The 144,179-nt window shown below is 48.9% G+C and overlaps 4 protein-coding genes across 10 annotated transcripts; 2 read left to right on the top strand and 2 right to left on the bottom strand.

Annotated features, from left to right (window-relative positions):
• Positions 1-29,732: 29,732 nt before the first annotated feature.
• On the bottom strand, positions 29,733-65,242 carry LOC133356001 (endonuclease/exonuclease/phosphatase family domain-containing protein 1-like). 2 transcript variants are annotated; one of them, XM_061573476.1, is made up of 10 exons: positions 65,005-65,242; positions 43,807-43,940; positions 41,835-42,027; positions 38,187-38,671; positions 37,517-37,568; positions 36,714-36,827; positions 36,331-36,480; positions 35,038-35,176; positions 34,542-34,721; positions 29,733-33,494 (listed from the first exon to the last, which is right to left on the bottom strand). In XM_061573476.1, exons 3-10 carry the CDS (start codon positions 42,018-42,020, stop codon positions 33,364-33,366), a joined length of 1,437 nt encoding a protein of 478 aa, XP_061429460.1. In that variant the 5' UTR covers positions 42,021-42,027; positions 43,807-43,940; positions 65,005-65,242; the 3' UTR covers positions 29,733-33,363. The 2 variants fall into 2 exon arrangements, with proteins under 2 accessions (XP_061429460.1, XP_061429461.1); XM_061573477.1 differs by lacking the exon at positions 65,005-65,242 and adding an exon at positions 47,106-47,190.
• LOC133356003 (UPF0711 protein C18orf21 homolog) lies at positions 65,159-79,330 on the top strand. 3 transcript variants are annotated; one of them, XM_061573480.1, is made up of 6 exons: positions 65,159-65,266; positions 72,605-72,715; positions 74,799-74,851; positions 75,275-75,492; positions 76,532-76,866; positions 78,476-79,330. In XM_061573480.1, the coding sequence occupies exons 2-6, from the start codon at positions 72,606-72,608 to the stop codon at positions 78,615-78,617; spliced, it is 858 nt and encodes a 285-aa protein (XP_061429464.1). In that variant the 5' UTR covers positions 65,159-65,266; position 72,605; the 3' UTR covers positions 78,618-79,330. The 3 variants fall into 3 exon arrangements, with proteins under 3 accessions (XP_061429464.1, XP_061429465.1, XP_061429463.1); XM_061573481.1 differs by lacking the exon at positions 65,159-65,266 and adding an exon at positions 70,059-70,146 and having other exon boundaries at positions 78,479-79,330; XM_061573479.1 differs by lacking the exon at positions 65,159-65,266 and adding an exon at positions 70,059-70,146.
• A 3,469-nt stretch (positions 79,331-82,799) lies between these two features.
• On the bottom strand, positions 82,800-116,312 carry PCIF1 (phosphorylated CTD interacting factor 1). 2 transcript variants are annotated; one of them, XM_061573409.1, is made up of 16 exons: positions 116,187-116,312; positions 109,238-109,437; positions 107,005-107,129; positions 105,351-105,521; positions 103,653-103,765; positions 101,638-101,792; positions 100,696-100,843; positions 100,093-100,176; positions 99,512-99,611; positions 98,172-98,340; positions 95,675-95,862; positions 94,503-94,589; positions 92,508-92,695; positions 92,093-92,186; positions 90,977-91,152; positions 82,800-90,369 (listed from the first exon to the last, which is right to left on the bottom strand). In XM_061573409.1, the coding sequence occupies exons 1-16, from the start codon at positions 116,192-116,194 to the stop codon at positions 89,922-89,924; spliced, it is 2,454 nt and encodes an 817-aa protein (XP_061429393.1). In that variant the 5' UTR covers positions 116,195-116,312; the 3' UTR covers positions 82,800-89,921. The 2 variants fall into 2 exon arrangements, with proteins under 2 accessions (XP_061429393.1, XP_061429394.1); XM_061573410.1 differs by having other exon boundaries at positions 92,508-92,692.
• LOC133355951 (uncharacterized) lies at positions 115,161-129,593 on the top strand. 3 transcript variants are annotated; one of them, XM_061573407.1, is made up of 2 exons: positions 115,161-115,391; positions 120,623-129,593. In XM_061573407.1, the coding sequence occupies exon 2, from the start codon at positions 120,695-120,697 to the stop codon at positions 123,326-123,328; it is 2,634 nt and encodes an 877-aa protein (XP_061429391.1). In that variant the 5' UTR covers positions 115,161-115,391; positions 120,623-120,694; the 3' UTR covers positions 123,329-129,593. The 3 variants fall into 3 exon arrangements, with proteins under 3 accessions (XP_061429391.1, XP_061429390.1, XP_061429392.1); XM_061573406.1 differs by having other exon boundaries at positions 115,161-115,777; XM_061573408.1 differs by lacking the exon at positions 115,161-115,391 and adding an exon at positions 115,773-115,819.
• Positions 129,594-144,179: the final 14,586 nt, after the last annotated feature.

The raw sequence follows: 144,179 nt of genomic DNA, 5'->3' as shown, positions 1-144,179 counted from the left end.
ACGCCTCGTTACGTTAATTGCCCCCCTTTTTGGGGGAGGAGGAGAGGACGAAATGGGAAATGGGGGGGGGGGGCAGAATGGAGAGAGCAAAGCACCTGGCCGCCTCTGTGCCTCCACATCCACAGGTGGTTCGCTTGGCAGCCCCCGGTCACAGCTGCCGTTGCGTTTACCCCCCACCCAGGGGTGATTGTGGTGGCGAGATGTGAACTACCTCGCCTGGTATGCAGCAGGTCGTGGGTGATATCCAGACCCTGGCGATGCCTGTATTGAGTTTGTGTGTTCTCTTTCTCCCTTTCTCTTTTTCTCTCCCTGTGGTCGCGTGGATTTTTCTCGGGCTCGTCCGGTTTCCCCCATCCACATTTAGAATTCACACCACGCGTTTGGAGTATTTGCCTCCTGCTATAAATATCCAACACGACAAGCCGCTTCGTTGGACTGTCATCTGTGGCCAGGTCGCTTCTGAAAAAGAGCTGCGTAGCTCAGTGGGGCCTGACCTGGTAAAATAAAATAAACAAATATTTTCTGATGATGATGGCAATATGCAATGTTAAGGTACATGAAGACGCAAGGCGAATTTTGAGAAAATGGGGAAAACATCGAATTTGTCCGATGTCAAGTGTCAGGCCATCGCGAGAGAGCACGCGATCTGAGATGCTGCCCGGCTCTGGGTGTGAAATGGAAAAATCTGCCTTGGTAAGGAGGCAACTGACCAGCAGCACTGTTCCTATTGTCACCATGCTTGTTTGTTGTAGTACAGAGTTAGACTGATGGCCTTAATCTAAGTTGTCTTGTGGTTGTTGTTGTTGTTGTTTGACTTGCATCCCACTGGGATTTTTGCACACAGCGTTGGTGTACGGTGCTTTTTCGGCAATATTTTGCTCTTTTTTCCTGGATTTTTCTGTTTGCACTTAGTCACATAGTCACTTTAAGATGTTTTCTTGTTCATGTTTTTGTTTTTCGTTTGTTGCGGTTGCACCCGATTCAAGAGCCGAATGGCTCACAGGGCTCTACCACCAAATAAATTAAACTGAAACTGAATGATTGCACTCAAAGGTCACCGCGCATCTCTCCCCACGCCGTCTGTCGCCGCGTGGTCTCTCGGTCCGTTGTCTGACAACGCCCACCGCTGATCTCAAGACAAACGACGTTGCTGCTGCTGCTGCGGTTGGCAGTGGTGCACAAACACAATCGACAACAAAAACAACAACAACAACTGTTTATAACACACGTGCTGTGAAGAAGGGACATTGCCCGAAACGTTGCCGGTTATATATGTTGTTTTTCCTTTTCATGCCACGGTGTTATTGACGAGTGTGTTGGGTTGTTTGTTGTGTTAGTCTCACAACAGTCGGGACCAAGCATCCCAATGTAGGACCCCAGAGCTTGGAGAATTGCTCCCGCCAGCTGTGTCCCCCTCCCCGCTCGCCTGTGGCTTTCCACGCTTCTGAATCTTCCTCTCTGTCTCTATCTAGCTGAGCGTGGACCACGGAAACCACAACCACAACGCCGCTCTATGGGACACGGTGAAGGTGCATGATCATATCCCGTTGACGGCCCCCTTCTCGCGTGTGGAAATTCCACATTCCCGCAGCGACGCTGGACGGCAGCCACTGGTGATGAACTTTCGTTTTAGTGAGTGGACACCCCTGCCGGGATTTGGTGAAGTGTGGTCTCGTCACTGCTGCTATAACCAACCACGAATGGACCACAATGCATCGCTGATCTCGTCAAGGAACTCAAACCTTCATCACACGAACACCGCTCATCCTCGCAGCAGCAGCAGCGGCGACCCTTTGGCTCGACATCTAACAAAGGGGCAGTCCATAAATGACGTCACGCACCTAGGGGGGGAGGGGGTCAGACATTTGTGACGATGTGTGACGAGAGGGGGGGTTGATAAATGTGACGTCACATCAAAATGCGCAACTTTAAATAATTATAAACAACACCTTCTTGGTTCTTTCGGTAAAGTCACGTAGCAGCCGTCTTCAGGTGAAGACGGCTGCTTGCATTGTAGCCGAAACGTCGTGAGAATTATTTTATTTTATTATGTTTTATTTTTATTATTTTATTACTTCCCTTCTACGTGACTTTACCGAAAGAACCAAGAAGACGAATCCCTGCAGTCACGAAAGCTTTAAATCGAAATTTATAGACAACACGTTCTACTTAATTAAATAGACTTTTTAATACATGTTTTCTCCTACAATATCAGAGTGCAGCGGCACATTAAATACGCACTATAATGACAATAGTTTAAATCGATTTGAAGCATGTTTTATTTGGGGGGGGCAGAGCTTTGTAACATCACATTTGAGGGGGGGGTCTGACTTTTTGTGACGAAGGGGGGGGGGGTCAAAAATCGTCCAAAATCGCGTGACGTCATTTATGGACGGCCCCTAAGGCGTTGGTGGCCACCGCATCGCGCCTTTTCGGATGCGCTTTAAGCGGCCGTCTGGAACGTTCTTCCTTCCGATATTAGGAAGCCACCGGGAGCTGTGCACTTTTTAAAATTCATCATCGAGATTAACAAACTCATCTCTTTAGAGCCGCTTTTATGTGTTTAGTTTGTTGTCCTTCCCCTGCACAGTTGGCTACATACGGTGCGAAAGAAGTTCTACACACGTACTGACGGCAAGGAGCCGAGAGGTCCCGGTTGAATACAAATTAATTCATTGAAACAAAATTCCGTATGGAGCAGCTCTGCTTTGTTCTTAGATAACTTTTTAGAATCGGCGCCTCTCCTCACTTCATTGACAGCAGATGTTCATTTTTTTTCGTCTGAATCAGCAAGCAAAGTGGTTTAAAAACGGAACCAACGACGTCGTTGTTGCTGTTGGTGTTGTGACTGAGTCGAGTATGGCGCCGTGCAATCACTCTGAGTTCGGCTAATGAGAAATTAATTTAAGTTTATAATCTAAGCGCAGCTTGCCGAGACATTTGGCTCGAGCATACGAAATGTGGCTTAATTGGGTTATCAGCCTGAGTGCGTATTCTTTAACGTAATGATTCTAAACGGCTCATTACTTATTTACTGATTTGAATAAATGTTCATGTGGCGCGGTGATCGACTCACAGACGGTTAGAATGTTCGAGATGATTAAACCCATCGCGGTCTGTCAACTAAAGCTCCACTCCATGAGAAGTCAGCAGTGGTTAAGCTGTGCGTAGGGTTGGCACCCATCATAGGAACGTGGAATTGCCATCGCTGGCTGTGGACAAGTGGGTACACTTTTCGATACCGCTCTCGGAGTTCGACAATGTGCAGGCCTTGGTCAATCCACCGCTGGATGAAGGTATACCCCACACCGGCGCCACGGTGGCTATGAGATGTTAACTACCTCGCCTGGTATGCAGGAGGTCGTGGATTCCATCTCGACGCTGCGCCTGTTGCTGCTGTGTATTTGGAGTTTGCGTGTCTCTTTCTCTCATAATCATCACGGTGGCTATGAGATGTTAACTACCTCGCCTGGTATCCAGGAGGTCGTGGATTCCATCTCGACGCTGCGCCTGTTGCTGCTGTGTATTTGGAGTTTGCGTGTCTCTCTCTCTCATAATCATCACAGTGGCTAGGAGATGTTAACTACCTTGCCTGGTATACAGGAGGTCGTGGGTTCCATCTCGACGCTGCGCCTGCTGCTGCTGCTGTGTATTTGGAGTGTGCGTGTCTCTCTCTCTAGCATTGGTCGCGTGGATCTTTCTCGGGGTCCGTCGGGGTTACCCTCCGCATTGAGAATCAGCATCACGCGTTTAGAGTATTTGGCTGATACAAATTTCCACGCGATGAAAAGCCACTTCGTTCCTTTGTGGCCAGGTAGCTTCTGAAGAAGAGCTGTATAGCTCAGTGGGCCTTACCTGGTAAAATTTATTTTAAAAAGTTTAGTGTTCAAATGTTGGTTATAGTAGTAGTTACTCGACCATACTTCACCAAGCTGGTCATTGCTGCAGCCTGGTTCAGATACCACTCGTTCACTGATGTTCGCCAGATCACGGAATCGAACTCAGACTGCAACATTCACCGCACTGCGCCACCACTCAGGAGAAACTTCGCGCCTAAATACAGACTCCCCATCGGGCACCGATTCCCTTTTTCATCCCTTAATTTAGTTAATTAAACAGTAAAATATCACGTGGTCACGTCTCCGTGCTCTCCGTTGGCGACCCTTGAGCCAACGGTGGAAATTCCACATTCCTATGACAGGGGGCCGTGGCGGGTTGACTCTTCACGGGGTCAACCGCTGTTGACTTTTAACGCAAAGCGGACTTGACCTCAGGGTTTCGCGGTTCAAGTGGTCTGGCGGGTGCAGCCCAACTGGTGATTGATAATCGTACGGGCGCAGAAAGCCTCTGCGTCGATGGGCAGCGTCTCTCAGCCGGTGTGGTTTTATATTAAAGCATCTGTCCGGGAGGCATGGCTCGGGTTTGTTGATGAATAACGTGGAGAGGGAGCCTCGCATTCGTGTCAACACGGGCTTTTCGTGCCACTTGCTAAAACTTTCGGCTGATCTCAAGAACAAACGGGGAAGCTTCGAGTGTCCGGGTAGCGCGCAGGTCACAGGCGCTGAGCTCGGCACCTACTGAGGACCTGGGTTCGACTCCAAGGCAGCTCTTTCTTCTCTTGATTCGTATCCAGATACAAATCGCTGCTATGCTCAGTCCATCTATTTTGTTGTTGTTGTCTTTTCCTATGCCCATTAACATCTTGCTGTTCTTGCCTTTCATCGCCGCTGCTTGCCTCGGTTTTCCACGTCTTATTTGTGCTCTCGATGACTTTTCAAGCCATCAAGCGAAGTGAGAGAGAGAGAGGTTAATGGTCTCTCCGCCTGGCCACCCCATGACAAAACCCACAATTTGGTTTCGGACAGTTAATTTGGAGAAGGTACAGCCTCTGGGGATTTACAAACATTGGTTTAACTGTTTCGTGGGATGAAGATCGCTACGCCAAGATAGGTGGAAGAGCGCTATGGCCCCTCGTGTTTAGAGCTCATCAAGGGGGTCTCCAACTAAAACAACAAAACAAGAATATTCTTGGTTCTTTCGGTAAAGTCACGGAGAAGGGAAATAATAAAATAATAAAAATATAAAACAATTAAATTCTCACGACGTTTCGACTGCAACACAAGCAATCATCATCAGGTGTGAAATCCACAGCAAGAAATTTTGAAAAAAGTGGCGTTTTTTTTCTTAACGTCAGCACCACGGACAGCGATTTGGCAGTTGGTCAGATGGACGAGAAGAAGAAAATAGAATGCGGTCTGAAAGTCACCGTAAGCGTAAACACAATCAATTACGACCCGAAATGGTTTATCAAATCCTTCCACACCTGATGATGATTGCTTGTGTTGCAGTCGAAACGTCGTGAGAATGTTATTGTTTTATATATTTTTTATTTTATTATTTCCTTTCTACGTAACTTTACCGAAAGAACCAAGAATATGAATTCCTGCAGTCACGAAAGCTTTAAATCAAAATAAAACAAGACGTTTAAAAAAATCTTATTCGGTGGGGAAAAAAACGCCCTTCAATATTTTAAGAGCCGCAATGCACTTTGTGCACTTTGTGGTGAATATGAGACGGTGGTGGTCCGGAATAAATAAAATCACGGAACAGCAGCTCTTCAAGAGCAGCATGCCGGTTGCCGACCCCTGCCCATAGTAAACAGGACTTCCATGGTAAACAGGACTTCCATGGTAAACTGGACTCCCATGGTAAACTGGACTTTCATGGTAAACTGGATTTCCATGCTAAACTGGACTTCCATGGTGAACTGGACTCCCATGGTAAACTAGACTTTCATGGTAAACTGGATTTCCATGCTAAACTGGAATTCCATGGTGAACTGGACTCCCATGGTAAACTGGACTTTCATGGTAAACTGGATTTCCATGCTAAACTGGACTTCCATGGTAAACTGGACTCCCATGGTAAACTGGACTTTCATGGTAAACTGGATTTCCATGCTAAACTGGACTCCCATGGTGAACTGGACTCCCATGGTAAACTAGACTTTCATGGTAAACTGGATTTCCATGCTAAACTGGAATTCCATGGTGAACTGGACTCCCATGGTAAACTGGACTTTCATGGTAAACTGGATTTCCATGCTAAACTGGACTTCCATGGTGAACTGGACTCCCATGGTAAACTGGACTTTCATAGTAAACTAGACTTCCATGGTGAACAGGAGTTCCATGGTAAACTGGACTCCATGGTGAACTGGACTCCCATGGTAAACTGCACTCTCATGGTAAACTGGACTTCCATGGTGAACTGGACTTCCATGGTGAACAGGAGTTCCATGGTAAACTGCACTCTCATGGTAAACTGGACTTCCATGGTGAACTGGACTTCCATGGTGAACTGGAATTCCATGGTGAACTGGACTTCCATGGTGAACTGGAATTTCATGGTGAACTAAACTCCCATGATGAACTGGACTTCCATGGTAAACTGGACTTCCATGGTGAACTGGACTACCATGGTAAACTGGATTTCCATGGTGAACAGGAGTTCTATGGTAAACTAGACTCCCATGGTAAACTGGACTCCTATGGTGAACAGGAGTTCCACGGTAAACTGGACTCTCATGGTAAGCTGGACTTCCATGGTCAGGGATCGGCAACCACAACCACAACAAGAAGAAGAAGAGAGCCACTTTGCTTGTCGAGTTTCCACAGCTGCCACTGCGCAGTCCTTAAAGAGCCACCGCTCTGGACCGGACTCACATCGTAGAGAGAGAGACACACAAAGGGTCAAGGGGTCCCTGTCCGTAACATCGGCAGGGTGCCAGCATTGACTCAGGCGAGCCTGACTCTGCTGATGAGATACTGCGTGTCGAGACCCCTCCAGAGTTTTGCTTGTCTTGAAACAACACGGCTGAAATGCGATGCACTCCAAGGAAGGGGATCGTGAGTTGTGTGAGAAATGTTTTTTAAAATAAAAATCTTGATTTGAAGCTTTCATGACTGCAGGAAACCATACTCTTTGGTTCTTTCGGTAAAGTCACGTAGGTAGAAAATAAAATATATATTTTTTATATTTCATGCGAACAGACGAATGAACGACGGAGACATATTGTCTGTTTATTTATCACTTTGTTGTGCAGACCGGAGTTTCACTTGACGACATTTCAAAAGTAGCTCTGTTACATCAACTTCCACGCGAGCCGTACTCTGAAGACGAATTGCCGTGCCGCTCCGCGCAATACCCAACCCCCCCCCCCCAATAGATTCTCCGTCTCCTGGTGTGACGCTGGGAGCACAATCAGTACAACATTGGAGGGGGGGGGGAATATAACATAAATAAAAAAATAAAAACAAAAATACAACGATAAATAACCGAGAGTTCCTACAACGGGGGGGGGGGGGGGGGGGGGGAGTCCTGTGACTTTCCACCGCGCGTCTTGGCTGAGGAGCAGTCTCCCGTATCCATCACCACCACGAGCCGTCGTCTCTCCACTGCTGGATGAAGGCCCTCTCTTCTCCGAGCCGTGGCCACCCGCTAGCGCGCCGCACGGCCCGGCAGTGCCGCATGAGGCGAGTGCGGGGCCTGTAGCATGATGATATGAAGGTGCCCTAAATAAAATAAAAACATTATTATTAAAACATAAATTTTTGACTTGCATAGTAACGTAATTGTTTTTTTTATTTGCTATACAGCTAGAAAATACAACTCGCTAACCTTAAACACCCAGTCGTTCATAAAAGTTGAAGGCGGTATAGTACTATAGTAATAGAACAAATGCAGAATCACTGAACCGGAATTGAAAGCTTGAAAGCATTTAGCTCGGACCCCTTGAAAGTTCGGGGCCCGTAGCTACTGCTTATGTTTCTACTACACGTGTAGCTACTACTTATGTAGCTACTACACGTGTAGCTACTACACATCTTTTACAGACGGAACCAGATCACGGATTTTATGTTATGTGTTGAATCGGACCTGGATCTTGTGTTTATTCAAGATTTTGGAGATCTTTTTTGTGATCCCCGCAATGTAGGGTAAGGTGATGGTTTTGAATGGCTCCTCAAGAGGGTTCTTCTTCATGGTTGGAGTGATGGTTTTGCGGATTGTGTAGTCGGAGTAACCATTAGCCTTAAGAGCTTGGTGTACGTGCTTGAGTTCACTGGCAATGTGTTCATGGTCAGAGATGCATTGGGCTCTATGGTGCAAAGTCTTGATGAGGGAATTCTTCTGGGATGGATGGTGGTGGGAATCCGGTTTCAGGTAAGCATCCGTATGGGTGGCTTTCCTGTAGATAGAGTGGCTCATTGCACCATCAGGTCTCTTTTGTATTAGGACATCCGAAAAAAGGTAGCTTGCCATTTTTTTCGACTTCCATGGTGAATCTGATGGCTGGGTGTATGGAATTGATGTGGTCGAGGAATTGGTCTAGAGCAGGCCGGCCATGTGGCCAGATGACAAAAGTGTCACCCACGTACCTCTTACATAAGGTCGGGTGTAGAGTGGCAGTCTGGATGGCGTCAGTCTCAAATTTCTCCATGAAAACGTTGGCTACAACCGGAGATAGCGGGGAGCCCATTGGGGTGCCCTCAGTTTGTTTGTAGAAAATTCCATTCCAAGTGAAGTATGTATTGGTTAAGCAGTGTCTCACCACTACTTTAGCCCACCGGTATGTTGAAGAGTGAATCCACAACATTTACAATTTTTGAGTAAAAAAATTTGTAGTAGTGAACTAATTATCTTTTGTCAACGTGACACTTTTTTACTCATTGGCCGTGTCGGGTGGTGGAGGGTTACGACACATTCATAAATAATAACGCGATCTAACCCAAAAACGTTTATTATGAAGCTACTACATATGTAGCTACTTTTTCTCGGAGGATAATCCGCAGTGGACATTTTTTGCAGCAATTAAAAGTCGAATCACGGTGAGAAGTGGGCCGCTTATGTTTTCATTATTACGTTTTTAATTGAAGAAAAAAACATACACGTGGCATGTTATTAGAATCATGTTAAAATAATAGTGTGTGAGAATGTTTGCAGTTAAAAGTGGGCCATTGTGTTTTATTTGTATTAAATTTGTCAAATTACGATAATAAAAGCATAGCATATTATTGTAATAGTGTTATAATAACAGTGCAGTATTATCATAATGTTTTGCAATTAAAACTGGAACCACAGGGAAAAGTGGCCCACTATGTTTTTATTCCAGTATTTTTGTTATATTAATAATATAAAAATGCATTGTATATTATGTTACAACGAGCCTTTTGCCCGTCCAAGGACGGATATATTGCAGTAAATCTGAAACTTGCAAGCGAAGAGCAGACCGCGACGTGATATCCATTGCATCGATTCGTGTGCAATTTGTAAGGCCGCGGTGACACAGACATATTTCATTTTAAGGTGATAATCCCTTGTTCATCACAACGTCCTTTTTACTTCTATGTCTCAACAGCGTGACGGAGATCGCGTGACGTGAGGGTTCTTCTGCCTTTGTAGTGAGGGTTGTGAGTTGACGCCGAGGAGGGGGGAGGAGGCGCCTCGCCCCCCCATGTGGAGTGACGTCACCAGCTAATTATTATTAATGAGGGGGGGGTGCTACATGTGGAGTGACGTCACCTGCTCATGATTATTAATGAGAGGGGGATCCATGTGGAGTGACGTCACCCACTCATGATTATTAATGAGGGGGGGGGTGCTACATGTGGAGTGACGTCACCCACTCAAGATTATTAATGAGGGGGGGATCCTTGTGGAGTGACGTCACCTTTTCATGATTATTAATGAGGGGGGGTCCATGTGGAGTGACGTCACCTATTCATGATTATTAATGAGGGGGGGGGGGGTCCATGTGGAGTGACGTCACCTATTCATGATTATTAATGAGGGGGGGGGGGGTCCATGTGGAGTGACGTCACCTGTTCATGATTATTAATGAGGAGGGGGATCCATGTGGAGTGACGTCACCTGTTCATGATTATTAATGAGGGGGGGGATCCATGTGGAGTGACGTCACCTGTTCATGATTATTAATGAGGGTGGGGGTCCATGTGGAGTGACGTCACCTGTTCATGATTATTAATGAGGGGGTGCTACATGTGGAGTGACGTCACCCACTCATGATTATGAATGAGGGGGGGTCCATGTGGAGTGACGTCACCTGTTCATGATTATTAATGAGCGGGGCTGGCCGACGTGGAGTGACGTCACGCGCGGGACACACAGACATTCTCGGCTCATTATAGTAGTAAATAATAGCATTCTTATAATAGTAGTAAATTATTACTTTATATTATTATAATACATTATTGTAATATTATGAGAACATAATTTTTTTATATTTAACAATATACGACTGCTGCGCTGCTTCTAAGGCGATTTGACATCCACTGGAACGTCACCAGTATCTTTACCTAGTTATATATTTTAAAAACTAGTTTAGTTATATTTGTGGGTTTTTTTAGTGATTTGTTTACCTTTCCTATACTTTGCATTTCTATCGAGTTTTTGCGTTGTTTATTGTTGTAACGTCCTTACCCCGTGCTACTTTACTCGACATCCGTGCAAAAAGAGCTTCACAGCTAATCGGATGCCTCCTGCAGTACAAATACAATGTTCACATTCTAATACTGACAGCCGTGCAAAAAGAGCTTTACAGCTAATCGGATTTCTCCTGCAGTACAAATACAATGTTCACATTCTGATACTGACAGCCGTGCTAAAAGAGCTTTACAGCTAATCGGATGCCTCCTGCAGTACAAATACAATATTCACATTCTAATACTGACAGCCGTGCAAAAAGAGCTTTACAGCTAATCGGATTTCTCCTGCAGTACAAATACAATGTTCACATTCTGACACTGACAGCCGTGCTAAAAGAGCTTTACAGCTCATCGGATTCCTCCTGAAGTACAAATACAATGTTCACATTCTGACACTGACAGCCGTGCAAAAAGAGCTTTACAGATCATCGGATTCCTCCTGCAGTACAAATACAATGTTCACATTCTGATCGACAGCAGCCACTTATCCAGCGCTGGCTTCAAGGCCCTCCTCAAATCCGTCACTACCGCCGCCGCCATCGCCACGTCTCCGTGTCGCTCCAGTGTGCGACAACGACGATCAGCCGTGGCGATCACCGCATCTCAAGGCGGGGGGGGGGGGGGTCACGGTGTCCACCCTCCACCCCCCTCCGCGTGAACTTCCAGCAGCAGCAGCAGCATCACACAAAATCGAGTCGATCGATTCGGCGATAAACAATGGAGGATGCGCACGATGAAGTTGATGAGGATGCGCACGGTGAAGTCCACGTGCCTTGGTAGCAGGAAGGTCTAAGATTGACCGATGCGTGTCGCCCGGTGATTCGCGGCGGGCGTGCGGTCAATAGCGGCGACCTCGGGGTTGATTCTCGATCCACGTTTTGGGGCCACCTCGGAGGAGATTGATGGAGAGCTCCGTTTGGCAAAGTCGTTTGGGGTAGAAAAAAACGATGTTTACGCGTAACGCGGCAGAATATGAATTGCCCTTGCGGGCAAACTTCGTGCGACGTTGGGCGAATGTTTTCCCCAACCACTGTAGTGACGAGAGGCAGCTGGCGTTGCGGTAACAGAGTCATTGTTATTACTAAGAGAGTCATTCTTATTCTTGGTTCTTTCGGTAAAGTCACACAGAAGGGAAATAATAAAACAATTAAATTCTCACGACGTTTCGACTGCAACAGAAGAAAATTTTCTTGCTGTGATTTCACACCTGATGATGATGATTGCTTGTGTTGCAGTCGAAACGTCGTGAGAATTTTTATTGTTTTATATTTTTATTATTTTATTATTTCCCTTCTACGTGACTTTACCGAAAGAACCAAGAATATGAATCCCTGCAGTCACGAAAGCTTTAAATCGAATTTTAGAGTCATTATTATTATTAAGAACAGAGTCATAATTATTGAATCACTATTATTATTAAAAGAGGCATCACTATTATGATTAAAATAGTCATCACTATTATTATTAAAAGAGCCATCACTATTATTATTAATAACAGAGTCGTTATAAACAGTCATTCGTGTTTGTGTCGCTGTTTTCGGTCCGGGGGCTGCACCTACAGCAAGTTAAAAACCCAGCGTCTGGTGGCTCGCGGATGTCAACTCCCTCGCCCGGTACGCAGGAGGACGTGGGTTCGATCCCGACCCTGATGCCTGCTGCTGTAGATTTGGAGTTTGCATGTCTCGCTCGCACCGTGGTCACGTGGGCTTCTCTCCGAGTCCTCCGGTTTTTTTCCTCCGTATTTTGAATCAACATCACGCGTTCAGACTATTTGGCTGTTATCAATGTCCACGTGATAAGCCACTTCGTTGAGCTATCGATTGTGGGCAGGTCGCTGCTGAAAAAAGAGCTGTATAACCTGGTAAAATAAAAAATAGTTTAGTTCGACGTGCCGGTGCAGGAGGATTCTAGGGATTTCAGGGACCGGATGGTGTAAGCAACATGGAAGCTCAGAATATAATGGCAGGATACGGCTGTGGATGTAATGTTTGTATGGAAGAATGTTGAACTTCTTTTCGCAGCGTACGTAGCCAACCGCGCTAATCGGAGGTCAGGGGGAAGGACCACAAACTAAACACAACAATCAGTTTTAAGTAAATGAGTTTTCAATCTATATGATTTAAAAGTGCATAGTTCCAGTGGATTCTTAATATCAGAAGGGAGAACGTTCCAGACGGCCGCAGAAGCGCATCTGAAAGCGTCGCGCGATGCGGTGACCGCCGCCTTTGTTCGACGGCTGTCAGCCAAACGCCGCTGCGAGGATGGCCAGAGTTTGCGCGATGATGGTTCATGTTCCTCCGCATGCCCCCACCCAAGGATACTTCGCCGATCGGATATCCGAGCTCTCCTCTCGATATTCCCCTTCGCAGCAACAGAAGCGACCCAGCAGCAGCACTCACTCGGTGGGGGAGGGGGGGGTTGAGGGGGGGTAAGGCGGGGGCTGACGCAGGGAAAAGCGTTTGGCGAGGTAATGCGATTGATTTGTCCTTTCCCGTAAATTTGCCGGGTGACCTGGATGCACCTCCAAATCACGCGCCCCGCCCGTCGCTCCTTCCTCCTCCTCCTCCCCATTTCATTCAAACTGCCGCTGACAGATTGAGGGCGGCTTCTTCCAGAGCCAGGGACGGATTCAGATGTTGTAGGCCCCTGGGCTAACCCCACCCCCCCCCCCCCCCCCCCCAGTAATATTTTTAAAAGGAAAAAAAAGTTAAAGACATATCAAATGTATTTTTACGAGGCTATCAACAAATAAAATTCAGCATTCGCAAGTGAAATAACTTTTCGCTTAATCCGGCCCTGTCCAAAGCGTTGGGTCCCGGCGTCAGGGTTAGCTCGGCCGAGCACAGCGCCAAGGGGTCGGTGCCGTGAGTGAGGGTCACAGTTGGTGCACGTTTGCTTTCAGACAACAACAAAAACCCCATGCCATTATCATCGTCGTCGTCATCATCGTCGTCATAATTTAGCACCACGAGATCCCATCGACAGCGTGTGGCCCTCGCACAAAGACGACGGTCACCGCATTCTCATCTGCGCGCTTTCGGATGCGCTTCTGCGCCTGTCTGGAACGCTCCTTCCTTTCCGATCTTAGTGTAATGAGAGCCTATGTCCGGCTCACGTGGTGATTGGCTCTGCCGGTCCTGCTCTACAGCCAATGGGGGAGAGCCTGGGAGCATGGCCCTGGCGTGATCGAGGGATGTCAGCTAGGATGATTGGTTCTGCTGCTCTTGGCCTCAGCCAATGGGAAGACAAGTCAGGGGCGTGGTCCCGGGAGTTGATGGGGAATCTGGAACATTCAGCGCAGGCTATTAAGGATTGGCTGGAGCGTACCACGTGACCCAGGCGTTAAATAAGGGAAGAGCCGAGGGACACGTGGTCAGACGAGGAACGAAGAGAGAGAGGGGGGCCGCGCGCGAGCGGGGCTCCGAGTGCCACGTGGCGGTGCGTCTCTTGCGATCTGTCTGCCCACTTCCCGTTGCCTGCCAGCAACGGGGAGTGCTTGTGAACTCAGAAAAGTAAATAAAAGGACCGATTCCACAAGCCGTCTCCAGAGTGTTATTACAGAAGCCACCGGAGCTGTGTGCACGTTGACATCATCGAGATTGACAAACTCATTTATTTGGAACGGATTTCTGTCTTTAGTGTGTTGTCCTTCCCACGCACCTCCGATTAGTATGGTGCGAAAGAAGTTCAGCATGTACGTTGAAGTTCAACATGTATGTTGACAATTGTTTTTTTACCCTTTTATCTGGCAACAAAACTGACACCTTTTTTACAAGGAGTCATGTTTGCATAGACCGCAATACCTGCATTATGACTGGCAACAAAACTGACACCTTTTTTACAAGGAGTCATGTTTGCATAGACCACAATACCTGCATTATGACTGCAGGTATTGTGGTCTATGCAAACATGACTCCTTGTAAAAAAGGTGTCAGTTTTGTTGCCAGTTAAAATGGTAAAAAAACAATTATCATATGTTTTACTGGCAAATGAGGTTCCAATGGTGTAAATGCTTACCCCGAGCTCTCATACTCTGATGGTGCATTGTCTTTGAGTTGTTTTGGCGTCATCTGGTCCAACACCATGTGAGACTAGGCTCTAAGGAAAGCTGTCTCGGGTGTGGACCAATCAACTTCAAGGACAGTGCATACATTATCAGAGTTATGTTTTTTGTTTGCATTATGACTGCAGGTAATGTTGTCTATGCAAACATGACTCCTTGTAAAAAAAGGTGTCAGTTATGTTGCCAGATATAAGGGTAAAAAAACAATTATATTTTTTACTGGCAAATGAGGTTACAATAATGTATGTTGACATTCTTTCGTACCGTACGTAGCCAACCGCGCTAATCGGAGGGGGTTAATGTTACATCACCGCACTGAGCTGGCAATAGGGTACTGAGATTCTGGGTTTGAACCTGGGTTTGAACCACCACCACCATTATAATTATTAAGCTGGGTTCTCGCGTGCAGTGAGTTGATGATAGCCGTCCTATTCATGTGGTTTTCACCCCATAAAAAACTAAACCTTGGGCCAATTCAGCCACACCGTAAAACAACACCAACACGGCCACACGAAACCCGTGCTATTATTATATCATCATCAACAACACAGAGCTTGAAATCAAGCTGTGCAAACATTTTACACGGATAGATACCTCCTGTGGGACGGGGATTACGACGAAGTAATCCGGCTCGGTCGTACGAATTATTTTTTTATTTTACCAGCTAAGAAGGCCCACTGAGCGTTTTGCTCTTTTGTCAGAAGCGACCTGGCCAACGCTGAATGATGGCTGCACGAAGCGGCCGGACGTCGTGCGGAAATTGTTGATTCTGAATGTGGAGGGGAGGAAATCCGGAGGACCCGGAGGTAAAACCCGCGCGACAAGCGCCGGGGTCGGGATCGAATCCACGACCTCCTGCCTACCAGGCGAGGGTGTTAACATCTGGCCACCGTGGAGCCCTGAACTGCACTGGCGCCGCTGTGCCCGCTGTTTGTATCCCTGCAGTATAAATAAACAAATGGACCGGCTCGTGGGTTGGGGCCCCGGAGCGGTGCACCGCTGTAAGGGATCGTGGCCAATAGCCGAAGACTGGCGACGGAATCGCAGCCCAAGGATGGAACGCGCTCGAGCGGACGAACCGCCGTGCGCAGGAGCCCGATGGATGATTGTGGCACGGGGGCTGCTGTGTGTGGTGCGGTGACCGTGTGGGGTGGGAGGGTGGGGGTCCTTCATCCAGCAGTGGATAGATCGTGGCTGATGATGACACAGTAAAATCTGACCACGTGCCAGGCAATGTGTAAACCATGGCAGCAGTAAGATGCGGATACCTTGATGCACAGACCAGACCGCGACTGCTTTATTGTGTTCAGTTTGTTGTCCTTGCCACGAACCTCCCATTAGCACGGTTAGCTCGGTACGGTGCGAAAGAGGTTCAACATACATAGACTCACACAGAGACCCATGTCTGTGTGTGTGTCTTTGTGTGTGTTTGTGTAAATGTGTCTGTGTGTCTTCGTCTATGTTCGTCTGTGCGTGTGTGTGTGTCTGTGTGTCTGTTTGTGTGTGTCTGTGTGTGTTGTGTGTGTCTGTGTGTGTCTATGTGTGTCCGTGCAATGGGGAGCGGTAATAGTAGAGGTTAGCGCGCTGCGCTATGAACCCGGCCACCCGAGTTCGATTTCCGCTCACGGCCAACACCAGTGACGATTATCTGAAACGGTCCTAGGCCTCCTCTAGATCTACTCAGCCTCAAATGAGTACCCGGTGCAGTGTGTAGACATCGCCACTCGGGAGACAAAGGCGGCCGCGGGTGGTGTTGGCCACCCACTCGTGCGCCGTGCCAGCCTTCATAGGTGCTCGCTAGCAGCACTTGCCCCAACAGTCTGGTCAGGCTACACGGGGGGTCTTTGTCTTTGTCTTGTGCAGTGGCTCCCTCTGGTGAGCGCAGGGCTATGGGGCGGCACGGGCCTCCTCCTCCTCACTTGCCCCAGTGGATGGGAGAACTTGAAGCACATTTATTGGATACATTTTTTTGTTTGGCCAGTATCAGAAAAACTAAGAATAGGTTTTGGCCTTTCTGGCGAAAGAAAAAAAATAACAACAGGTGTTAAGATGTTCAAACGCCAAATAGAGCATGTTTTTAACATTTTTTGCATGTTTTTTGCATGTTTTTTGCATGTTTTTTGCATTTTTGCTTGCATGTTTTTTTGCATGTTTTGCCGACAGGATGTGTGATTAATGCAGACTTGATGCCTTGCAAAAAAGGTATCTTACCTGTGTGGAGACAGTGCGTGCGTGGACTAGCGGTCACGAGGGGAAATTAACAGGTGATTGATAAATAATGAGAGGGCGAGTTGTCACAAGGGGGAAACCATCAAGGAAGTTCCGGGACGGGACAGAGAGTTCGAGAAAGGGGGCGTGGCCGAGGGCGGGGTGAGGGCCACGCCGGGGATAAAAGGAGGCGAGGAACAAGGTTCGGGGCTGCCGTGGGATCGGGGTCGTCGCTGTCTTCGCGTCGTCCCTACTTGCGTGTGATCCCTAGCCCAAGTTATCTGCGTGTTATCCCTGGCCCAAGTTATCTTGCGTGTTATCCCTGGCCCAAGTTATCTTGCGTGTTATCCCTGGCCAAGTTATCTTGCGTGTTATCCCTGGCCCAAGTTATCTGCGTGAAGCGCCCTGATCAAAATAAAGCAACCCTCTACAGTTCGTGTCTTCCGAGAGTCATTACACCTGTATTTAGTGCGTGGACATCTTAACACAACTCTTGTTTTAGTGCCAGAAAGGGGAAAGCATGCAAACAAACATGCTCTAATAACATTGACTTGACGCCTTGCAAAAATGTACAGGTTTTGCCGGAAAGGGCAAAACCTGTACATTGCCTGGCACGTGGTCAGATTTTACGGTTTCATCATCAGCCACGATCTATCCACTGCTAGATGAAGCCCCCACCCCACACGGTCACCGCACCTCACACAGCAGCCCCCGTGCAACAATCATCCATCTGGCTCCCGCACACGGCGGGTCGTCCTCTCAGGCGCGTTCCATCCTTGGGCTGCGATTCCATCACCCGTCTATCGGCCACGATCCCTTCTAGTGGTGCACCGCCGGGGCCCCAACCCTCTGCTCGCTCAGAGTCAGTCATTGTGACGTCTCCCGTCGACGTCACTTCTCGGGTGCGAGTCTTCCTCCTTCAAAGGTCGAGGATCCACCCCCACCTTGCTTCTGTGCGCACTTTTCATACCAATACAGAGACTCATCTCCTTACGAACGCTCGACTTACGAACATCCAGAGATACGAACAACCCTGTCCGTATGTCCAGTTGTCTGTTCAGGCCGAGAGTAGTACGTTCAACCGCCACGCAATCTCCATCTGCAGAACTTGCAGAACCAGTGGCAACTAAACCCACAGGAGATTATACAACTTTTTAAACCATTACCCCGTGTTTAGTGTACACGCCGTATATGTCTGGAATCGACAGGAGTAAAGTTGTCATTACAAACAAATCAACTTACGGACAGAGACCTCTGGAACCTAACTCGTTCGTAAGTAGAGGAGTCCCTGGACTCTATGAGATCCCGTCTGCCGTGTCGATGCCCGCCATGTTTCAGATGCAGATTATGTAGCCGCCGGTAATGGTAAAAAAATATTCATCGTGGGCGGCGCGGAGCCACTGGCTGTCCCTGGTGGCCTTTAATGCGGTTCCTGACGCATCCCATCGCGCTGCTGTCAACCCCCAAATGGTTTCTAATGGTGTGGGCGGCCCTCGCACGCCGACTGATGTCTCCGTTGCTTTTCACGATCAAGTTCCGTTTCCCAAATGCCGCTCCAAATCCGCACGACCCCTTAAGTGTCACCACTTTGATTCCGTTCCGCCTTGAAGAAATTCCCCGGGTTATTACAAACAACTGTTCCCCGTACTCTGGGTGAATCGCAGGCTTTGTCTGAACATACATCACCAAGCTGGGCAATGAAGGGTCCACTGAAACGGGGCAACAGAGAGAAAGTGATATTGGGATCTTTCTTGCCAGTGTAGTGGGTCAATAACTAGAGGAGAGTCGCTCCGAGGCAACACGTATTTTACTTATCAAACCTTAACATAAAGGGGTAACGGCCCCTTACACCCGATATGCCTCTCACTGGCTATTCTAGCCCTTCTTGAGTGAAGCTTGTTGGTCTTCACTGGTCTATAACCTGGAGTCGACCCTTGCCAGGGGTACGGTTCTGCCCATCGGACTCTTCTCTTCAGCAGGCTCTTGGTCTTCGGGTGGACGACGACTGCCTGGGACCGTTCAGAGGTCTGGCTTTTATACAGCTTGCTCCGCCCTGGCCACGCCTTCCTTCCAGAACCTTCCACCGGGTCGCGGGAGGGTGACATCATCCCCCAGCCCTGGGTCCGTTATCCCAGGGTTGCCGTTGGCCCCTCGGGCCATAGTCCTTTAACATTGGGCTTAGTCACTCTTCCGCTCCCTATTGACATGTGAGGGATACTACCAGCTGACAGCATGGGGAGTGCATAATAATACCTCGACACCAGTATCAAAATATAACAATAGGTTTGACCCTTTCTGGCAATCAAATAGTTGTGTTAAGATGTTAAAGCACGAAACAGAATACGTTTTCAAGATCTTCCGTTTCACAATCGTAAAGCTCGTCAGTGACGTTATTTATTGACCCGCTTTTTTGTACCAGGACGGGTGTAGATTGCAGTAAATCTGAAATATTCAATAGAAAAGTTGTTCAGCTTATGATTATTAATGAGGGGGCAGGGGGGGTTGCCCCATGTGGAGTGACGTCACCCCCTCATGGTTATTGTGGAGGGGTGCAGCATGTGGAGTGACGTCACCTGCTCATGGTTATTAATGAGGGGAGGGGTGTGTTAGTGTAAATTTCCACGTGGGTATAATATTAATGAAGGGGGGGCTCTTTGCGGTGACGTCACACACGGATGTAGCACTGTGCTGCTTAGATTTATGTTTTACCGTCACTTCCTGTAAAGAAACGTCATATTTGAAGCGACTTTGCGTAATTAATTATTTAATTCCGCTCGACCTTCCTCTGCGTTAGTGTAAAGATCCATACACTCATGAATATTAATGAGGGGGGGGGGGTCTCATGTGGAGTGACGTAACGTGGGGGTGGGCCTCATGTGGAGTGACGTCACGCGGGGGGGTGGGCCTCATGTGGAGTGACGTCAGCAGGGGTGGGTCTCATGTGGAGTGACGTCAGCAGGGGTGGGCCTCATGTGGAGTGACGTCACGCGCGGGACACACATTCTCGGCTCTAATTTATTGATCACTTAAGACTTCACATATGATTCATGTTATCGAACCTGTTAGCAACAATGCGAAAAACCAATGGCAATCAACAGCACAATTTATAATTGTTACATTTGAGTGAAATTAAAGATAATTTAGAATTTGTAATGCACCCAGTTTTCATTCGTATTTCTTAGAGGCACCGTTAAAACCGCACGTAAGTAGGAAGGATTCCAGAATCGGCGCCGGCTATCGTCCAAGCTCCCGTGGTCCGACATTGGAACGTTTGGCCAACTCCATTATGAATTATGAGTTAAACGGGAGAGCAACGTGAGAGTACCAACTACAAAGTACGTAATTCTAATTCTAGATTTGAAGTTTTCGTGACTGTAAGGATCCATAATCCCTTGTCAGAGCCATCTCTTCTGCATACCTCAGCAACTGTTTTCGCTGTGGTTGTCCCCACCCGATGACAGGCGCTTGTGTTGCGCCCGAAACGTCATGATTTAATTTAGTTATTTTCATTTTTTTTTCACCTACGTGACTTTACCGAAAGAACCAAAGAGTATACGTAATTCTACTTGCTGTACTGCCATAGTCTGGCAAACCAAGAGATTGTTACTTTGGCACCCACAAGAACCTCGTGTGCTCCATCCGGGGGTAGATTCACGACTTCGTGTGATCCACCAGGGGAGATTCACCACCTCGTGTGATCCACCCAGGGGGAGAACCACGACTTCATGTGATCCACCAGGGGGAGATCCACGACTTCGTGTGATCCACCAGGGGAGATTCACCACCTCGTGTGATCCACCCAGGGGGAGAACCACGACTTCATGTGATCCACCAGGGGGAGATCCACGACTTCGTGTGATCCACCAGGGGAGATTCACCACCTCGTGTGATCCACCCAGGGGGAGAACCACGACTTCATGTGATCCACCAGGGGGAGATCCACGACTTCGTGTGATCCACCAGGGGAGATTCACCACCTCGTGTGATCCACCCAGGGGGAGAACCACGACTTCATGTGATCCACCAGGGGTAGATTCACGACTTCGTGTGATCCACCAGGGGGAGATCCACGACTTCGTGTGATGCAAGATGCAACTGTGAGCCCCCCTCCTTTCTACCGACTGACTTTCACCAAAATAGCTCCGGATCGTTTTTTATAGTTGCACTGTGTATTGGGTTTAGAGGATGAAAGTCTTCACCAGTGTTAATAAAAACTATTTAAAGGTCACAATACTCACAATTAAGTTATCGTGCGTCAATAGCTATTGATATTACATTGCATAGGGCACCTTCCCACCTGGAGGTGAAGGAGTGTAACGATGTGAGAATGCTGTTTATCGATTACAGCTCAGCATTCAATACCATAGTGCCCTCCACCCTAATCTCCAAACTGGAGGCCGAGGGTGTGAACGCCACCCTCTGCAGACCTCAGGTGAAGGTGAGAAAATAACATCTCATCTTACCCGGCCGTTCACAAGGATGTGTGCTTAGCCCCCTCCTGTACTCCATCTACACTATCGACTGTGCTGCCAGGTACAGTTCCAACTCCGTCGTCAAAATCGCCGACGACCCGACAGCCGTGGGCCTGATCACCAACAACGACACCACGGCACACGTGGATGAGGTGAGGGCACTCTCGACGTGGTGTCTAGGAAACAACCTTGAGCTCAACGTCGGCAAAACCAAGGAGCTGATTCTGGACTTCAGGAAGAGTGGTAAGCACGTGCCACTAACCATCAACGGGGCCTCAGTGGAGCGGGTCAACAGCTTCAGGTTCCTGCGAGTTCACATTTCAGAGGACTCAGAACGGTCCCGTAACGTGGATACACCAAGTCCCAGCAGCGCCTTTAGAACCTCAGAAGGCTGAGGGAATTTGGCATGCCCGCACCTGTCCAGGTGCACCATTGAGAGCATCTTGACTGGCTGCATCACCGCCTGCAACGGTAACTGCACCGAACGGGACCCTCAGGGCCTTCGGAGGGTGATGCGGTCCGCCGATTCCAGCCAGCCGGGCCACGGCTTTTTTAATCAGGAAACAATCCAGAGGAAGCCCGGCCACATCAGCATTGCGGCTACCACCGACCGCCTCAGGGGGGGGGGGGCCGGTTTCTATCCCCCCAGGCCATCCGGATGCTGAGCTGAGCAGTGCCCCACGCAATATTTGCCCAAGCCCCACCAACCCAGATTTTGCCCCCCCCCCCCCCTCGACATTAACCAAACAAGAACATTTTGCATAACAAGATAATTTATAAAGCTCACCCGCAGGGGGCCCTATTTCTGCGATGCACGTCACTTTTATCATCAGCACAGCGATTGTACTTAGTTTTGAATACATTTTTATATATTTAAAAATATTGTTGTTGCTGTTTACATTGCTGTTGTTGATTTGTACAAGCTGAGAGAGCGACACAGGAACAAATCATCTCACTGCCACGTACCTCATGTATGCATGGCTATGTGATTAATAGAGGGGACTTGACTTGCTTTCACACGCATGTCACTTAGCAAACAAGCCTGGCAGTGTCCAGGAATAAACACCAGCAGTAGCATGACCACATTTTACGCTGCGTGTATTTTTTGGAAATGTAATTTTTTTTTCACTTGTAACATTGTTTTTTGGCATTTATGCTTCATTGTTGGAATATTTTTTGAACTTTTTTTTACACGTGTGCCCCCCTATGCGTCGCACGACGCTGCCACATAGCCACCCTCACCCCCCATAGTTGCACCCCTGGCCCCACCGACCATCGCTCTCCAGCGCTGTGGTTACCGGGCGTTGCGTAGCCACCGGTGCCCAATGCGGTTCCAGGGGGATTCAAATGCGGCATGTCGCCTGATGGGCTCGGAAAGGCTCGGAGCGCGAGATGTTGCTTTACGGAAGGCTCGTAGTCGGCTCATACCGGGCAGCTATCGGATCCGATGCGATGGTGACGCAGGTCGGGAGCGGAGGCGCAGTGGTTAGCGCTACGCTGCGCTACGAAACCAGCAGAAACCCGAAGTTTGATTCCCGCTCACGGCCAAGAACCGGTGCCGATCATCATCTTAACCGGTCCTGGGCCTCCCCTCGATCGGCTCGGTCTCAAATGAGGAACCTGGTGAGGTGTGTAAACGTCGCCACTGGGGAGACAAAGGCGGCCGGGCGTGATGCTAGCCATCCACCTCGTGTGCCGTGCCGGCCTTTATAGATGGTGCTACTTGCTAACAGCACTTGCCCCAACAGTCTGTCTGTTGTGATACCAGTGTGAGAATCCGCATGAAAACGGGGGCGAATGCCTCAAACCAGATGGCCTCAAACCAGATGGTGAGTGATGATGAGAGCGCAAGCAAGGAACGTGGCAGTGAGGCGAGGCGTCGTTAAAGACGAACACGTCCAACAACACGGAGGCGCTGCTCACTAGAATCAGGAAGGCACTTCGCTCCCACCCTGCTGTGCATGCATGTCCACGGCGACATGGACATTAACTACTTAAACGATGTTTTTATGTTACCAGGAAAGGCCCACTGAAGCTACATGGCTGGAGGTTGTTTCTTTCCAGAAGCGACCATGGCCACAACAAATGACAGCTCGACGAAGGGGCAAACATTCATAGCGGCCAAATACTCGAACGGCGTGTCGATCCTAAATGTGGACCCGGAGAAAAATCCACGCGGCCACAGCGGAGGGGCATGCAGACTCCAAGTATACAGGCGTCACAGTCGGGATCGAACCCAACGACCTCCCGCATGCCAGGCGAGGTAGTCAACATCTCGCCACCGCGGGTCCCCACGCACACACCCGCACGTTGCGGCTACTCGCAAACACCCGGGCCGCATGGCACTGTGGCGGAGAGAGGGCAGAGCTGAACGCTTCGCGTCCCATTGCCGCCGCAATGAGCGTACGCTGGGCACAGTTACAAAAAAAAACCCACGAGACCATTAGCATCACGGTGTTTTGCATATTACACGTTTTTGGTTACATGATTGACGCGCGCGCGTATTTTGGCTGGGACATGCTAAAGGACCCCCCCCCCCCCTACCACCCCGGGTTCAACTTCCACCCCTGCTTTCACCAACGCGACCGCAATGTCCCCGTCGGCGCGACTGGAGGGCCGCAACAGCGCCGCTGAAGGTGCACGACCCTGCAATTCCCTTCTCACTTCACTGCTGGCAGAAACGGCCGCCTCCACTGGCGCGCGCGATCCAGTGGAGACCCCCCCGACTCTTGCACGACGTTGAACTTCTTTCGCGCCGTGCGTAGCCAGCCGTGCGAATCGGAGGTGCCAGACGTCTTGGCAGAGGTGGGTGTACCCACACTTCACCCCACCGCACTCGTGCCCATACTGCTGGGGAGATAGAGGCGGGGGTGGTGGTGGATTTCGGATATTTGCCGATCCTTACAAGTGGCACGCAGGGAAGAATGAACCGCAAGTCCAGTGCGTTAACCATCACACCACGGCGAGATCACATTTCATTGCGTAGATTAAAGTGATGTAGCATGCACCGTAATATATTTAAATAAATAGAAACTCTTTCAATGTTTACAATAACTTTCAGTTTTAAAATCGGGAACATTATGGTGCCAGTGGCTTTGCGCGAATGAGAAGAGGCAATGCACACACAGAGGCCACGACACCTCGCCTCGAGGCGAGGCAATATACTGCAGCGGGCTGCTACGTCTGGGGTTACACCAACGTGATATATTATCTATAGAAAAAAGAAAAAGTTACTCTGAACAAAACTAAAAATTTGATTTCAATCATTCCTTTCATTCAGAAAAAAAATTTTGTTCAAATCAATGTTAAATATCGTACTACTTGTCACAAGTAGCCCGCGCTTTTATAAGTAACTGTGGACACAACGTGGGGTCTCTTCACCTTCGTTCCACAAAAGCGCCGTGCGTACACCGAGCAGCGCCGCGTTACGGTGACGATGGCCAACACACCTCGTCTCGTGCGGGCCCAGGGTGAAATGGGCTGCGCGGTGGAAACGGCTTGTCGGTAGCATTACTGTTGTTACATTCTACTTTATAGCTTCATTTTGGCGATTTCGAAAAATTATGGTTAAGCCACGTTTCTTGCGGAAGTGCGTAGTTGGCCTGATAACTTGAATCTAAATTGTCTTATGGTTGTTGTTGTTGTTTGACTTGCATCACACTGGGATTTTTGCACACAGCTTTTAATACGGTGTTTTTTTTTCTGGAAGATTTGCTGGTTTATCCAGGATGTTGCTGTTGCGCGTCGTCGCTTTAAGACGTTCTCTGTTCATATTTTGTTTGTTGCGGTTGCACCCGACTCAAGAGTCACATGGCTCACAGGGCTACAACTAATAAATTAAACTTGAAAACCGCGCGGGAAGGGGGTGCAGAGGCGAGGACGTGATGCTGCTGCACATTTCCACGCGATGGGCCTCCTCTCGTCGAGCAATCATTTGTTGTGTCAAGGGTTGCTTATGAAAAATAAGCTTATAGCCAAGTGGGCTTTATCTGCTCAAATAAACGTAGATGTACGTATATGGTTCTAGTGATTTGCTCATCTTTCCTATTCCTTTGCACTCCTATCGTGTTTTCGTTCTGTTTGTTGTTGTTGTAACTTTCTTGACCCGCCCCTACTGGACAACAGCGACAGAGAGCTTTAGAGCTCATCGGATTCCTCGAGTATAAACAAAGATTACGATTCTGGCGAGTTGCATAAGATGTCAGACGGGACACAGTGTGCGAGAGGGCGAAAGGTTTGCAGGGAAGGAGAGCCCCGAAGGCGGACAAAAGAGGGCGCACGGCTCAAGATGAACAGCAGCAGGAAGAAAGACGGAGCGCCGTGCAGGGAGGGAGGATGGGAGAGAAGGAATGCCTGGGCGAAGACGTTGGGGATGACGAGAGGGGAGGAAATAGATGGGGAGAGAAGGCACGGGGCAGAAGTGAGCTCCACGGAGGAGCTGAGGAGTTTACTTTCACAGGCGGCGCGGAGGCGGGGAGAGAGGAGGAATTGAGAGTGGGGGTGGCCACACAGAAGCCACGTGATTCACGGGATGCTTGAGCCGATTTAGATAAGACGTAAGCCAGCACCAGAATATTAACCCTTTCCCATTCCGATGACGTACGTGTACGTCATCAGTTTATCTTCTGATTCTGTTCCGTTGGCGTATGTGTACATAGGAAGAAAAAATAAAATAACTTCATCGGTACTGAGGCTCTCACAAGGCAATGCAGGAGGGCGTGTGGCACAGTTTAGTGCCAGCTATCATAGAGTGCGGTCGTGTCGCGACAGTTCTCTGCGGTGAGTACAATCTCTATAAAAACAACAGCACTACGCCTCTCTAAATATAATTCACGCTGAACCGCTTGCGCGTTCCGAGATTCAGAGATGAACGGGACACCCACCCTTCAACTTGCAGACGTCTTGGAACGGGAAAGGGTTAAAGAGTATTCCTTCTCTATGCGATGGGTGGCATAGTTTAATGAGAGATAGGCCAATTGGTCCTACGTATGAATTATTTGAACAAAACGATCAGGCATTTACTAAATACACAGGAATGGAAACAACCTCAATTGTGGAATGATGCTTCAATCATTTCATTCAGAAAAGATAAAACGAATGTTAAATACCATTGTACATTGCTCTGCAGGCTATGAAAAAGCATTTGATTCAGTCGCGATGAAAGCAGTCGATAAAGCTGTCACAACTAAACGCCTAAAGAATACGAAAATAGAAATGATCAATAATTTACAAAGACGGAAGAGCTACACGAGAACTAAAAAAAATCACAAGCGGAGCTATGCAAGCAGCAGCGTAGGCTGTTTGCGACCATTATTTTGCATGCTCATTTTTTGGGGGGGTTAGACGGCGTTAATGTATTCCCGGCATGATGATGCCGGTTGTTGTAATGGTTAGCGAGATGTCGTTAACTCCAATTGTAAATGTCGTGGGTTTGCTCTCCAACACAGAGCCGGTAGTGCTGAAGTAGTAACTAATTGGTACGTTTTGTTCACAACGTGACAAACCTTGCGATTGGCTGTCGGGTGGAGGTGGGTGTACGGCACATTTACACGATCTAATCCACGAAACCTGATCATGAATCGCACAATCAGCTTCACACACTCTCCCCAATGCTATTCACAGTGGCATGAGACGCACTCCAAAAACTAAATTATAGAAATAGAGGCATAAATATGAACGGTCATTATAAAGACCATTGAGGACGGGGGGGGGGGGGGGGGGGACACCATAAAACGATTGGAGAACGTAACCAAGGAGGGAACAAAACTGGGCTTGGGTTATCCCATTGCGATGACGAACATGTACGTCATCGCAATGGGAAAGGGTATGTCATCAGATTTCCTACCGATTCCGTTCCGATGACGTACACATACATTATTGGCAAACTAAAATTAAATAACAAGACCATGCGGGAGGGGGGCATGTGGCAGTTTGGCGCAAGCTGTCGTAGAGCGCGGTCGTGTCGCTACAGTTCTCTGCGGTGACGTCTTTAAAAACAGCGGCGCTACTACGCCTCTCAATAAAACTACCGCCACGCCACATGCGCGTTCCGAGATTGAGCGGTGAACGGGACACCCGCCCTGCAACTTGCAGACGTCTCGAAACGGGAAACGGTTTAAGATTATTGATCAAAACAAGTGCATGGCGTACGATTTAGTTCGTGAGCACGAGAGAAAAAAATCGACGGAGAGACCCAAATGGACAGGAGCACAGGATGTCAATATGCAGGGCGGGGGGGGGGGGGGGAGCAGCTGTGGCATCGGGACCCAAATGGTGGAATAACGAAAGGAGGATAAGCGACAGCAGGGAGGATTAGAGGGATCATTGTACCCCAGTGTCCATATGGGGATGCGTTCCCCGACAGCATTATTCCATTCGTACGACCAATACACGAGAGCTTCGTTGGGGTATCGGTAACAGCGCTAATAACAATACAGATGGTAAACAGTCTTTCACGAGAAGAATGTATTGTAACATCGGTAAGCATTACGCACTGTACTCACGAGTGCATTCTAGTGTACTCGTGCCACAAGGCAGCGGTAGGAGACGAGGTTGGAGGAGCTGCTGCCCTCCCAATCCGGGCCATTCTCAGGAGGCGGCTTCAGGGCCTCCGTGACCTCAGCGCTGCCCGCCCCAGTCGACATTTCTGTGGCGAGGTTTCTTTTAGGTGGAGACTGAGACTGTCCTGGTCTCGTGAGTTCTCGCCTGGCTAACACTGGAAAAACAAAGTTTAAAAAGAAAGGTGTTTTTACTCTTTGGGTCTTTCGGTAAAGTCACGTAGATAGGTTCAAGGAAAATATTTTTTGTTACCGAAAGACCCCAAAAATATGAATTCCTGCAGTCACGAAAGCTTTCAGTTAAAATATGTTTTTGTTTATGTAATCGTGACGACAAATCGTGACAATCGAATTGCGGGAGCTAGAGGACTGTTTGGCTCAGAGCCATACGTCGCTCTCATAGGCTGAGAGAATGAAGGGGGGCAATCTTGATTTGAAGCTTGAATACCCTGTTGTGTACCCTTTGCCTGATGACGACTGCTTGTGTTGCGATCGAAACGTCGTGATTTGTTTTATTTAATTTCTAACTACGTGACTTTACCGACAAAACCAAAGAGTAGAGTAATGAAGGGAGCGGCTACGTTTCCTCGGCCTGCGCTGCTGCTGCTCACAAGCGCCTTATAGACCTTTTGCTTTTCTTCATTTTAAAATTTTTTTTATCAAAATAAATTTTCTCCAGGACAAACGAGCGCAAATAACAAATCTGCGGTCTACGGGGTCACGCTGAGAGGCATGTCACTGGCATCATCAGGGCTATCGCCTGCTGTGGCACAGCGATCAGAACGACGGACACCCCCCCGGCAAAGCAGAATTAAAGACGCGTAAGAAAACACGCACAGCACCGTGACCGTTCCCTGATTACAAGGCTGCGTTACGTCTGGCCTGTTATACGCTACATGCTGTTCCTCCCTCCTTTTGATGTTCCCACTGTACTCTGGGTTCTTGAGAGGAGGGGAGTGTGGTGTTCACTCCACGTAAAAGGGAGATCTGGATAACTGCGGCTCTACTGGGGGTGGAGTTTCTTTAACTTGCTTGCGATTTTTGGTTTGTGAATCGAGTTGAATTTTTGCAGGCTGGTGAATTTGACCACTGGCACCGCCACACAATGGAGGGTTCACTCTCTTACAAAGTGCCGCAGCTTGTTTATATTTCCATTTTCTCTGGCTGCTCCGTTATGCTTTGCCAATGAGACTACGGAAATTTGGGGCATCTGAGGCAGGAGGCAAACAGTGGACTTCGTGCACACTGGCTCATCGTCGAGCATGTTGTATACTCGGCCACCCAGCCACGCAAAGTGGTGGAAATCACACATTGCGATGGATGTTTAACTTCTTTCGCACCGTACGTTGCCAACCGTGCTAATCAGAAGTGCGGGGGGACGGGACAAACTAAACACAAAAAGCAGCTCTAAAGAAATGAGTTTCCAATCCAGATGATTTCAAAGTGCATAGCTTCAGTGGCTTCCTATTATCGGAAGAGCGTTTCAGACGGCCGGAGAAGCGCATCTGAAAGCGCGCGATGCAGCGACCGTCTTTGTGCGATGTCCTTCATGAAGACAACCACCAGATATTGGGAGGAGTTCCGCTCACGTGATGGACATGGACGGGAAAAGTCACGTCACAAGGCTGAGGGATGGCGTCGCCACGAGGTGGGGGGGGTTCTTCACCCAGCGGCTCCCGCGCCTTCACCAACCCACACCGACCACGTCGTGCGGAGGCCCTCGTCCAGCAGTGGATTGACAAGGCCGCTGAACACGACACCTGCTTTGTAGTGTGATTGTGAAGAAAAAGCCACGTGATAAGAAGGGTCTGCTACGATTGGCCACTCGTGATCTTCGACACAAAACTCAGTTTTTCTCGCCGCAGAAAATTAACTCTTCCGAGGCGTAAAACACGCGAGGAACAAAAAAACACAGGCAAGTTTAACGTATAACTTTAACTTATTTCAACATAGAAGTAAAAAAAAAACTAAAACGACCCTCAAAGGTGTAAAAACATCATCAGGTGTACCACCACACTCCTTGCGACAGACACGTAGTGTGCAACAATGGCAATCTGGTTAGGAGCTGTCCATAAATGACGTCACGCGATTTTGGACGATTTTTGAACCCCCCCCCCCCCGTCACACGGCGTCACAAAAAGTCAGACCCCCCCCCCACCTCCCAAAAAAAACCATGCTTCAAATCGCTTTAAACTATTGTCATCATTGTAGTGCGTAATTAATGTGGCGCTGCACTCTGATGTTGTAAGAGAAAACATTTATTAAAAGTCTATTTAATTAAGTAGAATGTGTTGTCTATATTTAATTAAAGTTGCGCATTTTGATGTGACGTCCCATTTCTCAAACCCACCCCCCTCGTCACACATCGTCACAAATGTCTGACCACCCCCCCTCCCAATAGGTGCGTGACGTCATTTATGGACGGTACCCCTTATAACAAAAATGATGAAAGCGTTCCGCGCCGTTGAGGTGTTGCGGCCGCGCCGCTGCGCGTGGCCCGTCGACGTCACTCCCGTGGTGCCGCACGCGGCGCTCCATCACGCTCGGCGGCTCAAGTCTGGCACAGCACGCGCGCAAGTTCATTTTCAGAAGCGACCCGGCTTCAACAAATCATCGCCCAAGTTGATTTTGAATTTGGAGGGGGAAAAACCCGGAGGAGCCCGGAGAATAATCCACGCGACCACGGGGAGAGACACGCAAACTCCAAATATACGGCAGGCAACGTCAGAGTCGGGATCGAACCCACGACCTCCTGTATACCAGGCGAGGTAGTTAACATCTCGCCACCGGTACAGCACAGGTACCCCAGGCTCCGGCAGTCGCGGGTGCGACCCTGCGTGTAATTTTTCAGGGTTGGGTTGCGTGTTGGGACGCATCTGGAATCGATGTGTTCAACTCCTGAAGGTGGGCCTGCAGCGCCGCGTGGCGAAAGCTTCGGATAAGGAATGCTCAACGCTCAGCCCCAACAACCCGAACCAACGCACTCAGAGTGCGCGCGGATTTCTATTGGCACCACGGGGCAAACACTCGCCGATTCAGACTGACAACAACAATCATAATGTATACTCCCAGAGCGATGATTCAGCCCGGGAGAATTGTGGGAGCGACGACAAGGGGACTCCAATGTGGCCAGGACTGCGGTCGAGTTGACGGGCTCGTCAGCCTTCACGATTCAGCCTGTCGGGCCACGTCCCTAAACATGCGCCGACGGTCGCCCTGCTGCCGTTGCCAGACACGGGAGCACAGGGGGGGTGAGCCCCGTTGTTACATGACCCGAGGTTAAGCAGAGCTCCCCTTTCCCACATGGTCAGATCCAAGCCAGTGCAGGGCCCACGACGGTACGGGGTGGATCTCCACTGGCTGTTTGCTGTGCCAAGCCTGAACCAAAACCGTGCGACCCTCTGGTCTCACAAGTTATCTAAATGTGGCTCGGGTGGCCAAGCAGGGCCAGGGGCGGCACACAACTCAAACCAAGCGGCACCGCGTCACATACACGTGTCTCGACTCGTCCATCGCACGAGACGTCGCAGAAATAAACCGTGCGATCTTCTAGTCTCACAAGACATCTGAACGTGGCTCGGGGGGGGGGGGGCAAGCAGGGCCAGGGGCAGCGGACAAGTCAAACCTAAATTTTGATTAGTTGCTGCAGCTCCATACCATTAACATTCCTTCCCTTTATTAATGCTAACCCTACTCCCTCCCTTTGATGCTGCTAATCCTGCATAATGCACGGGCATATTATGACTTTGAAACCCCCCGCCCACCTCCTACACATTCAACAAGTAATGACTAATCCCATATCTGCATTTTCCATAAATATGCTAAATTCCTCTTGATATGCAAATTATTTTGTCAAGGCGCTCTTCCCCCTCCAACCCAGCTTAAATATACGCTCCCAAGCCTGGTGGTGTTCACTCAGACGCTGTCTTTCCGACAGACCTGTTCTTCACCTGAGGACAGCTGCTTGCGTTGTGGCCGAAACGTCGTGAGAATTATTTTATTATGTTTTATTTTTATTATTTTATTATTTCCCTTTTACGTGACTTCATCGAAAGAACCAAGAAGAAGTCAAACCTAGTGTCACATAAACGTGTCTCGACTCGTTCATCGCACGAGACGTCGGCGGCTCGGTTCGGCTCAGCTCGGATTCCGCGGTGGAAAAGGACAAGCTGGCGCCTCCCGAGCCGCCTCCGACCCAGCTCGGCACATGCCCCGGCACGGCTCGGTTAGAGCAGTAGAAAATACACCGTCGAGACACGTCTGAATATGTTGCCGTGAAGGCTTCGGTGAGTAGCGTGCGCCTGTGAACGCTTCCGCGTGTGTGCACCAGGAGGCTTAGCTTAGTTACGCGTCTTTGCTGAGCAGCACTGCGTAGCACGTCAGTTTACTGGTAAACAAGGTAAAAGCTCAACTATTTAGACATTCGAGGGGGGGGGGGGGTGAGGTTAAGTAGTGGCATTTCAAGAACGCTGAATTACAAAATAGCTTTTCAAAACTATAGGTGGGTATAAAATGGCTCACAAACACATGGGTCGTAAAAAATTTCAAATCTCGCCTGGAAATATAAAAGTTTTGCTGACACACACAGGAGGCCGTTGAACAGGACGACCAGACGGGTAAGGGGCGCACAAGCTTTGTTTGGTTTCTGCAAATCGAGGAAGCGGCCGCGTGTTTGACGTGGCGGTGGTGACGGCGAGACTAGCAGTGCCGTGGTCATGATGCTGCCCATTTGATAATGCTCCCCACTTGATAATGCTCCCCACTTGATAATGCTCCCCAGTTGATAATGCTCTCCATTTGAGAATGCTCCCCCATTTGATAACGCACCCACATTTGAACTGTGGATGAAATCTCTAAGAAAACTTTATCACAAAAATGGAACATTGTTGATTTGAAACTGTCCGCACCATGAGGGGAATGTGTATGCTCACGTAACCGCCGATGATTTTGAACTGAAAAGCATTAAAATAAAATAAATATGATTGCTAGTTAAGCTTAGTGTTTCTTAATCTGTATTTTAGGAGGAATGTGAGAAAGCTAAGCCTTCCCCACCCCACCCTATGCAAGTCACACGATTTTCCTGTACAGAAAGGCAATGCCTAAGGCTCAAAGAGCCAAACTAAGGCACCTTAAAGCACGTCCTTGTGAGCCTCGTTACGGCCAAATACAGCTGAAATTGGCCAACAAGAGCCTAGCCCAGCCAAACTAAACGCACAGAGCACGCCGAGACGTAGGCTCAGCGTGCCGAGGACAAACTGAGCCCCAGTCCTTCCGGGTTTAACCCAACGTGCCCCACGGCGGTCAGTGGATTCTTGGCCTGCCCCAAGTCAGACGGACGCAACGTCGCGAAGGGGAGGCAACACAGCTCGGCCTCACGTAGAGCCAAGTACATTCCAGCGCGGCGCATGGGTTACGAGGTTGTCGCGTGCGTTTCTCCGTGGAGGGCAGTGCGGGGCGGGAGATGGCGGGGGTTGGGGGTCGCGTGGGACAGCTAGGGGTAGCGCCGGACGGGCAGGGGTCGTGCCGGACGGGCAGGGGTCGTGCCGGACGGCCAGGGGTCACGCGCTCGTGTCCACATCGGCCATGAACTCGGCCCAGACGGGGCAGTGTCGTGATGCCGCCCCCCCCCACTCCCAGCCGTCGGGGATCCAGCTGCTGCAGAGGCCCTCGCGCACGGCGCACGCACGGCCTGGCACGGGCACGCAGAGACGTGGACGCGGTTAAACACACGGGGACACACGCAGAGACACGCATGTGCGGGTAAACACGCGGCCACGCACGCAGATACACGGATGTGCGGGTAAACCCACGGGCACCCACGCAGAGACACATATTTGCAGGTAAACACATGGGCACGCACGCAAAGACACGCACGCACGGGTATACACGGGCACGCACGCAGAGACACGGACACGGGTACACGTGCGTGCGTGCGCGCATAAAAGGCACATGAGGCTACAGAGACTTACACAAGCCGACGACAGGGCCGGTCACGTGGCCCGGCGGTTAGCAGGTTAAACATTTGTTGCGGGCCACCCTGGTTAATGCTGCACATGTATTAATTATACCATACGCGCCATGTTCTAAGAAGAGTGGGCCACTGCGTGCCCACGTCACGGTCCAATTTTGCTCAATTCGAAAAATCACTCGCAAATTACCAAAATCAAAACACACAGCAATCATCGCCCCTGAGTAAATAAACTTAAAATAACACAAAGCCAGACACATAAACGCACCGCCGAAAATACACACACAGACACACAACAACAACCGCCATTCGCCAATAAGTGGCGGGGACGTCACCATGGCACCTTGTGCCAGGTTATGTGCACTCAGGCCATGTGAAGCGTCCAAGGCTTGCTGGCAAAAGGTCACGGGACAGACCCAGGTGCAATGGGTTGACTCGCTGAGATGACTAGCAGACACAAAGAACAAAAATCCCCTGCATAGCCTTAAGAGACTGTTGAGGAAAGTGCTGTTAGCAAGCACTTATGAAGGACGGCACAGCAACACCATGCTTGGCTGCCTTTGTCTCGCCAGTGGTGATGTTTACACACCACACCAGGTACTCATTTGAGGCCAAATCAACCGAGGGGAGGCCCAGGACCAGTTTAAATTAACCGTCACTGCTATTTGCCGTGAGCGTGAATCGAACGCGGGTGGCCGAGTTCACGCGTACAAATGGCCAGGTCACACCGTGCCGCGGGTGTTTGTGCGTGCGTGCACGTGCGCGTACCGGTGAAGATGCGCTGGATCGCCGGGTTGATCCAGATGTTGTCGACGCAGCCTCCCGCGCCGAGCTCCGTGGCCTCGCCGGGCGGGAGGCAGTGGCGAAAGCCGGCGTCGCGCAGAACGTCGAACGCCGCGTCCTCGGGGGAGCAGGAGAAGCCGCCCATCAGCAGCACCGCGCGCTCCTCTTGACGACGGAACGCGGGCGCAGGAGGACAAAGGCGCACACGCGCAACGTTCGTCGACCGCTTGGACGGCGCACTCGGCAAAAACTCAGAAAGTGTCTCCGCGCCACTGCTCCCACCCGCATTGTGGGCACCGTGAGTGATTAACCCCGACGTTGAATCCAGCCTCTCGTAGGTGCTGGCAACACTACGCTTACAAAGCCAGCGAGTGAGCCACAGACTCCTCACGAAGACACCCGGCCCCTCCGAGCCAGCGAGTGAGCCACAGACTCCTCACGAAGACACCCGGCCCCTCCGAGCCAGCGGGGCGAGCCTCACCTTTGATGTGCTCGTCCAGCGCCCTGAGGCACTGCTCCACGAGGGCGCGCCGCACCGACGGGTCCTCGGCGGGGGCCGCGTCCGCCGTGGCCGCTCGACGCGTGTGCACGTTGAGCAGGATGAACTCAAACCCGCCGGCCTGCGCGCAACGCGTTCATACACCAGCAGCGGCACCGCTCGAACATTCAGTTTTTTATTTTACCAGGTAAGAAGGCCACACTGAGCTATTATATGGCCCTTTTTCAGAAGCGCCCTGGTTATCACCAAAGAGAGCTCAACAAAGTGGTCTATCGTGTGGAAATTTATAACAGCAGCCAAATACTCTCAACGCACATTGATTCTAAACGTGGGTGGGGGGGGGGGGCGGGGAAACGGGAGGACTCGGAGGAAAGATCCACGCGACCACGGGGAGAGAGAGACACGCGAACTCCAAATATACAGCAGGCGTCAGGGTCGGCATCGAACCCACGACCTCCTGTATATGAGGCGAGGTAGTTAACATCTCGCCACCCCGCCTCTCTCCTCTACTGCATAAACCTCAGCAGGGCCCTCCTGTTGAAGGGTTCCGAGACTCGGCGAGGCTATGCTGGGCAAACACCAGTGAATAAACATCACAACCACCGCGAGTCGGCCAGATGGCAGGACAGCAATGGATTCTTCCATCCATCTGTGCAAAGGTTTGAGTTGCACACCGCCTGCATGCCTGCATGAATTTTCTCCAGCTACTTGAGATCTCTCCCACGTGGAAGGCAAACACTCGCGAATGAAATTGGGCCAAATATCCCAATGCAAAACCTGCCTGAAAATTACCACGCCGCTTAGCCCCAATACAAGCATCCTCAATGTTTTGGCCAAGAATAGTAATGAAACACATTGAGAGAAGTGTTTTGTTATCCAGAAAAAAACATTTCAATATGCAGTGTATGTACCAGTAGGGCTTCTATATATATTTTTGTGTTTAATTTGCTGTCGTTCTCCCGCACCTAAATTAGCACGGGTGGCTACGTGCGGTGCGAAAGAAGTTCAACGTACATAAATACAACACGCTTAGCATGTTAAGAGAGCGTGTACCTGGGCGTGAGCGGAAATGCAAACCGCGCGTGCGCGCGTGTGCATTCATATACGCATGCTCACATTGCTCTTCAGTCGAACCACCGGTTTAACCGACGCTCCCTCAACGGACCAGCCCACCGGCCTGTTTGCAGCGGAAGCAGACCCTCGCTCGTCTCCTTGTTACGGCTACAAGGAGCGCACGCCCCTGGCCCGTGGCAGAGCCGCACGACGCACGGTTACCGTGAAGTGGCCCAGGAACGGGGCGATGTGGGTGTCGTGTCCGAGCGCGTCGCGGTGCCGGAGGTGTAGGGAGGAGGCTGCGAGCAGCTCGATGCCCGTGTCCGTGTCCCACAGGAAGCCCAGGCGACCCTGCTCACAACCAGTCCCATCCTGGGGTGCCAAGAGCCACCGCCACCACCACCGCCACCATCACCGCCACAATCAAAAGAAAAAGACAAAGACTCCTCCCGTATAGCCTATTAACAGTATAGACAAAGGCAGCCGAGCGTGGCACTCACTCGTGCACCGTGCTGGCCTTGACAGGGTCTCCGCGGATGTCACTTGCCTCAACAGCCAGTAAAGAGCTACGCGGGGCATCTTTGCCTTTGTGTGTGTACTCATACCTGTCCGGGGAGTTGTTGCGGAGGCTCGGACAGCACACCCCGCCACGAACCGCGGAGGAGGGGCTCCCAGCCGCTCACTTGCGGCGTGATGGGCTCATTCATCTCCATGCAGATCTGTGTGGACAGTCGCGCACACACACGTCAAATACAAATCCTTAACCGACTGTTGGGGTAAGTGCTGTCGGGGAGCACCAATGAAGGCCGGCACAGCACGCGAGGGGGTGGGTGGCCATCAGTGGCGATGTTTACACATCGCACCAGGTATTAGTTTGAGGCCGAGTCGAACTAGGGGAAGCCCAAGACCGATTCAGATAATCGTTGCTGGTGTTGGCCCTGAGCAGGAATCGAACCCGAGTCGCCGGAGTTCATAGGGCAACACACTAACTGTTGCACTACTGCTCCCCACACACACACACATCACGCACATGTGTGTGTGTGTGCATTCGCACACAAGTCCCGTTCTTAGCCTTGTCAAGCTGCGGGGCCTAGCGTAATCACGAACCGTAACTTGGCGTCGCACCCCCCTGCCTTGCATCTCCCTGCTCACACAAACAACGGAACGACGCTCATCTCTGCTGGAGAACAATGGGATGGCCCTGATCCAGTGGTGTTAATTATATTCCTGTAGCAGAGCCAGCGTATCCATAAGCACCGCGGACTTACTCGCAAATGGTCCTCATTATACTGACCCCGAAGGAAAGATGGGTTGGGTGAACTGGGATCTGAACTTACTCTGTGGGATGCCCAATTATCACGCTTTGGCGAGCACTGGGAATAAACGTAATCTGCCGCACCAGCCTTACCTTTTCCAAGGAAACTCTGTCCATGACATCCTGAACAGCCAAGAGTTTGATCCTAAAGATGGGGAAAGGAATATTGATTATTTGTACGGTGAATGACACCATGGATATCGTATGTTCAAGATTCCCTGTTGTCAGGCAGTCAATCCCCACAATTAAATTAATTTTCCAGATTTTTGTTATCACTTTGTAGATAATCATTGTTAGATTCAACGATCACTTCCAAAAGCCATGGAAGTGCCCATCAGGTTCATGTTATGTAACAATTGAAAGTGCCAACCCATTGCGTTGAAAATATAGTTTTTAAAAAACCGTAACATCCCCTTTGTCAGCCCACTGCTGGATGAAGGCCTCGGCCACGCTTGTGTAGCTCATGGGGCTTGCACTAGTCAGGTCGTTCATTGTTTATTCTTTTTATACATCTCATTGTCGACAACGCAATCAAAATCAGATTTTAAAACCTGAATCCGAGCTGTGTTTGGACCATATCTCATGTTGGGCTTTCGCCACGCACGACTGCGGGTGTCTTCCCCAGTTGATAACGGACACAAGAGGCTGCGAACACCCACACGGTGGATTCAAAACCGTCAATCCAAGGCGTTCGGGCGTCGTGGGATGACGGACACATGCGGTGGGGGGGGCAGAGTGTGGGGGACCAGGGGGCGGCACCCACCCGTTCTCCAGCAGCGTCATGCCGATCACCTCCCTGACCCCAGGGTTCTCCGCCTTCTCCGCCGTGCACCTCGTGAGGTCCCACGTGCCCAGCCGCACTGAGGGTCGGCCCTCCGCTCCGTCCGCGCCAGGCAGGCACGGCGACGGAGGCCGCCCCACCCGGCCCGACCCGGTCGCCGCCGCCGCCGCCGCCACCCCCACCGCCGCGCCCGCCGCCCCGTCCGCGACTCCGTTGGGGCCCTGCGGCACGTTGGCGTAGAGAGACGCCGGCCGCGGCCCGTTGCTGCGCGCGCCGTCATGCTTGCCGTTGCTCTCGTTCGGGACGGCGCCGCCGTCGGGCGGGGCCCGCGTTTGGGCCCCCGGGGCGGACGTCGTCGCCGCCGTGTGCTCGGCCGCGTCGGCGCCCAGGGGCCCCACGCAGATCTCGGGCTGGATGTGCTGGAGCTTGGCGGCGCCAATGCCGCTGACCAGCGCGAGGTCTTCCACCTGGGGCACGGGAGACAAACGAAGTGAAGCTGGCGGCCCCATTTGGGGAGGAACGCATTCGGCCCCCGTTGAGTAGGACGTCTGGAGGGAAGGGCAGCGGTACAGGACATGGAGGGGGGGGGGTTATGCAGTTTGTGGGGGCACGACGCAGCTTAGCTTGGCGCAGTTCTCATAGCAACAAAACTTTGGGCCATTTACAAACTGTTGTGGATTCTGGGTTCAAATCTGAGGCCGTACACTTACTACGCTCATTTCAATTATCGGTCATCAAGCGAATCGATCGTCTCAACCTGGCTACCAATGTCATACTATATGAGATAAAAGTTTATTGGCTGGATTTCTGCCTTGCAGGCTGGTGCATGTGTGCGTGGTGATCACGTCACCGTGCACATCTGCGCGGTGACGTCACACGCGCCCCTCCCCCCCCCCCACAGCGTCAAGCTGACGTCACGCCTCCCCTCTCTACCCACCCTCCACCATGGCCGTGTCTCCCGTGCAAATGCAAGCGATACTCATCATACTATTATATCACACTATAATGTCATACTTTATCATACTATAATATCATACTGATGATATCGTACTGATGACATCATAATTTATCATCGTATGATATCATACTATATTCAGAATCAGAATCTTTATTTAAGACTGGATTAATCTGATTGGCTATTAAACAAAGGTTTCGCTGGAGGGAGGGAAGCGTCTTAAAGATCCGCCGGCAGCTCGTCTATACAAAAATAACCCCATAATATTACATTTTATTTCACTAAATGATGCACATTTCCAGCTCTGAGGATGAAAATTAAATATCAGTCTGGCACAGAACCTTATAGTGGGGCGCAAAGGAGAGTGCAGCACCCCTAGCGTGTGTTCTCCATGTTTCACATCGAGGTTGATGAGCACAGGCCACAAAATACAAATCGGAACATTTATTTATTTAAGACACAGATGTCCAGTGGGTGTCCAAAACCACAAATCCCACGGATGTCCAACGCCCCAAATCCGCTGAGCATTCCGCGAAACAAGGGCTCGATTAAACGTTGCGGCATCACAGGTTTCACTCCTTTCTCAAGTTGGGCAAAGTTACAAAAAATGTTGAGGGGGGGGGGGGTTAAAAATAAATAAATAAACGACCGTGACGGTGGTGTGTGTGTGTGTGACCACGAGAGCGAGGCACCAATTCACCCAGCTCTGCCAATGACCTCATCCGGCCGTGTCGGCAGTTTTCCTCTCTGCCGCATCGGTGAGGCAGCGAGCCGCATCACGTCGGTGTGCGCATTAGCGGCCGACTGCTCGGCAGCGAACACACACACACTCACCTCACTCCTGGACGCCAATCAATAACGGGCTTCAGGCTTTAAGTGGATTCAAACAAAGCTGAGGCGAAGGTAAGACGTAACGGTTGAAGAATATCCTTGAAAGAGGTGATGTGTGTGTGTGTGCATCTATCACGTTCAGTTTATTGATTAGCGCACTGCGCTATGAACCCAGCGGCCCGAGTTCGATTCCCGCGCACGGCCAATACCTGAACCGGTCCTGGGCCTCCCCAAGGTCGACTCAGCCTCAAATGAGTACCTGGTGCAGTGTCTAAACATGGCCACAAGGAAGACGACCGGATGTGGTGCTGGCCACCCACCCCTTTATGTGCCGTGTCAGACTTCATCGGTGCTCGCTAACAACACTTCCCCAACAGTCTATTAAGGCTATAACGGGGGATTTTTGTCTTTGTCTATCACGTTCGTATCTTTCTCAAAAACCTCCAGACAAACAATCACCATAATCCATTCTCTATCAAGAGCTGGGCGGCGAACGACCATTTCCACACAACGTAAAAGTGGGCCGCAGCGACGGAGAGGAGAGCAGGCGAGAGGTCACGGCCCAAGTGGAGACAGAGCGACGGCAGTGGGGGGGGACGCGCGACAAACACGAGAGGCTGATCAAGCGACTCGCATTCGGAAGATCGTCGAGTTAGAATCCTGGTTGGGGGTTGGCTCGTCAAGACACGTTCGTCATTAATGCTGCCCCCAAAGGAGAATATACACAAGAGGAGACGTTTTGGGAAATGGCCCTTTACTCAGCATAGCAGAGGAAAAGCCATCACCAACACCCTCGGTGATCACGTCAAAGAATATAAACCACCACGCGAACTGCAGTTATCGTCGCAGCAACGGCTTTTGGCTGGTCATCTAACAAAGAACATCACCGCATCGTGCACTTTCCGATGTGATTCTGTCGCCGTCTGGAACGCTCCTCCCTCCTACATTACGAAGCCACTGGAGCTTTGCACTTTTAAATCATCTACATTGCAAACTCGTTTCTGTATAAAGCTTTCTATGTTTAGTTCGTTGTCCTTCCCCTGCACCTCCGAATAGCACGATTGTCTGCGTACGATGTGAAAGAAGTGCAGCAACATACCTAACTTACAACCTCACCGATTATACACGATTTCCTCTCTCGGGAAGTGCTATTGACGTGCGTGAGTTTTTGGTTGTTGTGTGTGCGCTTGAGCAGAGCTGCCAAAGTAGAACGCACGCACCCAAAACAAAAAACGTTTTGTGCACAGTGGTCCCCTCCCCCAGGTCTCACAGGATCGGGGGACATTCCAGGTGAGTTTGGGCACAACAGTGGCTTGATATTAACTACCTCGCCTGGTATACAGGAGGTCATGGGTATATTGCATGTTCTCCCCATGGTGGCGTGGATTTTTCTTCGGGCCCTCTGGTTTTTCCACGCCACATTTAGAATCAACGTGCGTTTAGAGTATTTGGCTGCTATACATTTCCACATGATGATAAGCCACTTCGTTGAGCTATCATTTGTTGCCAAGTAGCTTCTGAAAAAGAGTTACACTAACTCAGCGCGCCTGACCTGGTTAAATAAAAATAGTTTTTTTACAGAACTAAAACCAGCTGAGTGTTGTGTGGGTGTGTTGGCGTGTGGGTGGATCATCTGTCAGTCATCTCAGTCAGTCAAACCCATAACACCTCTGGGTCCGTCCCTTAACCTGTCATCAGTGATTTCTTCCTCACTCCACGCGATGGCCTAAAACTGCACCTCGCCTGTCGCAAGCGCCGTGGTGACATCACCGGCCACGCAGTGGCGAATGGCAGCTGCTGCTGTTGTTGTTGTAGGGAAAGTCAGGGCGGGGGGGAGGGGGCACCTTGCGGAAGCCAGATATCTGCTGCCGGTACTCGACGATGCTGTGCGCGATGGCGCGCGACACGCCCGGCAGCGTCATCAGCTGCTCCTCCGTGGCCGTGTTGATGTTGATGCGGTCCACGCCGTACGGGAGGCCTCCGTACTCCCTCCCGGGGCCACCACGGTGGCAGCTCAGCGGGCCCCCCATCGCGCCGCTAAACAAAAGACAAAGTCCCCCTTTAACAGGCTGCTGGGGCAAGTGCTGTTACCGAGTAGCACCGATGAAGGCCGGCACAGCGCACGTGGGGGTGGGTGGGAAGCATCACGCCCGGCTGCCTTTGTCGCCTAGTGGTGATGTTTAGACACCACACCAAGTACACTTTTGAGGCTGAGTCGACCTCGGGGATGCCCAGGACTGGTTCAGATATCCGTCACCGATGTTGGCCGTGAGCGGCAATCGAACTCGGGTCGCCGGGTTCGTAGTGCAGCACGCTAACCGCTACACCACCGCTCCCCACACATACACCAAACACACACACGCACGTACGTGCGTAACAGGATGAAGAAAATTATTGCGCGTGCGAACGGATTTAAAACACAATTATTTTTTGCGGCCTTTCCTCCGTTGTGTTCTTATCGTCTTTTCTCCTCTACGACGGCAAGATAGCGTGCGCATGTCATTTGGAAAAATAGTACGCGATTAGTTTCTTGCACGCACGATTTGATGCACGTATCAAATTTATCTATTTATCAGCTTAGGCGACAGTAACACCCGGCAGAAAATACCGAGGGAAGGTGGGGGGGTAGGTGGCTAAAAGTGAACCCCAATGCGTTGGCAAAGCACATAAGGACAATCTGCTATCCAGCCACCTAAATTTAACCACTTGCATAGCAAATGTTCCAAACGTTCTACGCCGTTATTGAACATTCGCAGTTTCGCTTTAGCAAGCTGACGCACGGCACTGGCTAATGTGGAGGGAGCAGGCAGTCCCGGCGCAGCGGTTCCCAACTGGAGGGCTCGCCCTGCCTGGGTTGTGAAGAGGGGTGGAATTGTTTGTAAATGTTCGCAAAATCCGGCGTAGATATTGAAGCGCATCAGCAACTTTGACACCATTTGCATTCTTAAGATGCGGTGATAATACCTGAAGCTTAAGAGTCTAGTCTTTTATGACTGCCTTAAAACCACATAATTCAGAGCTGGAATTAGCCAACAGAAGCGACATGGGGTTTATTGTGCAGCTATTGGTGACCAGGCTGAGACCACCAACTTGTAACAAGTGAGACATCTGTCAAAGAGTTTCATAGCTCATCGGATTCCTCCAATATTCTGATTTGAAAAACGAAGCTTTCATCTGGGTGGATAAAACCCAAATTCCACTGTGGCATCTCAGCGCTCCAATGTAGAACTCTCACCCTCTGAGCCACACGGCCACCTCTGAACTCCTCGCAACAGTCCCAACTACGAGCTAAGCGCTCGAACGACACACGGCGCCAGCCGACACGACGATGCCAAATGACAACGCGCAGACCAGCGTCCTCCAGCGTCCTCCAGCCGACGGCTCAGAAGGGAGCGCTCGGTCCTCGACGCTTCAGACACTCTCTCGAGAGAGAGAGACGGCGGGAAAAGGCTACGGCGGCTGCAGCACGGGGTGGGTGGGGGGTGGGATTGAAGAATGGTGCACTCCAAGTGCTCTGCGGAGCCGCCCATTGCACAACCGCCACCCGTTTGCACGTCTATTTTACAACGTTTTCACGAGTCATCAACATGGCTGGCTTTTGACCGAATACGCCCGATGGCTGGCATTGGTTACTCACGAGTCGTTTCAATTGTGAACATTGTGTGTTGGGCGCAGGTCCGTGAAAGTGATATGAGGGTTGACATTGGGTCCGCGGGTCCAGAGGGGATGGGAACCGCTGGACGAAGGGGGTGGGCGGGGGGCAGGGGGGGGTGGGCGGGGGGTGGGGGGGGTTTGGCAGGAAGGGGGTAGCGGTACCTGCTGCGAGCGAGGTGCGCGCCGCCACCGGCTCCGCTCCCTACTCCAGTCTCCTCTCCGTCAGTGACACCCGGCGCTGGTGCCGCGAGCCCGGCGCCGGTGGCATCCGAGAGCGAGCGCGGCGGGACAGCCCCCTGCCGACGAGCGTGGCCATGAAAGGCAATGGGCAGACACGCGGCGGCCGTGTTAGCGCGACTACCCAAGACAACTCCCACCACTATCACCGCAGTCTCACCACGTGACCACATCCCCGCCCGGTTCCCACTCAGGGCCCCACAAGACGTCCTCCCGTGGGACCATCTCTCACCGACTGTCACCAGAGTTGTGCTCGACCCCGACCGGATTTCCCACCGCTCTCTCCCCATCCTACTCCCAGCAGACAACAGCCCCAGCCCTGTCTCTGGGCTCCGTGCCTGAGGCTTAAGCGAGTCAAACGCCATTAGCAATAGACCGGCATACCGGGATAGCCGAGTTGTTTATTTTGTTTCACCAGGTGAGAACTCAAGCGGCCACGAGGAGAGAAAATGCGAGGCATTAGTCCGCCAGTCGGCGGACTAATGCTTGCTGTGTTGTAGTCTCAATTGAGTCATTTGGGGGGAGGGGGCATTTTCTAATTTGGCATGTGGTTTTGCCAAATTCTAACATTAAGGCCTACGTGTTAAAATGTCTGGCCATCACGCGCTTCTGCGGCCGCCTGGAACGCGCTTCCTTCCGATAAAGGAAGCCACTGGAGATACGCACTTTTAAATCTAGATTGAAAACGCATTTCTTTAGAACTGCGTTTTGTGTTTAGTGTAGTTGTCCTTCACCCGTACCTCCAACTAGCACAGTTGGCTACGTATGGTTTGAAAGAAGTTTAATATACATACATATAAATTGGAGGCACTCTAGAAATCAACAGCTCTGCACTGCGTATGCAAACGGTGTGCAACATTTCATGATAATAACACGTACAAGTACACGTAAACCAACCTTCTAAAAACCCACAAATCATCCACCGATGAGAAAAACAGATGCCAGCGAATGAGACGAGGGCTCGGTAATCGCGTGGGTTTGCTCAAGTCACACCGTGGCCTTGACATCACGTGGGGGCCGTATTCAATGAGGGCCCTCCTCTCGCCGACTCGCGCTCTCGTCGGCTCGGGCACCGAGCACTTTAAATCCGGCTGGGTGGCTCTTTTGAGATTCGGAGCGCTCGGCTCATGATCGCAAATGTCCCCACGTGGAATGTCACAACGCCAGCCCATCATCTTTCAGGGGTTGCCAAGAGGGCTACCGCTTTGTTGAAAGGCAAGAGAAGACTGTTTTGGATCGTAGCCAAAAATGTAATTTGCACCTCTGGTTTGGGGCCACCAGCTGAGACAAAGCCCCCCCCCCAGAGAGAAACACTTTTGATTACCATTTTGAAAACCATTGCAACTCATCCGTTCGTTCCAGCTGTTATTGTACAGGGCACATGAACACATCAACTCAGACCAACAGATTGCTCTGTAGTTGGGCAGGCAGGCAAGCGGCCATTCATTGCTCCGTACAGGTACAATTTGTTGCCTTTATTGGACCGAAAATATCCACGCAATAATAATGATAGTTTAACATTTTTTACAATGAGGCCTATAGCGTGGTAAGCGCTGCTCAATGAAAGCCTTGTGGGCCCGTGGAGGAGTGGGAATGTTATTTTTGTTTAAAAATAAAAAAGACGTTTTTATGCATCCATCATCTTGCGTGCATGCACCGCTTCCAAATATGTCCACGGCAAACGCGCGATGACGAACTGTGTTTGTTTATTTTCCGCAGCTGCTTGCAACTTTTGCAAAAGGACGTCGCCGTTTATTTTACTCGGAGTATATTCACCACCGCGGCCGCCTGGTCCCAGCAAGAGAATTCTTTCGCTGCTCACAGTGACGTGCGGTGATCACAAGGCTGCCCTGTTCCATCTCGTGGAGGGTGGGGAGGGGTTTAAAGTTGCCTATGCACTGTAGATAAAAGGTTTGTTCGGCAACTCTGGGGGCCCCTCCAGCCCCCTTTTGCTAAGGCCGATCACGCTCTCCTCGATACCGCATCATCGGCGAAAAACCCCCAATGCCTGCGATGCCTCCGTTTTGTGGAGCGAGGTCACCATGATTTCCTGCTCGAAGGAGCGCCGAGGAAGCACTCGCATCTCGTTCACAGCCGCGAGACAGCTGCGGATATTCCACGATCGTGTGACGGAGGCGAGTCCATCCACTGGAAGAACACTCTTGGCAATTTTCCCCACGAAGCGGTAGTGTTTGTGTCAACTCCGGAGGGATGATGATGATAGTGGGCTGAGTCAAACACCAAGCACAATTTCAACTCGCTACCATACAATTACAAGCCACTCGCTCTTCCGCTAAACCACCTACAACACTATGTTTAATACGACTTGGTAAACAACAACGGCGTTTAACCATCTGTGACAAGACGCAAACTGAACAAAAACTTGAAAACTGTGCAAAGAAGCATGGAGAGATATATGCTTAAACTTTACATTCAATATCAATATCAAGGTGCCATCAGTGCAAAGGCCGTGTTTGCCACCACCACCGCACCTCCACAACGCTCTGTACCCTCCGCCAGATCCCGCAACTGCTGCATGGTAGATACAAGATCTGCCCTGAGAGTGTCCCAGCACCATGGGCATGATGGTGCCGAGATGTTAACTACCTCGCCTGGTATACAGGAGGTCATGGGTTAGATCCCGACCTTGATGCTGTATATTTTGAGTCTGCATGTCTCTCTCCCTGTGGTCGCGTGAAATATTCTCCAGGCCCTCTGGTTTTTCTCTCCACATTTAGAATCGACACGAGTATTTAGCTGCTATAAATGTCCACGTGATAAGCCCCTTCGTTGAGCTATCATTTGTTGCCAGGTCGCTTCTGAACAAGAGCTACTGTACATAGCTGAGTGGGACATTACGTGCTAAATAAAAAGACAATTTTAGTTTTATCTGCTCTCATGCCTTCGCCTTGGTCGCCAGACTTTACATTGATAAAATTACACAGCGCAGCGGTAGGAACCACTACACCACCGTTCTCCGCCCCCTTGTGGGTTTGACCTTCCACGAAGCTCACGGATCCCCTCCTAAATCTCATCCACTGCACAAACCATGGCGGTAGACGCGGATACCTGATGCACAAATGGAAAAAGAACTCCAGTAGTGCGCGACTGTGAGTCATCCAGAACAGACTGTAGTACAACGTGCAACGCCGCAATCCCCCCCCCCGATCCACAAATACGAAGGCAGACATCGCAGTGATGCACTCCACTGCTCCTTGACCAACCTGAACGCGAGATAGTAGTCGTTGCGCCGCATCTACATCGGCCGTACGTCAAGAAGAAGGAGACCGCTCGGATGTACGCAACGACGCCGCTGGCTTTTAATGGGAAACACGTGCGGAGAGAGCAGCTACAAAAAATGTGCGGCGGCCGCGCCATGTAGGGTCATTGCGGCGGCGCGAGGTTAGTTCTGCGCACGCTGCCACCAGCGCCAGCGCTCGGCCCGGCCAAACCCAGACAGGGTACACGACGGCACCCCCTCGACATACCAAACGTGGGCGCGCGCCGCCGTCATCATCACCGCGACAACCACCGACACCCCACGCACGCGGCCCCCCTCACTCCCGCGTCCGTACAGAGCGCGCGCGCGTGGGTGGGGGGAGTCAACGGTGGCCATCCTCTACGATCAGAATCAGATCAGAGTCGGAATCTTCATTTCTACTGAGAGAGGAATCGATGGGCTATGAAGCTCTCTCTCGACACATGTCCAGGAAGAGGGCGCCGGGGTCAGGAACGTTACAACAACAAACAATACAACAACAACACACGATAAGAGTGCAGAGTATAGGAAAAGTAAACAAATCACTGAAAAAATACAAAACTAAACACATTTTTTCATATTACCAGGTAAGGCCCAATGAGCTATATAGCTATTTTATTATACGCTTTTTTAATTATCCTCAAATCTTGTAACTAAATTTTTACCCACTTCCCAATGTGGTATCGATTGCAAACTTGGTATACTTATGTCATACTGATGACAATACTATATTCGATCATTAAAAATAAATAAATAGATTAAATGTTTCGGCTTGGGTCTAATTGTCCACGCTCAACTGACGTTGGCTGTAAATCACCACAGTCCCTTACGCTATGGCAAGCTTCGGGGTCACTAACCTGGAGTCGTGGAGTTCTGCCATTACTAGTACGGTACATTTCATGAAAGCGTGTTTGAAAAAAAGTTTTTTTTTTTTAATATCACTTATTTCAGAAGCGACCTGGCCACAAATGATAGCTCAACAAAGTGGCTTATTGCTTGAAAATATTCGAGCAGCGAAATAATCTAAATGCATTTTTCTAAATGCGGGGGGGGGCGGGGGAACCGGAGGACAACAGAGGGACGTTTGTATGACCAGGATTTCCCAAACTCCAGCCCATGCTACTTAGTCTTTCTGTGTTTAGCCAATTAACTCCCCGCCCTTCAATAACAACCATGCCGCATGCGCCCACACGTCCCACGTGAAGCGCTAATCAATAAACGCTGTCTGCGATGAGCACGGTTGACTACATATGGTGCAAAAGTTGCTCAACATACATTTATACCGAGCACATGCGCACAGGGATCCCATGCGCACGCACACGGAACAAGAGTAAAAAAAAACAAAGGATCCACTGTATAGCCTTAACAGACTGTGGGGGCAAGTGCTGTTAGCGAGCACCAATGAACACCAGGACGGTAAACGAGGAGGTACGTGGCCAACACCACGTGCGACCGCCTTTGTCTCCCAGTGGCGATGTTTTTACACACCGCACCAGGTACTCATGTGGGGCCGAGTCGACCTATGGGGAGGCCCAGGACCGGTTCAGATAATCGTCACTGGTGTTGGTGGCCGTGAGCGGGAATCGAACTCGGGTCGCCGGGTTCATATTGCAACACGCACACACACTGAGATCTCAACCTTAATTCGAACAGGCCCCATTAATGCAGACCGCATGAATTTCTCAGTGCATCGCTCGGGACGCGTTGAACAATCATCAGGCGTATGATTGGTGGTGGGTCACAAGGACTGGAGACTGGGAAACCCTGCGTATGGCAACACTCATAATTATGACCCAGAAGTGCCCCAAGAGACAACTGGGTGTTATTTTATTTCATCAACCAAACAATCGTCGTCCGCAGAAACGTGGTAAAATTTTATTCGTTTACATCCGGAAAGGTCACAATGAACCTCTTTTTCGGGAGGGCATTTGCTACATTGGGATGTGTGGACAACACCAATTACATTGCATCTATTTATCTACGGGAGGAAATTTGGGCACCACATTGGCAAGATGTTAACTCCCTTGCCTGGTATGCAGGAGGTCGTGGTCTCGATCCCGACCCTAACACCTGCTATATATTTGGAGATTGTGTCTCTTTCCCCCTTGGTTGCATGGATTTTTCTCCAGGTCCTCCGGTTTTTCCCCCCACATTTAGAACTAAACGTTTAGAGTATTTGGCTGCGATACAATTTCCACGTGACAATCCACTTCGTTGAGCTATCATTTGTCACATCTGAAAAAGAGCTACACAGCCCAGTGAGCCTTACCTGGCAAAATAAAATAAAAAATAGTTTCGCTTTTAATTTAGAGAACCCAGAGGAAACACACACAGAAGACGGGAATAACCTACAGCCTCCACACAGAAGAGCGCCAGAGTCAGGAATCGAACCCAGGTGCTTCTGCCTGTGATGCGCATGAGTGTTACCACTCCGCCACCACCCTGCTTCTATAAATAACTGCGGGTGTACGGTTCCCAGCGGGGTTACCAGATACATAAGGGCGTGGAGCTATTGTGCATGTGCACGTACACGTACAGTATAGCACCTCCGATAATCACGGTTGGCTACGTACGGCGTGAAAAAAGTTCACACACTTAGCCGTTTGTCACTCCACTGTTGGATGAGTGCCCCCCTAACGCCTGAGTGGGCCATGGGGATTATTTGAGCATACTTCACCGTGCTGTTCAGCACAGGTTGAAGACGGGCAATAAAACAATGATGTTGTTGCACCGCTGCACAGTGGAAGCCCAGAGGTCGATAGAGTCCTGGCACAGAATTCCATTGTGGGCGGAAGAGCGTCAAATCGAGAGGCTCCGTTGTGAAGCCTCCTTTTCAAACTCCGCTCATCCTCGCAGAAGCGGCTTTCGGCTAACCATCGAACAAAGAGTCGTCACCGCATCGTGCGCTTTCAGGTGCGCTTCTGCGGCCGTCTGGAATGCTCTTCCTTCCAATGTTAAGAAGCCACCGGAGGTATGCACTTTTAAATCTAATTTGAAAATGTATTCTTTAAGAACTGCTTTTTGTGTTTAGTTTGTTGTCCTTCCCCCCACAGCGAAAGAAGTTCAACATACATAGATAGGTACGTGTAAAGCCTGGGGTGAACCCTTAATGCCCTCTTCTGCTCATCACGTAGCTCCATGAACCCGATGACAACCCTGCTTTCCTCACAAGCGGAAGCTTTGACGAGAGCGGGACACCGCAGGATACGCAACCTAGGCGTCTACCGCATCTACAAAACAATGAAACTGTTGCGTTTGCATCGTCGGTCGGCGTCGTTTAACATCCGGCCCGGTAAACTTCCACCGACCTGGGCCGATGCTCAGTCACCGTTCCAAGTCGACGGTGACGACGACTTGGGCCGACTGGTCTACGGGGCAACGCGCCAAAATCCCGGCACGCTCTTCTTGCGCCGGTCCCAAGAACGTAAAGGCCGCCATGACGAGCCGGGTGGGGCACGGCACAATTTACACACCGCGACAATAATCCCCCTCGATGTGCCAGAGTCGGATCCGCGGCATGCCAGAATGTCTCCACGCTCACGCCGTTGAGACGTCACGGCATTCATCTTCGTTGGCAACCCCGAGCCAAACAAGTGGAAATTCCACATTCCCAGTGCGGCCGCTTACTCTTTTACTGACCCAGATCTGGTGGAAATCCTGGCTTGCGCCCCCGCCCGCGTGTGCGCAAACACACGCGCGCACACACGCGCGCGTCCTTTCTCGCCACGTAAATGATTCCATTTGCAGCGTCGCTACGGGCAACCGCCTCTATGTGGAATAAACACCGCTGAAGAGAAACGCTATCGGTTTATTCATTATTATTTTTTATCATCATCATCGCATTTTTTTATTTTACAGTCAAATATTTTCTCAGGACACCCACCCACCCTTGAAACGCCTGCCGACCCCCACAAAAAAATCCACCAGCTGTCCTCAACACACAGCCAGGGCTCTTTAAGGAATCCGTGCAGGATTCACAGGGGCACACATTTCAGAATCAGAATCTTCATTAATCCCGGAGAACTCCGGGATTGTGAAGCTCTTTTTACAATGATGTCCAGTAGGGGCGGGTCACATAGTTACAATAGGAGAGGCCGTTTAAACCCAGGGTCTATCTTCTTGGTTCTTTCGGTAAAGTCAAGTAGAAGAGAAATAATAAAATAATAAAAATAAAACATAATAAAATAATTCTCACGACGTTTCGGCCACAACGCAAGCAGCCGTCCTCAGACGCTGTCTCCCCGACAGACCAAGAAGATGAATCCTTGCAGTCACGAAAGCTTTAAATCGAAACCCAAAGTCCAGTCAAAATTATCAATAAACGTGCCTCCGTCCTTCAACGGTGGAACCCGTGAGTGGAAATTCCATATTTCCATGACAGGGGCCAGTCCATCCAGATACTAACCACAGCTGTCTATTCACAAAGCGCTACTAGTTTTTATCAACCCCCAAGGAACACGATGGGCTGAGTTGACCAATCGACCGAACGTATTACTTTCACATTGTCCTGAGCGCACCGAAGACCTCACTGCCACCCGGATCAGATTCCATACTCAAGCAAACAAATAATAATAAAATAATTTTATTCCCTGTCAATCTACTGCTGTTAATCATGGCCACCACCTCTACTCTAGCGATAAATGAATGCCCTGTAGAAATTACTGAGGGGGGTGCAGGGGGGGCGCCAAAAGTGAATCCGATGCATTGGCAACACACGCAAGCGTGTCTCTCTCTCTGACAGCCTGAACGGAGCCACCGAACCCGACAAGGGCTCAAACGTTTCGCCTGCATTTCACTTCAGCACGCCCATCCATTGCGCATTGGCTTGCGTTGCAGTCTGGGGCAGTGGTCCACAAAGCGACCGCTGGTGGCCCGCAAAGGCGTTGGAAATGCCATGGCGGAGCTCCGGATTCTACTTGAATTCACGCTAATGATTCACCTGCTAAGGATTCCGAGGATTCAATGGTCAGGCCCAATGCTCAGAAAGCCACAAGACACTGGAATGTACATCGAGTTCGGTGTTCATGTCTGACGTTGACGGTCAAACTAAGGCACCATTAGACACGTGCAGGGTTCATTGTGAGTGTCAGACTCGGAGACGTTATGACAAATTTGTCATCTTTAGGGTTTAGTGTTCACTATCAAGGCTTAGTGTGGCTACGACACCTTTAGTATTCTTAGGATTCAGGTATAATGCCTAAGACAACTTAAATAATATTTAGGTTCAGCGTAAATGCCCACGGCTCAGAGAGTCTAAGGTATCTTTCAGATTCTGAGGGTTCCGTGATTAAATGCAATGTTCAGGGGGCCAGACTAAGGCCCCTCTAGGACTGTTAGGGTTAAATGGCAAGGCCCGAGGCTCAAGGAGTCAGACTAAAGAGCACATTTACAGCGTTCAATGTCAATGCCCAAACGCTTTAAAGCCTGCTTCAAAGGTGCAGCACTGGTGCAGGCAACCTTCGAGTAAATAGACAAACGAGTAAACAGGCAAACGAGTACCGCCCGCAAGAGTTCCCACTGCGAATGCGTTAATGAGTAACGCCGGTGAACCGTGCGCGCATGCCAATTAACTCGACTCAACGAGCATAACGCGCGTGCCCTGCACGCGATGTTTGTCAAGGTCGAGGAGGCGTTAAAAAAAACAACGCAAGCCAACTTCATTAAATGTTGAAGCTACCGAGCAGCTGCATGATTTATATCCCCAGGCCAGGCCTCTCGCTTCTGAACTCAATCGGGCATCATGAAGCGGAGGAGCTGCAAGCGCGGCCCGTTCTTGGCACGGGTTGGAATCAATACTCAAAAACACCAAAGCTGTATTACGGTTTCCAAACCAGGGCGAAAGAGCAAACGATGCAGTTGAGTGGCCGCTTAACTGACTGCAAGGAACAGACTGCTGATGAGGGCAATGCCTCCGACGTGGGGTTAGTGCGGCGCTCCTGGTTTCCAGTGCGGCAGTAATAATAACCATAAAAAATACAACGTGCCGTCCGCTTCACGGTTGACGTTAAAGATCCCCTGACATCATTCGATACGAGTAAAGCCATTGACTGTGCCAGCGTCAGGATCCCAATAAAAAAAACACATTCCTGCGGAGGGAGCTGGTAGGAACGTTGCGTTGCTCGGTCAATGGCCAGGGTCAACGGCGGCGTGGTGTATTCTGCAAATATGCCCGACTGTGAGGGCGGGCACAAGCCGGCGTGAGTAGGTCAAACGTTGAGTTTTATAAGGGCACCACGGGGTGACCAGCTCCTCCACACCCAGCCCCACCCTCCCCACGCAGCCCCTCCCCATCCTCCCCACCCAGCCCCGCCCCACCTAGCCCCGCCCCACCAAGCTCCTCCCCACTCAGCCCCTCCCCACCCAGCCCCTCCCCACCCAGCCCCCCACCCCCCCCCCACCCAGCCCCTCCCCTCCCAGCCCCTCCCCACCCAGCCCCTCCCCACCAAGCCCCACCCACCCCACCCAGCCCCTCCCCACCCTCCCCTCCCCACCCAGCCCCTCCCTCCCCACCCAGCCGCTCCCTCTCCACCCAGCCCCTCTCTGCACGACGGACGGACACAATAATCCCCTGTGGGCTGGTGTAACCAGGAGGTTCCTACCAGTATAATACATGTGTTGTGTGGTAAATGACGACGCTGAGGCAGGTCTTCAAGTAAGGGCTTGCGCTGGTTTATTAACAAAGGAAGTAAGTAAACACCAGGGGTAGCTGTCCTACACTCGGTCCTTCCCTTGGACCCTTAGCTCTCTCCACTGCTAGCCTACTGGCTGTCCCTTCGCCTTGCGTAACTACAGCCGGCTCCTACAGACTCCCAGAGCTCTACCCCTGGCAGTCTCTTCAGCCCCCTTCAACCGCTCTCTCTATCCCGGGCCCTCCCAACGACCCTGCTTTCGTCACGGGGCCCCCCTTAAGTGTAGAGAAGTAGCATGGGGACGTAACGTCATACGCGCTGTGCGGTGCGATGACGTCATGTCTCCTCGTGGTACTTAAGGGGGACCCCCGTGATGAAAGCGGGGTCGTTGTGGGAGTCCGGGATGGAGAGCGGTTGACGAGACAGCAGAGGGTAGAGCTCTGGGAGTCTGGAGAGAAGCCGGCGGCAGTCGCTGAAGGTGCTGCTCCCCTCGGTCGGTCGGTGTTGGCTGAACCCCCGATCATACTCGAGAGAGAGAGAACCCCAGAGCTAGCCGAGCTAGGGACAGACAGAGCCGAGGGTCCACGTGAAGGACCCAGTGTAGGGCACCTACCTCTAGTGATAGTTGTCACCAGAGGTGTGGACTCGAGTCATGTGACTTGGACTCGAGTCAGACTCGAGTCATGAATTTGATTACTTCAGACTCGACTTGGACTTGCATAACAATGACTTTGTCCCACCTCTGAGATGTGGACTCGAGTCATGTGACTTGGACTCGAGTCAGACTCGAGTCATGAATTTGATGACTTCAGACTCGACTTGGACTTGCATAACAATGACTTTGTCCCACCTCTGAGGTGTGGACTCGAGTCATGTGACTTGGACTCGAGTCAGACTCGAGTCATGAATTTGATGACTTCAGACTCGACTTGGACTTGCATAACAATGACTTTGTCCCACCTCTGAGGTGTGGACTCGAGTCATGTGATTTGGACTCGAGTCAGACTCGAGTCATGAATTTGATGACTTCAGACTCGACTTGGACTTGCATAACAATGACTTTGTCCCACCTCTGAGATGTGGACTCGAGTCATGTGACTTGGACTCGAGTCAGACTCGAGTCATGAATTTGATGACTTCAGACTCGACTTGGACTTGCATAACAATGACTTTGTCCCACCTCTGAGGTGTGGACTCGAGTCATGTGATTTGGACTCGAGTCAGACTCGAGTCATGAATTTGATGACTTCAGACTCGACTTGGACTTGCATAACAATGACTTTGTCCCACCTCTGAGATGTGGACTCGAGTCATGTGACTTGGACTCGAGTCAGACTCGAGTCATGAATTTGATGACTTCAGACTCGACTTGGACTTGCATAACAATGACTTTGTCCCACCTCTGAGATGTGGACTCGAGTCATGTGACTTGGACTCGAGTCAGACTCGAGTCATGAATTTGATGACTTCAGACTCGACTTGGACTTGCATAACAATGACTTTGTCCCACCTCTGAGATGTGGACTCGAGTCATGTGACTTGGACTCGAGTCAGACTCGAGTCATGAATTTGATGACTTCAGACTCGACTTGGACTTGCATAACAATGACTTTGTCCCACCTCTGAGATGTGGACTCGAGTCATGTGACTTGGACTCGAGTCAGACTCGAGTCATGAATTTGATGACTTCAGACTCGACTTGGACTTGCATAACAATGACTTTGTCCCACCTCTGAGATGTGGACTCGAGTCATGTGACTTGGACTCGAGTCAGACTCGAGTCATGAATTTGATGACTTCAGACTCGACTTGGACTTGCATAACAATGACTTTGTCCCACCTCTGAGATGTGGACTCGAGTCATGTGACTTGGACTCGAGTCAGACTCGAGTCATGAATTTGATGACTTCAGACTCGACTTGGACTTGCAAACAATGACTTTGTCCCACCTCTGAGATGTGGACTCGAGTCATGTGACTTGGACTCGAGTCAGACTCGAGTCATGAATTTGATGACTTCAGACTCGACTTGGACTTGCATAACAATGACTTTGTCCCACCTCTGAGATGTGGACTCGAGTCATGTGACTTGGACTCGAGTCAGACTCGAGTCATGAATTTGATGACTTCAGACTCGACTTGGACTTGCATAACAATGACTTTGTCCCACCTCTGAGATGTGGACTCGAGTCATGTGACTTGGACTCGAGTCAGACTCGAGTCATGAATTTGATGACTTCAGACTCGACTTGGACTTGCATAACAATGACTTTGTCCCACCTCTGAGGTGTGGACTCGAGTCATGTGACTTGGACTCGAGTCAGACTCGAGTCATGAATTTGATGACTTCAGACTCGACTTGGACTTGCATAACAATGACTTTGTCCCACCTCTGAGGTGTGGACTCGAGTCATGTGACTTGGACTCGAGTCAGACTCGAGTCATGAATTTGATGACTTCAGACTCGACTTGGACTTGCATAACAATGACTTTGTCCCACCTCTGGTTGTCACCAACCCTTGTTAATAAACCGGCGCAAGCCCTTACATGAAGACCTGCCTCTGCGTCGTCATTAAGAACACAACAGGTAGACTACAGTTTAGTCGACTGGCAGGTCTCATGCGGTGGAGCACACGGCGGCGCTTCTTCTTTCGTATGGATTAATACGATTAGGATTAAAGGTGTAATTTTAGATTTGTTATCCACTCAATTGTTTGTTCAGGCACTCCCACCTCTCCGGAGCTCCACACTCGTGATGGGCCCTTCCGCCAGCAGCGACACGAACAAGTAATTGCGGGGCTGCGCCTTTACCTCTCACGAGTTCAAAACAAAAGGAAAATAGTACACTTTGGCTCTTTCGGTAAAGTCACGTAGAAAAGAAAATCAAATAGTAACAGAATACAAAGTTTCGATTGCAACACAAGCAACCATCATCAGGTAAGAATGAATGAGAGTAAACTTGGAAACACAATGCAACACAACACAGAGAGCCGGCCAACACAACAGCCAACACCCCACCTGGCTGACCACGCTCAGCTGTTGTTGTTTCTAAGTTTACTCTCATTCATTCTTACCTGATGATGGCTGCTTGTGTTGCAATCGAAACGTCGTTTTCTATTATTATTTGATTTGATTTTCTACGTGACTTTACCGAAAGAACCCAAGAGTAACTCCTGCAGTCACGAAAGCTTCGAATCTAGTTTGATAATAGTACAGCGAGCATAAGATCTTTCCAAGGTCATGCTAGGGCATTCAACATTTTTAGAAGTCCACATTTTTAACTATAAACAGCTCGTTACAAGCCCTCGATGATATTCGCTCGCCTTACATGGAAATAACGACCAAAATAAACAAACCTCGGAGTCTCCGGGGTTTATTGAATTTTATGTTTTACTCCCTCGGTCTTCAGTGGGGGCGGAGGGGGGGGGGGAACGAGTGAGTCAATTTGTTCTGTTTAACAAACCCAGCTGACCTCACAGAACTGTGCTTACCGGATGCCCCCTAACAACTGAAATTAGCCAAACGTGAGCTGCGAGCTCAGGGACATCGACGTGTTTACGGTGGCAAACACTCAACTTACGTCGCCTCACGAGCACCCACGAGCAGCAGAAAGCCTCCATTCATTATGCATTATTCAAGGCCAAGGTCAACACGCGAGGTCACGGGGTCACCGACGCGCTGCTACCACCGCCACTGCGTAGGCCGCTTGCGTGCTTCTGCTCGATTCCCTCAGGCTGCCCGTGGACCCAATCCCCAAGGATCTTCTCCCGCAGCTTCTGACCAATTGTACAGGAGAATCAAGGATACCAACGACACCACGCTTGTACTTCCCCAAAAAAACATGCCAACGTCAGGGCAACGTCGGGGCAACGCTGGACCAACGTTGGCCCAACGTTACTCCAGCGTTCCATGCTGGACTAATGGGCGCCGTGGTGGTGAGGTGTTAACTCCCTCACCTGATATGCAGGAGGTTGTGGATTCAATCCCGAACCGATGCCTGTTTGTTTGGAATATGCATGTCTCTCCCTCCCCGTGGTTGCGTGGATTTTTGTCCGGGTCCTCCGGTTTTTCCCCCCACATTTAGAAACACGCGTTGAGTTCTGGCTGCTATAAATTCCCACGTGATAAGCCACTTCGTGATCATTTGTGGAAAGGTCGCTTCCGAAAAAGAGCTATATAGCTCAGTGGGCCTTACCAAGTAAAATAAAGAAAACTGTTTATAGTAAAAACTTGATTTGAAGCTTTCGTGACTGCAGGAATTAGCTCTTTGGTTCTTTCGGTAAAGTCACGACACAGAGGCATTGGGTCTCTGTGTGTATATTTTGTGTGTCTCTCTCTCTCTCTCTCTGTCTCTGTGTTGTCTCTCTCTGCTTGTGTCTGTCTTGTCTATGTTGTGTGTCTCTATGGTGTGTCTATGTTGTGTGTCTCTCTCTGTGTGTCTGTGTTGTCTCTCTCTGCTTGTGTGTCTGTCTGTGTGTCTCTGTGTCTGTGTTTTGTCTCTCTCTCAAATTTAGTTCTACCTGATGACGCTTGCTTGTGTTGCAATCGAAACGTCGTATTCTATTATTTTATTTATTTATTTCTACGTGACTTTACCGAAAGAACCAAAGAGTGCTGTTTATAGTAGTTTATAGTTTAGTTTTTCATGTGCACTGGGTCTTTCCATGTGCACTGGGTCTTTCCACTTGCACGTGCAGCGACTGTAGCGCACGAATCAAGAACCAGTGATGTTTATGTTCGCTATTAGACACATGTCGTTAATATGATCATTTATAATAATCGACGTGTCGTTGCACCCCTACCAACCACCACACCATTGCTATAGCGTTATCAAGGTTAAGATTTTACACTTTTAAGATTTATCGTGCTTATCATGGTTAAGATTTTACATGTTTAAGATTTATCATGCTTATCATGGTTAAGATTCTACATGCACCGCAGCCCATCGTCAATAAACCTCTGGGTGAAGGCCTCCCCTGGCAAACCAGTCATGAGGTTGTTTGATATTTACTCTTAATGATAACATTGACATTTTAGTGTGTATGTGTAATCTTGCTGCCTTATGAGATTAGATGAGCATTGGTAAATGTCACTTTTAATTATAGATACCACTAACAAATCGGATGCATGCACTACATGCAAACATCTACTGGCCTGTATCCAAGCAATGGGAATGACTAATTCATGCGATTTTAATGAAAGCAAACAGTGTCGTTCATTATCAAGTCAAAGCGTCTCGCTGCTCAAACGAGTGACGCTCATCTCCACTGTCAGCCAAGGACACTGGCGAATATTCCTCATTTCCATGGCAAGTGCCAGTCCATCCATAGGACGACCATCGCTAACTCTACCAAAGTAGTCATGATTGCTATCGGCCTGACCAGGATTTAAAACCACAACCTTCCACATTCAAGTCTCTGATCACAATACCGAACACCCTGATAGGACTGTAACAGATACAATTCTACAAGAAGTAATCTGTTGTTATCCAGAAAAGGTTTCGCTGATGCCAAGCTTCCATGACCACTCCGACATTTTTCTTCATCAAATAATTTTATTTTTATCTTTAACAACAATTAATGTACACTCGGGTTTGGCAAAACATTACTGCTATCATTTTGCGCCAACGTTACGAGCTGCAGGGCTCACGGAGCGTGGAGACCTGGCTCTACTCCGCTGGAACGCCTTCGTGTCATCCCCGTGGCGTTCCCACGTTCCCCATGTGGTTATGGAAACACAGCACGAGTCAACACTTTGCACGGCAGGGTTCTACTGGAGATGTTTGTTTAGCCAAATTCGATTCGAGTATTACCGCTTGCACGTATGAGATAAAAAAACTGAGTTGTGCCTGGACAAAACCGACGCACGGTATTCAGCTCGATAACATGGCACGCCAAAAGTGCAGACAGGTTACAGAAAGGTATTCTACGTACTTACAGGCACCTTGTGGGCATGCACGTGGATGTCTCACGCACGCTCCATCTCTGTGTGATCCACCACCTCCACAGATGTATTACAAGCGTGCACCACTATCACTCCTGGTGAAGACTGCATTAATAAGTAAACAACTCAGCAGGCAGCACACTAAAGGTAAAGGTGCAGCACCGCAACTGCTTGCTCTAGCCACTGCTGACAGAAGGGCCTCTAGAAGGTATTTGGCCTACTCTTCTACGAACTGCGGTATAGCCATTTATACTGCTGGCTGGACAAGAGGCAGAAGGGGTGGTGGGGGGATTAAATAAACTCGTACCATTGTTTCAACTGCCGAGCCGGAAGAGGAAATCAAACTGGTGACCTCTGGACTGCAAGTCCAGCGTCTTAACCGTTATGCCACATGGCAGCTCCTTCTCTTCACACTGTACTTGCTAAAATAATCTATATATATAAAATCGCGAATCTGTCTGTCTGTGTGTGTGTCTGTGTGTCGCCGGACCATATGCAGTTTCATTGGACGGCGGTTGCCCCTGGCAATGGGTAGAGACGCCTTCGCCGCGGGGTGGACGCCATTTTTAATTCCCGTTAAAAATAGGCGCACGCATTAACACGCGACTCTGAGGTAAATTCATCAAAGTTTCACGTCCTCTTCACTCCCCCCCCCACCACAATGTGTGCAATTACTATTATAGGGTCGGTAGATTATAAAATTATAGCGATTAGACAGTATTATTGTAGCGCGGGGGGGGGGGGGGAACGGCACCCGTACCCAGCCTCAGCCGGGTGTCCAATTTAGGTGAGGCCGGAGGCTCTGCACGGTGCTAGGCCTCGACACCCAACACGCGACTCTGATGTAAATTCAACAAAGTTTCACGTCCTCTAGAGAGTGGTGAGGGAGGGAGAGTGGTGAGGGAGGGAGAGTGGTGAGAGAGGGAGAGTGGTGAGGGAGGGAGAGTGGTGAGGGAGGGAGAGTGGTGAGGGAGGGAGAGTGGTGAGGGAGGGAGAGTGGTGAGGGAGGGAGAGTGGTGAGGGAGGGAGAGTGGTGAGGGAGGGAGAGTGGTGAGGGAGGGACTCAGCCTCAAAACGAGTAACTGGTGTGGCGTATTAACATCGCCACTGAGGAGACAAAGGCGGCCGGGCGTGGTGGATCCAAGTCCCGGGCGAAGCCGGGTAGTACAGCTAGTTAGAGATAAAAACGCATTTTACACGCAACAAAAGTGCTTGTGTAAAGCAAGTCAGGCTTTTGGCTCAACAGTACTGATTTAAGCGCTGGGTTGGCTCTGATATTTACGTGCAAGGGAAGCCAGGATATCTATTAATTCTGGCAGGAATCCTGCCAAGAGGCTCTTTGTTGAATTATAATCTTCTGTCTTGGAGCACCGGCCAAGAGCAGCGATTTTCGGGGGGAACACTGTACACTCACACTGCAGGGCCTTGCCATGGTTGACGGTCATGCATCAATCACGCTTTTCATCGTGGTCCAATAGCCCGCTGAATGTACCTCTGTTAAATAATAAAAACCATGAGTACACACGGTAATTGCGCCACTCTCGCACAGGGCAAATGCTGTCAATGAAGGCGCTACGTTTGAGACATAAAAGTCCCGTGCAATAATCTATTCTGCTGCCCTGCCATTTTTGCTGCCCACTGTGTAGCCTGTGATGCATCATATCCTATAACACCTGTTACACGTGGTGTTCATCCAAGCACTATCCAGGCTCAACCCTGCTGTGTTTGCGAGATCTGACGAGTTCGGGGAGTAGCCCGAGTGAATTGGTCACTGGCTAAACGATATCAGCGGAATTAATGTCATTAGAACCCACTGGAGAGAAGCAGTGTCTTTATTATGAAGGTGGACCTTTAGCACCCACAAGTATGCCACCTGTCAGCCGGTGCCATCTGTGCACTTGGCCCCATTACATGGAAATCTGTAAAGTTCACCGATACTGTTGTAAGGGATCTGCGAGCCACCCTCACGCACCACGCAGACACGACATCTCCGCTCTCACGACTACACGCACCAATCACACACGCGGCAATGCGCTGGACGGGAGATTGAGGGGTTAAAAGGGGCTGTGGGACGTGTGTTCAAGGTTAGTCTTGGAACGAGTGTTGCTGTGCGTTAGTGAAATAAGGAAGTGCTTAAACCATTTTACGACTCCTCTTCACTGTGTTGGAGCCAAATCACCCAGAATGAGGCCAATCTCATCAGATCTCAGAAGCTAAGTAGGCGGGAGCCTGGATGGGGCTTGGATGGGCAACCACAACGGATAGACCCGGGGTTGTGATAGGCTGCCGTGTCACGTGGCTCACAGAGGGCAGTGCAGCAGAATGCTGTACACCGTCGTACTTTACTACGCTCCAACATCGGCGCTGTCCCACCCTCACAAATAGACACGAACTAGTTTGAAGTTTGATCAACTATCACCGACAACAGGTGGAGGCCATCCTGCAGCAGTGGACTGACAAAGGGCTGTAAATTCTTATGAGTGTACGGTTGGCGACGTACATAAAATAGAATTGGTTAGTCCGCACCTTAATTGTTGATCTCCCCGCACAAACTCAAATCGAGACGGAAGAATCATCTTTTTTGCCAGCCCTGAGCCAACGGTGTGGAAACTCCACCTTCCCATAGCATTGACCAGTAAATAACGACCACTGCTGACTTCCAACCTTCCGACTGTGAGCAATATGATCGAACCAACGAGGCAATGTATTGGATTCACCGCTATACAGTACTACACAATTGTATTGTACTACCACTGCCAATATATATCGTCCACATGCCAAGCCAAGCATCAGAGAAATTGCAGATATTCTCTGCAAAAACTGTCACATGGCAATAGTTGAGGTCTAGAAACAAACCATAATTCTTGTCATATTTCTGCTACAGTTCATTTGTGGAAACACGAGCCTCAGTGCAAACACACCGACATCCACAATAAGTATGTAAGGATAGTGTTGATTTTGTAAAAAGAGCAAGTCAATGCACCTTTGGCTGTAGTTTCTGCGGATTTTATGTGAATGGTTCCCACTTACATCTCGCGAATATCACGGCCAAATAAGGAAGACACACGTACGGTCATAAAATACGAATTGGCTTAATGCAGATTCCCATTAATAATAGTTGAAAGCAGTCGGCTATTATGACCACTGCGACATTACATCATTGACAGTGACTGGTTACATAATACAGTACTGTATACATTTTAATTAAAAAAGAAAAGCTCTTGTCTTGGTCATAGATGCCCAAGCTTGGTAGTGTATCCAGGGATAATCCGACACGAGTTTTGAAGCGTTGCGTAAAGTTAAGAAGAGAGAGGCTTTAAAGCGACGTGAAAGATGACCGTGGCGAAATTCAAGCGTGATGGACAACATCACGGTCATGTCATGCTGTCCTCAGCTGGGGACTGTGCGCAGGCTCCACACAAGCCCATCTGTGCCAGCAGAATGTTTATTTTGTGTGGTGTGTGGGCGCCACTGTCGCGAAATGTTAACTCCCTCGCCCGGTGTACAGGAGGTCGTGGGTTCCGATCGCGACCCTGACGCCTGCTGCTGTATATTTGGAGTTTGGGGTGTCTCTCTCCGTGGTTGCGTGGGTTTTTCTCCGGGTTCTCTGGATTTTTTCCCTCCACGTTTAGAATCAACATCACGCGCGAATCGAGTAAGTGGCTGCTGCGATACATTTCCACGTGATAAGCCACTTTGTGTTTTTTTTTCTGGAAGATTTGCTGGTTTATCCCAGGATGTTTCTGTTGCGCGTTCGTCGTCGCTTTAATGTTCTCTGTTCATGTTTCTGTTTGTTGCGGTTGCACCCGACTCAAGAGCCGCATGGCTCACAGGGCTATACATGATAACACATTCCTACGGAGGGAGCTGGTAGGAACGTTGGGTTGCTCGGTCAGTGGCCAAGGTCAACGGCGGCGTGGTGTATTCCGCAAATATGCCCGACTGTGAGGGCGGGCACAAGCCGGCGTGAGTAGGTTAAACGTTGAGTTTTATAAGGGCACCACGGGGTGACCAGCCCTTCCCCACCCAGCCCCACCCCTCCCACCCCCCACCCAGCCCCACCCTCCCCACCCAACCCCTCCCTGCACGACGGACGGACACAATAATCCCCTGTGGGCTGGTGGAACCAATGGGTTCCTACCAGAATGAAACTTCGTTGAGCTATCATTTGTGGCGAGGTCGCTTTTGACAAAATAACTTTTAGCTCAGTTGTGGCTCACCTGCTAAAAATTTAAACAAATCTCATGTTGTCAAGTGAAGTTGCTCCCAACTCATCCTGATGAGAGGGCCCTTTAAGATAACATTCTCAACCAAGTTGCTTTATGCGTCCATTAACAAAGCCCTTTAGCTCTGCGGCAAGCCGGGTCCATTATTCGGATCATGTTTAAGTATTTTCACTTTAAGGCTCCACGCAAACGGAAAATTCCAATGTACCCCACGCACTCCTTGCAAACGAAATGTATAATCTCCAGGGAAATCTAGGCACTACACTTTAATTAATAAAAAGTATTCGCGTACTTTCTAAATAAAATAACGTATTATGATAGGTTTAGTAAATTTTAACTCGGTTTCATTTGTAACAAAAAAAGAAAATTAGATCGCTGATTTTATAACGGGAAAATCGTTACGCTGATTTATGTCAATTATTACGGTTATTAGGGGTGTTTTTCAACTATAATTTATCTTCTGCTCGTTTAACTTTCCGCTTGTAAAAGGACACGTTATGACGCCTCATCTTTGCCTTGAACAGCCAAGCGACGAGAACACCAATTTACTTAACCAAAAGTACAATTAATAACTTTACTCGAGTGAGTCATTAACGTTGTAGCAGCTACGGGTCGAGAGAGTGGCGAGGCCTAGGCGCGGTGCCGCGACGCCGGCCGCTGGTCTAGCGGCGCCGCCGGGATCAGCGCCCCTCGGCCCGCCAAGGCACCCCGACACCCCCCCCTCCCCCCCCGCGAGAACATAAAAAAACAAATATCTCCCGCCTGTAAACAAACTGTAGGGGCAAGTGTTGTTAGCGAGCAGCAACCTATAAAGTCCGGCACAGCACACGAGGAGGTGGGTGAGCAGCAGCAACAACGTAAACATCTCCCCCGGGGTGGCGATGTTTACGCACCACCGCTCCAGGTACTCATTTGAGGCCGAGTCTACCTAGGCGAGGTCTAGGAGCGGTCACCAGTGGCTGGCCGTGTCGAACTTTTATCAACTTAAACACGCGAGTGGCTGGAAATGATTTGTGTGTCGCCCGGACGCTGCAGGACAAGCGACAAAACACGGGATTCGAGCTCACGTCGCCTGGGAGCTGCGGGGTCGGGGACGAAGACGAAGACGCCGCCGCCGCTGCCACAACCTGCGGCACGGGGACGAAGCCGCCGCGAGTCCAGAGCCCGTGCTGCCGGTGCAGGCCGTGCGCGTTCCTTTCCCGCGGCTACGCGGACACCGATTCCGGAACGGGTGCTGAGAGCGGTGGTGCTTGCTTGGGTGCTGGGGGCCTGGGGTGCCAGATGCCCCCTCGGTGGGGGCTTCCATCGATGACGTCACGCAGCTAGGAGGTGGGAGGGGGCGGGGTCAGACATTTGTGACGAGGGGGGGAGGGGCGTTTGAGAAATGTGACGTCACATCAAAATGCACAATTTTAAATTAATATAGACAACACGTTCTACTTATATTCTTGGTTCTTTCGGTAAAGTCACGTAGAAGGGAAATAATAAAATGATATTTATATAAAAATACAAATTCTCACGACGTTTCGACTGCAACACAAGCAATCATCATCAGGTGTGAAATCCACACCTGATGATGATTGCTTGTGTTGCAGTCGAAACGTCGCGAGAATTTTTATAGTTTTATATTTTTATTATTTTATAATTTTCCTTCTACGTTACTTTACCGAAAGAACCAAGAATATAAATCCCTGCAGTCACGAAAGCTTTAAATCAAAACGTTCTACTGAATTAAATAGACTTTTTAAATAAACGTTTTCTCCTACAACATCAGAGTGCAGCGCCACATTAAATACGCACTACAATGACAATAGTTTAAAGCGATTTGAAGCATGTTTTATTTTGGGGGGGGGGGCAGAGCTTTGTGACGACGTATGACGGGGGGGAGGTAAAAAAATCGTCCAAAATCGCGTGACGTCATTTATGGACGGCCCCTTTGGGGTGGCGAGACAATGGCCAGATTTTTTTTTTAAAGACGGCAAATCATCGACAATACAAATGAGGCACGGGCACTTGAGTTACAACTTTGTTTCATCAAATCCGACGTGTTTATTGACGTTATACCCAATGGGTGCAAGGCTGCGGTGAATGTTAGGAATCACTTGTAGAGAGTGCACCTTGTGAGTGAGCCACACCTGTGGGTAAGTCAAGCGCACTGTGAGTAGTCTATAGTGTAGTGTATAGTGTAGTGTATAGTGTAGTAGTGTATAGTGTAGTGTATAGTGTAGTCTACAGTAGTGTCGTGTATAGTGTAATGTATAATGTAGTGGTGTATAGTGTAGTTTATAGTGTAGTGTATAGTGTAGTTTATAGTGTATTTATAATGTAGTTTATAGTGTAGTGTATAGTGTAGTCTATATTGTAGTTTATAGTGTAGTTTATAGTGTAGTGTATAGTGTAGTAGTGTATAGTGTAGTGTATAGTGTAGTCTACAGTAGTGTCGTGTATAGTGTAATGTATAATGTAGTAGTGTATAGTGTAGTTTATAGTGTAGTGTATAGTGTAGTTTATAGTGTAGTGTATAGTGTATTTATAGTGTAGTGTATAGTGTAGTCTATAGTGTAATTTATAGTGTAGTTTATAGTGTAGTGTATAGTGTAGTGTATAGTGTAGTAGTGTATAGTGTAGTGTATAGTGTAATCTACAGTAGTGTCGTGTATAGTGTAATGTATAATGTAGTAGTGTATAGTGTAGTTTATAGTGTAGTGTATAGTGTAGTCTATAGTGTAATTTATAGTGTAGTTTATAGTGTAGTGTATAGTGTAATCTACAGTAGTGTCGTGTATAGTGTAATGTATAATGTAGTAGTGTATAGTGTAGTGTATAGTGTAGTTTATAGTGTAGTGTATAGTGTAGTCTATATTGTAGTTTATAGTGTAGTTTATAGTGTAGTGTATAGTGTAGTTTATAGTGTAGTGTATAGTGTAGTCTGTAGTGTAGTTTATAGTGTAGTTTATAGTGTAGTCTGTAGTATAGTTTATAGTGTAGTCTGTAGTGTAGTCTGTAGTGTAGTCTATAGACTACACATTGCACCTTGTGAGCTACACCTGTGGGTGAGGCAAGCGCAATGGTCAACAACGCCACGTGTTCACGATGGTCAACAATGCCACGTGGTTGCGATGGTAAACAACGTCACGTGGTCACGATGGTAAACAACGCCACGTGGTCACGATGGTAAACAACGCCACGTGTTCACGATGGTAAACAATGCCACGTGTTCGTGATGGTAAACAACGCCACGTGATCGTGATGGTAAACAACTCCACGTGTTCGCGATGGTAAACAACACCACGTGGTCGTGATGGTAAACAACGTCACGTGTTCGTGATGGTAAACAACGTCACGTGGTCATGATGGTAAACAACTTCGCGTGTTCGTTTACATGCTGCGGGAGTGGTTGCGGTTTGCGTCGCACTGCGCTCACGGCCAACACCGGTGACGATTATCTAAACCGGTCCTGGGCCTCCCCTAGGTTGGCTCAGCCTCAAATGGGTATCTGGCGCGGTGTGTAATCGTGGGGAGACAAAGGCGGCCGGGCGTGGTTGCTGGCCCTGCAACAGTCTGTTGATACGGCTCGACCGGGGGGAGATCTGTAATTCGACACCGCGTTGTTGATGTTTGTTTATTATGGATCGACTGAGCGGTAATCAATACGATTAATCGCGAGTAACGATCCAAAAGACCTTATCTAAAAAGTATAAACTTTGCGTCTATATTATGTTGCTGCTACGAGTGTCAAAATGATTGACCACTTTGTTGAGCTATCGTCTGTGGCCAGGTCGCTTTGGAACTAGAAGTTAAAATACCTCGGCAGGCTTTGTCTGGTACGATTGGGGTGGTTTGTGTTGTTGTATTTGTTTGTGTTTGGGTGATTTAAATTTTGATTTAAAGCTTTCGTGACTGCAGGGATTCATATTCTTGGTTATTTCGGTAAAGTCACGTAGAAGGGAAATAATAAAATAATAAAAAATATTAAACTATAAAATGTTCACGACGTTTCGACTGCAACACAAGCAATCATCATCAGGTGTGAAATCCACAGCAAGAAAAGTATTTCCCTTCTACGTGACTTTACCGAAAGAACCAAGAATATTATGGTGATTTGTTTACATTTCTTGTACTTTCACTCCTACCGCGTGTTCGTTGTAACTGTTGTTGTCACGTGCTTACCCCGTGCCCCCGACTGGACATCTGTGAACAACAAGAGCTTCATTGCTCATCGGATTCCTCCTGACATCTAAATATTATGATGTATGGGCAAAGATTCGCCCCTTAGGCCAAAGCCACACTCACTCTCTTCCACATATGGGGGGGGGGGGGGTAAATCTCTAATCGGTGATTTTCTCGGGTGTACGAGAAATCTCATAATGAACCTGATACGATTGTTTGCTATTTTTAAATCCTTTATATTAAGTTCACTTGCTTGCTTGCTTACGACCGTGCAAATCTTTCGGTCGTTTTTTAACCCACTTCACGTGATCCAATGGAGCTGACATTTTGCACACAGACTCGTTGTGCGTGACAATTAATTTTCGTGAAAAATTTTTTCCAAAATTTTACACTGTTTAGGGAAATTTTTTAAAATATTTAATTACCAATTGCTTAATGGTGGCAGACAATCATCTGACCCATAGGTGGCAGCCATCTCAAGCCAGAGGACGAGAGGACTCTAGCCGCCCCGATGCCACGCATATAAAGGATTTATAGTGAAAAACTTTATTTTTACGGGTTAATTTTTTTAAATCCTTAATATTAAGTTCGCTTGCTTGCTTGCTTGCGTGCTTGCGTGCTTGCGTGCTTGCTTGCAAACTTACGACCGTGCAAATCTTTCGGTCGTTTTTTAATCCACTTCCCGTGATCCAATCGAGATGACATTTTGCACACTCGTTGTGCGAGACAATTAATGTTCGTGAGAATTTTTTTCCAAAATGTTACACTGTTTAGGGAAAACAAATTAAATATTTAATTACCAATTGCTTAATACTGGCAATCATCTGACCCATAGGTGGCAGCCATCTCAAGCCAGAGGACGAGAGGACTCTAGCCGCCACGCATATAAAGGATTTATAGTGAAAAACTTTGTTTTTACGGGTTATACTTGTTATCTATGATGAGACTCTAACAGCTACTCCAAAAATGTGTATTTTTCCGCAAAAAAACTTTAATTGTTGACGACTTGATTCAACTTCTTATATTTAAAGACGTACCCATTGGAAACCGCTCAATGTAAACATTCCTATCACTATTTTTAAATCCTTTATATTAAGTTCGCTTGCTTGCTTAGGACCGTGCAAATCTTTCGGTCATTTTTTAACCCACTTCCCGTGATCCAATCGAGCTGACATTTTGCACACAGACTCGTTGTGCGTGACAATTAATGTTCGTGAAAATTTTTTTCCAAAATCTTACACTTTTTAGGACAAAAATATTATATTTAATTACCAATTGCTTAATGGTGCAATGCAATCATCTGACCCATAGGTGGCAGCCATCTCAAGCCAGAGGACGAGAGGACTCTCGCCGCCACGCATATAAAGGATTTATAGTGAAAAACTTTGTTTTTACGGGTTATACTTGTTTTTCGTTCAAACTCATTTGAATACGAAAAAAACAATATATCGAACAATGGTTCTCGCTTTAACTCTATTTGCTGTTTAATGCTCTATCAAACGAAAAAAACAGAAATGTGATATTATGAACGTTTTCTGAATGACACAAATATTTATGGGGCGCTTAAAATCCAGATTTGGGGGCCTTAAAATGAAAAAATCTCGGATTTTTAGATTTTTCTGTTTGTCTTAAAAGCGAGCTCCGTACCAAATCTCAGCTGTCGTCCGTGTCGGGCAAGTACCCTCGATGTTTTTATTTGAGACCTACAGACGGTAAGTTGTTTTATTTAATATCGAATAAATCTTGATTTGAAGTTTTCGTGACTGCAGGAATCCATACTCGTCGTTTCTTTCGGCAAAGTCGCGTAGTTAGAATAAGTTAGAATAACTACGTGACTTTACCGAAACAACCAAAGAATATCGAATAGATTACAGGCGCCATCTACCGGTGCGTAAGCCGGAGTGCAAACTGACCGGACCACGTGTTTTCTGCTTTGCACTGTACATGCGCACGTGTTTCCTGCTTTGCACTGTACACACGCACGTGTCGTCGTTGCGGGCTGGTTACCGGCATCATCATCAATAGCAAGCAGCGAGCAGGTGAAGTTTAAATTTTGATTTAAAGCTTTCGTGACTGCAGGGATTCATATTCTTGGTTCTTTCGGTAAAGTCACGTAGAAGGGAAATAAAAGAATACAAATAGAAAACAATAAAATAGTGTATTATTTCCCTTCTACGTGACTTTACCGAAAGAACCAAGAATACAAAGCCCGTTTATTTCATGCTCGTCGTCACCATACAAATCTCGACTTTAACGGAGTTGAAGAGTCCGTGGGCGAATGTTTTTTAAATGATTGGTTACAAGAGAAGGCGCAACAGTCGTGTCTGGAAGGCCGAGTGGCTTTCAAAGGCAATGCACGCGTTCAATCGGAGCGTGTTCGTAACACGTCCTGCGGTGTGGCTAATGCACTATAATTAATTGCAAAAGTTGTTCTGTTTATTGCCAGAAAATTGTAAGAGCCGATGTATTGTGATTGTTCTTGTATACAATAGAACTCTTTCTAACAGTCGTGTCTGGGAGGCTTTGCGAGTACTGGACGGTGCAGCGGGCCCGACACTTTAATGTTGTAAGGATTCGTGCTCGGGTCGTTGTGGAGAATACAAAGTAGCAGGGTTAATAAGCAGACAGGGTCGCATGCTGTAACAGAACTGATGGGATGTGTAAACTAAATACATTAATGTAGTTTTTTGTGTTAGATCGCGTAAATATATAAATGTGTCGGTAAAGCCGCCACCAACCGACACAACCAACTAGTAAGGGTTGTCACGTAAACAGAACGGGGCCAATTCTTCACTAGTACAGCACTAGTTTGTAGTGTATAGTAGTGTAGTGTATAGTGTAGTGTTTAGTAGTGTATAGTGTAGTGTATAGTGTAGTGTATAGTGTAGTGTATAGTGTAGTGTAGTATATAGTGTAGTGTATACTGTAGTGTATAGTGTAGTGTATAGTAGTGTAGTATATAGTGTAGTGTATAGTGTAGTAGTATATAGTGTGTAGTGTATAGTGTAGTGTATACAGTGTGTAGTATATACTGTAGTGTATAGTGTAGTATATAGAGTAGTGTATAGTGTAGTATATAGTGTAGTGTATACTGTAGTATATAGTGTAGTGTATACTGTAGTAGTATATAGTGTAGTGTATAATGTAGTATATAGTGTAGTGTATACTGTAGTAGTGTAGTGTATAGTGTAGTGCATAGTGTAGTATATAGTGTAGTGTATACTGTAGTGTATAGTGTAGTGTATAGTGTAGTGTATAGTGTAGTGTATACTGTAGTAGTATAGTGTAGTGTATACTGTAGTAGTATATAGTGTAGTATATAGTGTAGTGTATAATGTAGTATATAGTGTAGTGTATACTGTAGTAGTGTAGTGTATAGTGTAGTGCATAGTGTAGCATATAGTGTAGTGTATACTGTAGTATACTAGTACAGCACACCGGTGTGTTGGAGAGCCAAGCCACAACATTTACAATCTAAGTATCAACACAAGCGGTGTGCTGTAGTAGTGAAGAATTGGCCACGTTCTGTTTACGTGACAAACCTTACTAGTTGGCTGTGTCGGGTGGTGGCGGGTTTAACGACACATTTATATATTTACGCGATCTAACACACAAAAACAACCTATTATGGATGATATTGGCCGCGAAAGCCGACGCTGTAAAACTACATTGATATTGTTAGTGGGGAGCGGTGGTGTAGTGGTTAGCGCGCTGCGCTACGAACCTGGCGACCCGGGCTCGATTCCCGCTCACGGCCAACACCGAGTGACGATTATTTGCACCGGTCCTGAGCCTCCCCTAGGTCGACTCAGCCTCAAATTAGTACCTGGCGCGGTGTGTAAACATCGCCACTGGGGAGACAAAGGCGGTCGGGCGTGGTGTTGGCCACCCATCCCCCCCTCGTGTGCCGTGCCGGCCTTCATAGGTGCTACGCGCTAACAGCACATGCCCCATCAGTTGAAGGCTATATTCGGGGGTGGGGGGATCTTTATCTTTGTTGTGATTGCGCGTGAACCAAGTGGGCCCAAGGGCGGACGCTCGGCCTCCCCCACTTGGGGACAGAGAGGCGCTCGGCAGAGATCGCAAACGGGTTTTGATTCCTTACCCGTACCCGGCCGCACCAGGGTCGCAAATGGGTACCCGTTCCCTACCCGATACCCTACCCGAAATGAGTGACAAACGGTGACTCACCAGTGACTCACGGCCTACCCGTACCCGGCCGCACCAGGGTCGCAAACGGCTACCCATACCCGTACCCGGTCGGGTACGGGTAGCCGGGTATCGGGTAGGGTACGGGTATCGGGTACCCGATTGCGACCTCTGGCGCTTGGTGGTGGCTCTGAGAAACCTGCCCATCGTTTCAGCCGCCGCACCGGGAGATAGCAAATTCCGCTCCGGTTGTGGCAAACCGTTAACGCCGGGGCGGCGGGGCGGTACGGCGGCGGCGGCGTATCAACAACTGCGCTGCGGCTCGCCGCGCGATCGTTTTTTCTGCAGGATGCACGACCTGACGGAGAAGACGCGCATGGTGACCAGCCACCTGAACTTCCTGTGGAAAGCGGCGGGGAGCTTGGCGACCGCGTGCCCCGAGCAGGCGCGGTACCTGCGGTGAGCGAGACGGCGGTGACCCCGGGGCTCGCCGGTGACCCCCGGGGACCCGGCGGTGACCCTGGCCCTGCGGTTTACTGCGGGGCCCAGATTCATACAGAGAGCCATAGACTCACGCAAAGATCCATAGATTCATACAGAGAGCCATAGACTCACGCAAAGATCCATAGATTCACACACCCATAGGCTCGCACAGAAATAAAAAGATTCACACAGAGACCCATAGGCTCACGCAAAGATCCATAGATTCACACAGAGACCCATAGACTCACGCAAAGATCCATAGAATCACACAGACACCCATAGACTCGCACAGAAATAAAAAGATTCACACAGAGAGCCATAGACTCACGCAAAGACCCATAGATTCACACTGAGACCCATAGGCTCGCACAGAAATAAAAAGATTCACACAGAGAGCGATAGACTCACGCAAAGATCCATAGATTCACACTGAGACCCATAGGCTCGCACAGAAATAAAAAGATTCACACAGAGAGCCATAGACTCACACAAAGATCCATAGATTCACACTGAGACCCATAGGCTCGCACAGAAATAAAAAGATTCACACAGAGAGCCATAGATTCACACTTAGACCCATAGGCTCGCACAGAAATAAAAAGATTCACACAGAGCCATAGACTCACGCAAAGATCCATAGATTCACACTGAGACCCATAGGCTCGCACAGAAATAAAAAGATTCACACAGAGAGCCATAGACTCGCGCAAAGATCCATAGATTCACACTGAGACCCATAAGCTCACATTGGAGGCATCATCACAGTGATGCACTCCGCTACTCCCGCCACAATCATCTGGCTCATTAACCACCTCGATGTCAAATTACAGCTGCTACTTCACATCAATTTCAATGTTAGTCCAACGGTTCCAAGCACGTGCCAACGTTGAGCCCAGCGTTGGCACGTCTACTGGGTTGTTGCAGAGGTTCGTGGTTCGAATGCAGTAGGCCACCCTGGTTATTACTGTTGCGGGTGTAGTAACCGTATGGCACTGCGCCCCCGTCTGCTTCGCCGTGGAACTTACAGATCCCCTGACATCCTCTGACGCCATCTCTTCCGCGTTTTTTGCTTTGTTTGCGTTGTCTGTTCTGTCTCCTTTGAACTCTCATTCTACTTTGTACGTTGAACTTCTTTCGCACCGTACGTAGCCAACCGTGCGAATCGGAGGTATGGGGGAAGGACAACAAACTGAACACAGAAAGCAGTTCTATAGAGACGAGTTGTCAATCGAGATGATTTAAAAGTGCATAGTTCCAGTCGCTTCCTAATATTGCAAGGAAGAGCGTTCCAGAAGCGCATCTGAAAGTGTGCAATGCAGTGACCGTTCAATGGCTATCCAAACGCTGTTGCGAGCCAAAAACCTCTGTTATTTATGTATTTATGTTAAACTTCTTTCGCACCGTACGTATCCAACCGTGCTCATCGGAGGTCTTGTACTGTCTGTACTTCTTCTGTCTCGTTTGCTTCATCTCATTTGGTCTGACTGGTGGCCTTAAAAAAGTATATGTTGAATGAATAAAGAATAATTGATTTTGACATGCCCAGTGGGATGCATTTAAGGAAACTTTAAAGTTGAAATATTTCGATTTAAAGCTTTCGTGACTGCAGGGATTCATCTTCTTGGTTCTTTCGGTAAAGTCACGTAGAAGGGAAGTAATAAAATAATAAAAATAAAAACATTATGTTTTATTTTTATTATTATAAAAATAAAACATTATGTTTTATTTTTATTATTTTATTACTTCCCTTCTACGTGACTTTACCGAAAGAACCAAGAAGTTGAAATATTTGTTTTGCTCAAATATCACGTTCCCATGGCAGGGACGATTCTTTTCATAGGACGAGGATTATTGATGTCCCAACAAAGTGACTCTTTATTTTTAACCCCGGAGGGATGATGGGCTGAGTCAACCCCCCCCCTCCCCCCGCACCTGGATTTCAACTCTCGCCTTTCTAGTTGCCGAACTGCTCGCTGTGTCACCTGACCAGTTTGTGTATCTGTCGTGATCGATTAATCGTTTCCGCGCTGATGTGTGGGTCCGTGCTGTGTGCCTGCAGGTGCATCTACAAGGAGCGGGCCACATGGGCAGCTGCTCATAAAGTCACCGTCGGTCAGTCCTCAGTGCCACCACACACACACACAAAGACAAAGGTCCCCCATATAGCCTGATCAGACTGTTAAGGCAAGTGCTGTTAGCGAGTAGCACCTATGAAGGCTAGCACTGTGGCACACAAGGGGGTGGGTGGCCAGCATCACGTCCGGCCGCCTTGTTTACACACCGCACCAGGTAGTCATTTTAGGCAGGATCAACCTAGGGGAGGCCCAGAACCGGTTCAGATAATCGTCACCGGTGTTGGCCGTGAACAGGAATTGAACTCGGCAATCGGACAATGGGGAACCTGGAGGAAACCCACGTGGAACAGGAGGGGAACACACAAACTCCGCATAGAAAAGGCAGCTTAATCGGGTATTGAACCCAGACCCCTTTGTGCACTGGTGCTAACTTTCACCGACCTCCGGCGACCCTCTGCAGACCGGCGGCGGCACCTGACGGGCTTCTGCGCGCTGTGCGGCGCCGAGCTGGGCGCCGGCTCGTGCCGCGTGCGCGTGCATCCACGCGCGCGCCCCCCCGCGTCTCCGCGCGTCTCCGCGCTACTGCGCGATGCGGCGGTGCGGGAAGACCGCAAAGAGCATCTGGAGCGGGGCGCCGCGCGGCGCCTGCGTCGCCACCGCAACGCCGCCGGCACCATCGTGAGTCACGCCGCGCGGACGGCCACGCGAAGTCACCATCGCTCACCGCAAACGCGCGCCGCTTACACGCCCGCACACCACACACGCACCACGTGCACCGCATATACCGCACACACACACACCGCAAACACATCTTGAAAATGCTGCGCGGCACACGCACTGCAGACACCGCACGAACACACCGCACACATAGCGCAAACACATACCACACACACACACCTCACACGCACCACACACCACACACACCACACACACATCACAAACACATACCACACACACCACAAACACATACCACACACACCACAAACACATACCACGCACGTACACACCACATACACCGCATATACCGCACTCGCACACCACACGCACCGCCAACACACCGCACACATACACAACAATATACACCACTCATTCACACACTGCACACATGGCACGCCGCCCAAACTGCATACACATACCGTCAACACCCTGCTCACGCTCACACATACAGCTGTCATTTGTGGCCAGGTCGCTTCTGAAAAATATCGTGGGCCCTACCTGCTAAAATAAAAACAGCTTCATAGTTTATGGGTTACTCTCCCAAACGAGACTCGTCCTTGTCTCCACCTGCGTTCTCACCGGGGTGAACAAAGTTACCTTGAACCTCCGCTCACGAGCATGGGGGTCAAGTACGGTCAAAACAGCCGCCATGACTGGCACAGCGTGAGGGGAAGCCCGGCTCCCCGGAGGGAACACGCAGCGTGCGAGCGAGCGAGGGGACAACTCGTGAGCTCGCTGGCGCTGCTGCCGCGCCTGTGTCCACGCTTGCAGCCCGCAAGCTCTCTGGGTCTCGACACACGAACACAGTCTTCGCCGTGATCCACCAACCCCGTTCGTGAATGGCCGCGTTCCCGCGTGCTCGACTTCTTCTCACCGCTGCCTCGTTAAACTCGGCCCAATCATTCCGCTCGTTCAACCAATCGTTCCGCTCACCCCCCCCTGCCACCTCCCCACCCGCCCCCTCCACCCGCCCCCCCCCCCGTCCCACTTCCCCCGGAAGTCCATAGCGTGCTTCACCTGCAAGAGGACGTCCCGGGTCCGTGGCGGCTCGCGAGCCGAGATCGCCGCGACCCTGAGCCACCGGCGTCACGGCCGCCGCCGCCGCCACGACGCCGGCGCGACGGAGGGTGGCGCCGCCGTCGACGGCGGCACAGCCCGGCGCCGCAGGCGACGCGCAACGCCGGCGTCCGGCGAGTCGACACCATCCGGCAAAACGACGCCGGCGGCGTCCGGCAGAACGACGCCGGCGGCGTCACGGACACCGGGCAACTGGACGCCGACCACGCCGAGGGGCAGGGCAACACCGCGCGCCAGCCCGGCAGCCACCACGCCCAGGTGCCAAATCCCCCCCACAAAAGATGTCCCCTCCTGCGCTTGCGTCCGAGTGAGCGCTGCCGTTGGGTCGCTTCTGTTGCCGTGGAGGGAACATCGAGAGGGGAGCTCTGATAACCAATGGGTGACGTATGCTTGGATGCATGCGGACGACACGAGGAAGTTTGACGCAGTCTGTGGGGGTTGCACAGTCCGATCTCCGCCCCCCCCCCCTCGAGACTCCCAGTGGCAACGCGGCAGGCGACACAGGGCGCGGCCCTCAACGAGCACATGAACGCCGAGCTAAAAAACTCAACGTTAGCGACTAACGCTGTGGCCCTTAAAGGGAACTGTTAGAGGAGACACTTGGGGTAATGGGCCTTCTTCGTATAGCAGTGTTGCGATGTTAATTGCATGTATGTGCGTGTGTTGAACTTCTTTCGAAACCGTACGTAGCCGACCGTGCTAGTCGGAGGTGCGCGGGGTGGGGGGAGGAGGACAGCTGTTTGTAGTAAACGCGTTGCTGGTGAAGGTTTCCATCCACGATTGCCCAAGGCCATGGCCCTAACTGACTTTAAGGGTGGAACAACGCATCGATTAATATCGACGTTCAAGCTCACGGGTGGGTGCGTATATTAAATTGCACGTCCTCGCCCCCGTACAGCGACGAAACGTTCTACCGGTCACCTCAACGTGAACAGAAATAATCGATTTTTCGAAACAGGATCGTGACCCCGAATCTCACCACTCCAACCTAATCACCTGGGTGGTGGGAGTAGACATTTCACGGGACCTGTCAACGTGTTCGTGTGCCACTTTATAAATGGACTACTGTGTGGTGTTATCTTGGTGTGGTCTGGGACTGGCGTTGTTATTGTTTTTTGTTGCTTTGCCCAGTCCTGATAAATCAAACTTGAATATTTATATTTTGTGACTAGCTTAACCATTTTCAAAAATGTTCACTCCCGTCATGTTTTTTGTATTGTTTGCTGCTCTGTTTTAACTCGCTGAACCCGACTGGACGTGTGTGAATAAAGAGCTTCACAGCTCATCGGATTCCTCCTCTTCCTGCAGCAGCAGCAGCAGCAGACAGTCGAAATGAAGATTTCCGATTTTATATCACGACTCCTTGTCGACGCACGGTCTTGGCGCCCCCTGTTATCACCGGGCTTGCCGTGTCACGGCACGAAACGCACAAATTGTCGTCATCATCGTTACGATGAGCCCAAACAATGAGAGCCGCCCCCTTGTTGGGAAAACTGCTACGTTGTTTATACAGCATTGTCTTAGTACGTTTTAGAGGGGCTTTGTTTTGCCCGATTTTTTTATTTAGTATAGATTTATACTTAAATTTTTTATGTGTATTGTATTATGATTGTTATTGGGATCAAACATCGAAATAGATTTTTTTGCACTTTCTGTATGCAGCATGGACGGGTTGTGCTTTTTCTGTAAGATTTTATTGTTTACTACATACGTGATGTCTAGATTTGTGTGCAATGAATTTTAGGTGTATCTTGTAATTGTATTGCTTGTTGCGGTTGAACCCAAATCAAGAGCCGAATGGCTCACAGGGTAAATCCTAATAAATGAAACTGAAACCTTTTCTTTGTCCCACGCCCCACCCCACCAGCAGGTCAACGCAGTCTCCCGCTGCCAGTACGCCCGGCAGCGCCAAGCGGAAACCCTTCGCTCAGCTCAAGCAGCTGCTGCAGATGGAGCAGCAGAGGCAGCAGCAGAAGGGCAGCCTCAAAGACTTCCTGTCCTCCATATAAGCCAACCCACCTTGCTCGGTCTGTTCCTCCTACAACGCGCGTGTTGTTTTCATAACACGAATTGGCTATAATGCGATGAATGTGTTTGGGAATGCGTTTTTTTTCTAACGCGGATACGAATTGGAAATATAACACGATTGAGTGAACTGAGCGACGTCGCGCGAGGAGGAATAAGTGGTTGTACGGCTGCCTCGGCGTAGCATCACACAATGGATGCTGCTGGATGCTTCTAGATGCTACCCACGCGCCTCAGTCTTGGCCCAGCCTGCGTACGCATCTCACGTGTTATCGCGGACTGTGCTTTACCTTATATTATTTATTATCACACGGTTTTTCCATACCGCGGAGTTCTTCAGGAACGCGACAACTACCGAGGCGTTATAGGAGAACAGACCGTACTGTTGGGGATAGCCACGCTTTGAAAAATGTTATCGTGCGACGCGGTTTTCTCGGCAGGAGTTTTTGTTTCCGCAATTGGGCTTCACCCTTTTGAAGTTTGGGTCGAGGCAAAGACGTGAGAAGGCCAAGTCAACTCGGCCCACCATTCCATTTGGGGTTGATAAAATGAGTACCATATTCTTGGTTCTTTCGGTAAGTCACGTAGAAGGGAAATAATAAAATAATACAAATATAAAACAATAAAAATTCTCACGACGTTTCGACTGCAACACAAGCAATCATCATCAGGTGTGAAATCCACAGCAAGAAAAATTAAAAAAGTGGCGGTTTTTCCCAAAAAAAAATCAAATTTTCTTGCTGTGGATTTCACACCCGATGATGATTGCTTGTGTTGCAGTCGAAACGTGAGAATTTTTATTGTTTATATTTGTATTATTTTATTATTTTCCTTCTACGTGACTTTACCGAAAGAACCAAGAATATGAATCCCTGCAGTCGGGAAAGCTTTCAATCAAAATGAGTACCACTGCTATAAGCTACTCAGAGTCATCCTGTGGGGAGACAGGCCTCCCTCCATAGGAATGTGGAATTTCCTCCACTGGCTCAGGGTGGCCAGTAATGATATCCACCGGCCCGTGCTTGTTTGAGCATTTGAGCATGGATAAACCGACTTTGCTGTATTCCTTTACAAATCGGTGGCTGTGATGAATAAAAAAACGGTCTGTTGCATGCGTCTGATTTTGTTTTGTTTTTTACGAGCGTGAAACTACCAGTGAGGTTAAAGGTACACAAAAATTATAGTTACATTAAAAAGTAACGTCCTGAAAGTTGGTTCGTTTCTCAATCCACTTGTCCTGGTGAGGGTCGCCGTGGCAGCATATTGAGTAGGGGGCGGTCTAGACCTGCCTGTCCCTGGCGACAGACTCCAGCATGACACTACTATACACTACTATAAATTACTATACATTCTACACTACTATACACTATTATGCACCGCCTCTAGCTCTTCCTGGAGCATTCCCTGGCCAGCTGAGAGACAGCGTCCTGCCAGCAGCGTGTCCTGGGCCGGCCCTGGGGTCTTCCTGAAAGAGACGAACTTAATTCGGAGCTGTTCTGCCCTGTCTTGGCACAATCTCCAATATGGGGTTCGGCTCAGTATCTGCATGCCAATGGACACGTCCCTCCTTGTGCAGTCTTTAGAAATTAACACGCAATCAGAGACTATTGAATTGCCAACAATTGTTGCAAGTCCGGTGACCAATGGACCTTCTCGACCAGGGGTGGGGAACATGACCTGTGGCAACATGAGGCCACTTGGAAATTGCTCACATTTATTTGTTGCTGCTGCAAGCATCTTAGCCACACAAATCGGGTACGAGAAGGGGGTTATTTTTGTACTGGGCATCAAGGTGGCGAGATGTTAACTACCTCGCCTGGTGTGCAGGTCGTAGGTTCGATCTGGACCCTGGCGCCGAGATATTTGGAGTTTGCGGGTTCTCCCCGTGGTCGCGTGGATTTTTCACAGAGTCCTCCGGGTTTTCCCTCATTTAGAATCGTGACGCCTTTAAGAGTATTTGGTGATAATAGGGGGTTTCCCCTTTGTTTTCTAACAAAACTGAAACCTTTTACAAGGAATCATGTGTGCATTAACCACAATGCTTGTGGTCAAAATGCAAACAAAAAACACACTGATAATATATGCATTGTCCTTGAATCTGATTGGTCCACACCAGAGACGGCTTTCTTTTGAGCCTCGTCTCAATTGGTGCTAGACCAGAGGACGCCAACAGGTTTCAGTTTTGTTGCCAGAAAAAAGGGGGAAACTCCTATTATATTTTGGTACTGGCAAAGGAGGTCGAATGATGTATTTGGTGGCAATAAATTTCCACATGATTGATACGCAACTTCTTAGAGCTATCATTTGTGGCGAGGTCGCTTTTGAAAAACAGCTATACACAGCTCAGTGGGTCTTCCCTGGTAAAATAATAAGTTGACATGCTCGGTACGATGACTGCAAGGGCCTCTTTACGTGCAGTGGACGTGAAAGTTCAATTTTTGCGTTATTATTGGACGACACCAAGGCGGTGTCAACGTGTGGCCCCAACAACATATTTGAAAGTCCTTGGTTTGTCCTGGGAAAAGCTCACCCACTTCTGCTCTAGACTAAATGTTTTTTTTTAATATTCGGGTTATTTTAAACAAAGGTAAACATCGGACCGGTTTTGACTTCTGTGAGGCTCTTAAGTGTTGTAAGAACTCTCCAAAAACACCATGAGGGCCCAATTTGCAATCAGGAGCGTGCAGAAAGTGTCGGCAGATAGCAAATAAATATTTGAATGAATATTAATTATTTTGTTACCCACCAAAGGCTATGCAGAGCCCCAAGATGTTCAGAAGGGTGCTGCACAGGGATGGTTGGAGAATGTACATTACTGGTTTGTGAGACAAAACGTGCGAATACCATTCAAAGCTCCACAGGCAAGCGATTCACCTAAGAATCACCCCTTGCCATCGACCTGTGTGGGCTCCAAAGCCGCATGTGGTGGCTAAGGACCGATTCGTGACGTTATACTGGTTGGAACCTCCTGGTCACACCAGCCCACAGGGGATTAGTGTCCGTCCGTCCGTCGTGCATCCAAAAATGGGAGGGGTGGGGCTGGGTGGAGAGGGAAGGGGCTGGGTGGGGAGGGGCTGGTCACCCCGTGGTGCCCTTATAAAACTCAACGTTTAACCTACTCACGCCGGCTCGTGCCCGCCCTCACAGTCGGCCATATTTGCGGAATACACCACGCCGCCGTTGACCCTGGCCATTGACCGAGCAACCCAACGTTCCTACCAGCTCCATACGCAGGAATGTGTTTAAGGACCACTGTCTGCATTCGCATGCATTGCGGCTCTTGGAAGGGTTTTTCGAAAAAGATGGTTCTTATTTTTGATTGCGGCCTCCTAATCTACATGATCCACCAACCTTACCTCCAAAGCACAAATGTTCCACACTTCAAACTGACTTAAGTGGATTAACATTTAAGACGCGTACAAACCAATCAGGCTAGGAGGGAGAAGGCTAATGCTAAAATATCAAAAGGGGGATTTTAAATTCCGATTGTGCTTTGAGCAATGTCATGAGGCAGAGACATTTCCTTTGAGCACCTGGTGAGCAGGACATCGCCGTGACAGAACGGCCCCGGAGGACAAGACACTACTCGCGAAGACATTAGAAGTCTCACAAGTAGTGTTCACAGCATGTGACATTAAAATGTCTCATGTCAGACATGGAAAGCACCAGGAGAGGGAAAAATACAAACTGTGGATGGGGGTTTTATTTTGTGTGCAGTCGTCGGCGATAAACCAGTGCACTCGAGAACCCAGTCAAATAAATCGAGGGCAGCTGCCCAGATTCGAATCTTGCCAGCTGTACTCTGACCCAGTGAACCAACAAAAATGTGAACATCCACATTGGCGTCTGAAAATTGCACAATGTGTACATCTTAGAAGGAAAATAATAAAATCATAGAAATATTGTTTTATATTATTATTTCCCTTCTACGTGACTTTACCGAAAGAACCAAGAATATAATCCCTGCAGTCACGAAAGCTTTAAATCAAAATTTAATGTATACATCGGCAAAATGAGGTTTCGATGGTTGGACGTTTCCGATCTGCCAGTGCGTGCAAATGTCACCCAAGATTTAGGACCACGTCGATTCAACCTTGGGCGCCCCATCCAGTGCAGCCTGATGGAGCAATGCAATGCGCTGTCAGGAAGAGATAAAGGATGGCTGGTAAAGGGGTAAGATTTTTTAATCAGCACAACATATTTACATCACCTTCCAATGGGCAACACCTGGTTATGAGCAATTACTGCAGTTGCCTTCAAAACACTCGTGTGTGTGTACGCGACCGTTACTCGTATAAAAAGTTAAAATAAAAACACTTGACAACAAATGTTGTTGAAACAATAGGTACCAGTCCAAGGCATGCCCGAACTTTAGAACATTTTAAACGGAACCCCTCTAAAATGGGAAGGGGGGAAAACAAACACATTTTCGTGAAACCCAGCAAGTCCAAAAGAGCAGAAACAGTTAAAATGCCCAAGAAAATCAATTGTTAAACCACGCTGGTGTTATGTATACAATAAAATGTGACGTCATCCACAACTGAGTTTATTTCTTTTTCTGCTGACCGCGTAAAACTGTTGGGCTACAAATGTTAACGGGGCAATTCTGCACACACGGCAGTTGCACGCCCCACCGTCAAAATCTGCAGGAGACACGATGAGGATTTCCTCCCCTCAATCATTGTTTATATGATTTCTTCTCTCGCCCTCTTACAACGACCAATTGAACATGTCCATTCATGACCTCTTGCTTTTTTTTTTAAACAAGATCAGATAAAAATGCTTAGAAGCTTAAAAGTGGATCGCAGTATTCCCTTGTTATTCGCGGACTTTGCTATACGCGAATCGCAACTGGAACCCAAAACGACGACTGCATCGAGAGAGTTAAGTGGTGAGAGAGAATGTGATGCGAGAAAGTGATGATGATGCTACTGTGCAGCATCATATTTTAAAGTAACATTTACACGATAACAATTTTTGTGTTATCATTTCCATGTATATGAGGCTTATTTATTGATTCAAGGAAATTCGTCAGCCAATATCATTATCCGCGAAATTTGCTACTCACGAGCATCTCCGGAACTTATCCCTCGTCGCGAATAGCGAGGGAATACCGTAATTCTACTTTTGGTGGCAAGCGTGTGACCAAATGCGACAAAAATACGTATTACTTGAAACACCGGGATACATCCTAAGCGTTCACAGCTGGAAGCGTGTTTTCTTTAAACCGGAGTCGTTAAAAAGTCCATCATCCCTCCAGGAAAGCAAACATAGGCAACTAATGCTTTTAAGAAACCAAGGGTGGTTATCCTGTTAGAAAACTGGCCCCTAACCATGGATGAACAATGCAATCGATTATCATTTAATCATAAATCCTCAATACCTTTGTTATTAAGGGTACCCCGTTCATGGCAAAGTTATGTTTTTGGTGCGTTTGTGTACACGACAACCAAATGCAGTCCGAGTACAATCTGATAATCAGGCCCATTTAGTGCGAAGGATACGCAGTAGTCTAGTGGAGTTAAGTTTGAACGCATGTCAGGTTGCACGAAAAATCCTGGGTGCAGCAATCTTTACTTTGTGTTTGGGGTCACACTGCACGCACGTCGTACGCAACATCGCGTAAGCTTCAACGTCATCGTTTGACCAGCAAACGTTAAAATAGTTTTTTTTTGCTGTTATCAGGGGATTTTTGCGTGCACTATTTGGCCTTTTTTATATAATTTAAAATGTGCGCGCGCAAAATGGCAACAGTAGGTGGCTGTACCATGGCAAACAGCCCAAATCGAGTCGGAAGTCCAGTGGAAATGTCCATCGCTTTAGTTCGATAAAGTTAGTATTATTTAAAAATGAATAGTGGATTAATCGTAGACACTTTCCATGGGAATGTGGAACTTCCAACCACTTGAGGATCACTATAGATTTGTCACCCACCCCATTGTTTGACCAGGAATATTTACTCTTAAGATAGGAATGTAGATGTATTTACTGATGGATATTTAACGCAGCCGTACGCATTATCTTGATGCGCTCCATCCTCATAAAACCCACGTCTACGAGAAGGCAGCGTCTTAAATTGTGGATGGGGTCTACAATCGTGAGCAAAGCCGTTCTCCCCAATGACATTTTTAAACAAAACACTCATTCGGAGCATTTTTGTTGGGAGCAACTAGTGCACAAAACCATCTTGAATCGACACGTGGATCGGTGGCCGATTGCACAAACACCTTAGCTTGTAATTTAACGCAGTAAAAGTTGAAGGGTGGGGAGAAATAAAGGTATAATATACCATGGGCCACAGTTCCATATATTGTATCCACACACAGCTGATGTATTTTCTTCAACACAAGGCTAATGTGACGTTATACAACACGGGTGGAAATGCAACGTGGTACTCTCCAAAATAGGACGTTTGTAGTCTCCAGTTCTAGAAGAAACGGAGACAAGTTTCATCGTTTGCCAAGTAACACTGGACAGGAGGCTATTCCTCCCCCATACCCCCCCCCACCCCCCACCTATATGCAACAAAGGTAAGCACCTTCACTAATATCACTAAAGTCACAAGACCGCACCCCGAGGCCAGACCCTGGGCATTATTTTTGGGTCTCGTCATTCACCAACTTCTCTAGACTGCCATTGGTTGTTACAACACGCGCGCGCGCACATTGCCACCCGCATAAATACACGACGGACGCACACCCCGTGAGCCGCATAGCATGGGCCTGTGAGCTCACTGTAGATAAACAATCGGGTCTAATTCCTACAGGGTTCGGGGAGGGCGCTCATTGTGTAATAATTACGTATCACTATGACATAACTTGACACCTAACGCATCTACAGGAAACTCTCCTTTACCGCAGCGCCACCCGATTTACATAATGCAGGCAGGCAATGTATTCGTATAGGGTTATGCACTGCCCGTGTTCAGGTTAAAGTCGCACATTTATACATCGAGGAGTTGGGACTACGTTTCAACCAGGAAGCGTGTTTTTCCCCCGACTGCAAAGCGAGATGCACACAACGCAGCATAGGGGCTACTACGCACAAAGTCAACAAAAGCCAGCTTAAATCAAATGACGCCTCTTGCCTGCGTTTAAAACAGTTGGACAATTAAACGAGAAAACGTTACACTTGTTAGGATCTAATAGTGTACCAACCACCTATTGGAACATGTTTGTAAACACATTTCTCAGTTTAGAAAAGGCCAGCGAGGGCAATAATTAAAGTTGCTTCATCCTGCTTGCAAAGTTCAGGAATTACAAATAATTGGAAAACCCCTTTGGTATCTTTGACCCACAGTCCATAGGAGCTCCAATCCGATTTAAATAACAATTGAGCCGAGGAATGCATCAATTAGTGTGGGATCATGCAAAAGCTGGTATCAATAAATATATTTTTTTATTTTAATATGACCATGTCCCGTGGAATACCAGGAGTGGTCTCCAACTCGGGTCCACTCTACATCCCTCTGGGCCACTCTGTGCTCTGAAAGTTCATTGCATGAACGTCACCGATTTTATTTTTTAAGGCTAGTGTCATTGTTATTTGTACTTGTGTGCCACTGCCAACGCAGGCAGCATCACCAAATGAATCAGGAAACATTAGCATTGTTGACTTAATGTACGTAGTAAAGGGCTCTGTTAGCCTGTGCCCTGCTGCAAGTTGAGGTGTAGAATCTTAAAATCCACCAAAACCCAATAATCTGTCTTAAAACAATTGTCTCAAGGGTCCAAGAAATGGACCTGAGAATCCTGGCACGCACGTCTATTTAATGGGACATACACGCTTCCAGATGCAATTGCAGGCCAATGCTCTGGGGACCGAAGTTGCATGAGTTTGAAGAGATCACTGAGACGATGCCTAAACCACCCATACCGACACGGTGGAGTTGAGACATCTCCCACATGACGAAAAAAACATGCAAATTTCAGTTGTCGTTATCCACAAGGCAGGACTGTATCACCACCCACGGAATAAATGATTTTCTAATATCACTGTACGTACTGTGCAAATGTTACAGCGGAGTTACAAATTAGGAATAGAACTGCTTCACACAAGCAGAGCGAATGCTACACAATCTTGATCATGACCAGCCTTAAAATGCGCATAGCAGGCTAACCTGTTGGGCATTGACTCGAAGGCTCCAAAAGATAACAAGTAATGTCATTATTTTAAGGATACAATTTTTTTTATAACCTCAGGCAATGATATGTCTTGGGTTAACAAGCAAATATTGTCCTGTACTTGCTTTTCAGTTTTCAATTTCGCAGACACCGAGCGGTGCATTTTTAACGGTTCATGAAAAAACATTTTTCTTAATTTTCTCCAGCGTTTCCGAATCACCAGGTGCTCACAATGACGTGCGGTATCCAACAAAGTCATTCTGGTTGCCCTCTGCATCTGCCATAACAATGGCAAATAGTACGCCTAAGCCGGTGTTAATGACAGAAGGTGAAGGAATGCTCTCTCGTGAGTAATGTGTAGCGATACCAAGGAGCTGTGGCAAGAGCACAAATGCTGCCAAACACGCCTGCAAGTGCACACACTACGGTATTACCAGGCGGCAATACTAAATACTGATCGGTGTGGTGGCACAGACTTTGAAAATCAGGTTGGTGGATCATGCAGTGGGGGGGGGGGGGGATAAGATCGATAACATTTACAGTTAGATCTACCGTATGCATGAGAGCTATCTGGTTGTAGAAATAAATACAGCCAACACGCTTTTCACATATCTGTGCTTTGAGTGTTCCACACATAAGTAATTCTCTTTGCTTGGCACTCGAGTTTTCCAACAGGACTAAAAATCTCAAAACGGAGTTGGCCGACACTTAAAACAGCCCTATCCTGAAAGACCCCTTCAAGATTTAAGTGGGGCCCCTTCCTTAACGAAGATTTAAAAAGGTAACAATTGTCATTGTTAACCGATGTGGCTTTTGAGTGGAAACTGCGAGCAGGTGTGTACAAATGGACCAATCCAGCAACCCCAGCGATTCAATGACCACAACACATCCACGCAACTCTGGAGAGAAAACAGCGCGATAGTTGCTGGCGTACAACGTTTTGTACTGCATTTTTTTTTACTCATGTTGGCAGAGACGCTGAACCTGAAAACACCATGTGTCTCGATTCACGACAGCGGGGAGGAGAGAGCGTGCATGGCGCACCATGACCGACACTCACAAGGAACAGAGAAGTATAACCTTAGCGGAGTGCAAACGGCAACTACCGTAACGTCCGTTTCACGAAGCCTTGGGGGTATAATTATCAGTATCTAGTTTGTATGAATTTCTTTACGCAAATGACTGTACACAAGGTCTATTTACAAAAAAATATTACTTACAAAAATAACAATATCAACATTACTGTTAATGAGATTTAGATAATGCTAAGGTGTTTTAATTATGTATGTTGGAGCATTAACGGTCATTAAAAGTTAAGCAAAAATAGCCACAAACACCACCACCACCACGAACCTGTGCCAAAAGCGGACGATCAAACGACAAGCACAAGTTGCAAAGATCTACCAGGAAATGCGTCACCCCTGAAAAAAACAGGCTTAACTACTGCAGCTGACCTTGCGAAATGCACGCACAACAATAATCGTGGACTTATTCACAACAAGCACAATGTTCTAAAACTCACAAGCCGCTGTGGGTTATATAAATGGTGAGGAGGGTGGGGGGGGGGAGAGAAAACATGACCCATAACCCGAGTATCCTAGTCAACTCCAGTCCGGTGAAGCCGGGGGAAAAAATCCGGCTGGACTTAAAAAAGATGTTGAGCCAAAGCAACGATACTTGATGACTGCGCACTCGTCACCCGACGCTTCCTCTCCGTTGTCCTGGGGATGGGAGAGCTAACATTTCACGGAGAAAACGAGCACCTCAAAGAAAATAATATTACGGTTTGGCCTTAACGTGAGCGGATGCAATTCAATATTTTAGAGATTATACCGGTAAAAATGTTTTTAAAACAAAAGTGCCAAAAGGCAGCTTTCAAAAATATTTACGTTCACCATTTACTTAAAATGTACTTTTGTTTTTAAAGTCAGTATGATATCTTGGGGGTGAGGTGGGGAGGTTGCAATCCAAGGGGCATCTTTCGTCTCTGACCGAGTGTTGCAGAGGCCAAACATTTTCTTTCAGTGCTTCACGACTCCTCTTGTCGGGTTCCCCCATTCGTAGGGAGGTAAAAAGTTTGCCAAGAGCAACAACCCAAGCAGATGCACATGTCGTACATCAAGTGGTTTAACGGCCTTTCATACCCATGTCGGTCTTACACCATTTTTTAAATGACATTTTTTTAAACACAAAAAAAATAATGCAAGCAACTCCAGAATTTAACAGAAGCCAGACATTTTTTCTTATGCAGACATTTTCTAGCTCAAGCAATATCCAAGCTCAAGCTGCAAATTAACAGATGTAGCCCAAGCAGAACATTGTTTTTTTCATGTTAGTCTATTTGCTGGATGACAAAAAACACACCAATGTTTGTACATTTTCAGAAAAGACTTTGTTAAAACAACGCTTCCATGAAACTGTATAAGATTTAGTTTTTTTCAGACTCTTCTCAACTAGCATAAACATAAAAAAACGGCAAAAGATGTTTAAAAGCTCTTCGGCGGTTAAGTGCAGAAACTCAAGAGGTAGTGCTTGAAGGGAAACCAGTGTCAGGTGAAAAATGGGACGGACTGCTCCAAACAAAAAAAACTCAACTGGATATAATTTGACGTGTCTTGAGGATTTGAAAAAAAGAAAAAAAATTCTCCATCAAAACCCTGGGTTGTAAAATGAACAAGGATGAATGTGCAAGTGCATCAACAGTGCATGCAAGCAACTTAACAAACACGTTCCCTGACGTGAAGACAGCCACGCAGCGGGGGGCAGTCGGCCCTCTCCCTAACGTGGGTGGTTGTTTTTTATCCTTAAGACAAATTACACACAGCGAGGCAAACCTTCAGGTTGTGGTGCAAACGTTCCGGCCAATGTTGCTTTCGGTGTCTTGTTGCCGCTAAAATAGGTCCCTAAACTTCTCAACGCAAAGGGTACATGGTAAGGGGAGACAATAAAATCACAAAGTGGCACGCCTAAAGCAACAGTTTCCATGTCTTTCATGTTTTTGGAAGTCGATCCTCGGATGCAATCACGGCGAGCCTCATCGCGGCGGCAGCAAGGCCGCCAGCTTGTTGTTACAATCCCGGCGACGGCATTACCCCACACCAGTGAGCGGGGGGGTGGGGCTCCCAGACAAGCGCGGTCTCCCACGAGCACCCTTGCCCCGCAAGCTCAGATCCACTCCTCAATACTTTCCAGAATCTTATCCTCCTCCTTCTTGGGCTCCTCGGCAGGCACGGCCTGTTTCGTCTCATCGTGGTTCTCAGTCTGCCCTGCTGCTGCAGCTGTTGTTGTTCCACTTCCCTCACCCTGTCCCGCAGATGAGGTCGTGGGGGACACCACTGCCGACCCCCCTGCCGACCCCCCTGCCGAAGACTCGACAGCCGGTGATGAAGTGGAGGTGGAGGCGGTGTGCGAAGGGGTGCTGCTCGGGGCTGTGGCCGAGGGCGTTGAGGGTGTCGCCTGCTGCTGCGCCTGCTGCTGCTGCCGCCCCTGCACGCGGTAAGCTTCGAGCAGCAAGCGCAAACGGTCGGCCGTGGGCTCCCACCTGGCGAAGCCGGCGTCGTTCTGCAGAAAGATGATGGCCGTGCCGTGCACCGCGCGGATGTGTAGGTCCTCCCTACAGATTCAACAGCACCAAGAGGTCATCACAACTAATGACTATCATGCCAACACACCTCACCAATTCACTCTGCATTCTGCTTGGTCCTACAAAAGTTTCAGTTGACAAATGAACGGCAAGGTCTACACCTACGACATCCCACCATCGCAATCTGTCTTACGCCTTTGCTGCAATGTCTGGGTGCCACTCCAACGTGAGTCGAAGCAGCGCTCCTTTACCTGCACAGCCCACCTGTAGCGACCTTCTTTTCCTAATTATGCCTCTAATGCTCTCCTGCTATAGCAGCATTTAAACCTATCATGGCCTTCCCTAGGTTGATTCAGCCCTACATAAGTACCTGACAGTGTAGGAAAAAAATCAGCACTGAGGAAACACAGGTGGCCAGGCATGGTGCTGGCCACACCACACTAAGGTGTGCCAACCTTATCGACGCTCACAAGCAGCGCTTGATGCAGCAGTCTCTATGGCTAAATGGGGAACCTTTGAGTGCATGTATTTGTATGTACGCATGTGTTTGTGAGTAAGCATGTCTGTGCGTGTGCGGAAGTGTGTTTGTGTGCATGCGTTTGTCTGCTTGTGTGTGTGCGTTCGTGGAAGCACGAACCCCTTGCACACGTGCTGCGCGCCGTTGCGGTACTCGTGCTCGAAGGCCGGCACCAGAACCTGGCGCCGCTTGAAGCGGCTCTCCTCCATGCGCAGCAGCGCCGGCGTGACAGGCTCGCGCCATTCGGGCACAAACACGATGAACGACAACGGCTCTGTCGAGCTCGACATCAGATTCTGCCAGTGCCAGTGTAGGGGAAGGGCAGACACAGTGTGAGGCTCACAGACACACTACCACGTGCGCAAAGATCCCCCCCCCCCATGAAGCCTTTTCAAGGTTGTTGGGTCAGGTGCTGTCTTCTCTCCAGTGCCGATGTTGATACTTTGCACCATGTACATGTACTGTAGATGACCGAGTCCATCTAGGCAAGGCTCAGGACTGGTCCAGATATCACTCGTGACTGCTGTTCCTCGTGACCAGGAATCTTAGTCGGGTCACTGGGGTTCATTGCGAAGTGCACTAAACGCTGCACCACTATTCCACCGTGGCTCAGACACCGGGACAACTGCATGCAGAGCACATTTCACCCATGCAAAGATGACTTGCTTGCTTATGAGTGTTGGTGGTGCATGCCTGTAATATGCTTTAGAAATGAGGGTTGGCAGGACAGTAAGTAGATTCGTGAATCAATGTGCAGATCTCATATGTATTGAGGTTTTTAATTAAACAGAGGATTTTTGGGTTAGTTCGTGAAAATATAAATGTGTCGTTAAGCCCACCACAGCCAATTAATAAGGTTTATCACATACACAAAACATGCCAATAAGTTACTAGTTTAGCACACTGGTGTGTTGGAGAGTAAACCCACAACATTTACCATTCGAGTACGGTGACATTTCACCGCTGATTACAACATGCATCAACATCAGGCGACAGCCAACATTGTGGAGAAATCCTCCGGTTTCAGTCTTAGAGGGGGGATTAATGTGGTGTCGTCAATTGAGCCAATTATTACAGACTGGCTCTTGCAAGAGGCACGTGGCATATCCCTCAATGACAACAGATTTCACGGCGGTGGAGGGGAATCATTAAAAGCCAGCCGACTGACAATTCCCCTTATAATTAATCAGAAAAAAGTAAAGCAAGCAAGACGAGAAAAGCAAAACACCGCCTTACCTCAAAGTGATCCACCATGGCATTCATGAGTTCTTCTCCGAAGGGGGGGTTGGCTTCAAAGGAGCCGCTTACTGGATTGAAGTCCAGTATGGGCCTGTGGTGAGCGAGCGCAGGGTCACACGGCACAACGGGCCAGTGCTTTAACAACGGGAGAGTGAATGTCTTCCTCTGTTATCAAACAATCCAAAAAAATTGAGGGTGTGATGGGTGCAACTGTGAAGTTGTTAACCCACGGAAAGACCTACAGAGAGACGCTAGGCAGAGAATTCAAAGGTCATGATATGACTATGCAATCGTCGCAGAATCTATCTGAAGGAAGTGACAGCAAGATAAGGTGACAAAAATACAGCAGTGGCCGTGATAACCCCTGAACCAAGACCCTCGCGCCTACGCCGCTCGTGCACACGACTCTCACCCTCGAGAGCCAAAGTATCCGTCCGTGTCGGCGAAGGCGGAGCAGTACTGCCGGAAGTAGCAGTTGAGGGGCGACGCGAAGCACTCAAAGGTGACGCCAAAGTGTCGATGCAGTGCCTCGAACACGGGCACCGGCAGTGCACCGTGCAGTCCTGCGCCCTCGCTGCCGCCCACACCGAACATGGTCTGCTGGCACGGACAAATGACGAGAGCAGACAATGATACCTCTTTCTACCGTACAACAACTGAGCCGCGATGAGCCAGCCCGGCACAGTTCAGCAGACGCCGGATTGTTTTCCCGCCGCAAAACTCGAGCAATGAATGAGCATACAGAGGACCCCTCGATTAACGTCGATTCAATTGACCTTGTTTCTTTATACCGTCGCCAATGCAATAGGAAGTAAATTCTCTAATAATGTCAAGACGTTCCCTTTTACATCGTCCTTGCAAGCAATGGGAACTACTTTGCGAGGTGGAGAGCGTCATTGCGTGTAGCAACAACGGGGCGCTGTCCCAGGATCCCTTGCATCCTATCTCAGTGTTTGTTCCGCTACGCCATATTATTGGCGTAGTTGAAGCTGCGTCACCGGCGCGCTCAGATGAAGGCGAGGCAGCAGACGATTCCGCCCCCCTCCTACTGCCAGTAACATCCACTACCACCCACCATGGACTGACTACCATACGCCCGCTTCACATCATTGGTGAGTGATAACGTATTAGAATTTACATTTCTTGATTAGGATTTATATCGCATTTATTTTATATTACATTATTTTGGTCTTTCGGTAAAGCCACGTAGATAAAAACAATAACAATATCATCGTGGGTATGGCTCAGCTCTCCGATCTTACATTTACATGCAACTTACATCTCTAGCTCCGCCCATTTACCCTTGGGCTACACTCATCTCAAACCTTTATAACATCCTGCCTCAGCAGCGCTCTCGCCATATATTTTTCCTGCCTCAGCAGCTCTCCCGCTAAATGTTTTCACCTGATGACGATTGCTTGTGTTGCGAACGAAACGTCGTGATATTGTTATTATTTTTTCTATCTATGTGGCTTTACCGAAAGACCTAAAGAATATGAATTCCTGCAGTCACGAAAGCTTTAGGTCAAGATTTATTTTATATTGTGTTGCTGTGTTTCAACTTATAACGGTGTTTTTGTCCGGTAAAAAAGAATGTACACTGGAATGTAACCTCCGACTTTACTGTATTTCTTAGGAGGAAAATAGGTTCACTTAACATCGTTCCACTTCAAGTTGCACTCTTCCGGAATGCAATTACGAGATTAAGCGAGTAATCCCTGTACTTCCTCGTGTGTATGCGACGTAACATTGTATGACGCTCTTTAGCAAATTACCTATGACAACCCAATTCACATCAGCTGCTACTTTGCTGATGTGACCAGAGACATTGTGTGCGAGTTCAGAAGAGGCAAGCCGTGCCGACAAGACAGAAATATACGTGGCCAGGAGGGGGAGATAAATATTGTTTAGTTTAGTCTAATTAAGAAACGAAACAGGAGGATTTCTCCATAAATCTGGCTGCCGCCTGCTGATGCGAGTTGTAATTACTGGCGATTGTAAATGTTGTGGATTTGCTCTCCATCACATCGGTGTCCAGTACCAGTAACGAATTGGCATGTTCTGTTTACATGGCACACCTTACTAATTGGCAGTGTCAGGAGGTGGCGGCTTTAACGACACATTTATATTTACGCAATATAACGCAAAAAAATATTTTATGGATAGTTTACTTTCATTTTGACTTATTTTTTTATCAATTTGTTTACCTTTCCTATACTTTGCACTCCTATCGTGTTTTGTATTGTTTGTTGTTGTAACGTTCTGACCTGCCACTACTGGGCATCTGTGAAAAAGAGCTTTATAGCTCATCAGATTCCTCCAGTACAAATAAATATTCTGATTCTGGGTAGAGAGCAACACCCCGACGGCACCTGATTCGCTCAATTACTTCCAACTCCTCCCTTACCCGGTATCGCCGCAGCAGACACCAGACACGCGCCAGGAACTTCTCAAAGCGGGGGTCGTCCGTGGAGCCCAGCCTGTATAGGTGCTCCTGCCGCACACAACAGCGACGACGAGGCCTCGTTACAGCAGTGGAACGGTGACCGTGTCGGCAGAATGACTGGCGCATGTGTACAGGCGACCCCCGCACCTGCGACGATGGTCGCAAGTTGAGGCGTCGTAAGTCTAATCCTTATTTCCCATAGGCACAATGTTATAAATTGGGGTTCTATTCCTGGAAACCGATCACTTATCAATAAAATACCACAACTGACGACAAAAATGTACGTCAATAACCCTAACAAACATTTATTGAAACTTAACATAACTTTTACAAACAATTCAAGTAAAAACAAAAATTTACATCTTAAGTATTTATCTGCACGTGCATCACATTTCCTTTTCTCAGACATCGCGAAAGACGAAAATTTTTCAAAATTTACAAAGAAAGTGAAGAGCGTTGCGAAACAGACACCGCTATCGCTCTACGCATACAGCGGAAGAACAAACCAGCGCCATCAGGCGACTCGGCTTCAGTAACAGTCGTTAGGGGGTCATAGATACGAGTTTTGGTCGTTACTGTGGGGGTCTAACTTACAATAAGTAAGGTCGTAAAAGCGGGGGTCACCTGTACATCTGAACGCTCCTGGCTAAGTTCAAAAAGCAGGAAACTCATGCAATGCTAAATATTTAATGTTGATGCGGAGAGCTGATGAACAATGTTCTCAAGTCTAGAGGGGGTTGATGGTTTCAGCCAAGTCATATCTGTGACTATGCAAAATATATAACTTAATTAACATGTCCACTTAATTCAACTAACATGCAACTATGATAAATCACACAAATTTGCTTATTTTTGTACGCTGAACACCTTAATAGCAGGGCATGTAATAATGTGCACGTGTGGAGGAAGCAACTGTAGGGATTTCAGAAATAGTTCCATGTCATCTTCCAGAGGCCATTCTCTAACACGACGTAATACAATGCTTTCCAGTAAAAGTTCCAAATTACAATTTCTTCATCTCATGATATGATGCCAACACCGTAGCTGGCATTTAAATGACAAAAAGTGACAACAACCGCTTAATGTCATTAATCATGTAGGTAACAGCGTCACTGACACACACACCCCCGTACCAGCTTGTTGAAGTAGTTTTGGTTGATTTTGACCATCTCCCCACGGTAGCGGAGGCAGGTCATGTCATTCTCTGTGTGCATCTCCACACGCGGCAGGGGCCAGGGGGGTATGGACAGGCGCGCTGGGAAGCAGTAAACCAGCCGATCAACGGCTGGAGGGACTGCCACCGCCACCGCAGCAGCCTCTTCTGCACCGAAAGAGAGACACGGGGGGGGGGGGGGGGGATAGGGTGCAAACGCGGTGAGCTGAGCACTGGTGGTAGGTAGGCAGGGACAGTTAGGCAATGAAGTGAAATAGATGGGCAATGCGGTAGGCAGATAATAGATAGGTACACAGTGAAACTGCACAGCAATTAATTAAATAGAAAGATAATAAGCTGAAAGATAGAGATGCAGGAAAAGAGGTAGCTGTATGAATGTTGAACTTTTTCGCACCGTACGTAGCCAACCGTGCGTAGCCAACCGTGCTAATCTCTGTGTAGCTAAACAGAGATAGTCAGAGGTACACAAAGAGAGGCAGATAGCTGGTAGAGATACAGCTGGACAATTACATCAAGAGTAAGATTAGCGTCTGTATTTGTCAAGTCTGGTGGAATGCCATTTCTCTGAGTAGCATTAATTACCATCAAAACCATTCCTGCTAAAATAGTCAAAGACGGTGCTCATCTCAGTGCATAAATGTTATGCATGTACGTTGAACCTAAATAAATCGATATAAATACCATATTGTGTACTCTACAGTACACGAGCGTAGTGCCTGGCCAGGTGGAAATTGCACATTTCTATGGTGGGGCTAAGTGTCTCTACATATGATAACCACCGTTGTTGACTTCCCCACATAGTGTGGTACTCATTTTAAGATGTCCGAAGAACAATGGGCCAAGTCAACCACCAACCAAGTATATCACCGCACAACACCTCCGATTGAGAGCCGCTCACTCTACCGCCGAGTCACCTGGCCAGACACGCTACAAGTGTAATGGATCCGCGAGCCACCCTTCCGCACGCAGACACGATATCTCCGCTCTCACGAACACGCACCAATCACACGCGCGGGAATACGCTGGACGGTGGTCAGGGGTTAAAGGGCAAATGACGTCACCCGGTCCAGAGGCGTACCAGACTTGGATGTGTATTGGGAGCAAGGGCGGAGAGGTTAAAAGGGGCTGTGGGACTTGTGTTCGGGGTGGGTTTTGGAACGAGTGTTGCTGTGCGTTGGTGAATTAAAGAAGTGCTTCAACTATTCTCCGACTCCTCTTCACAAGTGTCCCCGACAGAATACTTATCTTTTTATTTAAATATGTATGCACTGTGCGATGTGTTCCTTGTTTTGAAATCCACTGCCAAGTTTGGCTGTGCAGTGTAACACAGGCCCATAAATGGCTTTCTTCTCTTTATCTGGGTGCTCACTTGCTGTGAATGGCCGTGTGCTAATTACCAAAGATAATCAGGGTTCCTCTGCAGTTAAAGATGCGTGGACTTACAAGGCAAGACTCGAGGGTTGTTTGTATGACTCATTGGGTTCGGCTATGCCAGGCATTTGCTATTTTTACATCCTGCAATGTAATCGTTTAACAAACATTATGTAACAATAATTATTTAAAAGTATGAGGTTAAATAAATCAAAGCCCTACTTCCAAGGGATTTTTATACGTTGTTTAACATTTATACGAGTTAGCTCTATTACTGAGAGCACTTGAATAAAGCTAATAAAGCGAAGCGCCAGTTGGGTTTCAATTAAGCCAATGATCCTTCCTGGGACAATCACATGATTACCACTGTCGAGAAAGCAACACGAGCTGCTTTCAAATGGAGAGGCTGGCTCTCACCACATTTAGAATTTCTCAGTGCAATTAATGGAGATATGCGCTGTCACACACTCAAGTTCGCATAGAGAAGACGATATCTAACTTACGTAATTTTTTGACTCTCTAATGATCTCTAACATTACATCACATTAAAAAAAACCTATTAACTATTTTTCTTTGAACAGGTAAGGCCCACTGAGCTGTATTTCGATTTTTCAGAAGCGACCTCTCCACAAATGATAGCTCCACAAAAGAGGCTTATCTTTCAGAAATGTATAGCAGCCTAAACCAGTTTTCTTCATTGCAAGGCCCGCTGGCCACTTGCAGCCCCTGGTCGCCTTTAGTGCGGCCCCTGAAGTGCAGCCCCCGCCAATACACAAATGTGAAAACATCCCATCATGCTGTCCAAAACCCAATGTTTTCAAATGTGTGGCAGCCCTCACACTGTCTTATTGGCAAAAATGGCCCCCATTTGAAAATGTATGAAGAACACTGCTCTAAACGCGTTTTCCTCAATGTGCAGCAAAAAAAACAGTGGACCTGGAGCAAAAATACACAAAAAATAGCCTCTGGAAGGTGATATCACAACTATGTTTGAGATAATAAGAATTTACTCTCACATTGAGTTCCACATTTGAACCAAACCCCGGTAAACCCTTGCAGACCCAGCCAGTTGTTGGTCTCAGCACCTGGCAGGGCGAGCTTGTTCTCCTTGAGCATGTCCAGGTTCTTGTCTCGGATGCGCTTGACATAGTCGCAGGACAGCGTGAAGATCTTGGCGCAGATCCCCTCCACCGACTCCTTGGCCACCTCAGCCAGATGGGGGCCACACTGACGGCGCAGGTGGTCCAGGCGGTCCTTCAAACCGCACACAAAACATGTACAGAGAGAGATACATCTTATACGTTGTAATTAAACTAGCAAGGTTATTCATTCGTCCAGAAAAGTCTGAGATTTCAAGACACTTTTTCAGAAAGGCCATTGCACTGGGAAGGTCTTGTCACTCATATTAACCGAGTTGTCTGCATGCGCGAGGAAACCACAGTACCCAGACAAAACCACATAAAGAAGATAACAAAGATAACATAAGGGTTCATGAACCCACTTTCTGTGCTATGACTCGGCTACCTGCCAGCTCTATGAACTATTTTTATAGTCCTAGATTACAGGCATGCACCAACACATGAACAACCCTCTGTGCAGAGCTCTTTTTAAATCCTTTATATTAAGTTCACTTGCTTGCTTGCGCGCTTACGACCGTGCAAATATTTCGGTCGTTTTTTAACCCACTTCCCGTGATCCAATCGAGCTGACATTTTTCACACAGACTCGTTGTGCGTGACAATTTATTTTCGTGAAAATTTTTTCCAAAATTTTACACTTTTTAGGAAAAAATAAATTATATTTAATTACCAATTGCTTAATGGTGGCAGGCAATCATCTGACCCATAGGTGGCAGCCATCTCAAGCCAGAGGACGAGAGGACTCTAGCCGCCACGCATATAAAGAATTTAGTGAAAAACTTTGTTTTTACGGGTTATACTTGTTAAGCGTCACCTCCTCATTTTTGGTTTTCCCTACGGCATCTGGTTCCTCTCACATGCTTTAAATGTAACTGCCCAAACATTCCAGTGCAGAACCCTCAGAAAATAGATCCTTATCATCTCAGTGATGATTTCATAAAAAACTCACGTATTATTACCTCCAAAAAACAAAAAGGTACAACATGTGGATTGGGTACATTCTCAGGAGGTGAAAGGTTGATGAAGGAAATTCTGGAAAGATATATATACGTTGAACTTCTTTCAACATCGTACACAGCCAACCGTGCTAATCGAAGGTGTGGGGGAAGTGATTTTGAGAAAGAGTCCAAAAGGTCGAAAAAGGTGCTTCTTGACGACTTGAATGAATCGGGTCCATCGAGTGAAATTAAGCTCAAGATCGGACAGGATGGAGGATATTGGGTCAAAGCCTGGTCATTGGGCAGAGGACTAAAGATTTAAAAGGAGCACCCCCGAAGGTCACGCACCAGGTAGTCCTCCTTGGAGGGCGATGGCTCCTTCCGCAGCCAGTTGAACGTTTCCTCCACGTTCCACTTGACAATCTTGCGGCTGTCTGGGGACGCGTTCCTGGCGACACAAGGACACATGTTCCCCGGTAAGTTAGCTGGGAACCTGAATCGAACTCGCTGGGTTCCAGTGGTATGCAGCTGCACCACCTGATGTTATATTCATTTTCACGGATTAAAACTGGTAATCACAAGCAAAATGTTGTGAGCTAAAGCTATTTAACACTGTCCGTTCCGATGACCTACATGTACATCGTAACTTTATCAGTAGCGAGGCTCCCACAAGGCCATGCCGGGAGGGCGTGTGGCAGAGTTTGGCACCGGCTATCAGAGTGCGGTCATGTCGCTCCAGTTCTCTGCGGCGAGTACCAAAAAACAACGGCGCTATGCTAGTCTAATTAAAATGAACACTGAACAGTTTGCACGTTCCGAGAACGGGACCCACCCTGCAGTTTCCAGTCATCTCCAAACGGAAAAGGGTCAAATGAGCAATTATGTATGAAGCACGACGTTTTTTCTCCCCAGAGTCGACAACCACTTGCCTGTTGTCGATCATGCGTTTTGCTGCCTCGGCATATTTAAACAGCTGCTTCTTCGCATCATCGCGATACTTGATGCGTGACAGCCTTACGAGCGCACACACACACACAGAAACTGTTGTAAAAAAACATCATTACAGAGCATTTATAGTATAAGCATTAAGGCTAGTATTGTTCAATCTACCCACCATAATCTCCACAACACTAACGTCAAGATACATCGGATCAGAGGCAACCCTTCTATTTCCACATTCACCAAACAAAAGCCACTGCTAGATAAACCACAGAGTCTCATTAAGTACAGTGTGAGAATCTAGTCCTGGGTTGTATGGATAGTAACATCAAGTTCTAGCCACTATCTCATAAACACCAATTAAATAGTGAAACCTTGTCATTGTTCCCATTCTCAATAGTGCCTGCTATTGAGCCCACTGCTGGATAATCGGACTTGCACCTAGAGTGCTGGTCATGGGGATTATTTCAACATACTTCACCACACTGCTCAGAGCAGATTAAGGCAGGCAGCATATACGTAGACACGTATGAATACAGCAGCATAACGGCGAGTAACCTGGAATTGACACAGCGTGGGCTGGCGAGCATTACCGTATGGGGATGTCATTGAGGATTTCGCGGAACATGGACACCGACACGACGGGCTCGCAGTCGCTGGGCAGCATGGGGTCGCGACCTTTGTCGATCACTTTGCGCTCCAGCAACCAGCGGTTGAATGACTCGCGTGGTGCGTCCACCCCTGTCCACGGCGCAGCAACGGAGAGGCCATTTGTATGGATTCTGATATTTTAATTACGAATGGCCTGCCCAGGGTTTCATATCTGTGTGCACCTAATGCCATATATTAGACCAGTGTTCTTCACTGATTTTCAGAGGGGGGGTCACTTTCGGCGATAAGACATCGGTGTGAGGGCTACCACACATTTTCAAACATTGAGTTTGACAGCATGATGGAGTCTTTTTACATTTGTGTAATGTCGAGGGACGGACATCAGGAGCCACACTAAAGGTGACCAGGGGCTCCCAGTGGTCGCCAGGCCTTGCAATGAAGAACACTTTATTAGACAATGTCTCGAAACACAACGTTATCGTTATATCATCGATTAATAATCACCATCATGAATGCTCCATCATCATTAACCAATTAATCATAAATCCATGTCAGCGATTCATGGAAGCCACAGATAAATTCTAATAGCAAGAATCTCCCACTTAACACCTCGTATTTTCAAAAAATGCATAGCAATTTAAATTAACATTTTCTATTACTCGGCTGAATTTATCCATAGGACAAGTACTGTTGACTTCCCTGCAAAGCGATTGGCTGAGTCAAAACCACAAACATTTAATCTTAAAAACATCCAAATAGCGAGCAAGTCGATCTACCAGAGGCACCTAAGCGGTTGTCTGAGAAATGGATGCTCATAACGAGTTTTCAAGGACCAATTCTGGTTAAAATAATAAATAATCTTCCTGCGGGAGAAACTAGTAAAGAGCAAGATGGGACCAGGGGGGCAGATGTGGCGCACGCACCCTCTCTCTGCTGGCACAACTCCTGGTACTGATGCCGCAGGCGGACCGTGAGCTGCGCACGAAACAACTCCACCTCGGGGTGAGGGTGGAACGTGTCGAACAGGCCCCGCTCTTTGATCACCGCGTTCGTCGGCACCTCCAGGTTCCAGTAAATTCTGTAGGGATGGCGAAAAGGGCAGGAGCGGAGGGTGTGGCGTTGCAGATGAAGTAACAGAAAGGATGAGGGACTAAAATGTTCAAACAGTGTGAATCGGTCAACTGGTGAGTGTGCTACCTAGTTGGCCACTAGGCTACTAAAATTATCACGGCGAAGTGTTCTTCTCTGTTCGTGACCAGTGGTAGAAATTCTGAATTCTTAAAGCTGAAGTTAAAACAGTACAATTTGAATGATTGTGTTGCGCCACAACTTTGCTGCGTCTCTGCAGCACAGCAACTTTATCTGAACACCTTTTGAAATTTGTTGCACAAGCTACACTGTAAGTGGCTGGAACAGACTACATGACCACAATTGCAATGAAACACTACACTCATCCCTACAAAAATGGATGTATATTGTTATGGATACCAGTGTGGAGCATAAAGAAAAAACACGATTCAACATGAAAAAGTAAAAGTAGTTTTTTCACGTAATTTTTTTATAAAATGCCCAGATATTTTTGTTTAATTCGTGGGCAAGTCAGGCACTTTCCCTTCGCCATTCCTTGCCGAACTCCCGAAGCAAAAAGGCCCGGTGGTGATAGAAGCGGGAGGGGGGTTGGGTTTCCAAACCCATCTCTCTTCTATATAAATAAAGACCATACCCTGTTGTATGTCTTAAAAACCTCGAGTGTATTTCCCAACAAGGTAAAAAGCTGAAACTTGGTACATCGGTTGCTTTTTGAACAAGAACATGAAAAACCTGAAAATCCGAGATTTTTTCATTTTAAGGCCTCAAATCTCGATTTTTAAGTGCCCCATAAACATGTTTGTGCATGTCATTCAGAAACCATTCAAAATATAAGATTGCGTTTTTTTCGTTTGATAGAGCGTTAAACAGGAAAAAAATCAAAGCGAGAACCATTGTTCTAGCTTTTATTATTTTTGAGATATTTCAGATTCAAGCAGGTTTGAATGGAAAAATACGCATTTTGATGTTCAAATCTGAATAATTCGAAAATGGTAAAAGATAGGAGCTTCCCCTCAGAGTATTAAGTTCCCAAATGATTGTGCTTTCTCGTAAAAAAAAACTAATCTTAAATTTGAGCGGTTTCCAATGGGTATGTCTTTAAATATAAGAAATTGAATGAAGTCAACAATTTGATGATTTTTTGCGGAAAAATACACTCTTTTTGGAGTAGTTAGTGTTTGATCGTCGAAAGAAATTATAAAAACTCATCAGTTGAATTCTTATATTTATTGAAAAGTTTTCCTGGCGAACAAGCTTAATGAACGTGTATTGTATAAACGATTAAACAAATGTGCCGTGATTGACTAAAATGGGTCGCTCATAAGAAACGTTGTGCAAAGCAGCAGCAACAGCATTAGTCGCACTGTTCAACTTTAGCTTGATGCCGAAGTCAGTCTCTGCCTTCTAGGCTGATGAGAGTTGACTTCTCAGTGGTATGCAATTCATACACCCCCATATGAATCATGGGATGAGCTCAACGCCATATAGAATCAGAAATTGCAACCACTCTCATTGAGTTTACACCTCGTACAACACCACAACTAAACAACTTAAACTGAAAAATATGCCGGGGAAAAAAAGAGTTCACGAAAAAATAACATTGTTGTTAAAATAAAAACTGACATAGGAGGGCCAGTGGGCTGAATCAACCCCAAACAAGTAAAGATTCTAACTTGCAACCTTCCAATTGTGAACCGATCACTCTTCCGATGAGCCAACTGGCCAGACCAGCTATCCCTGAATACAAACTTAAGAGAACGCAAAACAAATACATCAAATTTTAACAAAAGCACTGAAGAACAATGCAGTGCTTGGGAGTGTAAGCAGGGGACATGCTGGCAAGGCGTACGGGAAGGGCAGGGTGGGAGGCTTGGGCTTCTGTGTGGGACTAGCAAATCCAGCCTCCGCCTTCCAGCCCTTGGGGACAGGCGTCACTGGAGTCACCGGCATCACGTCCTCTGACTGAGTGGTGGGAAAAAAGACAAGGGTTTGGAGGCAGAAGACAGTGGTATGGACAATCATTAGCAAACAAAACATCAACTCATCGCAAGGGTTGATAATAACAATCTTTTGTAGCATAATTCAGTGAAAAAAAGTCACGCTAAACTAACACAATGCAAGCCAATAATTTTAGTGGGTGAGAATCGGTTCGAAGAGACGAGATATAGAGCACTTTTGCCAATCAAGAACTTTAAATTTCAACTAGGAAAGAGCAAAGCAACTGGCACTTAAGTCAATGAATAGTAAAGCATTGATTGCTTGTGTTTCTTGTTAGGCGGACGGAAAAAGGTTTTACTCAGGTACACAAACAATTTAACATTTATGGAATGCATTGGGAGTGACGGCTAAAAAGCAAAGGAGCATTTCAGAGCCCACTGACACCAAATCAGATCCTGGGTAAATGAAATACCAATGAGTTATATATGTAACATTATTTATAAGCCAACACTGATAACATAATTGGCTACGTGGGCGCCTACGACAAAAAGAATACTGTTTTAATCTGATATGGAGCCAACAATTTCCCTTCAGATAACCCAATCTCCTCAAACATAAGTTGTGCTACAAGAAAGGTCCCATATTAAAGTGGTGCTGTGTTACGAAAGCCATCCTGCGTAAGAAATAAATCCATAACCGATGAGGTCCCAAGGTTCATAAATGGCTTTTCCTTGTAACACCAGGCAAGCCAGGGGCTTTGGTTTAACAGGCTACATACAGTCTGATGATGATTCAGAGTCGAGTTAAAATCGATAGTTTAAGGAAATGCTAACTGCAAAACACCGGTTGAAAGGGTCCAGAGGTTGACAGGCCAACATTTTATTTGTGCAATGAAACGGATTTGTGTCTGTTGTTGATTTATAATTATATTGCAGCAACGTTTGACGTTTCACTCTACATGCTGTGGAAGCTTCTTCCGCAACTGAAACTTCTTCACAAAGTGAAGCTTCCACTCAGTACGTGAAGCGAAACCGTCAGACATCACGAAAACACACGGCAAAACTTAAAAACACATCGATTGGAGAGCTAAACAGCGCAACCGTGAAAACCTAAGCAGCACTGTTATTTTATTACACAGAGCTATTACTACATTTTAATCCTTTACAATTCCCATGGTGTATGCGCAAAACAACATAAAACAAAACTGATGACGAACGTGTACATGTACATCACCTTTTCTTCCGATTCTGTTCGATCACGTACGTGCACGTCATCGGAATGGAATCGGAAGAAAGAAATATTGGCATGTCTTCAAGTCGGAACACGTACTGGAACTCCCACAAGGCCATGCGGGATGTAGCATGTGGCACAGTTTAACGCCAGCTATCATAGAGTACACGTTTGTGTCGTGACAGTTCACTGCGGTAAGTACAATGTCTTTAAAAACAGCGGCACTACGCCTCTCTAAATAAAAATAATGCTGAACCGCTTGCACGCTCCAAGATCCGGCGGTGAACGGGACACCCACCCTGCAACTTGCGGACGTCTCGTAACGGAAAAGGGTTTAATTACACACTATCTTTTCTTTCAAAGCTCCTGCCATGCACACCTTGGTCCGCTTGGACACGGCACTCGCTGCCCCTGCGACGCCGGCCCCGATCTCCTCCGACAGCCGGCGCTTCCTGAGAGCAGCATCCTCGACGGAGGCTCCGGTGGCGCCCGCCACAGGTGCGCCCGGCGCCCCGCCAACCGGGGCCGCATTCAGACCCAGCGGATCTGACTGCACGCCAAAAGTACCACACCACACCACAGCATCAGTAACAATGGTTGGTAACACAGCTGTAGGGACCATCTCTTGTGATGCATTACAACGACTTAGCAGGAGTAATACGATTTGCAATGTGGATTTATATCACATCCAAATGGAGCTACATCTCAAGGTTTGGGGGGGGATAACTCATACAAAAAAGTAAACTAAATTTGTATTTTACCAGGTAAGGCCCACTGAGCAATATATCTCTTTTACAGAAGTGACCTGGCCTCACATTATAGCTCAACAAAGTGGCTTATCGCGTGGAAATTTATAGCAGCCAAATACTGTAAATGCATGTTTCTAAACGTAGAGAGAAAAACTGGAGGACCTGAAGAATAATCAACACGACTACGGGGAGAACATGCAAACTCCAAATATACAGGCGTCATGGTCAGTATCGAACCCATGACCTCCTGTACATGAGGCAAGGTAGTTAACATCTCGCCACTGCGGTGCCCTACAAATGTGCAGCCCACTGTATAGACCATAGAAGAATTGTGCACCAAGTCAATGCCTAAAGGTGACCTTAACTCACAACATTCCAATGCTAAGTTTGTAGTTCCTGCCCAAGTGTCAATTAGCCAGACTTTAAAACTAATTATCACCGTCGGCAAAAGGCAAAACACGGGACTCTCCTGTGACGCACTGAAACTCCTCGGTAACAGTGGTAACACGCGTATTAACACAGGCACATTTCAGCAAAAGCGGAAGTGCATGAACGGGGACCAAATCCTATGCTAATTAAACTGCTAGCCTTCAAACCAACATCATTCCAACGCTGGCTCCACCGTGACAGAAACAATTAGCGACATTGTATGTATGCAGAGCTTCTTACGCACCGTGCGTAGCCAACTGTGCTAATCGGAGGTGCCGGGGAAAGACATTCTTTGATCAACAATGCTTTACTAACCATCAAGAATCATACGTTGAGATGTTTATCCTCTTCCTTTGTACGTATTGTTTTGCATTTGGAAAAAAAAAAACAGAATACACAGAGAAACCCCACACCTACAAGGGAATAATAGTCAAAGGCCACACAGACAGGTTCAGGAACCCCCCCCCCCAATTCTTGCACTGTGACTGTCTGCCTCGCAGCCCAAAGAGGGCAAATCTGGTGGATTCATTGTACATGATGAAACCTAGAAACATAGAAACCTTGCCCCTAAAGCACCGTACCACAGGCATGCACCACCACGCCCAGCTCGGTGACCTAATAAGCCACCCAGTCACCCATGTGAACCCTTGAGGCTTGTACTTATGAGGTCAAAAGGGTGTATGTATGCATGAACTTCTTTAGCACCGAACGTAGCCAAGCGTGCTCATAGGTGATAAGGATTTTAACTCGAAAGGGCAACGAAACACAGAAAGTAGTAATAAAACAAAAAGCAGGCGTCTATTGGTGAGACATGTGGCTACAGGTAGGTTTGGAGTAGGGAGGAGGGGCCCTTACAATGACATCGTGCTGTCCCAACGCAGGCAGCTCCCACAGCGACTGCTTGGTGAAGCGGTTGTAAAAGTAGGGCCGGTTCTCCCGTCGGCTCCAGCACTTACTCCAACCGCCTTGGATGAGTTCATCTGTTATTACAATTTTCCACACACGCAAATAGACGTCATTCTGTAGACACATACTGCTGATGTGCGACTCCAAGTGTTGAGCTTCATTACCAAGTAAAATTGAATTGTGAATTTTTTTTTACATTCAAGCGCACCACTGTAGCGCACTCTAGCGACATTACTGGCGTAAGACTGCCAAACATGGTGTACTATACAGGAAAACCTCGCCGTAAGTGGTTTTATCGAACACGTTGTTTCGGCTATACACGGTTTACTTAATGAGGTCTGCTTTCCGTTTCACAAGGGTGATGTTTCGGTGATACACGGTTTGACATTGCTCAGATTGTTACAAATATAGTCATTAGATAGGCTTGAGAGAGGCGAGTGCTGTACGCATTGCCGCATGCATCTAGCTGTCCACTCGTTGGTCACACGGACGCCTAGATGGCAAATCATTAATGTTCAATTGAGTGTTGAAGGGCGAACATTGGGCTGGCAAAAATCAGTGCCAGGATGCAAGCATTGGGCGGGAGTGCCGTGGTGTGGGAAGAGCAACGGAGACGGTGGTTTTGTGTTGAGGTGAAATTAAAGAGTGTACACCCACACAAGAAATGGAGAGCGACTCCGCATCCTTTATTTACAATAAGGGGCGGAAATTATGAAGAATTAGTTCAAAGAAGAACGTGGGTTATAATTACGGACCCAGGAACTAACCCTATTTCCCATGAGGTCAAATTATCATCGAACGCGGTCTTGACCAACATAGCATTTTCCAGGAACGTAACCCGTGTTCGGCGAGGTTTTCCTGTACACTATTATTATAATTACGACTGTACAATGGAAACAGGGAATGTCCAAGTGGACAGATGACACCACGATTACCATGCTTTGTTTATATACCATTACTGCACTACTCCCTCGACATTAGCCCACAGCCTCAGTAATCTTCAGCGCATACTAGAGTACAGTCGTACCTCGGTATACGACCGCTTTGGAATACGTCGAATTTGGTATACGTCGTGTTTTGACGAGAGAAAAAAATGTCTTGGGATACGTCTTGCTTGGGATACGACGCGCTTACTGTTACGGCTCTAACAAGCCGTAACAGTATTGTGTGGAATGACCAGACAATGTCACACTTCAGGAACATTCTTAGAAGGCAAAAACAAACTTCAATGGACAGGTTTTTAGTAAAACTCAAACCTGATGAGCCTCAACCAGGTCCAAGTCAAGAAAAAAGACAGAAAATTGAAAGAGAAAAAAACCCCAGAATTTCATCTTCCTGAAGTTAATGGAAGGGGACTCTCCTTCCAAAAAATATTTTAATGTATGCATTTCAGTAACAAGTAGTGTCTAAATTATTTTATACAACCCCATTAATGTATAATATGCCATATAAAATATAATTTCTTATACTCTGGAACGGATTATGTTCCTTTTCCCTTAATTTCTTATGGAAAAAATTCGTTTGGTATACGTCATTTTCGGTACAAGTCCTACCTTCTGGAACGAATTAACGACGCATACCGAGGTACCACTGTACTTTTACCTACATTCACAAGGTGTGCAGCCATTGACCCGAGATCGGTCACAGCATATGCTGTACAGTGGGAAATCTAATGCCGGCACACCATTGTTGAAAATGGAAGCTTAGGATTTGAGTGGTGAATCGCATTGTTATTTTCTTCAAAGAAGCAAATTTTAACTGTCGCACTGCCTTATTTGTTTTATAGCTAACAAAATGCTTATACATTTAAAGTGTAAAAAACAAAGCTCTGATCTGGTATTTGAATAGCGAGGTTGCATGTCCAGAGCTCTCCCTCATGCCATTATTGGATTGACGTCATATTACCTCATGGCAGTGATGTCTCTTTTCTGCGATAATGTGTCTGACCAGAACCTTTTTGGATAACTTTTAGCACACACGTTGAACAACCAAGACCACAAAACCATCATATTCATCTACAAGACAAGTTTATTTTGTTATTTGGATTATACAGCTTCCTTTAATGAGGAAAGAAATGGCTCCTTAACAATGGCAGCACTTACTGAAACATGTGACATGTACAAATGGGGCACATTCAATGACCCAACGAATGAATAACGCCGCTTGGGCTCTGTGTGCTGACCGGGCAAGTCTTGCACCAGCGGGGGCGACAGCGGCTGAGCGTGCGCCACCGGCACGGGTTGGGGGTGTGCCGGACTGGCTCCAGCAGCGAGGGCTGGCACCGCTGCCACCACCGCCACCGCCGTCGCCGCATGGTTGTTGCGGGCAGAGTTGTGCTGCTCGGCAGACATTGCCAGCTCCGCATCCGGCCTCACGGCCTTGCTGCCTCGAGTAAGCACGCACAAATGCGCGCACGCACAACACGCGTACATACATACACACAATCCTTTATTAGTTGTCAGACAGCTGCTCCCCCTCAAGCTAGAGTGGCGCCTATTTGGTCTCTCCCCTGATGCCCTCTCAACCCTGAAAGCTACCTTTTCTTGGTTCACCACACCCAGAAATTCTAGGCCCTTGTATCCAAAACATTCAATTAACTCTCAGGGCTAAACAAAAATTCTGCAGACGCCTCATACGCCTTAGAGACCAATGGTGCTCAAACTTTATTTTGGCGAACCACTTCAAAATTGCGGGGAGATCTCCGGAAAACGACTTGGTTAACTTTTTTTCTTTTGCAAATCAACGCAAGTTACTCACATTTATAACCACAGTCTTACATTTCCAATGTGATGTATGTGCCTGTTTCTGTGAGCAAAGTTCTGTGAAGTCGAGTGCAACGTTTGGCAGCTTTAGCCTCGGGTGAGATTCAGCATTCATCCTACTTCTGTATTTGGATTTTGAGGGTGGCAAGTGATGAAAAAGTCCTGCTCCAAACAGGTATGTAGTTAGAAAAGAGCATCATAAAATACTGCTGTGTCTGCAAGTTCAACTGAAAAGTAATCTTCAAACGGTTTCTTGGGAGCAATAAGATGTTCTTCGACCTCATCTTTTATTTTGTTGTCAAGAACCAGTTCATTCTCAGACATAAACCCTTACAATGTTGGATATGCACAGAAGTTATCTTTCTGTACGCGACATGCAAACAAGTTAAGTTTCTTGATTTTGTCTCGCATTTCCAAGAGTCACCGAAACTTCCTGCAGCCCCATGTTCAGCCCATTAAGGTGTGTGATTATATCGGAGTGGTAGGCCAATCACGAGAGCAAGGATGAATCTTCAAAACTGCTTGCGAATTGGAATGGTGTCTTAGAAATAGCTGTACGTATAAACGTAGCTCGAACAAGCGAGTAAATACTCTGCCTCTTGACAACCACCGTGCTTGTTTGAAGAAGTTGGACATGGGGCACTACCCATTTCATTGCTCAGGCCAGAAAAACTCGAGAATTCATAGGTCATTAACAGTAATTCACAGCAGAATCCAAAACGGCCTTCATTTCCACTGGCATTTTCTTTACATCGAGCATCTCTTGATTAATTCTATAGTGCACCAATTTAGCATTGGGTGGCAATGTGTGGATACAAGCCATTAACCACACTGTCTTCCCTGTCATTGCTTGTGTAATGTTAAATATATTTACACTATGAAGTTTTTTGGGGAATAAACTGAAACACTGCACCAGTCCAGCCGAGGACAATACACAGATTCAGCCCGATATGGTCACGAGCCTAATTTTTTTGGTATAAAAAAAGAAAACGCATCCTGCATTTGTGAAAACAGCAGATGTAAATTAAATGTGTAATTATGTGCTTCAAGAAAGCAAGTAATGAATCCAATGTTGGCATGGTCGCCGTTAAGTTCAAAAGAGCATAACAACTCATCGTTCGTCAACACTGACATCGGAGCACCTGTTAAATCATCTGCTGACAGAAATGTCTGGCTAAGAATCAAAACAAGCCAATAATGGTATGAAAGCTTGGACATAAATAAAAAAAATTAGGCTACCTTTACTTGAATGACACCACACCGTAAAATCCATGAAATTTAATCAAATGCGACATTTACATCACAAGCTTTCCAATGAAGCACATCATTACTTGAGCATCAACGTCAATCGGTTAAATACATAATTCTCAGACAAAAAAACGTCTAATCAGTCTAAAAAAGAAGCCCCCTCCATTGCTCATTCAATCCCTGCAGGTAAACATTAGCCTTACAGAGTACCGTTATTTCATATACGAGGTGCCAGGTCTTTAAGATTCGCTGTGCGATTATCTGGGATGTAGAAAATTAGAAATAGGGGGATAATTAAATAAATCGGAGGGTAAAAATACGGCTTCACTGTTCTTATTTTATTGAACCCTAACCATAATCCAACAATCTCCAACGGGGATTTGAACGAGTGGCATTGTTAATGCTTCAATTATAGCACCACAAAACTTCCCAGCCATTCGGCAAGTCTTTGGTAATTTCCAACTCTAGGATATGTATCTAGAACTTATTTCGCACCTCATGTAGCCAACCGTGCTAATCGGAGGTGCGGTGGAAGGACAACAAACTAAACACAAAAAGCAGTTCTAAAGAAATGAGCTTTCAATCTCGATTTAAAAGTGCACAGCTCCAGTGGCTTCCTAATATCGGAAGAGTGTTCCAGACGGCCGCAGAAAGCGCATCTGAAAGGACGCGATTGGGGTTAATATAAGCACACAACAGCTTCGTTTTAGAATTCGCCAGATCTTTTACGAACCATATCTTCCGATAAATGGTAAACCTTTGAAACCACAACTATATGTATTGCATCAGAGGTCATCAGCAAACTTGATGGCATGACAAGCACGTGGATGACCCCCTGGGCAACCCACCACCCACCTGACCATGAGGGAAAACATTAAGAATAAAAAATGTCAACAAAAAGTCCTCACTGAACCCAAGCTGTTCAGCCCTTAACATTGGGTGCATGGACCACTGATAACAGCCGACATTATATCAGAAAATGTAAACAAAACATCGCCATTCACAGATGTCATACTTTTGGCTCAAGCCAGTTATTTTGTCATCTCCATGATCCCATACAGCAGACGTATGAATGTAGAACTTCTTTCGCACCATATGTATCTAACCGTGTTAATCGGAGGTGTGGACGAAGGGCAACTAAACACAAAAAGCGGTTGTAAAGAAATTATGGCTTATTAATTTTCTACTTTACTATAAAACATTCTCTTGACAAATGATGGAGAAACCTTTAAACTCCAAGTAAATGTCTCCTTTCAGAAACCCCCATGTCTCAATACTTCAAAACATATCACCACAAAATTGTTCAAAAATAATAACAGCACAGTTAAAAATGAGTCCCATATCGCTTAGAATTGCTATAATATCCTAAACATAGAGAAATAGTAAGGAGGATTTCACAGATAACTCATTGTAAACTATGACATGTATACACATACAAATGTTGGTCATATACCAAAAATGGCACACACACGACTGTTTGAAGTCACCCTGAATATCCGTGAACTGTGTGAGAAACCTTATATATTTAATAATGTACTCGATATTGTATCCTTTCCAAAATGGCATACAAATACTGTAATGATATATGCCATTTAATGGCATATATAAATCATGGCCTGTCGAATTTCCAAATGTGTAAATGCTGTTTCTCAAGAAGCAGTGGTGCCAATTTTTTAACTCGGTATTGGTTTTTAGCAAATGCTATATTTCGAAGTATGATACTGGCACAGCAGTAGGATATTTTTGCAAATGATAGCTCAAGAAAAATATAAATTGCTGAAATTTAAGAAAATCCCAAGCACCGCCCTTACTAAAATTATTTTGCTGTCGAGGATTTCCTTGGAAGACTATTTAAGAATAGCCTTTTGGCCGTCCAAAGACGGGTGTATTTCAGTAAATCTGAAACTTGAAAGCAAAAAGCAGACCGCGACAAGATATTCACTGTATCAATTAATGTGCAATTTGTAAGGCCGCGGTGACAGATTAATTCATTTAAAGGTTATAATCCCTTGTTCATCATGACGTCCTTTTTACTTCTATGTCTCAACAGCGTTATGGAGATCGCGTGACGTGAGGGTTCTGCCTTGGTCGTGAGGGTTGTAAGTTGGCGCTGAGGAGGGGGGAGGAGGGGCCTAGGCCCCCCATGTGGAGTGACGTCACCTGCTAATTATTATTAATGGCGGGGGGTGTCCATTTGGAAGATGTCACCTGTTCATGATTATTAATGGGGGCTGGCCAAAGTGGAGTGACGTCACGCACAGGACACACAGACATTCTTGGCTCATTGTAGTAAATTATAATAGTACCCCCCACTCTTCAGCAGATAGGTCCACTGGCGATGCCCAGTAACAATTAATGTACTGGGTGATTACACAAAGCAAACCTTAGACCTGGTTCTGACTGCTGTAGTAGTGGAGAATGTGCTCACAAGCTACCAATACACCCTAAAAAGACATTTCAAAGCAAAAGTTAGCTCATACAGTACCGTAGACCCCGATTCATTAAAATAAAGTTTAATGTGGGCTGGACTCCACATATCAGTAGTGCACTTTCACCTATAACCCAGTTCAATGCTCATTATATCTAACTAATAATAATTCTTCAGTCAAAAATAAATAACTAGCAACATAATTGTATATTTTCTGACAACAATATTTGAACGAGCATGTTAAGATTATCATTTAGTCCATAACCAAATATCGTGTAAGCAGACTCGTTTGTATGCAATGCTAAATTAGCTTAAGGTGTTATAAGAATAATCTAGAAACTCAACAGGCTCTGCGATTTCCTCATCATCTCAAAATACGCAGCCGCTTAGTGGATTTTAAGAATTTTATATATTAGATTTTAAGTTAAGCTTACAGTATTTACATGTTTTAGCATGTTACATCTTTATTTACCTGCCAGCGCTCAGGCTCTTAAATAATAAACAAACTCAAGTCAATAAAACGCACGCAAAGTGTAGCCTGTCTGAAAACAATATTTATACAATAACAGTTGATATTTAACAGACAAGGTTGTCAAATGATACTCCCATATTACTGCATAACTTTTATAGAAGCCTGCAGGTTTTTACGCTGCGGGTTTGCGAGTATTCTAGAAAATCCACACAAATTCCTCGTTATCTGCCTAAATTGCAGATCAATGTGTTTAATTTATCTTAAAATTATAGCTTAAATCCACACAATACCTTGCGAATCACTCGTCGTTTGTGCAAGTTACAAACTTTCGCACCTTACAACAATAATTCCAAATTCAGAAAGTGTCCTAAGGTCACTTAGAAACGTGAAATTTCCACTTGTTCAGACCCAGAAATAAACGCTTTACACTAAATTTAGCAAGGAAAACGTCTTAATATACAAGTATTGACGGTTACGATTAACAATAAAGGAATGAACTTCATAATAAGCACTTTGTGTGCACCAAATCTCATCCATCACCCAGGTGACTGCACATTTTATACTTCCGTTTATTGGAAAAGAGCCGAGAATTATCGTTGCCTAGTTACATTTACCAACTTAAGAGGGCATAAGTTGGAGTTGTTGGCTACAACCCTGTTGAACAGACCTACTCATTTACAACTCTGATGCGTGTAAATCTCCATTGGGAGTACTTTGCAAGATCAACAATACTAATTTTGTAATGTCATATTACAATTGACCTGTATTATCTGGTGATATATGGGAATACTACTAACACTTTAACCCTAACAGTACCGTCCTTAAAGGCGCCCCCTCATTTCCAAAACAATGTTAAGTTAAAATCTATACATTTAAACGTGATATGTGAACGTCATCGGTTACAATGTTGTTTGCATTTACAACTCTGATACTCATTTACAACTCTGATGCGTGTAAATCTTCATTGGGAATACTTTGCAAGATCAACAATACTAATTTTGTAATGTCATATTACAATTGACCTGTATTATCTGGTGATATATGGGAATACTACTAACACTTTAACCCTAACAGTACCGTCCTAAAAGGCGCCCCCTCATTTCCAAAACAACGTTAAATTAAAATCTATACATTTAAACGTGATATGTGAACGTCATCGGTTACAATGTTGTTGTTGTTGTTTGCATGGCGACAAGGCCGGCAAACACAACTCATCTGTTCCCATGTACGTGGGGTTGGGGGGGTGTTGGAATTACTTTATAAACAGCTTACTACAGTATTAGTGTCATGAAGAGAAACGGGCACACCGTAATGGTGAGAAACTACACCCACATTGAGGCGACTTATATTTATCATCATCATCCATAACACAAATTATGATGCGAGTGGGTTGGTACTGGTGGTGGGTGGGGAGCACACGACTCTGGTAAGGAATTACACTCTCCCTTACCCACAAACATCGCCACATATTCCCACATTCCCACACACATCGCGCGTGAGGCTTTGTCGAGCGGCACGAGGTTTAGTTCCCCCTGGCGCCGCTGCGTTGACGACGACGACGACACGGCGCCCATTCGCGTCGTCAACAACCGAAGGCGACAGCGGCGGCGGCGGCTCCTCCCCGCGCTCTCTCGGCCGCCCGACGCTAAGCGAACGGTCGCAGCAGCCATCGCCACGAGAAGCGGAGGAGATTAATCGCGTGCGGGAGGAAGAGGAGAAGACTGAGGAAGTGGTGGTGGTGGTTGGGGGAGGCGTTGTGAGGAGGAGGAGGGAGGCGGCCATGACGCAGACGCGGCCGCGCCGAGGAGGAGGGTGAGGAGCGTCACGGCCCCACATCGCGCACAACACGACGCGGTGACGTTTGGCGACATTGTTTTTATTTTGAGGAGAGGCTTCGTGATCGTTCGTCTGGGGGGAGTGGGGGGTTCCCGTTTCCGTGTTATTGTTTATTATCGTCGTCGATGTTTTATCTTAGCCCTCGTTGCATTTTGGTCGTGGCTGAGGCGACGCAAAAAAGGCGCGAAAACGCAACGGGGAGGAGAAAAATGGCGGCCGTGCGCGCGCCGCTCGGAGACGGCGGTTTTTTTGGCGCCAGAACCACCCCCCCCACGCGCGCGAAAAAATGTAAAATAAACAATTAACATAAGCACGCTTTAACGCAACGGACGGTCTCCCCACGGGTTTCCTCTCTTCTTTCCTTTTCGTTTTCGCCCATTTTTACCTCAGCATTAGGGGGGGAGGCAGCTGCCCGCTGCGCGCCGCTCCTAGCGCTCGTCCGCGCCGCGTCCTCCCCGCTCCGCGCTGCGCCGTCTCGTCACCATTTTGAGGGGGGCGCGCGAGTGCGCACGCGCGGGCCCCGCCCCCGGGTCGAGCTCCCATTGGCTGCTCCCCGTTAACGTCGCCGCCCCCCCCCCCCCGTTTCTTTTGGGGGGTGACGTCATGTTTATTAGTGGTGAGGAGGGTCGCGTGGTTTGGATTATGCTAATCATATGCGGGGGGCGGGGCTCGGATGACGTCACTGGGTGTCGCGTGACTGCTATTATGCTAATTATGTGGGAGAAATATGGAATTGAGATTTTTTTATCCTTTATATTAAGTTCGCTTGCTTGCGTGCTTGCTTGCTTACGACCGTGCAAACCTTTCGGTCGTTTTTTAACCCACTTCCCGTGATCCAATCGAGCTGACATTTTGCACACAGACTCGTTGTGCGAGACAATTAATGTTCGTGAACATTTTTTTTCCAAAATTTTACACTGTTTAGGGAAAACAAATTAAATATTTAATTACCAATTGCTTAATACTGGCAGACAATCATCTGACCCATAGGTGGCAGCCATCTCAAGCCAGAGGACGAGAGGACTCTAGCTGCCACGCATATAAAGTATTTAGAGTGAAAAACTTTGTTTTTACGGGTTAATTTTTTTTTACATTGCGATTTGATTTGCGATTCAAAATGTTTTAAGTCAAGCTTCAGTTCAAAATTCACTGCGTAATAGATTTAAAACAAGTGATGGAGCATTACCACATGATACCATCAAAATATGGACTGCTCTGGATATTCGAATGCAAGGATGAGAACTTAAAAGATGTGAATTGCTTCCAACATGTATTTCTTAAAAATAATTAATTGAAATAGAACAATCCAACATAGAACAATTGTTAAGTTAAATAAATAAAGTTATAATAAAATAAAGCAATTCCAGTAAGAAAGTAATAAGACTTTTTATATCGCAAAAAATCGCAGCCTTTGCGGTTTGCTAATCGCATTGTTTCAAATTTCGATTTGAAATCAATTAATCGTTTAGCCCGAATTTTTTTCTCCCCGTCACGTAATTTATGTTAATTTATGTCTGGACAGGGGGAGGGTGTGACTTCGTGTCACGCGGTTGTATGCTAATTTGGGTGACGACAACGATGAGGTCACTGGACATTGAAATTCAGTTGTGATGGGCCGGACATGCAATGAGGATTTCAGAGACTTACCGCATCATTGCAAAGCGGCTTGGGACTGTCGAACTCAACCAGGGCAGCCGGTCAAAATACCACCCCTCCTGAGTTTAAAAGATAGTCTATACCTGTCAACCCCTTATCAGTGCCTATCTTATTACAGACCAATTCAGACCTTATTGGTCAGGTCGTGCCCTTATCAACCTCAACTTTCATCCTACAAAGTCCCATCACAAGGGAGAAACACAAACAAATAGACAAAAACAATGTTGCCCATATGGAAACGGCTGTACGCCGTGTGGACCTGAAAACTCAATTTCCCTGTAGAAGAATACGGGTAAACCTTATGGGTTGACAGGTATGAGATACCCTAAAAAATATATACCCAAACTATTTTATTTATTTAACTGGTTAAGTCCCCACTGAGCTAGAAAGCTCTTTTTCAGAAGTGACCTGGCCACATATGATAGGTCAACGAAACGGCTTATCAAGTGGCAATTTATATAGGACCCAGAGAAAAATCACGCGACCACGGGGTTAGAGAGAGAGACATGCAAACTCCAAATATGTAGCAAGCGTCGGGATGTAACCCGCAACCACCTGTATACCAGGTGAGGTAGTTAACATCTCGCCACCGTGGGCGCCTTACACTCATGTACTGTGGCCTTCCTATCCCTGGTTGGCGGGAAATGGCCCAGGAGATGGCCAACTGGAGAGAAGCGTTGCACATGGGGCTTGGACAGCTGGATAATGGGGATCTGCGCCTACATAGCGCCCTACAGAGACGAGAAAGCTCTGCTGCTAGGGATACAACAACAACTGCCATTCGCCACTAAGTGGCAGTGACATCTCCACAGCACTTATCCCAGGCTATATGCACTTTAAAGCCACGTGAAGTGTCGAAGACTCGCTAATAGGGGGGTCACGGAACTGAACCAGGTGCCATGAGTTGACTGATTGAGATGACTGGCCGATGCATCACTTGTGCTCCTACTATGCCAACTTGATGTGTTTTAGCCGCCTGGCATTCCGCTCATTGTTGTGAGCATCGCTCCTCTCCTCTCTGTTGTTATTAGAGGGCGACTGACTTCACCTGCCCAGTGGCGTCTTTTCACGAGCCTCCTCCACAGAGGCCGATCTTGACACCACTGGTACCAGTCATTGGCAAATCCACTCAGCTCCATATCCTCTCGTACCACATGACTCCATCTCTTCTCTAGCCCGTGTCGCTCCCATTTATCCCCCTCTATCCGGCCGAACAAAAGCTGCTTGGCCATGCGGTGGCCGTGCATGACCCAGCCAACCGCAGCTTTGCCTGCCAGAGGAGCTCACCGATTGTCCATTTCTTTCAAGGATTTCTGAGCTCCTTACACAATTCAGCCTGGTTAAACCCAGGAGAGATCGTAGGCAGGACAAGCTAAATGTTTCTAACTGGTGGAGATGCTCCATTAGGGAGATCCACATTTCGCAAGCGTAGAGAAGGGAGGGAATGACCGTGGTCGAGAAGCCCCGAAGCTTCGTGTGAAGCGACGGACTAGGTAGCTTCCACACAGCGTTAAGCAGCCGATGAAAAGATAATTCCACTCGACTTATTCGGAGTGAGACCTCTGCTGTCAAACTGGGACACAGAACAACGTGTCCACACACCCCTACAATCACTGAGCAAGGATCCGTGTCACAGCCAGATTGGTCCTTTTAGCCATGAACCCTCCTGCATACGAAAAAAGACCGTATGTTTAAAAACAATAAACAGGATAACATCCATAATATATTCTAGATTTGAAGCTTACGTGACTGCAAGGATTCATACTGTTAGACTTTTTCGGTAAAGTCACGTAGGTAAAAAATAAAAAATAAATTAATAGAAGTAATAATAGAAATAAAATAATAAATCACAACGTTTCGGAGGCAACACAAGCTTCCGTCTTCAGGTGGAACCGTCACAGCACAATTGCTGTATCAAGTAAAGAGAGAAGTCCCAAGAGACCTTGATACAGCTATCGTGCTGTGACGGTTCCACCTGAAGACGGAAGCTTGTGTTGCCTCCGAAACGTTGTGATTTATTATTTTATTTCTATTATTACTTCTATTTATTACATTTTTTACCTACGTGACTTTACCGAAAAAGCCTAAGAGTATGAATCCATAATATAGTTTTTTTTGGGTTAGAGCGCGTAAATATAAATGTGTCGTTAAACCCGCCATCACCTGACACAGCCAATTAGTGAGGTTTCTCACGTAAACTAAACGTGCCAATTCATTACGAGTACAGCACACCGGTGTGATAGAGAGCAAATCCACAACATTTACAATCTGAGTACGACATTTAGCTAGTAATTATAACTTGCATCATCAGGCTTACAGCCAAATTTGTGTATAACAGCAGGATAACATACATCGCTAACTCCCAAGTTTCTGAGACAGCCATCGTCGTTTCGAGGCACAGATGGCAGTATTTGACTAATGAAATCAAAACACTCTACACTGCAGGAATTCATATTTTTTGGGTCTTTCGTTAAAGTCACGTAGATAGGTTCAAAGAAAATAACAAAATTACAAAAAATTCGATCATCATCATCAGTAAAAGGGATGATGACGACCGCTTGTGTTGCGATCGAAACATTTTTGTTATTTTCTTTGAACCTATCTACGTGACTTTACCGAATGACCCAAGGAACACTGGTCAATGAGTTTATTATGTTTAACCAGGGGAAGAACTCAAGAGACCAAGGATTGGAGTTTCATTTGCAAGAGTGACCTGGGTCACCAAAAGGGAAAAAATCTAAACATAATCAAACAGCAGTAAAGTAAATAGAAATCAGACCAAAAACTAAACTAAACAAATTTTAGTTTTTCTTTTGCCAGGTAAGGCCTACTGAGCTGTATAGCTCTTTTTCAGAAGCGACCTGGCCACAAATGATAGCTCAACGAAGTGGCTTGTCGTTACGTGAAATTAAATAGCAGCAGCCAAATACTCTAAACACACGTTGATTCTAAATGTGGAGGGGGGGGGGGGGAACGGAAAGACCCAGAGAAAAATCCACGGGATTTTTACAGTTAATACATCCACAGTAATAACCAGGGCGTCCTGCGGGATTCCAACCGCTGCACTAAGCAGCGAACTTGCTACCGCCAGGCCGTGTTGCATTCTTCCCTTTCCTTACCATCCCATCGCCTCCTCGTGTTCCCACGTTTATTCCACACACACAGGCCAGCCGGGGGCCACTGGACAAAGTCGTCCGCCGCCCTTTGAACGCTGCCGCAGGCCCGGCCTCTCTGGACATGTCCATCTGCGACGTTCAAGGCGCCTTCAGCGGCAGAAACCCGTCCTCGGGGAGATGGCGCGAAGCCGAAAGGTCGCCCGACCTCGCCGTGCCACCATACGACCTCTCACCGAGCCCCCTGTCGCCGGTCGTCAAGCTCGAGTTCGTGCCGGAGCCTGCCGACGTCAAGCTCGAACTCGTGCCGGATAGCGACGGCGGGGGTGGCGGCATCGGCGTCGGCGGCGCGGAGCTGATGGCGAACGAAGGCACCCAGAGTTCGGGATCGGCGTCTGATGTCAAACCGGGAGCGGTCGGCCGTGAGCCCATGCGGAGGAGCAGCAGGACGGCCACGGCAACAGCAGTGGCAAAAGCGGCGTCGTTATCGCAACAGCGGCGGCAACAGCAGCACCAGCAACAACACTACCAGCAGCAGAAACACCAGCAGCCGCAGCAGCAGCAGCAGGCTGGCGCAACAGTGAAACGGTGCTTCCCGTGGTCGGACGACGAGTTCCGCGCGTGGCAGGGCCGCGCCAAGTGGCTGTTCCGCAGCCAGGAGGGCATCGGCTGCGCCATCTGCAGGGAGGCGAGCGTGGTGGTCTACAAGCGGCAGGGGGTCTTCCTCGCCAAGGAGTGGCGCGCCGGCATGGTGTGGGCCAAGGACAAGAAGAAGCTGCGCAAGAAAGTGTACGAGCACCGCGACACCAAGGCGCACCGCCAGGCGAGCTATGTTAGCGCCGTCCACGAGACGACGCGACCGGCCCCTCGCGCACCGGCACCGCCACCGCCTAGGCACGTGGTGGACTCCAAAAGCAGGCTGTTCTCGGAGACGGAGCGCGCCTTCCGCACGGCGTACCTTGTGGCCAAGGAGGACCTGCGCGCCTGCCGGCACGATTCCCTCTGCGCGCTGCAGGAGCTCGACGGCGCACGGCTCGGGCGGGCGGGCGGCACGCACGGCTGCCTGCGCATCATCGCGCACGTCCGCGCGGAGATGGAGGCCAAGCTGACAGCGCACCTGGTGGGCGGCGCCGACTGCTTCTCGGTGCTCGTCGACGGCTGCTCGTTCGCGCGCCGCCGCTTCGCCGCCGTGCTGGTGCGGGCGCGCGTCGGCGCCGCGGCGTCCGTGGACAACGCGCTGCTCGACCTCGTGCGCCTCCCCGACGGCGCGAGCGCCGAGGAGGCGGCGCGCGCCGTGGTGCGCCGCCTCGAGGACAAGCTGGGCCGCGCCGCGCTCGACGACAGGCTGCTGGCCGGCGCCAGCGAGGGCCCGTCGGCCGACATCCCCGCCCTGCGCGGCATCGGCGCGCACTTCCAGAAGGCGTTCCCGCGCCTCCTGCTGTGGCTGGGCTGCGTGGCGCACAGGCTGGAGCGGGACGCGTCGCGCTGCCTGCTGGCGAGCGGCGCCGCCGACCGGCTCGGCTCGCTGGTGACGGCGTCCGCCGAGCTGTGCGCGCGCTCGCCGAGGAATGCCGGCGAGCTGGCGGCGGCGGCGCCGGACTTCGGCGCGGAAGTGGCGCGCGTCGCCGCCGTGACGCCGGCCGACGGGCGCCACGCGGCGTCGACGTTCGCGTGCGCCCGCGCCGCGTGGCGCGGCTACACGGCGCTGCACACGCACTTCGCCCGCGCCTCCGCCGACCCGTCGCGCGCGCCCGACGAGCGGGAGGCGTACCAGCGTCTGCGCGCCCGTCTCGAGAGCGCCGCGTTCGTGCGGCACCTGGCGGCCGCGAAGGACGCGCTGCGCGAGCTGCGTGCGCTGGCCGGCACACTGCAGGACGCGCGCGCCACCGCGTGCGACGCGCTCTGGGCCGTGCGTCGCGCCATCGCCGCCGTCGCGTCCCTGCGGGATGGTGGCGGCAAGTCTTTGAACAGGGCCGAGCAGCGGCTGGCCGACGGCCTCTTCAAGGGTGTGGTGGTGGACGAGGACGACGACGACGGCGGCGGCGGCGGGCTGGACACGGCGCGGTTCTACCAAATGCTCGCCAACGTCCTCATGGCGCGCTTCCCGGTCGACGCGTTCGAGCTCGTCTCCGTGCTCGACCCCAAGCTGTGGAAGCGGCGGCAGGGGGAGGACAACGCGGGGGATGGGAAGCGGCCGCCCTCCTTCGAGGAGGACGAGGTGGCGCGCCTCGCCCGGCGGCTGCGCCTGCCGCCGCTCGACTGCGCCTCGCAGTTCCGGAGCCGGCGGTGCGGCGCGGCCGTGCCGGAGGGCGGCGCGCTGAGCAAGCTGGAGGTGGCGATCGCCACCCTGCCCACGTGCAGTGCCGAGTGCGCGCGCGTCACCGCCGCGCTCGCCGACGTGGCCGCGTCGCGCCAGCGCGCGGACTCTCTCCTCGACCGTCACCAGCAGCAGCAGCGCCGCTGGAACCGCAAGCAGAACCACCGGATTTATGGCATCGTCAAAGAAGAAAAGGTCGACGACGACGATGACGTCGACGACGACGAGTACGAGGATGACCTGGATGAGGACGGCGATGAGCACCTGGCCAACCTGCTCTGGATCAAGTGCAATGGCCCCCCGCTGGAGTGGTTCGACGCCAGGCCGCTGGTGCGCTCGTGGCTGCTGAAGCAGCAGAACGCGGAAGCGCGCAGGGACCGGCCGGTGGAGAGCGGCGGGCCCTGGCTGGAGCCGCGCGAGCTCTGGACGCTGCTGTCCTAGCGGGAGGAAGCGGGCGGGCGACAGCGAGAGAGACAGAGAGAGAGAGACAGAGAGAGAGACAGAGAGAGAGACAGAGAGAGAGAGACAGAGAGCGAGACAGCGAGAGAGAGACAGAGAGAGAGAGACAGCAAGACAGAGAGAGAGAGACAGAGACAGAGAGAGAGAGACACGTGCCCCGGGAAGCGGACGGCTCTCGTCTTGTAGGGCGTCACAGTGGCGAGATGTTAACTACCTCACCTGGTACACAGGAGGTCCATCGTAAAGGGTTTTTTTGGTTTTATGACGCAAATATAAATGCGTCGTTAACCCCACCACCACTCGACATCACCTTACTCTGGAAAATCACCTGGTGTAATCACCAGCGATACGTAGTACTCAAATTGTAAATGTTGTGGGTTTACTCTCCTACACACCGGTGTGCTGAACTGATAATTATAATTGGCATGTTTTGTTTGCGTGAAAAACCTTGCTAATTGACTGTATCGGATGGTGGTGGGTTCACGACACATTACACCATCTAACCCAAGAAACCGTATGAATATTATCGGTCACGAAAGCCTACGTGTTAAACGTGCAGGAGGTCGTGGGTTCAATCCCGACCCCGACGATGCCTGCTCTTTATTTGGAGTTTGCACGTTCTCCCCGTGGCCGTGTGGATTTTTCTCCAGGTCCTCCGGTTTTTCCCTCCACATTTAGAATCAAACGTCACGCGTTTATCAGAGTAGGCCACTTCGTTGACATATTATTTGTGATAGCCAGGTCGCTTCCAAAAAAGAGCTGTATAGCTCAGTGGGCCTTACCTGATAAAATAAAAAATAGTTTATGGTTTACACGCGCTGCCTGTGATGTCCCAGCCTGCCTAGCGCAGGCGCACAGCTCCACGAAAGAAAAACGAAATTCAAAATCACCCAAGGGCCCTTTTTGTTTTTTGGTACAGTCCAAAAAAATAAAAACGTCGACGATTCCTGCTCCGAACGAGCGATGGAAATGGTGCTAATCTCCCATTTACAGCGCCGAGACGGCGGTGGTGGAAATGCGTACACACATTTCTACGGCGAAGGCAAGTCCATATCCGCCGTTGCCCTGTGAATAGACACGGCTTTATCGATCCTCCCGGGTGGGGGGGGAGGATGGGCCGGGTCAACCCTGCCCAGCCAGCATTTGAACCCTCGACCTTACGGTTGCGAGCCGCCTCCCTCTGCCGCCAACCCAGCCCCGTCGACGTCCTTTCCAGCTGGCACGTCGGCGACAGTTTGTGCAGATGATGTCATCGTTGAACGTTGAGGTCCCTCAAGCGATCCGAGGCGGCAGTAGACGCTGTGTGGATTGCTGCGATGACGGGTTGGTGCACTCGTCGGCGATGAGTTTGATGGCTTGGGCTCTGCCGCAGACGAGACTGCCCGACCTTGATTCGCTCGTTCTTTTACGGTAGAATAATACCGCCGACGTCACTAAACCCGTGCGTGTAAATTCTATTTATTCCAGTCTTGCGCATTGCGATGGCAGCGGCGATGCGTTTCAGGAGCTCCATGCCATTGTCGTGCTGGGCACGGCGAGAGGGCTTCACGAGTTAAGAGTTTGTGTAGTTTCGCTGTTCCTCCTCCGTTGAAGGAACGCAAACTCCAGTGGTTTACTATGTGATCCATCTAACGCCAAGTTAAAATATATCTTTATACAAAAAAAAACCCCATAACCCCTCTCATACGTCTTTATGTAGTTTTGAAACAACATGAATGCTGTTCAACTGATATATTTCATGTCAGACTGGTCGGATCCTCTCGTCATGCTCTGTCTATGTATGTTGAACTTCTTTCGCACCGTACGTAGCCAATCGTGCTAATCGGAGGTGCAGGTTCACGCTCATGGCAAGACTCGGCCCGGCAATTTCAAAGGGGCCGTCGATTCGTGGCAGTTTTACATGCAATTAAGTAAATAGGCGAGGAGGAAAAATCACGCGTGCACGGATTCCGTAATCTTTTCCAGCACGCTTTTTCTCATGGGAAGTTTCATAACTGGCGATTACAAGCTCACCACGTTACATTCGAAACGCCGTTTTTTTTCCTTGCCAAGATTTTGGCCAACCCTTTGGACTTGACCAGTTTCCTACAGGGTAAAAGTCCCTAATAGCAACGCACTTATAGACTTAAAGGTTTCGTTCGTGTTAGATTATCTTAAGCGTGGATCTGCTGTTTGGCATCCACGCGCCACTGCGGATCGCGAGGATGCCGGCAACTTGTAAGCGCTCGTAGACGTATTGACAATTTGCAGTGCGTCCAACTTGCTTACACTGCTCTTGACTCAAATCGTCTGCATGTGCCTTGTACGGCAGCGTACGAGGATTGATGAAGAAGTACCAAGACTACTTTTGTTCAGACAAAATTAAAGGACGACATACCGAATCAAATTAATCTCCTTCAAATCAGTCTCCTCCTGATCGAGCACGGTGATTCCAGCGGTCCTGCTATGTGTCGATGCATCCCTGGTACAGGCGGTGGCTTTCAGTTCCCCAGTTACATTTTGGATGACTGGTTGGGAACGTCTTGAAATGCGCTTTCCGTTAGGGTGTGCGTTTCAATCTAGGGAACGGGGGAAAAAAAATAATTTGGTGCCAAATCTGGTGAATACAGTGGGATGAGGAACCAGGCGATGAGGCTTGGGTTCATGGCTTCTATCCCGAAACGGTCATCTCGGTGGAGGACGCCGTCGTCATCTCGACCAAAGAAAGTAGGACAGCGCATGGGTGAGTGAGTGGGTGAGCAAATGGGTGAGTGAGCGAGTGGGTGAGCGAGTGAGCGAGTGAGTAAGTGGGTGAGCGAGTGAGTGAGTGGATAAGCGAGTGGGTGAGTGAGTATGTGGGTGAACGAGTGGGTGAGCGAGTGAGTGAGTGGGTAAGCGAGTGGGTGAGTGAGTGAGCAAGTGGGTGAGCGAGTGAGTGAATGGGTGAGGTGATGAGACTTAGGTTCATGGCTTCTATCCTGAGACGGAGCGTCGTGTCATCTCCATGGATGACGACGTCACCTCGATCAAAGAAAGCAGGACAGCGAGTGGTTGAGTGGGTGAGCGAGTGACTTGAGTGAGTGGTTGAATGAGCAAGTGGGTGAGCAAGTGAGTGAGTGAGTGGGCAAGCGAGTGAGTGTGTGAGCGGGTGACTGGGTGAACGAGTGACTGAATGAGCAAGTGACTGGGTGAGCGAGCGAGTGAGTGAGTGGGTGAGCGAGTGGTGAGCAAGTACATGGGTGAGTGGTTGAGTGAGCGAGTGGGTGAGCGAGGGAGTGAGCGAGTGAGTAGGTGAGTGGGTGGGCAAGTGAGTGAGTGAGTGATCGAGCGAGTGACTGAGTGGGTGAGCGAGTGACCGAGTAGGTGAGTGAGTAGGCGAGGTGATGAGGTTTTGGTTAATTTCTATGATCCCAAGACGAGGCAGACCGTGGGGTCATCTCGGCAGAGGATCCTGCCGTCACCTCGACGATAGAAAGCCAAGACAGGCGAGCTCGAATGTCAAGACGATGTCGACTGCCTTCTCTGACAGTCAAGGTGTTGCACCGTGAGTTGGCCATTCCACGGGGGTCAAGGCAGCGAATCGGGTTGTTTTATTTGGCCGTTCCGAATGCGCCGAAGGGACGCAGTTCGACGAAAACGGCCTGAACAATGGGAGTCGGGCACGTGGATGTTTTGCATCGGGACATCGTGCCGTCGCATCGAGCGCCGTCCATGCAGAAATCTCTGGCCGAGCACAGCGTTCGTCCTTTAGTTTTGTCTCAAACCGAAAGTAGTCCCAGAACTAGTTTTGGACCGACCGTCGTGTGTCGCCGTGCAGACACGGCGCTGGGGGATGACGATGTGCATTCTGGCGATTGCGAGCGGGCTCGCAATAAAAAAAGGTTACGAGTTCAAATCCTGCTTGGGGGTTGCCACAGCCCATCGTACCTCCGGGGATCGATAACATTTGGGCAACTTTGTTGGGAAGTCAACAGCGGCCCTGCAGGACTGTGAACAGGAGCTGCGGGCACCAACGCCTCGATGCTCATTCGAGCGGGAAGGTCACCCTTTGACGCGACCTGACCCCGACGATGTCACTAGAGGGCAGAATGGCAACCCACCGGTGAGCCTTTTCACGCTGATTTCTCATTCGCGACGGGAGACGTAGCCTGGAGCTGCATCTTCAAACACAAAACCGTTCGCTGTTTTCAGGGGGCTGGGTCTTCCTTCTCACGAGCGTCTGATGGAAACTCAGGTGCTGACACACACGTACGTACGTACATATGTTGAACTATTTTCACGCCCTACGTAGCCAACCACGCTAAACACGGAGGCGACGGGTTTACAGCGTCGCCTCACTGCCTTTCGCTCCGATACACGTGGACGGTCACTTCAGAATCAGAATCTTTGTTTATCCTGGATAAATCTGATGAGCTATGAAGCTCTTTTTCCACAGGTGTCCAGTCGGGGTATAGGGTCAGACATTTCCGAGGAACAATGTGCAGCCTTGTACAATGAGTAACAACCGATCGACTATCAACGATCTAAACATTATATTCAACGCATCGTTTCTGATGTTGCAGCACAAATGAAAACTCGGACACATTCGTCAACAACACTGTGGCCCTGAATAGATGAACCTATTTCCAATTGATCATTTTACATTCTTCACTTGTCACTCGCTATCTACGAATGGGCAACCGATCGTGTGCCAATTTGAGATTGCTCATACTTGAAACATTCTTAAAAATGTGATTTCTTGGCAGGGTCCCGTGTCTTCAGTTCACATTCGCTCGGTCTCTCTGGCTTGTTTGTGTGCTATGGATAAGGTCCATTGCCCAAAACGTTGCCCATTATATATAGTTTTTCTTTTCGGGTCACATTGTTATAAACGGATGCGTTTGAGTCTTTTGTCAAATCTTCGATTTGGTTTGGTGCTGTCAGCAATGGACGCGTGGACCACGGCTTAAAGGTCCAGTTGCCGTGCACGGCTAAAGCTACACGTACGATGGGTCTGTGTGTGGTAATCCTATGGATGTCTTTGTGAGTCGATGTATGTTGAACTTCTTTCACACCGTACGTAGCCAACCGTGCTAATCGGAGGTGCAGGAGAAGGACAACAATGAAACAGAAAAAAGCAGCTCTAAAGAAATGAGTTTTCAATCTAGACGGCTTAAAAGCACACAGCTTTTAAATCATCTACATTGAAATGGAGGTCGGTGTAAGGTGGCGCAGGGCGCGACTTCACCAACGGCGACGCTCCGCCACGTGGCCTGCTGGAGGTGGCGCTGTGGGGCAGTGGTTCTCATGGTTTCTGTGCCCCAGAGGTCGCAAACGGGTTTTGATTCCTTACCCGTACCCGGCCGCACCAGGGTCGCAAACGGCTACCCGTACCCGGCCGGGTACGGGTAGCCGGGTATCGGGTAGGGTACGGGTATCGGGTACCCGATTGCGACCTCTGCTGTGCCCCCACCGCCCACCTCCTAGCCCAAAAACCACGACTCACGCTACGAAGGCCACGATCGATGGAGGTCAAATGTCTATGCCTCCAGTCAACGCGGCGTTCGCTAGCAAGGCATCTCCCCCCCCCCCCCCCAGCCTTGCGTATCGGTGCTAGTCTCGTGTTAGTAAGGCATGTGTTTTGACATTTGCTGTATTCGTGTTCATTTGTGTTCGACGCGTGGTTCTCGCTGTGTCTCTCCGTGCGTTTCGTCACCGCAAAAAGAAAGTGGCACCGGTGTGGCGAGGGGGGAGGGGGACAACATTCGAACAAGTTTCTCCTGCACGGTGTCCACGCCGTGTCCGTGCCGCAGCCTGCAAGGGGATAAGAAGCGCTGCTGCTGCTGGAGTTCGAGGCTGCCGTGTTGAGTGCTGGAGCTGTCGAGGGAGTCCCCGTGGTGGTGGTGGGAGATAAGGCCGTGCCAGCGCGAGCCGTCCGCCCTGCTTAAAACAACCCTTGAGACGATCCGTTATGTAAACAACAACAACAACCACAACCATTGATTCTCAGAGCTCAAACAATTTCCTCCACCTGCGCAACAAGCGCGTTTTCGTTCGGATACCAGACCGTCAGTCTTGTTTCTCCTACTTCTTCATTGAAACACCCAGGAATTGGTCAAGCACGACTATTTGTTTTTGCGATTTAATTACCATTTCCCTTTTTGTGCCATTCCGCGGTGACGGTGAGATGTGTCCACCGCCCAAGTGGGAATCTCTTCTCTGAACCGTGCGTGAAACGTACCTGGTGGGACCCCCCCCCCCCCCCCTGTTACTTCCCCCCTCATCTTACGCGGTCCAATTCAACGTCGTAACTGATTCTGTGTGTGTATATAGGTGAATAAAACATGTAGCACTCTCTGTAACGCGGTCTCATCGATGTTGCCGAGTACAGCTGTGTTAGAAAACCGCGCGCGCTCACTCGTCGTCGTCACGTCTTCCCACCGGACGGGTTGTTTTTGGCGGTGGCGCCGTCGCCGGCGGCGGCGCGGTTCACCGCTTGTCGCCGATCCTTCGGCGGTTCGAAATCGGTGGCCGCCCCCGGTTAATCTCGCGGTGCACGCCGACTGTGAAGATGCCGCTACGTGGCCGTCTTGCTTTCGCTCCTGGACGTTTCAGGGTCGCCGGAGAGTAGGGCGTGCCGGAGTCATCGAACCAAATTTGCAACAAAAAACTGCATTGGGATATCACACATACACACACAGAGCAGAAATGGTCACCCACCCCTGCAGCGAAAACTTGGCAGGGACCCTCCTGTGAAAAGAATGCCGAGACTCCTGGGCTAACGAGTGCAACAGTGAAACGAGATTGGCAACTGGAACGGTCCAGTCAAAGTCCCTCGCTCATGAACACCACCTTTGGGAGTGACACCACTCCTCTCTGTGTGTGATGAACCCCTGCACCAGCGGTGGAAATTCCACATCCCGAAATCGGTGACAGTTTTATCCATTGGGCAGCCTCCCCGCTCAAGCGCTGACTTGGACCGCGTGGCCTCTGGGCGGAGAGGCCCGCGCGGTGACGTCGGTGCCCGAGCGCTCTTAACAAGTCTGCCAAGTGTCCGATGAGTGTGGCCGGGGCCGTCCCTAGGGGGCCTCGGGACAAATCCCACCGTGTGGAGCCCTCCCTCCACCCCTCGACGCCTCCAAACCAGAACTATTACATCTAGAAATATACAAGGGAAATAGATAGATCGTTTATTGTCATTGTCACCAGTACAACGAAATTTAAAATGCTCACCAGTCAGGGCCTCATTCATAAATTTAAATTAAATAAAACAAGAAAATACAAATAAAATTAAATGAAAGATAATCAATTTATACTATATATATAAACAGCCCAAGTATACCCACATACCCACATAAGGTTACATTTTGTCATTGCACATCTCTATTTCACAGTCAATTGTAAACGCTATTACTTAATAATTAATTAGCATTATTGAGTGTGGTGATCGCTGTAGGATAAAAGCTCTGTTTGAATCTGTTTGTCCTTGTTTTGACTGATCTGAATCGTCTGCCTGATGGCAACAGCTCAAACAGTGAGTGTCCAGGGTGAGAAGAGTCCTTTATAATGTTCTGTGCTTTTTTGATGCAACGTGAACTGTGTAGTGCTTCCAGTGTGGGGAGATGGCAGCCGGCGATCTTTTGGGCTGTGTTGATGACCCTCTGGAGCGCTTTCCTCTGAGCCACTGTGCAGCTGGTGTACCATACACAGATGCAGTATGTAAGAATGCTCTCGATGGAGGCTCGGTAGAAGGACACCAGCAGTTCCTGTGTGATGTTATTATTCCTGAGAATTCTCAGGAAATAAAGTCTCTGCTGGGCCTTTTTCAGAAGCTCAGTGCTGTTGGCGCTCCAGGTCAGGCCCTCCCCAATGTGGACTCCCAGGAAGCAGAAGTCTGCCACCCTCTCCACACAGTCCCCGCTGATGATTAGTGGTGGAGTGTCCGTTTTCTTTCTCCTGTAGTCTATTATGAGCTCCTTGGTCTTTGCGGTGTTAAGGAGCAGGTTGTTGCCCCTGCAGTATGCTGTCAGCCGCTCCACCTCGTCCCTGTAGGCAGACTCATCCCCCCCAGAGATGAGCCCCACAACTGTGGTGTCATCAGCAAACTTCACAATGGTGTTGCTATGGTGGACGGCGGCACAGTCATGTGTGTAGAGGGAGTAGAGCAGGGGGCTCAGTACACAGCCCTGGGGGGAGCCGGTACTGAGGCTCAGGGCTGTGGATGTATGACGGCCCACTCTGACCCTCTGTCTGCGGCCCGAGAGGAAACTATATATCCACATGCAGGTGGAATGTGGAATCCCCAGGTCGCCCAGTTTTCCCACCAGTTTGTGTGGGAGGATGGTGTTGAACGCGGAACTGTAATCCACGAAGAGCATCCGCACATAGCTCCCCTGCTGCTCCAGGTGTGACAGTGCAGCATGTAGTGCTGTGGCCACGGCGTCCTCCGTGGATCGGTTCGCTCTGTAGGCAAACTGGTGGGGGTCAAGGTTTCGGGGCAAGCTTCCTATGATGTGACTCCGGACCAGTTTTTCAAAGCACTTCATCACCACTGGCGTGAGTGCTACTGGCCGGTAGTCGTTGTAGCTGCAAATGTGGTTTTTTTTGGGCAGCGGGACTATGGTGGAGGACTTTAGGCAGGTTGGTACGGTGGACTGTTCCAGAGACAGGTTGAAAATCCTTGTGAAGACTCCAGCCAGCTCGTCAGCACAGTCCCTCAGCACACGTCCCGGGACGCCATCAGGTCCCGCAGCCTTCCTCGGGTTGACGGCTCGCAGCGTGCGCCTCACCTCATGCTCCTCCACTGTGAGGTTTAAGCTGCTGTGGACCGTGAGGTTTGGTGATGCTGTCCCTTGTGGTGTCACCTCAAAGCGGGTAAAGAAGAGGTTCAATTCCTCTGCCAGAGCGTTGTCACCATCAGCAGCTCCGCGGTTGGCCCTGTAGTTGGTGAGGTGCTGGACTCCCTGCCACATCTGCCTGCTGTCGTGACTGTCCAGGCGTTCCTCAATCCTCCTCCTGTAGTCTGCTTTGGCCTTGCGGATGCCTCTCTTCAGGTTAGTTCGGGCTGTACTGTAGGGAGCTTTGTCTCCGGAGTTGAAGGCGATATTCCTCTCCTTCAGCAGTTGCTGGACCTCCCGGGTCATCCAGGGCTTCTGGTTGGGGTAAACCCGAACGCGTTTGTCCACAGTGACAGTGTCTATGCAGTTTTTAATGTAGCACAATACACTATATGTGAACACCTCCAGGTCCTGATGTTCGAAGACCCCCCAGTCGGTCCTATCAAAGCAGTCCTGCAGCTGCTGGGTGGCACCCTCAGGCCAGATGGCGACAGTTTTTGTGATGGTAGGAGCCGTTTTCTTGATGGGGGCGTATGCAGGGATCAAAAGCAGGGACAAATGGTCAGACTGGCCCACGTGCGGTAGTGGTCTAGCCCTGTAGCCTAGTTTGATGTTGGTGTAGACCTTGTCCAGAATCTTAGTTCCCCTAGTAGCACACTTAACATGCTGGTGGAATTTAGGGAGTGCTGCTTTTAAGTCTGCATGGTTGAAATCCCCTGCTATAATCAGCACAGCGTCAGGATACTTGCTCTGCTGAATGCTAATGCTGCCATGTAAAAGTCCAATAGCTGAGTTAGCATTAGCATCCGGTGGGATGTAAACAGCAGTTATCATGACCACAGTAAACTCTCTTGGGAGGTAAATCGGCCTGCATTTAACAGTCACATACTCCAGATCTGGGGAGCAGTGGCTGTCTACAGTCACAGTGTTAGTACACCAGCTCTTATTCACGTACACACAGAGCCCCCCTCCTCTGCTCTTACCAGAGTCTACTGTTCTGTCCTGGCGCTGTGCTGTGTAGCCTGCAAGCTCAATAGCAGAGTCCGGGATGGATGAATGAAGCCAAGTTTCTGTGAAAAGCAGAATGCAGTTGTCCTTCACTACGTTGCTCGCTGTAGTCTGTAGCCTCAATTCATCCATTTTGTTCGCGATGGATCTGGCGTTCGTGAGAAATAGGCTGGGTAGCGGTGGTTTGAGTGGCTGCCTCCGTAGCCTGGCTAGCGCACCGGCCCTGCAGCCTCGCCTCCGTCTTCTCTCTCTACGCCGCCTTCGCCTCCTCCCCGCCGGGATGATAATCCACGGAGAGCCGGGCCTCCTCGCTAACTCCACTGGAATCTTGTGAAGACGGTGAAACTCGCTTGTAACACTCCGATCGTAACATAGTCCGATCTTAAGGAGATCGTGCCGGCTAAAGATGTTACTCGCCCGACAAAATGAACACAAAACAAGACATAACGCGAACATAAACAACCATACAAGGCACCGACCGGGTAGACACTGAGCTGCTGCAACTGTGTGCGCCGCCATCCCACCAGGTGCCACTGGTTCTTCACCAACGTCAACTGCTGTGTCCGTCAACTGCTGTGTGAAATTTGTGAATATGTGTGTTTAGGAATACTTCCCGACATGCAACAAACTTGAAATTTGGCATGTGGGTAGCTTCCAGACTGTACACAATGCAAAAAGTATAAAAATAGACTTTTGTGTTTTGGGGGGGGGGGGGCCGGCGCAATAATGGATATATTTTGCACGGCAAGTGAGCGGTGACGTCTCATCTCTGATGTCACCCGCATGCGGCAGCGTCACGCAGTGTGCCTGCTGACGTCACGCAGTGCGCCTGCTGACGTCACTCAGTGCGCCTGCTGACGTCACGCAGTGTGCCTGCTGACGTCACCCCCCCCCCACCCTCCGCGTCGGCCGTGTATTAATCCAAGACAAGAATCCAAGTCTCGGGTAGTGAAGCTAGTCTGCAATAAGAGTGGTGCTTTGGGTTGGATCGCGGAAATGTGAATGTCGTTAAAGCTGCCGCCAACCGACACGACCAATCAGTAAGGTTTGTCACGTAGAGCAAACGTGCCGATTCGTTACTAGTTCAGCACACAATGTGTGTTGGAGAGTAAACCCCTATACAACATTCAGAATTCGAGTACGACGTTTCGCCAGTAATTATAACGAGCATCATCGGGCGGACAGACAGATTTGCGGAGAAACCCTATTACACTTGACCATCTTAACGGAAATCATATCGCGTCTGAACCGAGGCGCTTTACAAAGAATGAACTACGGCACAACAACGACGACGACGCGTGTGGGTGTGATGGTGGAGATGGGGTGAATGCAATCGATGAGAGGAAGCCATGGGGGAGAATCTGTGACGCTGCGTGAAATCGGTGAAATTGATGACCGTGAATGATGATGAACGAACGGGGTGAATGAGTGAGAGCCATGTCACGAGAACATGAAGAGGGAACGGTGGCGGTGATGAGGGGGAGATTAAGGCGGTCGTCGGGTGAGCTAGGGGTAACAATTAGTGAGTTTAATTATTTTCGATTTAAAGCTTTCGTGACTGCAGGGATTCATCTTCTTGGTTCTTTCGGTAAAGTCACGTAGAAGGGAAATAATAAAAAATTTAACTTAATAAAATACAATTCTCACGACGTTTCGGCCACAACGCAAGCAGCCGTCCTCAGGTAAACAGGTCTTTCGGAAAGACAGCGTCTGAATGACCTCACCTGAGGACGGCTGCTTGCGTTGTGGCCGAAACGTCGTGAGAATTGTATTTTATTATGTTTAATTTTTATTATTTTATTATTTCCCTTCTACGTGACTTTACCGAAAGAACCAAGAAAATGAGTGAGTTGTGAGTGAGGAGTGGAAACTTAGTGAGCGAAGGTGACCGTTGAATGTGTAGGGGAAGTTTGTTCCAGTGACGGGGAGCGAGACGTGAGAGAGAGAGAGGCAGCAAGGAGGAACAGAGAGAGGTCGCAGAGATTAAGAACGCCGAGAGCGAGAAGGCGACGTAGACTTTTTGACTTTTAAACAACTTTTATTGCCGCCAGCAGCAGCAGCAGCAGCACTGGAGGCGATTCCGATATGAAACACACAAAGTCACCAGCACACAAATAAACAAACGCTCTAAATCCATGCGCTGTGGCGCTAAATGCACCGCACACAACAAGGCGACTTAGAAAGACATCAGAGCAGCAAGATGCGGTGATGCAACAATTTTTTGTTAATTTTATTTTACCAGGTAATGCCCCACTGGGCGAAACAGCTTTTTTTTCAGAAGCGACCTGGCCACAAACGACAGCTCAAGGAAGTGGCTTGGAAATATATAGCAGCCAAATACAATAACCTCAACGCATTGCTTGGAAGACTCCCCGTATGGCTAGGGGCTGTTAGGTGGTCCCCCGAGTAAAACAAATCTAAAAAAATACACTTTTTGGTATTTTACCAGGTAAGGGCCACTGAACTATGTAGCTCTTTTTAAATCATTTATATTAAGTTCACTTGCTTGCGCGCTTACGACCGTGCAAATATTTCGGTCGTTTTTTAACCCACTTCCCGTGATCCAATCGAGCTGACATTTTTCACACAGACTCGTTGTGCGTGACAATTTATTTTCGTGAAAATTTTTTTTCTTAACTTTACACTTTTTAGGAAAATGTTTTTTATATTTAAATACCAATTGCTTAATGGTGGCAGGCAATCATCTGACCCATAGGTGGCAGCCATCTCAAGCCAGAGGACGAGAGGACTCTAGCCGCCACGCATATAAAGGATTTATAGTGAAAATATTTGTTTTTACGGGTAAATTTTTTCAGAACATGCTTCAAATCGCTTTAAACTATTGTCATTGTAGTACGTATTTAATGTGGCGCTGCACTCTGATGTTGTAGGAGAAAACATTTATTTAAAAGTCTATTTAATTAAGTAGAACGTGTTATCTATATTTATTTAAAGTTGCGCATTTTGATGTGACGTCACATTTCTCACCCCCCCCCCTCGTCACACATCGTCACAAATGTCTGACCCCCCCCCCCCTAGGTGCGTGACGTCATTTATGGACGGTCCCCAGGTAACCAAAAGAGTTATATAGCTCAGTGGGGCTCACCGGGTAAAATAGAAAATAAGTTTATAGTAGTTTTAATTTACCAACATTGCATGTATGTATGTGTGTTGAACTTCTTTTGCACCGTACGTAGCGAACTGTGCTAATTAAATAACGTTCAATTTTTCAAGATATCTGGCCAGCCTGGAGGAGTAGGCCAAATGCCCTCTTCCTAGAAGGGGTCGCCAGTGGAGGCCCTTCTGCCAGCAGCGGCGCGAGCGAGCAATTGCAGAGCTGCGCCTTTACGTTTTATTACGTGAAGTTAATGCGGTTGAAGTAAAACAAGTCAAATATTCACAGCTTGGCATCAGCCTTCGGTCCTAATTCAATTTAGCATCAAATTAAATATACATTAAATATGCATGAAAACTGGCCAAACTAACTTGTTCATTGAAATTAAAAACATGACGGAACTAAATTATTCTAACACGAAGACAAAGGTTCCCCGTACAGCCTCAACAGACTGTTCGGGCAAGTGCTGTTAGCGGACACCTACGAAGGCCGGCACGGCACACGAGGGGGTGGGTGTCCAGCACCACGCCCGGTCGCCTTTGTCTCCCCAGTGGCGATGTTTACTGCACACCGCACCGGGTACCCATTTGAGGCCGAGTCGACCTAGGGGAGGCCCAGAACCGGTATAGACCATCGTCACCGGTGTTGGCCGTGAGCGGGAATCGAACCCGGCTCGACCGGGTTGTTAGCGCAGCGGCGCTCACCGCAACAACACTACCGCTTCCCACACAAAGACAAAGATCCCCCATATAGCCTTAACAGAGTGTAGGGGAAAGTGCTGTTAGCGAGCACCTATGAAGGCCGGAACGGCAAGCGAGGGGGTGGGTGGCCAGCACCACGCCCGACCGCCTTTGTCTCCCTAGTGGCGATGTTTACTACACACCGCACCAGGTACTCATTTGAGGCTGAGTCGACCTAGGGGAGGCCCGGGACCGGTTCAGATAATCGTCACTGGTGTTGGCCGTGAGCGCGATATGAACCCGTGTCGCCGGGTTCATAGCGCAGCGCGCTGACCGCTACACCACCGCTCCCCACCGTTTCGATTGTCCTTCAACACACCGAGGCAAACACAGCCGCCTCATCTTGCAATGATCGTGTTCAAAACAAAGGTTCGGAACGCTGGGCCCTGTGGAAACAACAACAAGAGTGTGGGTAGAGAGGGAGCCCTGCACGTGGGAATTGCTGTCTCAGCCCACATGGGGTGGTGGTGGTGAAACGCAACGCCTAGGTCAACTCGGCCCGAAAAGCGTAGGAAATTTGCACCGTTGTTTTCGTGCGACCTTCTGAAGCACTCACAAAGGGCTGGAGTCGGTCATTGGGTTTTCTGAAAAAGTCACTTCCTGGACATCTGTTGGTGGCCGTCGATTCGGGGATTACCTGACTACCTGGACACCTCATGGTGGCTTCTGATTCGGTGATTCCCTGCACACCTGGGAGCTCTGCTTTCTCTAGGCAGACTGCGCTCCATTCGCCCACACTTCGGGCTCCCCTACATGTGTGTGTCTAAAGTCGATGTCTGTGTGTAAGTCCATGTGTGTGTCCAAAGTCGATGTCTGTGTGTGTGAGTCCACGTGTGTGTGCGTGTCAGTCGATGTGTTTCTATATGTGTCCAAAGTCGATGTCTGTGTGTGTGAGTCCACGTGTGTGTGTGTGCGTGTCAGTCGATGTGTTTCTACGTCTGTGTCTAAAGTCGATGTCTGTGTGTAAGTCCACGTGTGTGTCTGCCTTTTTCGGCCGGGCAACGCCGGGTACTTACCGCTAGTATGTTATAAAGGGGCCCTAAATAAAATTAAAAAAACACGTAAATATTAAAACACATATGTTTTACTTGCATAGTAAAGTAATTGTATTTCTTCATTTGCTATACAGCCAGATAATACGACAAATCGCTAACCTTAAACACCCAGTCGTTCGTAAAAGTTGAAGGCGGTATAGTACTATAGTAATAGAGCAAGTGCAGAATCACTGAACCGGAATTGCGAGCTTGAAAGCATTTAGCGCGGGGCCCTTCAAAGTGCGGGGCCCGTAGCTACTACATACGTAGCTACTACTACTACACATGTAGTAATAGTAGCTACTACACATGTGTAGAGGTGATACGCGCTGGGATTAAGGATCGTATGCACAGTGCGTGATGATTGGCTGTGTAGGTGGTGACGCGCTGAGAGGGAGTGATCAGGTGGCAGCGCAGTGTGATTGGTGGAGTAATGTTAACACGCGCTGGGGAAAGCGGATCGTAGAGAGAGTGCGTCGTGATTGGGTCATTAAGGAACGACGCTCACGTCGACGCCGCATCAGCTCCGTCCCTCGTGAGCAGGGGCTATAAAAGGGGATGCACACAGGCGTAAGGGCAGTGTGTAACCAGCGAAGAAGGAAGACGGGGATGAAGACCTAGAGCCCTGCGGTACCTAGCCCCGCTGTCCTAAGGGGACCGGGACTCTGTGTAACCCAGAGGCGAGTGTAGTGGGTGTAGCCATAGGCTGTGTAGCCAGAGGCATAGGGCTTACACGAGTCGAGTGTATTGTGTAGCCAGAGGCATAGGGCTTACACGAGTCGAGTATATTGTGTGTAGCCAGAGGCATAGGGTCTACACGAGTCAAGTGTATCGGGTGTAGCCAGAGGCCTAGAGCTTACACGAGATTAGTGGAGTGTGTCGGAGGAAGAAGAGAGACCACACGTTGTATTGTGATACCTAAAGGATTTAATAAAAGTGTGTTACCCGTCAAGAAGTTCCTGCCGTCAATTCCCATACTTCAACTGGCGTCAGAAGTGAAACGGTCCTCCAAGCATGGATACAAGGAGGAACCGTCGGACCCACGGGATTGACCACGAGGACAACCTCGACGACGCGGGCCAGCGGGCATCAGGGGGTGAGGAAGAGGAGCTGCCCACGGGGCAGGATCCACCGACGACGCCGGTCGAGCGACGGGGGACTGACACCGTGCTTCGCGAGGCACACTCCCGTCTGGCGGAGCTGCTGCTCGCCGCCGCGTCCATCTTGGCGGAGATCAGCTCGTCGGGAGGAGCGGGGACGGCGGCCGACGTGCTACAGGGTCGCCCTGCAGATTCCCGCCAAAACGATTTGGCGATTCCCGCCATTTCATCCGCTCCAACTTTTGGCGGGAACGGCCATCACCACGTGGCAGCGGTTCTCCATGCGCGGCCGCTGACGTCACCAACGCGCGCGGCGGACCGCCATCACACACCCGCCACTGGGGCCGCCATCTTACACACCGACGGGGGGGCAGAGAGGAAGCACGAGGAGGAGGACGACTTTATCTTTCAGCAGCGCCTTCCCACGTTGTCAGCATTCAAGGCGGAAGGCGGGGATTGGAGCCAATTTCAGCGCAGATTTTTGACGCATCAAGAGATGTCCGCCTGGTCCGACGCTACGGCACTGCGGGCACTGCCTGCCATGCTGGATGACAACGCGCTCGCGGCCTTCACGTCCGCACGCAGGTCGGACCGCTCCACGCTCAAGGATGCGCTGGCTCTCATGGCCAAAGTCTACGGTCCTCCCTCGGCGTGCCGCCATCATTTCTACGCAAGACGGAAGGCGGACACGGAGACCGTGCTCGCCTACCGCACGGCGTTGCTCGCTCTCGCTGACGCCGCGTTCCCTCGTATGGACGAGGAGGGCCAAGATGCGATGGTTTTGGAGCAGCTGCTCAAGTTGGCGCAGGACCTGGGGGTCCCCATCAACACGGCCAACGACACCGATATTTCTTCATTACGGGTCGCCACGAGCATGCAAGCGCACGAGGTCCTTCAACGAAAGCAGGGGGTCGTCTGCAACGCTGCCGTGGCCTCAACTCCGGGTCCGGTTGACACCGTGCCCCAAGTCGTCAGCCCACGAGAGGACGCGTTCATCGCGGGACGAGCGGGGGACTGGAGGTCGGGGGGTCGTTCGCCTCTGCGAGCGGCCCGCAAGCTGGAGCAACCGAGATCTCCGACTACTGTCATCACCTGCTATAACTGCGGCCTTCGTGGCCACGTGGCCTCCGGTTGCCGCGCCCCACGTCAGCGCGCCATGGGACCTCGACTGGACGACGACCAAGGCCCCAAGTCATCACTGCAAACCCCGGCAAGTCGCGGCACCTCACATGCTTGGCCCGCATACTCGACACGTATGGGTCGTCGCGTTGCGACGAGGGAGAGCCGAGTAGAGTTCGGGGATTCGGTTCGGAGAGGGGGGTTCGGCCGGGACCGGGGAGACATTAAATGGTCGGAATTGGGGCACAGAATAGTGGCTGCCTCAGCGGGTTCATCCGTCGTTACCGGATCGATTGATGGGGTCGAGGTCAGGGTGTTAGTGGACACGGGGGCATCGGCGACTATTATTTCGGATCTCATTTATAATATTCTCCCGGTACAATGTCGTCCGCTTCTTCCGGTGGATGTGCCATTTTACGCCGCTAACGGGGGATCGTTGGGCATTATCGGTCAGATTAGGGCGTCCATTTGCATTGGTGATATCAAATTGTCGGGACCCGTTTTCGTTTCATCTTCCCTGGCGGTTCCTTGCCTATTGGGCACTGATTTTTTGGCGAAAATGCCCATCAAAATTCTCATTGATCAGCGTTGCATTGAACTACCATCGGGTCGCCGTATTTCATTTTTGACGAGCCCTAATGTAATTCGGACGGCGTGCGCTACCATTCAGGCGTTAGCAACACAGACCGTGCACGTGCCCCCGGGTTCACAAATGTTGATTCCCCTCCGGTTACGGAAGCCATGGGGGAAGGAGGCCTCGGAACAGGCCATGCTTTTGGGTCCTTCTAATAGGGCTGTTGGAGGTCTCGATTTATCGGTGGCTCACACTTTGGTTGGGGCAGACAGGGATCCGTTTGTCATGGTTTTAAACGCTGGGGCGCGGCCGGCCGTCATTCAGCAGGGCACCGTGCTGGCTCACGCGGCACGGGTCCCTGCGGAGGAGAGGCTGGTTGCGCAGGCTGATCCGAGCCCCACGAATAGCGTACCATCAAAGGAGGACCTAGATTGGATTGATATGCTGTGCGCGGACTCTGACGATTTGTCAGCGCTACAGTTGGGTGCGTTGCGCGGGTTGCTGATTGAATTTTCGGATGTCTTCAGTAAACATAAGTATGATATCGGATGCACGGACCTGCTACGCCACCACATTGAAACGGGCGATGCGGCACCGGTCAGGCAAAATCCCTTCCGACTGAGTCCTGCTGAGAAGGAACATGTTCAGTCGGCAGTTAACGATATGCTGGAAGCCGACATTATTTCGCCTTCTTCCAGTCCTTGGGGAGCACCTATTGTGCTCGTTAAAAAGCAGGACGGGTCCCTGCGATTTTGCGTCGATTTCCGCCGCCTGAATAAGATCTCGGTGGCCGACGCGTATCCGCTCCCCAGGATGGACGAGTCTCTCGACGCATTGTCCGGTGCGCGATACTTTTCGACTCTTGATTTATTGTCCGGATTTTGGCAGTTGCCACTCGACGAGGAGTCTAAGCCTAAGACTGCATTCCGGACTCCAGGGGGCCTGTTTCAGTTTAACCGGTTACCCATGGGACTTCACTCCTCTCCTGCGACGTTTCAGCGTCTTATGGAATTGGTTTTGTCGGGCTTGCAGTGGGAGACGTGCCTCATTTACCTTGACGATGTCATTGTTTTCGGTAAAACGTTCGAAGAACACCTCCAGCGATTGAGAGGGGTGTTCTTGCGAATGCGATCGGCTAAATTAAAGTTTAAACCGGCCAAATGCCATCTTTTTCGTAAATCCGTGAGGTACTTGGGTCACATTGTCGACTCTTCGGGGATTTCTACCGATCCTGCGAAGACGGACTGTGTCAGTTCGTGGCCGACGCCCACTGTCAGTGTCAGACGTGCGCAGTTTCATCGGTTTTGCTTCGTATTATCGCCGATTCGTTGAGCACTTCGCCACCATTGCAAAGCCCTTGCACGCTTTAACGGCGAAAGGAGTGAAGTTCCGGTGGGGACCGGAGGAGGAGGCTGCATTCTGCTCCCTCCGGGACGCCTTGGTAAGGGCCCCACCCTTGTGCTATCCGGACTTTGAGAGTCCCTTCTTGCTAGACACGGATGCTAGCAACACGGGCATTGGGGGAGTGCTGTCCCAAGTCGTTGGAGGGGTCGAACGGGTGGTCGCCTATGGTAGCAGGGTGTTGTCGCCGGCAGAGCAGCGCTACTGCGTCACCCGTCGTGAACTACTTGCCATTGTTTTTTTTGTACAACAATTCAGGCCATATCTCTATGGTCGTCATTTCACGGTCCGGACGGACCATGCGGCGCTCCAGTATTCATTACGGGTTGCCCAGCCCTCGGGCCAATTGTCGCGGTGGTTGGAAGTCCTCCAGGACTATCAGTTCACGACTACGTACCGTAAAGGGTTGCGACACACGAATGCCGATGCCCTGTCGCGGTTGTTGCCTTGTCACAAATGTGCGTGCTTATCGGGATCGGCGCGCTGTAAACCTCCGGTTACGGAAGGTAGGGAGGCGTTGGTTGCTGACCGCGAGCACACCAATTGGGGATGGTCCCGCTACCCCAGGGGGTCAGGACTCGCTGCTCTCACTGTCGTTGATTGAGTGGGGCCGTCTCCAAATGGCGGACAGCTCCCTGCTGGCATTGCGCCGAAAGACGGAGGGTTCCGAAGGTAGCCACGACCGAACTGGCTCCTACGAGCTTAAGCAGGGCCTGTTGATGAGATGGGACAGTTTGTCCCGGCGGCATGCGATTGTGGTGCCTTCTGCTGTGAGGGGGAAGGTTGTCTTGGCCGCACACGAACGCCTCTTGCATTTGGGAGTTAACAAAACGCTTGCCCTGCTTCAGCGTGACTATTATTGGCCGGGAATGGGGGGTGACGTGGTGAATATTCTGAAGGGTTGTGTTGAGTGCGCCAGACGGAAACCACCGCCCGTGGCAGCTAATCCACCGCTGCAATCTATTCAGGTCTCGCGCACTAACGAGCTCGTTGCACTCGATATTCTGGGGCCCTTTCCGGTCACGCCTAGGGGTAATAAGTACCTGTTGGTGGGGGTCGAATATTTTACCCGGTGGCCTATGGCGTGGCCACTCGCCAACCAGTCGGCGGCGGCTGTGACGGACGCCTTTGTCCAGGGCTACGTCCTGGACAAGGGGGCTCCCGAACGCTTGCTGACTGACCAAGGGAAAAATTTTTCGAGTAAATTACTGCAGGAGGTGTGCGACCTGTTGGGTACCAAAAAGGTGCGTACCTCCCCATACCACCCGCAGACGGACGGGATGGTGGAGAGGCTTAACAGGACATTGACCTCTATGCTGTGCCAGCAGGTGTGTGAGTCGCATGTTGATTGGGACCTGCAGGTCCCTGGGGTCCTTGCCGCGTATAGAATGGCCCCCCATGCAGCTACGGGGTTTTCCCCGTTTTTTCTAATGTACGGTCGGGAAGCCGACCCGCCCATGGAAACGCAGCTGGGTCTGCCCGCACCACGAACTAATTCTAAATTGGCAGAGCATATTAAATTTAATATTCATAAACTGACAGAGGCAAGGGAGGCCGCACGGCTTAATTCGCGGGCTCGCCAAATTGCGAACGAGCGGTTGCGGGCACGGAAGGTGTCCGTGCACAATTGGGAACCAGGTGACAAGGCCTGGCTGCATTGCCCTCAGGCACCTTTGGCCACGTCGCCTAAATTGTTGAAGCCGTGGCGGGGACCCGTGGAGGTCGTGCGGGTGGCACGCCCCCAGTGCGTTCAGATAAAATGGGGGAAACGCCGTTGGTACGTCCACCCCTCCCGACTGAAACCGTTCTCGCCTCCGTATGGCCTCCCCTTGTGTCGTGAGGGCCGAGCATGTGACGTGACCGACGACCCTGAGGGGGAATTGTCCTTGCCTGCTCCTCACATGTCTCCGCCTGATCCGCTCCCAGGTGTCTCGGAACTGACTGCTG

This window comes from Lethenteron reissneri, chromosome 52, assembly GCF_015708825.2.
Source record: "Lethenteron reissneri isolate LAM-NWPU_2019-01 chromosome 52, ASM1570882v1, whole genome shotgun sequence".
Lineage (NCBI taxonomy): Eukaryota > Metazoa > Chordata > Hyperoartia > Petromyzontiformes > Petromyzontidae > Lethenteron > Lethenteron reissneri.
Note: the sequence above shows the minus strand (reverse complement) of the source record. Positions and strands in the feature narration are given on the sequence as shown.

Excerpts from the sequence above, each read along its gene's own strand:
- LOC133355951 (XM_061573407.1), top strand. The coding sequence starts at position 120,695 with ATGTCCATCTGCGACGTTCAAGGCGCCTTCAGCGGCAGAAACCCGTCC.
- LOC133356001 (XM_061573476.1), bottom strand. The coding sequence starts at position 42,020 with ATGGGGGGCCCGCTGAGCTGCCACCGTGGTGGCCCCGGGAGGGAGTAC. Across the intron at positions 35,177-36,330 it reads CGTTCCTGGGCCACTTCACG|GCCGGCGGGTTTGAGTTCAT; the intron begins GTAACCGTGCGT and ends CGTTGCGCGCAG. Across the intron at positions 34,722-35,037 it reads GCTGGACGAGCACATCAAAG|AGGAGCGCGCGGTGCTGCTG; the intron begins GTGAGGCTCGCC and ends TCCGTCGTCAAG.
- LOC133356003 (XM_061573480.1), top strand. The coding sequence starts at position 72,606 with ATGCACGACCTGACGGAGAAGACGCGCATGGTGACCAGCCACCTGAAC. Across the intron at positions 75,493-76,531 it reads GCAACGCCGCCGGCACCATC|TCCATAGCGTGCTTCACCTG; the intron begins GTGAGTCACGCC and ends TTCCCCCGGAAG. Across the intron at positions 76,867-78,475 it reads CCGGCAGCCACCACGCCCAG|CAGGTCAACGCAGTCTCCCG; the intron begins GTGCCAAATCCC and ends CCACCCCACCAG.
- PCIF1 (XM_061573409.1), bottom strand. Across the intron at positions 100,844-101,637 it reads GTTGTGCCAGCAGAGAGAGG|GGGTGGACGCACCACGCGAG; the intron begins GTGCGTGCGCCA and ends CGCCGTGGACAG. Across the intron at positions 95,863-98,171 it reads GAACAAGCTCGCCCTGCCAG|AAGAGGCTGCTGCGGTGGCG; the intron begins GTGCTGAGACCA and ends CTTTCGGTGCAG.